The 144179-nt window shown below is 34.3% G+C and overlaps 4 protein-coding genes across 5 annotated transcripts; 3 read left to right on the top strand and 1 right to left on the bottom strand.

Moving 5' to 3' along the window:
- The first annotated feature begins 7217 nt into the window (after window positions 1-7217).
- Window positions 7218-12084, top strand: LOC124367502 (probable cytosolic Fe-S cluster assembly factor GJ13047). The gene is made up of 3 exons (XM_046824362.1): window positions 7218-7463; window positions 9838-9995; window positions 11788-12084. Exons 1-3 carry the CDS (start codon window positions 7252-7254, stop codon window positions 12027-12029), a joined length of 612 nt encoding a protein of 203 aa, XP_046680318.1. The 5' UTR covers window positions 7218-7251; the 3' UTR covers window positions 12030-12084.
- Window positions 12085-28269: 16185 nt separating this feature from the next.
- Window positions 28270-57850, bottom strand: LOC124367501 (CKLF-like MARVEL transmembrane domain-containing protein 8). 2 transcript variants are annotated; one of them, XM_046824359.1, is made up of 5 exons: window positions 57712-57850; window positions 43256-43369; window positions 36937-37128; window positions 35490-35594; window positions 28270-30254 (listed from the first exon to the last, which is right to left on the bottom strand). In XM_046824359.1, the coding sequence occupies exons 2-5, from the start codon at window positions 43367-43369 to the stop codon at window positions 30180-30182; spliced, it is 486 nt and encodes a 161-aa protein (XP_046680315.1). In that variant the 5' UTR covers window positions 57712-57850; the 3' UTR covers window positions 28270-30179. The 2 variants fall into 2 exon arrangements, with proteins under 2 accessions (XP_046680315.1, XP_046680316.1); XM_046824360.1 differs by lacking the exon at window positions 57712-57850 and adding an exon at window positions 47291-47449.
- A 16067-nt stretch (window positions 57851-73917) lies between these two features.
- Window positions 73918-87972, top strand: LOC124367126 (kynurenine aminotransferase-like). Its single transcript, XM_046823780.1, has 9 exons — window positions 73918-74032; window positions 74700-74850; window positions 75859-76095; window positions 79733-79982; window positions 80922-81088; window positions 83201-83387; window positions 84936-85099; window positions 87168-87288; window positions 87400-87972. Exons 1-8 carry the CDS (start codon window positions 73974-73976, stop codon window positions 87231-87233), a joined length of 1281 nt encoding a protein of 426 aa, XP_046679736.1. The 5' UTR covers window positions 73918-73973; the 3' UTR covers window positions 87234-87288; window positions 87400-87972.
- A 6614-nt stretch (window positions 87973-94586) lies between these two features.
- Window positions 94587-132987, top strand: LOC124367500 (peroxisomal acyl-coenzyme A oxidase 3-like). The gene is made up of 12 exons (XM_046824358.1): window positions 94587-94854; window positions 107119-107268; window positions 118460-118615; window positions 119601-119756; window positions 119868-120015; window positions 123397-123568; window positions 124945-125060; window positions 125927-126090; window positions 127154-127279; window positions 129281-129401; window positions 130030-130258; window positions 132912-132987. Exons 2-12 carry the CDS (start codon window positions 107122-107124, stop codon window positions 132916-132918), a joined length of 1542 nt encoding a protein of 513 aa, XP_046680314.1. The 5' UTR covers window positions 94587-94854; window positions 107119-107121; the 3' UTR covers window positions 132919-132987.
- Window positions 132988-144179: the final 11192 nt, after the last annotated feature.

Below are 144179 nucleotides of genomic sequence, written 5' to 3'. Positions count from 1 at the left end.
CATTTGAAAATGGTCCGTCTATCCACCTTCTGATTCAAAATCCTTAACCCCTGAAGTGCTGTAGTGGTATATCCTATAACTGCATCTTAGAGTCGGCTAAGTGCTGCTGATGACATAGATATTTTCCTCAGTCCTCGTGTTTTAAACGGTGAAACTGCACATCGTATCGTCGTGCTTGATGTATTAGATGACTCAGACTTGTTTGTTTTGCAACTCAGACCAAGCACCCACCGTCTTCTACTGCTCTGCTTGCTCTGATACTGTGTTGTAAACAAACATGTAATTTACCCTTGAATTATTATCTGCTGTTAACATTCTAAAAATGTTTCTGCTTATCGTCTTTGTTTTTTCCAACCACTTCTGAACTTTGACAAAGTCTGAAAACGTTATCTTTATATTATTTATTACTGTAAATGCATACTTTATTTGTGTTACTATGTGATAAAATTATTATCTAGTAATCAGTAATCCTAATGAAGTAATATTTTACTCTGGCCATGCCTCACCTATCACTTTCATCATTGTCCACCCGAGTTCAAGTTATAATTTTTTTTAGTTAAACAACCAAAATTATCTCCCCTCCTCCAAACCCTTTCCCCCTTCAAAACCTGAAAGTATTTAATATTATAAATTAAGAATAAGTATATGGTTATTTATAATTAAATACCTCTTTTGTAAGTTAAAAATGTTATATGGTTTTTAAAACTAGCTAGTTATAGGGATAGTTAGGACCAAAGAAAACCAGGCAGGGTTCAGAGTGCATGAATGAAATAAGTCTGTAGGTTAAAGGCCATTTAATAATTATTTCTGTAAACCCTCCTCTTCCTTCTATTGTGTAAAACTATTTCTTTGAGATAAGACACAACAAAGTTTTAATAAAAATGTTAAAAACCGTATTTGCTCGTAAACTTACGATTTAGAAACATTTTCCATCATTGGTATGTAGGTTAAGTTTTGTCAGCTAATTTTTAATCAATTGGGGAAAATACCTGTGCTGATTACGTACCGACTGGTCGCGGACTGAATGCAGAGCTATGCATTGGTTACGTGGTCTTATGTTATCCACTCTATATTGTTATGAAATCTAATTCTGAAAATATCCAACAGATTTCGTTGTCATGGTCTTTACTGGTTCCCTTACTAAGAAGAGAATACATTTCATTTCATTTTATTACTGATGGCAATAAATTGACTACCTGTTTTGTTAGAACCTTTTGTCATTTTTTCATTTGTCAGCTGCTAAATGCAAGGTTATGTGTGTTGTTTGTTTCTCTTAGTTACTCTCTCACCCACCTACTCACTCACACTCACTCTCCATTATTCCAAACTCAAAGATTTGCTATTTTCCTTAAAAAAATATAAAAAACTAAATAAAATTGTATACTTTACTTTTTTTAGTGTTATATTATTAAAACACGTGTTAGTTTCAGTGCATCTTCTACAATAGAAACACTGGTTTATATTTTTCCATTGAATTGCAGTGATTTGTTTTCTGATTTTTTTCAGAATGAAGAAAAACAACTTACAAAGATATTTAGACTTTCAGATCTGTTTAGCTAAATAAGTTACATTTTTACATTTGAATTTCATTGTTTCAAAGACATTTCTTTTGTGCCTCTCGCTCTTAAAAATTTTATAAAGCTAAATGACAATCATTTGCCTTATGAATTCTTTATTAATCCCCTTTATATAAAAGTCATTTGTAACTATTCTTTTTTTCTGATTCAGGTTAACCCTGCAACTGGCTTTAAGCGATTATCGACGCATTAACTACAGTTTCAAAATGGCACTAAGCTATTTTCGACGCATTAACTATGTTGTAATATGATCTCTCACAGCAAGCCTATTTTTACTTTGTTTGAAGTAAAACATTTGTAAATCTAAAGATAAATATCCAAGGTTTCATATTATATCATAAAACGTTATAAAGTTACGTTAAATCTTTCATTATAAAATTCTAAACTTGGATGTTGACATTTCCGATTGCCATTTGTTTGCGTAATTTCAGAACACGCTAAAAATTTACCGCATGTTTGTCAAAATTCCCTATCGTGAGTTTACGTTCTACACGATCGTAAGTGTCGTCATTGAAAATAGTGCGTTCTTGGCTTTCAGAAACATCTTTTCAATAGCCAGTAGGAAAATAAATGTTTATAAAATAAGCGTTTGAAAAGCTCGTGTTTTGTAAAATTCCAAAATGCCTAATGAGTCGAAAATAGCTTCATTAAATTTTATTATTTTTGTTACTTTATCGTTGTCTGGAAATAGTGAAAATCATATCAAAATAAAGAAGACGAATTGCTCTAAGCAACAGTATCGTCAACGAAGACTATGAACTAATATTTTATTTTTGTTCTGTTGCACAATCACCGACTCAGCCAGTAGATAAGAACAACGCATCGCTTGGTTGCCATGTTGATTTCTCTGTTGTTATTACGCCATTGCCGGTATTAGTGTATTGCTTGCTATTTATTTGGATATTTTAGACTTTTCGTTATTTAGTGTGTATAAATAAAAGTTTGTTTAGTGTTTTTTTTTAATTAGTGAAGTGAAAAATGTAGAGGTTAGGTTAAGTTTTAGTGAATAGGTTAGATTTTTGTGAAACTGAAAGTAAGCATGTTATACGCTTCAGGTTCAGTGTTTTATTATTTTGTAGACAATTTATAGTTATTTCATAATGAGTGTTAATTTAAACATAAAGTATTTATTATAAAACCACATTCATGTATTTTAGACAGTAATTTTCTTTACTTTTTATGAAGGTATTAACGTTTTATTTCTATGACCACCGCTTGTTTTATTTTTTTAACAAAAAAATAATAGAGATAAAAATACATTGTTTTACATTTTTGTAAACTTCAATATATGTACTATCTATATAAATAACTTTTGGATGAAAAGAAAATTGTTAGCTAAAAATGTTAGGCATTTATTTCACAATTTTTACTTTTGTAAAAATTAAAAAACATTTGTTGCCATATGAAAGTATCTCATACAATGTAAACTTCTATAAATATCATATTTTTCTCTTCTACATAATTATATTTATTATAAAAGCATATTCATGTATTTTAGACAGTAATTCTTTTTTACTTTTTCTGAAGGTATTAACGTTTTATTTCTATGACCACCAACAAAAAAATAATAGAGATAAAAATACATTGTTGTACATTTTTGTAAACTTCAATAAATGTACTATCTATATAAATAATGTTTGGATGAAAAGAAAATTGTTAGCTGAAAATGTTAGGCATTTATTTCACAATTTTTACTTATGTAAAAATTAAAAAACATTTTGTTGCCATATGAAAGTATCTCATACAATGTAAACTTCTATAAATATCATATTTTTTCTCTTCTACATATATTTATTATAAAAGCATATTCATGTATTTTAGACAGTAATTCTTTTTTACTTTTTCTGAAGGTATTAGCGTTTTATTTCTATGACCATCGCTTGTTTTATTTTTGTTAACAAAAAAATAATAGAGATAAAAATACATTGTTGTACATTTGTGTAAACTTCAATAAATGTAATATCTATATAAATAATTTTTGGACGAAAAGAAAATTGTTAGCTAAAAATGTAAGGCATTTTATTTCACAATTTTGAATTTTGTAAAAATTTAATGAAACGTTTGTTGCCATATAAAAATATCTTATACAATGTAAACTTCTATAAATATCATATTTTTCTCTTCTACATATATATATCTCTTAGAAAAAAATATTTGTTCATCCAATAGATTCCAAAATGTCACAATGGTATACATAATAGTGCTATAAAAACTTTTTTCAGATTTTTTAGTTTTTATAGATATATTATTCAAAAGTACCAATAAACTTCTTTTACCTAAATATTTTTTTTGTAATTTTGTAATTCAGATATATAAGCAAACTTTTGTATATTTTAGAATTATTCTAAAAATTTCATATTACCTGAGAGGGTGCTATACATTTGAGAAACATTTATTCTTTACTAATATTTTTTATGTTAATCAGTAACAAAAATCAAAATACATTGAAATGATTCAATATTTAATATTTTTTTGGGAAACTACATTTATTTCTAAAGACATTGATGCTTTTAAAATGTTTCTATCTTAAAAAATAGGATGAGCAGTGATTAAAACACAAAACCCTTACAAAATCACCAAAATGTGCCTGACATTTTGGAAAAAATGATGGCCAGTTCCAGGGTTAAAAAAGTTAAATAGCCAAAAATGTGAGTTTTATTTTATTAATTGTTTCTCCTTGACTAAATAAAAATAAATTAACTGTGTAAAATTAAAAAAAAAGGTTTTATTTGAATGTTTTTAAGTAAAATGTTTTAGCTAAGCCAAATTTTTTGGGGGGGGGGGGGGGTGGGGGGGGGGGGGGGTGGGGGGGGGGGGGGGTGGGGGGGGGGGGGGGTGGGGGGGGGGGGGGGTGGGGGGGGGGGGGGGTGGGGAGACCATCTGTAGTTATATTGTTTTATTTCATTTATCGTATGTTGAACATTTGTAGAACTTCTGCTCTTTTTGGTTGTTTTAAAAATTAAATGCCTATCTCATGTTGTTTATTTTGGTTTTTCATATACCACCTATCATAAATCCTGTATGAAGTACTTCTTTTAGATTACACGTAAGGTAATAAATTAAAGATTGCTTGGTACCAAATACAATCCACCATTTAGAAGAATTTCACCGCCAGTTTCAGTGATAAATACAGGGTGTATATTATGTCTGGAAACACCCAAATATATCCTTTAATAATTTAAATATAAATTTGAAACCTCTTACAATCGTGATAGAGATTGGGCATCTACTTTTTGGAACAATGTTTTGTTATGTCACACCAACGGGGGACGTCCTGCCGAGGGTATCGTGAATATTCTTAATGGAAGCCTATACCTTGTGATACATAATTTTAAAGGTAATAGCTTACTGAATTGAATGCCACAAACCGCATCTCAAAGGAATTATTCTATCAGAAAATAGAGCATTTTTAATATTGAAAATTTACTGATGTTTCAACAATGTAATTTTAACATGGTTCTTGCCACAAAATGTGTTACACTAATTTTTTAGCATTTTTTAAATGTTCAATTAAAATAAAATAAACAATTTATTTTTAAGCTGGTTTCATTAGTACAAATTTACCAGTTTTTATTACAATGAATAAAAACTTATGAGTCACTTTCTCTGATTACTTATGAATCTGTACTTGGTGTTTTTCCAGTCAGCAGGAAGGTTTAAAGAGACAAAGGTCACTAGCCTATGAGAAACATTATTGTGTTATTAATCATCTGGTCTACAGGTTTCAGTTTGTTGAGCATGGAGCTTTCACTAGACAGGTCTAATATCATTCCTGTCGAGTTAATCAGTGTCTCTGAAGCATTGCTGTCAACAAGTTATCTAATTACAGTAGTTCAGTTTTTATTTGGCATTTTAATGGAATTGTCTGAAAGAGAACGAATTACTCTGTTGATGATGCGAGGATATGGCGATCGTCAAAGATCTTATCGGGAAGTTTGTAATTTGTTTAATGACACTTTCCCAGAAAGGAATCCCATAAGTGTTTCAACAATATCAAAAAACTATTGAGCGTTTTGAAATGACAGGGAGTGTACGTAATCGGCCAAAGTCGGGTAGGATACAATCTGCAAACAGATGAAGAACATGCACTAGATGTTTTGCAAACATTTATTGAAGACCCACATACATCGCTCAGAAAAGCTGCACAGCAACATGATATGCACCCTATGTCTGTGAGTAAGATTTTGAAAATTAATAAATACAAACCATTTAAAGTTCATTTAGTCCAACAGTTAAGTGAGGATGATTACGACAGAAGAGTTGAGTTTTGTGAACTTGTGATGCGCAAATGTGATGACAATAGAGATTTTCTGACCAACATACTATTTTCTGATGAGGCAACTTTTTTCCTAAATGGCAATGTTAACAGGCACAATTGCCGTTACTGGGCTAGTGAAAACCCACATTGGATTACTGAGTCCCATTCACAGCAACCACAAAAACTGAACGTATGGTGTGGAATTTTAGGTAACAAAATTGTTGGACCCTTTTTCATCAATGGAAATTTAAATGCCGAACTTTACTACAATATGCTCCAAAATGAAATAATCCCAGCTATTCAAATTGCATCAGGAGAATACTTTGATAATGTATGGTTTCAGCAGGATGGTGCTCCACCCCATTATGGGAGACAGGTAAGAGAGTATTTGGATTTAAGGTTTCCTCATAAATGGATTGGCCGAAGAGGAGAAATCGAATGGCCTCCAAGATCTCCGGATTTGTCACCAATCGATTATTTCCTATGGGGTCATTTAAAATCCAATGTTTATAGAAGAAAGCCTCATAATTTGGAAGACCTAAGAAACAGGATTATAGAGGAGATTGCTTTGATAACTGAAGAAATGTTAGGCAACTCTGTCGAATCATTTTACACAAGATTGGCTCATTGTCAAACCGTAGAAGGAACACAGTTCGAACAATTGCTTTGACACCAAATGCAGGTAAAAACGTTTGTTGTAAGACTTTTCTAACAGCATACATTATTTTTTATTTGTAATAAGAAATCAATAACATAAGTATTTCCATAATTGTACTGTAATAAAAACTGGCAAATTTGTGCTAATAGAACCAGCTTAAAATGAAATTTTTGTTTTATTTAATTGAACATTTAAAAAAATGCTAAAAAATTAGTGTAACACATTTTGTGGCAAGAACCATGTTAAAAATTACATTGTTGAACATCAGTAAATTTTCAATACTAAAAATGCTCTATTTTCTGATAGAATAATTCCCTTGAGATGCGGTTTGTGGCATTCAATTCAGTAAGCTATTACCTTTAAAATTATGTATCACAAGGTATAGGCTTCCATTAAGAATATTCACGATACCCTCGGCAGGACGTCCCCCGTTGGTGTGACATAACAAAACATTGTTCCAAAAAGTAGATGCCCAATCTCTATCACGATTGTAAGAGGTTTCAAATTTATATTTAAATTATTAAAGGATATATTTGGGTGTTTCCAGACATAATATACACCCTGTATATTTTAAATTATAATGCACAGCTGTAGTGACAAGTTAAAGCCAATTATCAAATTTGGACCTTCCTATAGAATCTTTCATTTCAAGTCCCCTGTGAATTATTTCGACAGTTAAGGCTCTCGATAAAAATGTGGAAATAGGAGGAGGATAATTAGTTAGTAGATTCTGTTGCTTTCCAGTTGAATTAGAGCAGATGCTACTGGCGGGTGGATGTAGTCTGGTGTCGGAGGAGAGTGGAACAGTGGACTGGCCCTGGACCGGGATTGGAGGGACCCAAGAGCACTTTCCCCCCTTGGCAGGGCGAGACGGCAGTGGATCTGGAGGATGGGCTCACCATGTGTTCCTGCATGCCGCAGCAGAGCTCTTCCCTGACTGCCAGCCTGATCTTACATTCAAGGCTCTCAGGTAATACTATAGCAGTCTGCCGACTTTTAATATCATTCAGATGTTTGACATTAACAAACATTAATTTCCATACTCACTTTGTTTTCCCCTAAACTGAGAGCATATTTATTTTAATTCAGAATCTGTAATAGTTTGTCATGGTGTAGTTTTACTTGAAAATGATGTTTGTATTATTACTTAACCCTTTGCATTCGAATGGCCACCACCATTCTTTTGTCAGTTCGGTCATATTTTGTAATGAGCTATGTCCCCTGAAGCCAGATGTCCAGCACAGCTGTTCACTTTCGCTTTCCTCTTCCACTTGTATTTTCCCCTTTAGCAATATTATAAACTATTATATAATACCTTATCTTCAGTGAGTATCCTCTGATAATTCAATATTTGCCACATTGAATATTTGCATTGAATTCTAAGTCCAAAAATAGCTGAAGCTGTAACCAGAAACTAAAGAACCAGAGACCAAAGCCCGAGCTTAGCTTGAGGCAGTTAATTTAATTAAATCCGTTTAGTAGTTATTGAAATTTTACTCTTAGGTTGTTTTGCATTTGTAAATCTGTACTAGATCATACTTGATTATTCTGACAAAGTGTTTTACAGCTTGACTCTTATCCACATTTATAAGATTTTAACTCTATTATACACCATTATGAAATTAAAGTTATTTGCAAATAAACCAGTACAAGGGAGTATCAAATAGACAGACAATTAATAGTTTTGACCCAAAAATTAATATATTCATCCGACATTTCTATCAAAAGTTATTGCACAGATGGGTGGTGCAAGTCATTGGCTAAAGTCAATTGGGTTTTTTCCTTAGACCAAGAGGAACATATGTACCAAGTTTTAACTCCGTAGGAATTTTCTAAAAAATTGATCACACAGACGAACAAATGGGCAGACGACAAAATGATTTTAAGAAGGTCATATCAAGTCCTTAATGATCTTTTAATTAGGCTAATGCAATGTGTGAATAATGTATAAAGAATTCATTATTGAATATTTGGATTCAAAAGTTTCATAAATGTTATTAGCCTATATGTACACAGTAGTAGGTTAACCAATCTGGCTATGAAGGACAATCAATTTCAGTCAATTTCCAATAATTTGTTTTTTAGTTACAAATTTAAATTTTGGTATTTTATTTGCATTAATTCTGGAAGTACTATATTTTGATTCTTAAAGCAAGAAAATTATTTCTTTACTAGCTATCTGGGTTGTGTCCTTGAGTCCATGGCAACCTTTTAATGTGTTATAAAATGTTATTTGCCAATAAATGTATTTATATTATATTTATTAAAGAACCGGCAGGCCCTTCATAAAATTGTACATCCATCAATCTGATAATTCTCAATAGAAAGGTGTTAGAAATGAACCATGTAGGTTCCTCTTGGACCAAAGAAGAAACCTTTTGATTTTAGAGTTAAAGGGCAGTAGTACATCTATCTATCCACCTGTGTAAGGCTGCATTTACATCAGGCAAGAAGTTGTGCAAGTTTTGTGTCTGACAGTACAAATTTTTAGTTTAAACTTGTCCAAGAACGAATGTCAGACAGTTGTACACAAGGATTTTAGAGAAAACTGTCTAGTGTAAATAGATCCTTACCGCGAGTGGTGTTGCGACTAGTACAGGCAATTGTTTGCAAGAGAGCTGAAGAGAAATGTACAACATGAAAATTTCAACTATAAACGTTACTGAGATATAAATGTTGATTGTGAATAAATTTTGCATTGAATCCTCTATAAAAACATTGATGCCGCAGACAGTTTTTCCTTGACGGCCAGGCCGTTTTAGAGTTTTATCCCAGGCTATTTTATTGATAAAAATCTAAAATTTGTGGTAGCCTAGCTTCTGTAAAACAATTTCAATCCAGATTGTCAGTCACAGTGCTCGGACGTACACTCTTCTCTTGATCATGAATGTTTGTTTTGCCATTTTTAAACTTAATGCATCACTTCCTAACAGAAATTTCAGTCGTTACGTATTTCCCTTATATTTACGTATACTACGTAAATCTTATTGAGGTGTAATATATTTAATATAATGTTACTTATGTTTTTCAGATTAAAGCAGAGTACAATTTGAATTTGAAGTAGGACATTTTAAGTAACGGTTATGGATATGCAAATTTTTATGTTTGATGAGATTATGCCTGTAAAATAAAGTTATTGTAAAAAAATATAAATATGTGTCATTTTGTCTCAAATTTAATCTAGATTTAGACAAAACATGTGGACAAATATAACTTGTACCAAATTTATAACAGTTTTCTTTAACTCAGCCTTGTCTGTGTAACAAATGCACGGAAACAAAAATGTTAAAGTTGCCAAGTTGTCAAAATCTAAAATGTTTTGTATGATTGTTGTTTTGTTTCAGGAACCAAGACTTACAGGAGGTTACCCTTGAGAAAGATGGAAAGGTTCTGTTAAGGTTTGCAATTGCCAACGGCTTCAGAAACATTCAGAACTTGGTGCAAAAGTTGAAAAGAGGGAAGTGCCCGTATGATTACGTTGAAGTGATGGCCTGTCCCTCAGGTAAGAGATTACTGTTGATTACAGATCTTTTTTATATGAAGACTAGTATAGTTTAGATCCTTATTGAGTTTTCAATCCTTATTTTTTATCCTATTCAATTATTTTTGTGATAGGAATTTAAATCGAAATAGACTTCTCAGTTGTGCTTCAGATCACTTAATTTAGTTTGGCTGATGTGTAATTCTGAAACAAAGTTAATACCCACTTATATCTTTGAAGTTGAATATTCTAAATAGATTTTAACTTGGATAGATGTCTAAAAATGAGTTTTTACCACACTGCACTGAAAGTTGTTATTATTGATAGTATAAGAGCTATTCAGAAAGTAAGGAATGTTTCCACCTGATGCCGCCAGGCGTACACATATATATTGGTGTGCTCGTGCTAGGCACCTCAGTCAGCATCCAGCCGTGGCAATGGGAACATCTCTACACTGCCTTTTTTTTTTACATTCAAATATGAAATGTGTGCTGCAATCGAAAAACCTGCCAACTGTGAAGTGCGGTCTGTGATTAGTTTTTTGTTGGCAAAAACTTAAAACCAATAGAAATTCATCAGAAACTGTGTGAAGTGTATGGGAATAACGTAATGACTGAAAATTCTGTTAGGAAGTGGTGCATTCAGTTTAAAAATGGCAAAACAAACAATCATGATTAAGAGAAGAGTGGACGTCCGAGCATTGTGACTGATGGATCTGGATTGAAATTGTTTCAGAGAAGTTAGGCTACCACAAATTTTCCTTTTGCATGGCAATGCCCAACCTCACACAGCATACCAGTTCAAACTAGTTCAACTGGGAAGTTTTTCCTCGTCCTCTCTAGAGTCCTGATTTTTGCTCAAAGTGGTTTTCACTTGTTCCGGAAAATGAAGACCTGGCTAGCAAATCAACGTTTTGACAATGAGGAGCTCCAGGTTTGCATTACTAAGTGGCTGAGATCACAGGTTGTGTTGTGGTTGGTGTTTTTCTTGTACTTGGTTTTTAAAAATTCCAAAACGTTTCTTACTTTCTGAATAGCCCTCGTAGTTATGAGCACCAAAAGTGTAATTTTTCCATTCTAGATTGAGAAAAACAGCTGGGGGATTTTTCCTGACCTGGTAATAGTTGTGTATTTTAACACCAGTTATGTAGCCTGTTGCTCATATTAGTATTTTTTTTTTTTTTTTTTTTTTTTTTTTTTTTTTTTTTTTTTTTTTTTAAGGAGAGGCCGATCCCCTTTTAAGCCTTATTCTGTCCGTCCTCATTGGCCACTGGCCTGTGCGAGGATCTTATCAAATCAAACAGAATAAAGGGGAGAGTCGATACAGTACGAGGTTGATTGTACTGATAAAAAGTGCAACGGTCCACAGACATGATTTGAACCTGCGCAATCTCTAGCTCAGACCCAAAGTCCAACGACTTAGACCGCTCGGCCATCGGCACTCCAAAAACAACATATTTAGAACATTATCTAAATTATAAATCAATTTTCTTGCGTGGAACAACATTTCATTATTCTACTTGCACATGTAATCTGTACTGTTGCTGCAAATAATTTTTTTTTACTACTAAATGAAGCAATTTTTTATATTGTTTGTAAACCTATCAAACATTTTTGTAATGAAGATCATTTATCAATTAGCCAAAGCAAATTTTCTGATTCTGAACTGATAACTAGACTGGAGCTATAAAAAATGTTTTTGATTTTGATCATAAGTGAATACAAAAACTGATTCACCAAACATATCTGACATTGTTGGATTATTTAAGTAACATTTTTAAAGAATTAGATAAGGCATTAGAATGGTTGTACAGGTTGTCTCAACGGAGGAGCGCAGGTGAGGCCTAAAGACGGCATGTCAACACGTGAATGGACAGGTCGACTGGAGTCCATGTATCGTTCTCTGCCCTCGCACAGACCTGAGGAAAACCCCCTGATTGACCTTATGTACAAGAACTGGCTGCAAGGCTGCCACTCTGACAAAAGCAAGGCAATGCTGCACACATCCTACCATGCACTGGAGAAGTCTTCTAACGCACTTAATATTAAGTGGTGATTGTTAATTATAGTTTGCTGTATATTGTATTGTTTATAAAAATGTTATTTTATTACGTTATGGTATTTTTCGAACTTCCTCATGTCCTGTGTTATAATATTAATTAAGGTATGTAAGTATTTCATTGACTAAAAAGAGTTTTTCAAACACCGTGTCTACAATTACGTTACAGGTGGAGATGCACAAGCCTAAAGCCCTGTTTCAATTTAAACAAATTTGTATCACACCAAGTTGCAGTGCCCTTGAAATTAGTTTAAACAAATAGAGTCTGCAACATGTGCCAGAAAAAAATATTTCAAGTGACTGCGAAACAAAACAATGTGCAACTTGTATAATAAAAGATTGGAAACAGACTGCAGTATTTGTCTGAGGCATGTGCAAACATAAGTACTGTATATTTAAATTATCCAAGGAATTATTTTTTTTTAATTCTAGACAAATTGTTGTGTGTGTAAATTCTTTTTATTTTAACTATTTTATATTTCAAGTTAAATGTTTTCTTTCAAAATCCAAAATTTTGCTTTGGAAACATTACATTGTTATAGTATTTAAGAACATACATCGAAACTTAGGTGAAAAATATGTGATTTTTAGGATATGCTTTTATATGACGCTTAATGTGTATATATATATATATATATATATATACACATACATTACTTATTCAAGTTAAAATAAAACAAAAAAACCAGTGTGTTTATGTTTTCATTTTCTAGTTTCCAGAACCCTTCATCAGAAACACACTGATTTAATGTAAGAAACAACCCAAAACAACAACAAAATAATTCTAACAAATAAAATACCATAAACAAGATTGCTGTCCCCTCCATACACTAATGGTTGTAGTCTCTGCTCTCTGAGAGATCACGGGTTCAAATCTCAGGGAGGGCCAATCATGTATAGACGTGAAACAGTGTGTGAACTTTGAAAAAAATAAACCAGTGTACATCAAAGCTGACATAGCTAAGCTGAGGCTTATAAAAGAGGAAAAAAACTTATTCCAATCAGCTGTATGTAGAATATTTGTAAATGTTTACATAGAACTAAAAATTTGGATAAGAGAATCACCTCAGGTTCAACCCGTCTGGTTGCCTTGATTTTAATATTAATTGATAAGCGATTTCTTAAGTGTATTAGGTTAGTATTTTGGTTGGGATTTGACTCTAAATGGTAAATTCCTTTTAGGCCGAAGCAATTTTCTAATTTATATTGATTGTGTTAAATCGCATGAGCAGATAATGGTCTCATAATTTTGATGAACATCAAAACCGATGATTGGTCATTCTCACTCTTAATGGACAGAATTTACAGGTTATTGATAAATGATGTTTGTTGTGGTGCAATCAATGTTACCTTTAATAGGATATTCTTTTTTAGTTGTACTACTTTTAAAAGATTTAGAATTTATTAACATGTTACAAATGCCGCATCTTGGCTTATTACAAGGATTTCACACGGAACATTTTATGTTATTACTTTTTGGATTGCCTTCATAGTTTAATTTTGGTCTAGAGAGAATGTTTTGTAAATTTAGAGATATTTTTAAAAACTTTTACACTATATAATATATATATATATATACTTACTTACTGCCGGGGCGTAACAAATCTCAGTCGATTCTTTGCCTCGTCTATGAGCCTCTTCCACGCCACCCTGTCTTCCGCCAGATCCACAGACCCTCCACACCGGGTCACATCTTCGACCACTTGATCGCACCATCTTATCTTTGGCCTACCCAAAGGGCGCCTTCCTGCCGGTACCGCCTGGTAGACCTCTTTTAACCTTGTGCCCTCCTGTCTCCGATGTACATGTCCTAGCCAGCTAATTCTCTTTGCCTTCACCAAAGCCACAATATCAGGATCTTGGTATACATTGCGTAATTCTCTATTTTTTCTTATTCGCCACACCCCTTCATCACATATTGGTCCAAATATTTTTCGGAGAAACTTTATTCTCAAAAACAATCAACCGCCCCTCATTTTTCTTCGTTAATGTCCATGTTTCACTTCCATACATTAGGACTGGTTGAATGATTGTTTTATAAATTCTTATTTTGGAGCATTGTGACAACAATCTTGACGTAAAGAGTTTTGTACACGCCCCAAGACACCTATTTGCATTAGCTAATTTGCTTTGTATCTCTATATCCTCCACGTTTTTGCTGTTTATTGTTACACCCAAATATTTAAAACTTTCTACCCAGCCAATCGAGTAGTTGTCAATGCTTAAGTTTGTTCTCACATTTCCAGCATGTCTTCCAAAATGAATAATTTTAGTTTTATCTTCATTTAGCTCTAAGCCTACTGTTTGACATTCTTTAATAAAACTTTTTGTTAGTGTGGAGAGGTCATCCAAACTTTCTGACAAGATCACTACATCATCCGCAAATACCATTACGTTCAGGTCCACTCCTAATTTAACCCCTCTTTGTAGTCTTTTAACTTTTTGTAATGCCTCTTCCACAGCCAGGTTGAAGAGAGTGGGAGAAATCCCATCTCCCTGTCTTACTCCAGTGTTGATAAGGAAGTTTTCCGACATTTCTCCATCTATTCTTATTTTGGCCTTTGAGTCACTTATACACATTTTTGACAGTCTCAGTTTTTGCGGGATTCCATGTTTTTCCATCTTCTTGAATAGAGCATTCCTATCTATGCTGTCATAAGCTTTCTTGAAGTCTATAAAAATTCCATAGAAGCCTTTGTTGAACTCATATTTTGAGATTGCCTGTTTAAGTAGGAAAATTTGATCTATTGTGGACCTGCCTTTCATAAATCCTGATTGCTGTTCATCAATTATTGCTTCAGTATAAGGACTTAATCTTGATAGTAATATTTTTGAAAATATCTTGTAGACGGTGTTCAAAAGAGATATTCCTCTATAATTAGAACATAATTGTTTATCCCCTTTTTGTGCAGAGGAATTACCACTGCTTCTCTCCATACCTCCGGTATAATTTCCTCTTCCCATACTTTTGTAATAAGTTTATGTATTTCTTTTATCAGGAATTTTCCTCCACTTTTAATAATCTCACTTGTAATTCCGTCTTCACCAGGAGCCTTATTGCATTTAAGTTTCGCTACCGCGTCTTCTACTTCTTGCGTAGAGGGTGGCATCACCTCCGGTTGTACATGTTGGTAATTTAATTCATCGTCAACGCTTCTGTTTGTACAGTGGTCACAATTCAGGAGTTCTTCAAAGTAGTCTTTCCACACTTTAACCCCTGATTCTTTGTCCATCACTAACTGTCCATTTTTGTCTTTTATGCCATAGCTTTTTGCTGAGACGCCTTGTTTGAAAAAACGGATTGTTCTGTAAAAATCTCTTGCGTTATTTGCTGTTCTGTCATTCTCAGCCTTGGTAAGTTTTCCGTTTAGGAAGTCTCTTTTCGCTCGTCTAAGTATCACTCTGGTATTTCTGTTAGCTTCACAGTATTCTGTCCTAAGTCGTTCTGTCATTCTTCTGCCTTCTTCATCCACATTGTTCCTGCTTGCTAACCACCTGTGCTTTATTTCTCTTCTCTTGTTTACGGCTGTCCTGCATTCCTCTGTAAGCCAAGGATTCTTCTTCATATTTTCCTTTGTGCCACACACTTCCTTTACTGTTTCAGTGACTATAGTTTGTAAATTTTTCCATTGTTTTCCAATCTTGTCTGACTCGAGTCATTTGTGTCTGTATGCTTTCATCTTCCAATATTTGGAATCTATTACTCAATTTAATTTTAAATTCCCTCTGCACTTCTGGTATTGTTATTTTGTCAGACGCTAATTGTTCTTTCCTAGGTGTTCTCTTTTTATTCACATTTATTCTTTGTCTTAAGCTAATTAAGACTAAATAGTGGTCTGTACCAAATTCTGCGCCTCTGACTGTGCGCACATTTTTAATGCTGCTATAATGTCTATTGTCTACTAATACATGATCAATTTGGTTGCTTGTTTTCCCATCTGGAGAAACCCATGTAGCTTTGTGAATTCTTTTCCTTGGGAACATTGTGCTACATAATTTCATATTTGTTGAACTAGCTAAAGTGAGCAGTCTCAACCCGTTTTCATTTGCTGAATCATGTAAACTCTCCTTTCCAGCTACTTCTGTCCAATAGTTTTCTTTGCCCACTTTTGCATTAGCATCACCCATCACCAACTTCACATCATATTGAGGCAGCTTATTTATCTCTTCCTCTAGCCTGCCATAGAATACATCTTTCTCCTCATCTTCAGCCTCCTCTATAGGAGCATATAAGTTTATTATTATATATAATTATATATTATGGTGCAGATTCCAAACAAAATCTGGACAAAATATTTATCAAACAAAAAATTAATAAGAATTATGTCGAAGTTAATAGATTATATTCAGTAAAGTAGTATTTTTGTGACCTAAAAATTCCTGCTGTCTGTAATTTATATAAAATAGAAGCAGTAAAGTTTTGTAACTAAAATTCTACCAAATTATTAAAGGGTACAACTATATAAACAAATGCAACAAAATCACCAACTGGTAGACACAATCTAAAATTAATTATATATGAAAACCATCTTCATTGGGAAAAAAATTATGTTAGTCACTTATTAATAAAACTAAAAGTTATAAAAGATGATAAAAACTTTGGAATGGCTGTGAAAGACTATCTCACAAATAAAGCATTGTACAGTATGTGGTGTGTAGCAGTGCCCACAGCCGTGGCCAGACAGAGGGATGGCATGGAGAACTGCGTGCGTTTCTGCAATAATAGACTACGAACTACCAACACTTACCTCCCCACTTGCTGGTGAATATACACAGACTGGTGTTTTTATGTGTTATTGTACTCTGTTCAGAAATTTTTTAGAGTAGTCAACTATAATAATAAAGTTTAAACTGTAGCTAATATTTCAATTTTAGATAAAGATGCATGTAGCTTTTTATGACAATTGTATAATTATTGACGTTCATATACTTCTGCAGCATTGTTGATGTACATATACTTGTGGAATAAAGATTGTTCTGACTTTTTGCACTGCTATCATATTTTTTAGTTCTGTAAATGGTTTTTTAATATAAAATGTTGGAATAAAACTGTTTTTTATTGTAAGACATGCTGAAGTATATTGGACCTCTGCATAGCAAAATACTAAAAAGATTAAACTAGAACCTAATTTGTTGCAATGTAGATTCACACCAGTTCGTAGCTTTATTTGTTCTTCAAATACTCAGCAGAAAATGGACAGACAGACAGAAGAAGAATAACTGTTACTGACCCTTAGTGATAGCTGAGCAAAATATAGATAATTTAAAGTTGATAGCTCAATTCATCCTCAAGATAACACTCTGAAAAAAAAGAACCCTTTTCTTTCCCTTCTTTTCTTCTTTCCATTCTTTATTTTTGTATGAACCTCCCCCACCTAACAAAGAGAATAGATTCCAATTCTTGAAATGTGTTAAACCTTTTGTAACCATAACGATGGCAAATGTCCGAAATTCTATTAAACCATCCATTGTTAACAACAAACTTTAAACAAAGAATATGTTTTTTATTGTTATCCGACATGTGTGTTTTAAATCTTAAAACAAATGTTTTTCTTTTAATTAATTGTATGTGTACTATGATTTAAAGACTTTTGACATGGCATAATAACTAATAAAGGAACACATCTGAGCAACAAATGGACCAACAGAATGTAGTGAAAGTCTTACTGATAAATCCAAATAAGTAATATATGTGTTACTATCTCATATGTTGAAAGTTTAAAATAACAGTAGTCAGTTTATAAACTTGTTAATTCTGATTTCTCGTTGACATGATATTTACCCATAAGAAACAATGTAAACATGCTCGCTTTACGCTCAACCCTATCTCATGAAGTGACATGCACCATCATCGAACTTGATGTAGCATATATATAGAAATGAAGCTTTGTGCAAAATGTCAAGTGGATATGTTAATTCGTTCTTATAATGTCATGTGGACAGACAAATGAGATATTTCCAGCCTCTTGAGTAGTAGGCTTTGCTAACGCTGTCAACTTCGTTACTATCAAAACGAAAGTTTTAGTTTTATTACTGGAAAATAACTAATAATTTGTGACAGGAGAGGGTGGATGAAAAGATAGACTGGTTGATCATCTTAGCCAGGAAAGTTTTAGTAGTCGAGTTTAGTCTCATACACTACTCGAAGATAAAGCGAAGCCCTCGCTACTCGAAGATAAAGCGAAGCCCTCACTACTCGAAGATAAAGCGAAGCCCTTGCTACTCGGAGAGAGAGCAAAGCCCTCGCTACTCGGAGAGAGAGCAAAGCCCTCGCTACTCGGAGAGAGAGCAAAGCCCTCGCTACTCGAAGAGAGAGCAAAGCCCTCGCTACTCGGAAGAGAGAGAGAGCAAAGCCCTCGCTACTCAGAGAAAGAGCAAAGCCCTCGCTACTCGGAGAGAGATCAAAGCCCTCACTTGCTCTTCAACTGAGAACTGTTTGCTACTTTTACAGTTTGAATATATGATGATGATAATAATTTAAATACGTATGGAAAATTTTGTACAGTATTTTTTTATTACAGAGTAGATTAAATTTATTAGTTTTCCACTAAATAATCAAAATGTCATATCTATATATCATTTCTAAAGCATTTTTTCTGAACTTTTCAGATAAGAACTATTTAATTTTACTAATAAATGCTTCTCACCCAATTATAATAACTTTATAGTACTGTAACAACTCTGAAAATGAGTTCCACACATTTCTCAACTTATAACTTACTCAGAGATGGGATTTTTAACCATTTAAGGAGCATGGATGTCATATGACGTCTTCTTTTGATAGGCTCAAATAAGTAATGGATGAAGTCGAAAAAATTACCAAAAGGAGTAAAAAATTAAAAAATTTTTAAATCTCTTGAAAAATGTTTATTTACATTTAAAGCTTAATAAAAGAGGACTACGTGTTCTACAAGTCAATATTTCAGTACTTTTTCAAAATCAAATGTCTTCCTCACTACAGCAGACTTAATCAATATTGTTTGCCATTTGGACAACAGTAACAAACTAAATGGTTGGTCAACAAATTATGTCACTATCACAAGATAAATATGGCCACAGTATGCAGTATACAAGGAATGACTAGTATAATGTGGCGGCATATTCTGACAGCAAAGCAATGCGCGACGCGACCTAGAGTCAGTGGCTTCTACCCGGGTGGCTACTGCGATCTGGTGGTAAAATCAGATTACAAGTGAATCCGAGCACAAACATGGAAGTTAAGTATGTTGCCGATAGATGGAACAATTTTACAGACAAATATACTTAAAGGCAATCAGTAATAGCAATGCATTTACAATAATAGAAAAATACAGAGGCTAAACGTCATTGATGTCTGTACTCCTTTGGGCCACTATAAGAATATACGTCATATGACGTCCTTACTCATTACGTAGCGTTTACACACACTCCTTAAAGGGTTAATTAAAATTCAAATACCCGGGTATTTATAAAAATTTAGTATTTACCCTGATTTATAAATACTTATATATCCTTAAGGAATAGGTCTGTTCTTGTTCTGGATACCACTGATTCTTAGCAGTTTAGGAATAGTTAACAACACAAAATTAACAAGTTGACAGCCCTTCTACTGCCCAATGGGTTTTTTGTATTAAATGAGAAAACTTTGGTTAAGTACGAGGTAGGTCTGAAAAAAGGTTACGAGTGGAGACTCAACAAGGTTAAGTACTATGTCAGTAGTAGCAGGTACAGCACCAACGAACTATACTACTGGAACGCGCACTGCCCATAAGCAGCATGTTGTGTTTTCCGGTCGCACACAGCTGTGCGTTACTGGTGTATCCATGGATTTGCAGGCGCTTAAAGTGGGCAAGAACTCACCATGTTCTGTACTCCATGCCAATGATGCTGATCTTTAGAACACATTAACTTTTTATTGATTTTAAATCTAAGGGTAAATTAAGTAGATCAAGTGATGATGTACGGTATTGAAAATTGTAAAATATTATTATTTACTCTAGTTATCTCAAACAAATGCGACCACTTCTAAATTGACAGGAAGCCACGAGTTACTTTGAATTAAAACTGTGACTAAACTATTTTTTTTAAATAATATCTCATCACATCGAAAAACAAAAACTTTTGACATTAAAAAAGAAACCAACTTAGAAATAAGGCAAAAAATATTGGTCAAAATAATTTTATTTTCTAACACGTAGATTAAGTGTGTCATGTTTGTAAATTTTTTGTAGTTTATTTTGAAATAAAATACTGTCAATAAAAAGTTGTTTTTTTTTCATCTTGGTAATATTTTAATGCCTGTAATATTTGTTTCCGACTTTGTAAGAAAAATAAAAGTCAAAATCTCAGTTATTTTGATATTGCACAAAAATCAGTTTTTTTAACAGAAAATAAAAATCCACGGTAAAAAGCAGCTACTAACATTTGTAATAATAAATAAATTGTAGTATCTAACAATTGTAATTAAGTCTACAAGGCGTTTTTAAAGTGATATTAGATCATTACTATAATGCCTGCCATATGGGCGGAGTTAGTTCTTGCCCATTTCCAGCGCCTGCAGACTCGGAACGCAGCCCAGGATTTCGGCTCGGTTTCTCCGGCCCAGAGCGCGTTCCATTATTATAATTCGTTGTACAGCACAACAGGATTTTTTTCTGCTATTGTTGTAATTGTGTTTTATCAGCTGGTTTACTACTGCCAATGTATTTCTGGCACTAATCAGCACTGATAAGTTGGTTAACTTGTTATAGAGGTCACATGACGCAGGCGAGTCACTTGACGTCTGGGTTTTCAATAACAGTTTGTGTACAACCTTGTTTAGTTCCATTACAATTAGTGTAGCTGTGAAAATAAGTCTTAGTAATAATGATGGAAATATACAGGATTTTGTCTTTGTCTCTTCCTACAGTGTAAACAAACAATAAACACAACCAATTGTTCCTCTCTTTAATTAAATTGTTTTAATACAAGTAAAAGTCCATGAACTGTTTGTTTGGAACACAAAACAAAAAAAAACACGTTTAACAATCTTTAATATTTAAGTTACGAGAAAAAATTTCAAAAAGTTAACATGAGAGCAACCCGTGATCATAGGACATGGAGGTTAGATCTAAAGATAAGCCCATGGCATGTACTCCTGGTGGCAATAAATATATTAAGAAATTTAATCAAAATATTTTGTTCAAATCTACAAGCTTTCATCTTTTACTGGTATAATTGTATTTATTTTTTTAGAAATGTGGAGTATGCATTAATTTTTTAAAATGACTTATTTTAATGAAAAATGAACTTTAATAATGTGTTCTTTTGCTACACAACATGTCATAAACAAGATCAAACATGTTTTTATATGTAGCGTGCACAATCAGACTTGGCACCAACTGTTGCATCTTAACTCAACATGAAACAAACGTTGTAAAAAAGGAGAGACTCAATGTCTCACACATTAAAGGAAGGAGAAATTACACCACCAAACAAAGTACAAAGCATTAAATAAAAAATAATGATAGTATTTTTAGAAATGAAATTCTTTTTCCAAGAACTGGTAGATCTGAGACTGAGTTTATGAGCTTAGACAGACAGACAGATGATAATTTTTCAAACATTCCTTTAAAATTAATCATTATATTAAAATTCAGAGCATCCACCATTTTTATTTCTGTGAGGCCTTTCGATAACAAAGCTATCTTCGTCAGACACTTCACAAAAGTAAATATATATAGTAGTATAATATAAAATATGTAATAAGTAAATATAGTAGTAAATAAATAGTTTTTCATATATTTTTAGAGCAAAAACGCTAGGTTATATTTTTCCCAGAATGGGAAAAAATAGATACAAAAACAATACCCTAAGTTATTTATACAATTAAAAACAAGCACATTGTTATTGAGACCAAAACATTTAATAAAAAGCACAATAATATATACAACACAATAGAAACCATCGATATATGTATTGAAGTCACCGAGTAAATAGAACAATTTTAATTAACACTCTGGTAAGTAGATAAAACAAATTGTTTATCAACTACGTTGCATTTAATTTAATGAAAGGAAAAAAGTTTCTATAGGTGGCCCTTTCATTAAACTTAAATCAGTCTGAATACTGGAATATTCCACAGAATACCTTACACTGTAAAAAAACAAAAAATGAGGCTGCCGCTTTTTTACTTCCCTTTCAAGAAGTAAGTTGTTTCTGCCTTTGTGGATTATGGGAGTGTTTTAGTTATAAAACCATTGATTAGAAAGTATCGTGGAAATTGGTTCTATGTGTAGAGTTTTACTACGATGCCTGAGGTTGCGGTGACAATGATAAGTAATAAAATGGTAGATATTTTTATTATTATATATTACAAGATTACTATGAATCAACCCTTCCAACCAAGACTATTGTGGAATAAACTAAAGTCTCTCCAATTACAAGCTCTGAAGTTTGTAGACTATTAGAACTTAATTAAAAAATCTCGTAATTAATCAAGTTACTGCTCTGAAAGTTTTTCATTCTTAAATTGACAAAATAGTTCCTTACATTTCTATATTCATTCCTTAAATATCTTTTTGGGGGGGGGTGGGGGGGGGGGGGGGTGGGGGGGGGGGGGGGTGGGGGGGGGGGGGGGTGGGGGGGGGGGGGGGTGGGGGGGGGGGGGGGTGGGGGGGGGAAGTATCAAACTACCACTGGCAACAACAGAAAACAAATAAGTGACGGTTTAAAGTCTTGACATTACAAGTATGATACTGTTCGTTGCACTGATTAATTGAAACTTCAATGTATAGAGGTTAACAATAGACAAAATTTCAATGTATGTTGAGGTTAGTTAGATTTAAACCTTCAATATATAGAGATTAAATTAGCATTGAAGTAACGGCACATTCAAAGGGAATGACAAAACTTCGTTTTATCAAGGAATTCAATATATCAAGGTTCCACCGTACATAATGGATAACACCTCGACACAACGAATTTCTCAGGGTTTCAAAAAATCGTATGCTGTTGAGGATTTTGTGATTTCGAAACTGGGATATAAAAATTAAACATGCTAACCAGTAAGGAGTATTTTATTACTGAACTGGATTCTTTTCTTAAAATATTGTAGTGTATAAATACAAGTTACATAGTACACATAGCAACTTTAAAAAAAATTCAAAACTATCCTGTAGTGGTTTGGCTGCGGTATAGTAAGTGCCCACCACTACAATCTATTAACACTACAATCAAGCTGTTGATTAGAATACCTAAATTATCTAATACGGAAACATTCCATTTATAGTTATTATAATTAATTATTCCTAGCTCTTTTTAATTACAACATTCGTGTAAAGGCCGCAAATAAAATTGTGATGTAAATGTGTTTCTTGTGTCAAAAACTGTCAGACTCGTTTATCTTTCAAAATACTAAAAAGTAACTATTGTTACACTATTTTGTTTGTTACATGTTATAAGGACACATAGCCTCCATAGATTTTATTCATCATTACATTATTACTTTTCTAGATACAAAAACATTTGAACTTTAATGTAATTTGAAATATTTATGACGTAGTTCAGTTCAACATTTTGGTATCGGTAGTTAGGTAATCATGAGTATCGACAATTCAATTCTGGTGGTCTCTTATTCTACTGCACCCATTGGTTTTAATAACAAAATTAAACTAGAAAACAAATCAAACATGATTCCTTTGAGTACAGAAAAAGGTTTTTAAACTAAAAATTATTAGTATCTAGTTTTCATTTAATTATATGCAGTAATAAAAAAAAATAAAAATATATCCATTGCTCTATTCCTGGGTGTTATCAATGTCTTGATAAATTTAAATAGGCCTAACAACACTGCAACTGGCACTTACCTTTTGTTTTGTTAAATATCACTAATTTTAGTTTGTCTACAGGCTGTGGTGTTAAGCTTATCCAACACACAATCAAGTTCCACAATAGAGTTAATAACACTTTCGCTCATTACCCTTTTTTAAGTGTAACACGTTTCTAAACATTGAGTACATCATACCCATCCTTCACTAAGGGTTGGGTTGATCACTTACCATTTTCCACCTCATCTTCTTCCTCATCTCCATCACCGTCATGGTGTTCCAGTACTGAAAATAGAATGTCAGCTTGGTAGAATACACCACACACAGACAGCTATGTAAGTTAATCGTCAAAATTTACGAATTCATCAAAGTCTAGTGCATTTTTGTTTGTTGTCCAGTTCTGTGGAATATCTTCTGGGGATGGTTGGCCTGAGTCTTCCTCAATTTTGACTTCAACGGTCTTAAAGGCACTTTTTTAACTGTACTGTCATTTGCATTGTACTTGCCATGACTTTCTTATCATCCACAAGGCTGAGTAAATCAATGTTTATTGGGGTCTCGCATTCTAAGTCACTGAGAAACTGATGAACAACCTTCCTTGTGTAGTAAACTTCGAGATATTTTATTATATGCCAGTTGATGGGCTGCATCTTAAAAGTCGTGTTTTGATAAGAATTTGATTTAGATATTTGTCAACTTAGAGCCATGTAATTGTCAATGAAAAATAAAATCTTTTTTCTTCCATTTCATTTATTTGTAGAGGCTTATAAACTAGGAACTAAAAACACCACGTTCAGCCATGCCTTCTTGTTTGAAATGTAGTCTGTTGGAAGGCTTTTAACGTTTTTAAAACATCTTTGGTTTTTGGATTTTCCAATGACAAAAGGCTTCAGTTACTGTTGGTACTGTGCTATTTGTCCAGCATACACTTGAAAAATAGGACAGTTTCATCACCATTAAATATGTCTTCCAGTTCATACCTCTCTGCAAGTTCAGATAGTTTGTCTTTCCATATGACACAAACCCCATCTTTAACCACACAATTTTCAAAAAAACGAATTCTTACCTTTTCTTTTCTTACAAGTTTGTAGCAATCCGTTACTTGCTCGGAAACATTAACGGGTAAGTTTTCCACAAATTGTTTTGCTTTTTCGTGAAGCACTAGTTCTCCAATCAGCACATTCTTGTCACAATAATGTTTTAAACCATTTCAAAAACTCATTCTTCAATATCCACAAATTCACTAGACTTCACCCTTTTACAGATCCCACAAAATATATTTTTCATCTTTAATTTGAATTTTTTTTAATAATAGTGGACACTTTTTGGTAATATCTAATTTCCTTTTTTTCTATAATTTCCTTCAATAGCTTTAATAACTTACCTTTTTTTATACTACTTACTTGGCACGTTACACTTTTTTTCCCATTTGCCGACATCGCATTAATACTGTGACGATAATGACACATAACGTGCTACCGATTGGCAAAACAACACTGAGCCCAGTAAGGTCAATGATGTATGATAATTCAGAGCGTTCAAGTCTAGACCTGTCACTCTCGTTTCTTCACTAAATTTTGACGTATCAAAGTTACTGTGTGGGAATATTTTCTTCAAGAGGTAGAGATCTTATACTATAGATGTTCACAATAATTAAATTTCGTGTTATGTTGTGTCTTGTTTCTATCTGGGATGATCAAAACTTCGTCTTATAGAGGTTACCAACCAAGAAGGAGATATAACAACTTTTATGCTATTGAAAAATGCATGTTATTAAGGTTCCACTGGTGTTAGATTAATCGGGGTGTTTCACAATTGAATTTCGTATACAGTTTTATAAAATATTTTTACAATAATCTTATAGGGGGTGAGATTGCTACTACTACTTACCCGCATCAAGAGAACGCATAATTAAGGGATTATAATTCTATATTTTTGTCACAAGAAATTTCGTGCAGGAAAGACATGAGATATGTCTCTGTGTAGAATATTTCTTCCTGAACAAGAACACTCATAAGAGTACTAGTTGTGATGTGTCACTATTTTTACATTTTTTTACAATAAATTCAAACATTTAAAATTTGAGTTTGGAAATAGATTTAGCCCACTGAAAATTGTGTAATTCATATCAGGTATTACAAAATGTTTCATTTTAATGTTTGGCCAGCACATATTTATTCATAGATTAATTTCCAAATTAAGACAGTTGAGTTTCAAGTGATAAGGCCTATTTTATAAGCCTTTTATATATATATATATATATATATATATGTATATATATATATATATATATATGTATGTATGTATGTATGTATATGTATACACTAAATAAAATTCAAGAACCTTTTTACCCAACTACAATATATATATATATATATATATATATATATATATATATATATATATATATATATATATATATATATAGTCATAAAATATAAAGGTAGGTATACTCTATAATCAAATATTTGTTTTTTTTTTTTTTTTTTTTTTTTTTTTTTTTGAGGTTGATACCAGAATTGTTGACACGGTGTATCAGTAGAAAATTTAACATTGATATTCAAATCGGTCAAATGGGAGTGTTTTATTTCAAAACTGAAGGATGTAGTTTTTTACAAAAATGGTTTCGCTATCATAAGTAGATGTTTCTCTTAGATTTAAGATTTAGCCAGATCTCTTAATTCCTATTATACCCAAAAAAAATTACTTATTTTCATTTATATAAGCTTGTAAACCGGCAGTGGCATATTTGAGTGATTTAGGCCAAATAGAAGTAATGGCAATAGAATAATGTGCCACAAGGCTCATACAAAAGGAGCAGAATATTTAATATTTTCAGATAGTCAGGCATCAGTAACGGCACTCGATGCATGCTCTTTTGAGCAGTATGGGGATGTAAGAAGAATGTACTAGTGGAACTGGGAAGGAGGAACAAGTTATCTTCTGTTGGGTACCAGGCCACGAAGGCATTCAGGGGAATGACAAAGCAGACACTCTTTTTTGAATTCAAGTTTTTTTGTTCTCTTTGGACAAGAATTAGAAAATTGCGTCTAGCCCTATAAGGATCTTTGCGCTGCTTCAGAATGACAGGATGGGTAAGGTTGGGAGTCTCTTGTCGAGATTCAAGATTAAAAGTTTAGGGCACTAATCTCAAGTCATGTCCCCTAGGAAAAAGGGGAAGCCAGCTCTGAACCAACCTCTCTACTCAAAGCAGGCTGGGGGTAGCACACCCTTATGTCTAGGCTAGCAAGAACCTTTGACACTTAGGGAACAAACCTCACCAACTCCAACTGTCATCTCCCGCAGTAGACTAGATCTGTGAGTTAGTGGATTCAGTGTTAATGGTCTTGGTTTGTATAAGTCTTGTGCGACTTCAAAACCCCAATCCTTTTGATCTTCATTCAGAAATTTTGGGACAAATATTATTGCAACCACCTGTTTCAAACCCAAATCCTCAAATTTTAGTAACGATGGTTTTTTGTATATCCAAACATTCCTTCAACTCCCACACACTTTGATTGCTAACTCCACATGTTCAATGTCTTTTGAAATTCTTTATGATTAAGGCCGATGAGAACACGGATCACTTTCAACCTTACCGCAACCATTTTTTAATCGGTTGAATCACAAATTCATAGTACTCTGGGACATGCCTGTACCTAAAAGGCTAAACTTACAAGGATCATTTGAGCCATCTCCTCAAGTATCCATTTGAAACAAAACTTGATTGAAATTTGCCGATCTTAACATTGTCATTTTTGAGGCTAAAAATCCAAAAGAGGCTTGAGAAACACATGCACTGAGCACTGACAACCAAATTATGAAAGGGATGAATGAAAGCTGTTCTTCGTGTGAGCAGGAGGATACAGAGATAGTGCATGTTGGTTCTGATTACAGTATCTGTCGTAGAAAAAGAGTAATCGTCAAATATCGGTTACTTTCCAGATAGCCCTTATTTGACACTTGAAACTGGGTTATAAAAGCTTGGGATCAATATAAACTAGTCGAAAGAAAGGATTTAGTTTTTAGGATAAATACTGTGAAAAATTGGGATTATTTACTATTGCAATAGAATGTAATGTATATTGTCAACAAAATAAATATATTCTCTTCTGTATCCTTGTATTTTACACCTGAAGAAGAGAACAGATTTAGGTCTCAAAACTTATTCTATTTTTGTGGCTCATAATGATGGCAAATGTTCATATTCTGTCATTATTTCAATGCTGTGGGTTGTTTTTCTTGAAATAGTAATGTCATTTTTTTAGATTACAATTCAGATTCAGGTTTTTATTATAAATATAATGAGCTAGTTTTGTTATGTTTGTTATTTCAGCGAAATTAGACAACTTTTATTCTAAATGTACATTACTATTTGTAGTCAAATAATTATAAGACCATAATTCAAGATTTTACAAATAATTAGATTGGAAATTAAAACATAGACATCGTATTTTTAAAGAAATTTTATTTTGATGGTACGTTGGTAAAATTATATACAAACACGGAAGGCACCACGAGGAAAGCAAGGCACAGCTATAACGCACAACAGCTGGACACACAATTGAGCTACTTGAGACAGCAGTATTGGTATGAGACAGTAGTAGCTTACAAAATACATGATTTATTGTATATAAAACCATGCTAAAGTTTCTAGAGCTACAGGCAGGTTGGTTCTATTGAATGGGAAGACATTGTACTGTGTTTTGATTAATGTTTTCAGAGATCATATGACAAAAGTTACGTCAGATCTTTCAGGGCTGTGGTCAATTTAACTGAAATTCTTTTTAACACAATTACAAAACTACTAAGTAGATAATAAAAGAGTAATTAAACATGTGTAAAAATAATCACTTTTAATCAATTCTTACAACCCTGGATAAATATTCTATATTACACTAGGGTGAATTTAATGTCTGTATAATTTAATTATATCTATTTTCTTAACCCTCCGATTGCCATGGGCCAATATATTGGTTCTGGAATTATGGGTCCAAAACAGCCGACAGCGAAGATATCGGCACTGAAAAATCAATTTCAAAACGATATTGTACTGATATATATGTACACACTCTTTATAGAAAAACATTTTTCCCTTACTTCTTTATTTTTAATTTGTAATATATCGAACAACATATAAAGAGATATCCTTCAGATTATTATAATTACGTTAAAACATTTTTTTCAAGATAAAATCCCTTTTATGGCATACAGTACTTTTATTTTGATTCCTATGGTGTACTGCATTCTAGCGTTTTTGAAAAATATTTTCAAAACCTTATTTCTGAAGTTATTTGAATGATTTTCTTGTGTTTGTTGGAAAATATGCACACTTTCTTACAATAATAAAGGTTTTAATTATGAAGTATATTTTTATCCTACTTTTTGCCAATAAAATATAAAAATCTACTAATACATTGAAAATAAAAATATTGATTCAAAAAAGTAAACTGGATGTAACGGTGGGGGTGTTAGATGTATAAATTCTGACAGTACCACATGTGCCTTCTTTAAACTGCTAAAGCAATGCAATCTTGGGATTCCATTCGTCTCTTTTATCAATCCCGTTACTATCTAGAAATCTTGTTTTTATTGCAACGTAAAGCCTTCCCAGATCTCATTTGCGTAAAAATAGTTATAACACTCATCACTGAATAAAGTAATTGTCAAGTTTTGTGAAACCAAAAGTGACCTATGAGTAAATCTAATCTTAATTCTACAATAAAACACTTACACTTGTAACATTCTCTAAATTCTTACATTGTTGATTTTCATTCAATTACAATACATGAAATTAAAATTAGGTATTTTTAGACATGCAATGTAAAACAACACAAATTTATACAAACAATATTTTTAAATAAATTGTTAACAAAATAATAAAAAAAACTAAACAATTATATAACCCACAAAGAAATCAAGAAAGTATCTTGAGTATTATATTTTTTTTTAACTATACCTGACGATGAGTTAGGGTGAACGCAGTAGACTGTTAAATAAATTACTAATCTACACAGTATAAAAATAAAAGATTAAGGCATACACTTAAAAATATTAAAGTACAATGAAATTAAATAATCCTAAATTAAGATTCTGTGAAATAAATGCAACTTGATTTTGTGCAGTCTGGTGCAGAGCACAATGCTTGTAAATAATTTTAAAAATACAAATCTTGTAAAATCTTCTAAAATACAATTTTATAGTGAATAGTCCTTTTAAAATTGTACATAACCTAGTCAGACAATAGTCAAGTTAACAAAGGAATACAAAAATATGACAACAAATCTGCAGTTGTGAATGAATATGACATCATATGATTACTGACATGATCACAATCATACAGAAGAATGAGGAGTGACGTTTAGGCCCCTCTGTATGATCGGTAGGCGAGAATTGTGCTGGCCAGGTACAACACTGTTATCACAACTCCAAGAGCCTGAAAAGAGAAATTGAGAATGAATCAGTTCACAAAATAATATTCTAAAATAAATAATACATTTTTTATCAAGTATGAGATAGTATAGTCCACAGTTCTGTTTTTAATCTTGGAAATTTGTTTTAATCATACTGAATTGGAAAGTATTAAAAATTGCATAAATGACATGTTACTACAGTAGGGGAGCAGGATTTTCAAAAACATTTAACTGGATGGGTTGATTGACATGCAACGAAATTGCATAAATCCAAAATTAAGAAATATATGAAGATCAAAATTGTGGGTTGTAAAATATTTAGATGAATAGTCCAAATGCTTTCTTCTCATTGATATAAGTCCTTAGAGAGAGAAGATTTTACTCCCATATTACCACATTCCAAAGAAAGAAACATTCTGGGCATATGAGAGTGGCAAATAAAGACAGGGCAGAGCGATTTCACCAATAAAGAGTAGAGAGGAATACATGAGTATGTCACTTCAATATTTTACTACTGTAAATTATTACTCTACACTAATACTATATCCACTTTAATAGAGGTAGTCATGTGAAAAACAGTACTAAATTTGATGTATTTTGAATAATTTATGAAACAACGATAATTAATTTTTAACATATATTTATTTTGTTTATTGTTCTATCAGTAAATTTTGTTTGCTCTATTTGTAAACTACACACTTTTGTGTTTCTATTAACTACCTGTGATCAACATTTAAAGAAAACAATCACTATATTATTTCACCTTCAACATTTGTGACAGTATAGACATTTCAGTAAAATTATTCATTACCACTATAGTTACAAATTTTATTATGACAAAATTTATTATGAAAGTAACTGACAAAATAGGAAGATACATTCACTGCAGAATACTTAATGAGCTGGTTTGATGACAGTTTAATTGACATTCAATTCTTGATAGGTCATGTATAGCCCTTGCTACCGACACAATAGCAAAGGCCCACTTCAGACTATATACACCTTCCTGCAGTCAAACTATATACACTTCAGACTGTATACACCTTCCTGCAGTCAAACTATATACACTTCAGACTGTATACACCATCCTGCAGTCAAACTATATACACTTCAGACTGTATACACCTTCCTGCAGTCAAACTATATACACTTCAGACTGTATACACCTTCCTGCAGTCAAACTATATACACTTCAGACTGTATACACCTTCCTGCAGTCAAACTGTACACACTTCAGACTGTACACACCTTCCTGCAGTCAAACTGTACACACTTCAGACTGTACACACCTTCCTGCAGTCAAACTGTACACACTTCAGACTGTACACACCTTCCTGCAGTCAAACTGTACACACTTCAGACTGTACACACCTTCCTGCAGTCAAACTGTACACACTTCAGACTGTACACACCTTCCTGCAGTCAAACTGTACACACTTCAGACTGTATACACCTTCCTGCAGTCAAACTATATACACTTCAGACTGTATACACCTTCCTGCAGTCAAACTATATACACTTCAGACTGTATACACCTTCCTGCAGTCAAACTATATACACTTCAGACTGTATACACCTTCCTGCAGTCAAACTATACACACCTCAGACTGTATACACCTTCCTGCAGTCAAACTATATACACTTCAGACTGTATACACCTTCCTGCAGTCAAACTATATACACTTCAGACTGTATACACCTTCCTGCAGTCAAACTATATACACTTCAGACTGTATACACCTTCCTGCAGTCAAACTATATACACTTCAGACTGTATACACCTTCCTGCAGTCAAACTATATACACTTCAGACTGTATACACCTTCCTGCAGTCAAACTATACACACCTCAGACTGTACACACCTTCCTGCAGTCAAACTATACAGTTTATCAAAGATAAGAACAATAACGGGTTTTAATTCAGGTCTAACGACCCTAACAACTTTCCCGCTGACAAAAATTGTGTTACTAAACTAACAAAAGCTTTTTAACAGAGAGGCTGTTTATGTTTTTCAGTTAAGAAAAGTTTTGTTTATTAATGTTTATAATGTATTATAATACAAAAACACCAAACTAGACTTTATAATTGCTTATCATCCTGCCAATATATTTCTGTACACAAGTACAAAATTTCTCAATTTTATTACCACTATAAAAATAATATTCTTTATTGCGTGAAACAATTACAATATCACATAGCATGCGTCAACGTAACTATAAAGTACATAACTACATCAGATAAATGATGTTCGTCAAGGTAAATACATACAATGCAATACAATTCTTGTATATATCAGAACCGGGGATTTCGTGGTTGTTGTTTATTTAAAAAACTTTCATCCCAGTGGCCCATCATGAACTCATCAGTCGAGTAAAATGCCTTTGACATAAGAAAATGTTTTAGTCGAGTTTTGAATTTTTTTGTTTCATTGAGTTGTTTGATGCCCAGAGGGAGCCTATTGATTAGTCCGACTCCAACTTGTGATGGCAAGTGTTTGAAAGCTGCCGTTCTGTGCTGTTCGACTCGAAAGTTATCCCTGCCTCTAGACCCGTGTTGGTGGAAATTCTTACCCCGTATCAACTCACATTTAAGTCGGCAGTACAGGTCCACCTCGAGAATGTAGAGACAGGGCAGGGTCAGCAATCCAAGCTCCCTAAAGACATCTTAGCACAACTCTCTGGGGTTTAATTTTGAAAGAATTCTTACAGCACTTTTTTTATATCTGAAAACTTTCAAATCTGTATTTGGAACAGTTTCCCCACAATCTCAAGCCATATATCAAATGTGGATGTATCAGACCGAAATAGGCCATTTTTAATACACCCACCAAACAAAATTTTGCAATTGCGCAGGACATACATTTACGAAGCAACCTTAGAGTAAATGTTTTCAATGTGATCGTCCTATGTCAGCCCCCGATCAAGGTACATTCCAAGGAACTTAATTTCTCTTCTTCCAGAGGAAATCATCCGCCATCACTGTCGGTCAAAGTTCTTGTTCTTGTTGTTACTGATGGCAAAAATCTATAACATTTGATTTTGAACTGGTTTCTTTTTAAAGTGATTTTGTAGAAATATTCTATGCATGAATTCAATTCAATGAATGACTCCACTTCAATTTCGTTTTTAGATTTAGATCTGATGCAGAGAGTTGTATCGTCAGCATATTGAATCATTTTTCCATTCCGGATCACTGAGTTCAATCTGTTGATTTAAATTAGAAAAAGGACTGGGCCTAATATTGATCCCTGTGGGACACGTGGGGCAATTTGACTTTGCACTATGTTTCATGACTTTGACTATGTTTTATGCCTGTGTTAATGAAATTCAGCAAATTAAAACTGAGTGCCAGCTTTGACATTGATTTAAGGGGGTTCGGTATGCCCTATCCTTCCCATGTTAATTTGGCCAATTTTATGTACCTTTTTCTCAGAAACCTTTAATGCTATCATCATCAAACTTTAGGACACTACTATTTAGACCTTTGTTCACATTTAGAGCGGAACAAAGTTTAAAAAAAGAAGTTTTTATTTAATTTGTTGTAAATAAAAAATTTATTAATTTTTTGTAAAATAATTTATAATTATAATTCTTTTTAATAAAAATTTAAAATAGATTTTTATAATGTCTTCCACTCTAAATGTTAACAAAGGTCTAAATAGTAGTGTCCTAAAGTTTGATGATGATAGCTTTAAAGGTTTCTGAGAAAAAGGTACATAAAATTGGCCAAATTAACATGGGAAGGATAGGGCATACCGAACCCCCTTAATGTTATCACCAAATAAGGGGACATAGTTCGACTTGAACTTATATATTGCCCACATGGGTGTCCAGTCTATTCCTTTCTTTGGGATGTGAAAACCCCTTCCTTGACTGTCACTGTATCACAATCAACTTATGTATTGCCCATATGAGTGCCCAGCCTATTCCTTTCTTTGGGCTGTGAAATACCTTCCTTGACTGTCACTGTATCATTATCAACTAATGTATTGTTCACATGAGTGCCCAGTATCCTTTCTTTGGGCTGTGAAAACACCTTCCTTGACTGTCACTGTATCACTATCAACTTATATATTGCCCACATGAGTGTCTAGTCTATTCCTTTCTTTGGCCTGTGCAAGCTCCTTCCTTGACTGTCACTGTATCATTATCAACTAATGTATTGCCCACATGAGTGTCTAGTCTATTCCTTTCTTTGGCATGTGCAAGCCCCTTCCTTGACTGTCACTGTATCATTATCAACTAATGTATTGCCCACATGAGTGTCTAGTCTATTCCTTTCTTTGGCCTGTGCAAGCTCCTTCCTTGACTGTCACTGTATCATTATCAACTAATGTATTGCCCACATGAGTGTCTAGTCTATTCCTTTCTTTGGCATGTGCAAGCCCCTTCCTTGACTGTCACTGTATCATTATCAACTAATGTATTGCCCACATGAGTGTCTAGTCTATTCCTTTCTTTGGCCTGTGCAAGCCCCTTCCTTGACTGTCACTGTATCATTATCAACTAATGTATTGCCCACATGAGTGTCTAGTCTATTCCTTTCTTTGGGCTGTGCAAGCCCCTTCCTTGACTGTCACTGTATCATTATTATTGCTCTATTGTAATTTTACTCACAGTTAATTCATTTTGAGTGAACAAATAATAAGAATAACTTTATTTCAAAGTGATTTTGTCTTATTCCCTAATTTAGTTCAGATCCTACATATAATTCTGATACCTTAAGTTAAAATGTCTTTAAAAAGTATTTTTGTATAATACACTCAGCATTTTGACTATTATTTAGTTTTCCTGTTCATACTAAGTCAATACGTCATTAACAAAATTAAAAAGCTGAAATATTTCCAACTCAATATAGAGAGCCATCTTCAATCAACAGATAATAAACCGAAACATAAGTAACAGATGTTTCAGTTTAATATCTGTTGACCTGTTGGTGGCTCATCAAAGCGAGGTTGATTTTTAATGTGTCAACAATATTTTCATGAGTTGTGAACAGGAAAAAAAGATGAAAGTCGTGATACCGGCTGTCTAAGTCTTAGAACTAAAATTACTCAACATTTAGATACATTTTTATCTTAAATTGGCTTAAACCATTTGTATTTTCACAAAAGTTGGCAATATGCACTGAATAACTCATGCCAAGAATGTTTGGGGCCTGGTTTCTGGAGTTACTTAAATATGTACACGAATTAACGTATTTAAATTTAAAAAATATAAAATTAACAATTTTTACTTAGTAATTTACAAGTACTCACTCCAACTGTGGAGTAAGGATGCTGGTCAGTGTTTTTGTTGTTGACAAAGTAGAAAATCATCGCCACCAAGTACAGGAGGAATGCAACACCATGGAAGATAAACTCCTGCAAAAGTACAGTTAATTTAGCATTTCATTAATTACGAATATTTTCATGATTTATGTATTTTCCTCCTAAGTGTGGATACATTTGTTGAAGGTATCTGTGAAAAAGTTGAATTTTGTCAGAATTTCTGTTGATTTTGCGAAATTCTGAAAAACATTATTGTCAGGGGACTTCCAGACATTGCCTTGTCAAAATCGATTGTGATATCAAAATTAATCTTTAAGAATTCAAATAACGTTTTATTGTTTTGGAGGTACTTCAAAAGAAAATTCACGTTCTAAAACTATGTGCATCGTTATTGTTTTCATTAATGTTTTCACTTTGAAAATGAGTTTCAATATATGGGTTCAAAGAATTATAATAATGTCCCCTTTATCTTGTTAAAAAGTGAAAGATGCTTTGGTTGGGAAAAATGAAAAAGATACAACTTGAACACCCATCACTCATGCATGGATTGTGTATTGGAAAGAGCGTTAGTCCGCCCTATGAGTAAGCCATACAATTGTGTGAAATGCTTGAAAAGCATAATATAACTTTAAAAAATCATTCCCACCCAGTACTGTTATATGCTGTGTATGCATGTTTTTGAGAGCCGTGTGTATGAAATCGCAGGTTAAGCCTTAGGCATGCGTATAGACCTTCCAGAATCTCACAACTAGCATGAGAGTTGACACAAATCAACATTTTAAGTCCTTAACCGCTGGTGTATTAATGCACAATATCTTCAATTTGCATAAAGATAGTCCGCACTGAACAAATTAAACGGGTTACTGTAACCGAGACAGTGTACATTTTCTTAAAAAAAATATGAATGGAGGTGTAAATTTGGTCTTTTAATACATGTACTCGTATATTATCCGTGACAAGTATCCATAGAATTTAATTTCAAGTAATCCCTCATCATGGTAAAGAATTTCCCTTTTTAATGTATGTGGTTCTTATTGAATCTGTTGAGATTTTCGTGCTTTGTCAGGAATACTGATAGTGTTGCCACATCATTTCTGCTCTTTTAAGAAAGTGGCTGTTGTTAACCCATGTAATTCCAAAACAAATCATTCATTGTGAATAAGAAAGTTCACGAAAGAATTGTATATAAACATGCTCGAGGAAAAGTGATATTTAGCTATACTTTATCGAACGTTTGCTTTACCACAGAGTTCAACTTGTCGAGTGCCACAAAAAACATATATAAGATGGAAGTTTAATCTAAAAGTATGGGTTGACGTTTGTGTATCTAAAGTAAAACTTATCCTATGCTTATACTTACATTCCTCTTAGGATCTATTGGACTAACATTGGATAATTGCTAAGGAACCCTTTGGTTCCAGAGCAGCTTACTCACGTATAAAGTCTTGGCGATAATGGAGGCAGTGGAGAGAGAGAACAGGCAGGATAGCAGCAGACAGATGCTACCGACCAGGCAGGCAAACACTACCATGAACAAGTAGAAGTGGCTGGTAGTGGATGTGTAGGCGTACAAACGAAATCTATCGTTGTAGAGGTACATCATAAGGAAGATGATTAAACCGACCACCTAAAATCATAGTCAGAGTGACAAAACAACCAATTTAGTAATTTAAATAAAATAAATAAATTTAAGAGAATTACCAGTGTCTAAATATTATTAAAAAGCAATTTTTATAAGAAGTAATATTTCACTAAATAGGGCATATAAAAAACAATTAAAGTTTAATTCATATATTGCAGGCGTTGGGTAGGGTACGATAAGCGGACCCAGTTTTTTATATCGAAGAATGTAGCCATCGATACCTAAAATTCGCATCTCAAATCCTGGACTATCAATCGATATAATAGTATCTATAGTCCTCAATACCAATCATATGTTTTAAATTAAAATATGAATTTAATATTTACAGTGGTCAAACAAATTATTATAACCAAAATTAGGAAAACTGAGGATGACCATATTTGCTCCTCTCACAGTTTCATTTGTTTCTTGCCCACAAATGTCACATAATGGGTTTTTTTTCGGTTCGAGCCCAACATGATGAAGCACGATAAACACGTCTTATCATCTTTCAAAGCAATGTCGTAGTTTTCTAAAATTTACTGCCATTTTTAATAATCAAATCTACTTATGTAAAATTGAAATATTACCCTACGTGTATTATTTGAAAGTGTTTACAGGTGTTCATATAGATTATTTAAGTTAATCATTCAGAATAATTAATTAGTATCGACTGATTATATCGATGGTTATGATTAAGTAATATCGTTTGCCAATTTCGATATAAAAAACCGACCCAGGCGTTTAACACCATTATCTTCAGTCCTTTTTTTATTGAGTCTTTCTCTGTTTATCCAGTCTTCAGAAAAGTAATCATGTATATAATTCTGAAATTTAAAAAGGAAATCAACTAAAAACCGACTGCAACACTTCTTATTTGGTTTTGCCCCTGAATGCTGCTTACTGCACATGCTGCATTGTGTCCTTCCTTAAGGTAAGTAATACAAAGAAAATGTAGCCAGTTCTTAAAGGAATGTTCACAGTTTACCTGTAATTTTTGTAAAACATATCAAGAATCACAAAATGTATTGCATCTAGAAAGAAAGCTTAAATATCTATAACATAGAAAAATAATTCAATACTTCTTTCAATAATTCAATACTTTGGTTGTACTCTTTCATTACCTACTGGAGGACAACCCTTCTTGACAAATTACTTCAGTAGCACTTTCCAATAAAAAAGGGTTATTGTGAATTCCTTTGATTGGTCAAGACAAAGAATCTCTTTCAGTATTTTGTATCTATTTCATTTTCAAAGTAAATACAATTTGTTATTTCCTCTTGCTTTTCTTAAAAAATTATAATCCAAAAACTAACACCAAGTACAATTCAGTAAATTGTAAAACAAAAATTCCTCACTGGTGACATAATATGCATGCTCCTCATCATATTAATAAACTTTAATTAAAAAGACCTATTCATATGCACGAGTACAAGGACGCGACCAGCGAGGGGGTACAAGGGGTCCGCCCCCCCCCCCCAAATTTCCAATTTCTAAACTAACTTTTAGTAAACGATTATTATTATTTAAATTATCAGTATTACTGACATGTACTGCTAAAAGAACGTTCTCAACAAAGACGTTGGCCAAAAACGTTTTAAGGAACAAAATTGGGCCTTACTCCCAGTCCACTACGGGAAAATGTCAGTAACTGTTGTCAGGACTTCCCCCAACATTTTTCTAGGCTACGCTCTTGCACGAGTATCAAACTCTGTTCATTTATGCTACCATTCAGGCACATGCAATTGATAACAAATAATGTAAGAGATTAATTATATCTCCAAACTTTTATTTGAGGCCAGTTGATATTGTGAAGCGTTGCGGAACGGTCTGTTGTGCCACAGGCATTGTTGACGAGTGCAAGGCAGGCCGGGATATTTCTGTCCTGGGTTGCTCTGCTGAGGTTAACTCTGGCCTATATCGGAAGTGGAAGTAGGTCGCTGCCCTGCCTCTACCACGTGTGGCCAATGACCCAAACATTCAGCTTTTAGTGAGCATAACCACAATCCGTATCGATGCAATTTTCAGAAAGTGTACTAAGATGTTCAAGCATGTTGGATATTTTTTTAACTTCTCGTCATATGTTTTTAAGGGGTCCCTGGTTCATAGACAGCCTCTGTAGATAGTATTAATCGATCTTGTTGCATTAGTTAGTTAACACTGCCATGTTTGCTCTATGGTCAGCAATTCTTCTATTTATTCGTGTTATCTCCTCATTTATTATTTTAGTTATTATTTATATTCTTAGGCTATGTTTATACTATTCCTTTGATGTTTATCTTTGTATTTATTGATTTTTGAGGATTCTTTTGAGGTCTGCATTAGTTTAGACATCAGTTTATGTATAGTTAGTATACACTGACTATAGTAGTTTATACAGTTTTTAGTTTTATTGTTTTTTTTATCTTTAGCATAGTTTGTGCTTGCTGTTAGGTTATTTATTTATTACTAATGTAGGTTCGTTGTGTTACTCGGTTACTTAACTTGGTGCTTGATAAAAAAACCCCATATTTTGTAGTTTAAAAATTACCTAACTAAGTTTTAGTTTACTTTCCCGTAACCAATAATGAACCTAACAAATATTGCTGTTCGTAAGGTTTTTATAGGCTTGCACTTAAGCTATTTTTGTGCTGCAGTACTTGTGGAGAATTATTGATTTTGTTGTTAATAATGTTTGACCATTGCATCAATTTTAACATTGTGATTCAAAATCTCATATTTGAAGATGGTCACTTAATACTGAATGCAAGATTGTTTTTAATATGGGTTCTGACAGTTTCAAAATGTTGGTTTGTGCATAGAGGTATCTAGTTCAAATAGATTTGCGCAAGTAACCTGAACTTCAACATTTCAGGTCGAGTTACCCAGAAAGTGCAGTATTTGAAGACCAGTAAGGTTTGGTCACATTCCGTTAGATTACACTATTTCTTAACATTCCTTCTACACAAATTAGATGAACCTTTCTAATAATTCATGTTTTTAATCAATTAGAGAAATAAATAGAACTATCCATAGAAGAAGATTCTTGGAGCAATTGGGAAAAAATTTACACAGTACTAAATGTTAATAAAACAATATTTTCCAATATAGTTCATTTTTTGGACTTTTTACAAATTGTGTAAAGTCCAATGTAAAATGTCCAAAAATTAAACCAAATTGTAAAGTATTGTTTTATTAACATTTGGTACTATTTAAAGAACTATCCATAACTAAATATAATTGGAGGTCGAATAGTAACAAAAAAGTTCGGCATTCAGGAAAAATAACAAAAATTATAAAAGTTTAAATGGAAACTTTTGCATTTGAAACATCTTTTACAAGCCAGCTGGTCTTCAATACGATCAAACCCAATCAGAAATACACCAAAAGTAACAGGAATGAAACGATAATTTTTGTCCTTAACAAAAACATGGACTATTGATAAGTGAGCGAACACACAACAGAAACAGACTGTCCGCGTCAGCCAAGATGCAGAAATGCCACATATTGCACGTTCTAAAGATAAGCGGTTTCCGGTGAAGATAACCTATCAGTGACCGAGTAAAGTGACTCACCTCACAACTTCTCGAAGACTGCCATGTTGATCGTCACTTACATTAATTTTCAAACGTTCGTTTACATAGGCGAGTTAGTTTTAATTTGCCTTTTATAATTAACCAAAGTTGCACATAATATGAAATCATTATTTTATTAATTTCCAGAGTTTTTGTTTTACGAAGTAGATTCTGCATTTTTATTTCCTTCATTCATAAGTTAGAAATTATATCACTTCCCATATTGGTTGAAGATCAGATTTAAGTTTTCCTACAGTTTAATAGCACCGATCATACATGCGCATTGCCGCAAATTAATTATTCTTCGTTTAGTGTTCCTATTAGATTTTGCATTATGCTATCGTTTTAAGAGTTCTTCATAACAAATTAGGAACTAATATGTTCCGGAAGGTTTGTTGAAATCTGTAAATAATAAATCATGAAACATTAAAGATTATGATAACTATACGAAACATCAAGCCAAAGCTCTCTTAAGGGTAGGCAAATTCTGTAATCTGTCCAGGTTCTTTTATATCTCCAATAAATTATCATTTTGCATGACAGCGTTTAAGTGAAAGTTGCATTGCACAAACTTTATCCGTTCATCATTAAAATTGTTGAATTTCGAAAATTTTGTTGCAGAATCTCCAATTTCAGATATTGGATTAGCATAGTACATCAAGGTGAATATTTTGGCAAATTTTATTCTCATATTCAATTTTAATGAGTGCACTTGGTATTAAATCATAGACACGGTTCTAGTGTTCTATTCAAGTCTTTAGAAAATGTACGGACAACGCATTTAAAAATCAAAATCACTATTTTGTTTTCCAAGCGATTTTAACGGGGTGCATTATGATCGACGTGGGACAAAACAAATAAACAAAGCGTTAGTCTGAGTAGGCGACATCGAGATAAATAACAAGGCGTGATAGGATGATGTCATCGGCAAAGGTCGCCCATGTTGCTGGAGGCCGGCCAGCTCTTCACATCTGGGTCAACTGCCGTGCCGGCAGAGTAGAGACTAGAGATGGGCGAACAGAAATACCCGGGTGGGGTAGGTAAATAGCACGGCCAATATCTGGTGTCGGTCTTTCGACAGGCCGGTAGGGTACATCTTTCTCAACAAATACAAGTTAGTTTATCAGAATTTTAGTTTTTATCAGTTTTCTGTGGCTCAGGCGTTGTTGGTTCGTTCGTTATTGATATACAATGCCGTGATTCCCAACGTTGTAGGTAAAAGAGGCAATAAAGGGAAAATTCACTTACCGGTCACTGAGTATGATTGGTACACAGGGGGTAAGTACTTATCTCAAGTGGTTCACACAGATTGCAAGGTTGCCAATTAACCATGGCATAACCAACAATGAGGCTGTAGGTTTCAAAAGTACAACGCATCTTTGCACAACTCCCACATACGTACCCTTCCATGGAAGGGGAAAATCCGGTGTGCGGACAGTCTAACAACACTGTTGATCTGAGTTGACAGCGCAGATCCAGATCCTATTTGTTACTCTAGCACCTTTTATCAGGATTGATGAACTTTTACTGAAATGATCCTCGCACATACAATCCTCAATGAGGATGTGCAAATACTTGTACCTATAAACCGGAGATAGACTTTCCTTAAAAATACGTTGTGGTCAATAACATTATTATCGCCGTACACGACCTGGTGAAGGATCTGGTAGTTTAAGAGCGTCTCATCGGGTTTCTCTCAGAATACCATTTAGACCTTTCCATTTTTCCGGTTATGAGCAAAATGTTCCAAAAAGTTTTTATTTCAAGGCTTGAAGGTTTTCTTGAACGGTTTGAAATTCTCAATCCTGAGCAATTCGGATTCAGAAAAACAAATCGATTATTGATGATGTCACAGAATTAATTGACTGTGTTGATGGCTTGGAGAGTAGGGCACAAGTGCTCAGCATATTCCAAAGGCCTTTGACTGTGCGGCACTGATGCATCAGCATGGACATGTGGTGCCCGAGCTCAACCGCATAATGGCTTTCGTCATACCTGTGGCAGAGAGCAGTGTGTGCAGATCGCGAACACTGTCAGACAAAATAAAAATGCCCTATGGTATCCCCCAGGGTTCAATTCTGGAACCCATCCTTTTGCTCATTTACGTCAATAGATTGAACTCATCAATCCGAAATGGAGAATGGAGAGGTGATTCAATATGCAGACGATACGACTCTGCATCAGATCAAAAACGAAACAAGATTTTGATATATATATATATAAAGGGATTTTTCTTTTTTTTCTCCAGAAAGTCTAATAAAATATGTTCTTTCTAATAGTAGTTTTTTAGGTTCTCAGTAAGAAAATTCTTAAAAAAATAGAGCATCCGGTTAAAGAGCCCACAGGGTCTTTACGGGACAAAGTCCATGTAGTAAATTATCGTACGGGAGTCTTGTAAACTAAAACGTTTAGTATTATGGTACTAACACCATGATACTGGGTGGCGTTCAATTGATCCCTTTCATTCTTCAAATTTCCACTCCATTCTTCGCCGTTTATGTATGTTATGATGACGCTGTGTAAACAATATCTACATTCAGTAGTTTATCGGTTTTCCGATAGCATGACGATGTACTCACCACTTCGCCGATCTTGAGAAGGCCGGGCGCCGTCTTGCAGTAGCCGGTGTTGAGGATGATGGCAGAGGTGGTGGTGGACGTCGTTGTCCTGGTAACCGTCACTGTGTGAGACATCTGAAAACAAAGAAGTTTTGGTTAGTGCTCTTGAGACAGCATTAGAGAGACCAAGTGAAGGAAGTCTACTTTTTGTAAGTGTTTAAACTAGGAGAAATTGAGAGTTCTTCATCTTTAGAAGATATATTATACGCTGCGTCCACATTTTTAACACTTCTCATTTATGACAATTAAATATTACATTAAAATTAATAATAAATGTCGGTGTTAACCTAAAATCAATTCAGTTAAATTGTATCCTCAAAATAAGTAACGCCGAAATCTAATAGAAATATTTCTTCCGTTCGACTGAGTTTTGAGTTGATCAGTTGTGCCAGATCTATGTAATATTTAAAAATGTTTTAGTAAAATCTTTTAAGATGCCTTTTTTAAATAAAGAAAATTTAGATAATTTTAAACTACATGAGGAACTGGAGACATTCGTCTTGATATGAAGCTCATAAAAACGACTCAATGTGAATGTAAGTTGATTTTGTATGGGGAGATATTTTGGTTAGGAACATAAATTTAGAAAGAGTTCCTAAGGGGTTGTAACCATTGGATTAATAAAAGTTAAGAAACTAAAAGCCGCATTAAAAAATTGGATAAAATGATCTAGACGGCGTTTTTGACTGGTTTCAAGACGAGACGTGCATAACAAATAAAATGTTTTATAATTTATTTAAGTAATTTATACATACTTACATACATACATATATATAACGTGTTCTGTGGCTAATGCTAAAGGAAGTATGTGGACGTGGGATTATCTGCACTCCATCTAGAGAACGGTTTGGCGTACGTCGGTAAGATTTAGCACCAAAGTTGGTCTATTGATTAATAAGGCACAGCCGGAAGTGGGGATTTTTACTCCACCTCGTAGACCGGAAGTAAATGACAAGAGCCGGAAGCAGACGCTTTTTGACCGAAGTAGGCTTCTTTGACCTACGTAAGCGTATATTTTCTTGAACGGGACGATAAGGTAAACTCAAATATGATACCGCAAATATAATTTATTTGAACCAGAAGTGCTCCTACTCATGCAAAACCGGAAATAATTTGTAGAAGATTCAACTTCGTGAAGTCTGCCTGTTACGGGAAGAATGAGCGTTTTCGTACATCGCTAAACTCTACTCTTCTTGTATGTTGATGAAACTTGCAAGATAAAAACTTTCTACCAATCTCTACTTTTTTGTAAACTTTGCGTAACTAAAAAAATCAGGGTTGGCCCTTAAGGATGGCAATCAGCATCGTGCTATCCACTAGCGTCATGTACACATCAATATCAGTTTTAGCATGCGTCGCAATTAACGATAAAAACGAATGCCGTTATGCGGAAAGAGAGAACGCGAGTTACAGTTAGAAAGAATACAAAATATTTCACTTTAACGTATTTTTTTTCTTCAAAATCTTAAAATACAGTGTTACAATTAACATATTAATCTTCTCATTCAAGTAATTGTGAGCTTTACACGGATAAAGTCGTTCAAATGCACTTTTAAAATTCTCAAATAAATAAACTAAAGTTATTTTTCACGTGGTTTTCAATGCATCCAGCTTTTCTAAAAATGAAGGAGGGGATTGGGACTATTTCAAAATATTGTTTCATTGTTATTGTTGAAACAAACATCTAAAAAAGAAAAGTCAATGCATTAATACTAATGGACTTTCTCACTAAGCATAATATATAACTTCCAATATAATATAAAAATCGTTGTCGTTAATTCTTTATATTGAAATACCGTTGTATTAAAATCGTTTAGGATATTATTAAAAGTTAAAATGTTTTTCTTATAATGAAACACATAGCGTTGTGACATGAAATTACAACATTCTGAGCAACCATGTTGTGTGTCAACATGCATAGGCCTACTACACTAAGCATATTGTTAATTAAGATTATAAACAGGTCCATTCTTAGGTTTAATATCCGTTTCATTATTCAGTACCAGTAAAAGGCGTCTTATTTCAGCTTATAGGTGAGTGAGTGGTTGGTTTGATTGTCTTGTCGGTACGGATCTTTTCATTTTAACCTAGATTGTAATCAAGTATTGCAGACCTCGAGATCGTATTTCTGATTTTCTGTATCAATGAACGATGGCAAATGACCGACATACAATGACCTCACCGAATCAATCCTTTAACATGTATTGTATTCCGCTAGTCCAAAACCCCTTGTTTCAAAAGGGAAATTTGCAGAAGAAATCAATAGAAAATACATTTGAAAATTTGTATCCGTTCGTAATTTAAAGGAGTGGGGGCAAATGATGTACAAATTGACATCTTCAAAGAGTGTAGTTACTTAGAGAGAGATATTTTTCCTATGCATCCAAGAATGAGTCAACTGCCAACAGTTAAACAGAAGTAAAGTCTGTCTCCGATAAAAAGATGACTCAGCTGGTAAAACAGACATCGTGTATACAAGAGAAGTGAGCGTGAGTGTACAGGTGACAGAGACTGTACTTTGTGTATGCTTCATGTTCTAAAAATAAACCAGCCACTGTAAACATAAGTCTTGCCCTCTCGTTGTACGAGGAAACAGAACAGTGTGTTGCTTCATACCGGAGTTAAGCGCAATATTTAGCAGTCAATGGTAATTGGCAGAGCTTTATCCAATCACTCGTGGGACTGGAAATTTTCATTTCTGTCTGTCGACATTTCGAAAACGAACTGGCCTATAGACTTGAAATTGTGCAGAGGCATCATTTCTAGGCAATACTGAGTTCGACTAAGGTGCATGTCATTCTATTATGGGATTTGGCTGAGTATTAACGAATATATTTACATTGGCCTTATTGACAACTATAATGGCAATGCAAAAATGGCTGAATAAATACATATGTAAACAAACACAATACAAACATAACAGTTTGAAACGTGTGAAATACTAACACATGTAGCCTAACTTTCACAGCACATAATGTTATAGTAAATTGTTGTGTAGACTTTTACGAAAACCAATTTAATGAACCAAAATGTGAATGCTTCGTGCAGCAAGATAAGTCGAGAAAGATTCCATCTGCAGGCTTTAAATTTTGCACGAAAGTTCATTTCTACAAGAATGAGTTCTATGATCCGTCATTTTTTGGTTAAATTTTCTTGTATGACTGTCCGTCTGTCCGCAGCTCATGTTAAGAATAAAAGAACAAACTATAGATATGAATTTTGCATACAAACTCATATGAAATGTGGTGTGGCTTACACCTACCTTGTAATAATAGACCATATATTTTACCTAAACTATAAATCACTGTCAGGAAATTAGTTAAAGCGCCATTTTCAACTTTAATTGTTGGCCTGTATCTGAAGCTGAATTACAGAAAGTGCTTAGCGGTCGGTTTTGTGTCAAGCTAAATAAAAAAATGTTTACAACCCTTTTGATACTCTCCTATGTTGAGCACCATTATATATAACAATCGATTTAAGTATCTTATGCATATTCTGTTACTATTAATTTTAACGAAAAACTAGTTTATGTGGTTACATAGTTCAGACCCACATATGTTGTAGTTTCGGCAAACAATAATATTTACTGTCGGTTTTGTAAAATAAAATTCTTGATATATTCGGCACTCTACACCAAATGGCGCTGGCCTGTCTAGACACATTATATTTAATTCCAACACGTATTAAAATCTCAAGGACGAATAAGTGGAAAATAATTGTTTAAGACGTGGATGCTATCTCCTCCACTTCGAATACCGGGCATATTCCATGGCGTTCAATTGAGAATTACCGTATATATTATTTAGAAAACACAATATTACGAAAATTTACAAATTTGTCTTATTTAGATATGGATATTTTACCCTCCTATTGAGATAAATAAACTATTTGCTCTACATTTTTGTCTTAAATACTAATCACATCTACTGCATTCCACATGGATGCTCAACCCTAAGTACCCTTGATATTACATTCTGAACTGCACAAAGAACTCACCTGCATTCTGGCGGCCATTTTAATCACTAAGTTCACAGCTGATTCACTGCCACCTAACACTTTAGCAAACTCGGATCGATGTATCACTGCCACGCCCCCACCCAGTTCCCGCCACCGCGCTGCCGGCGGAGCATGCACTCTGTACCACAGCCTGCTTAATTACTGTTCTGTGGCCAGTGGCTGAAATGCCTTCACTGGCCACTTGCATTCTTAATCGCATTACGTCTCTGAGTCGTCACTGTTTCAACGTAATCTATTAAACACTGGCGTGAATTCTCCCTGAATGCATAAATCGTAAACAATCATAAACTATTTAGACTCGTGCCTATATTGTTATGTAATAATATTTATATCATTAATTATATTGCAAGAGTAATGTTTCAAACATTATAGATCAACCACCGATACGATATATCCAAATTAAATAAAATTCTTACTCCAAAAACGTTTCAGGTTAGATTCCGTTATAAGCCCCCAAATATTTTCTATGAACAAATAACGATTTAAAGCTACTGAAATAGTAATGCAGGCAAGGAAAGAGTTTTTATTATTGTTTTAACTGATAGGCTAGAAAGTATTTACTGTTTTCGAAAGGTCTCGCATTAATGCCTCTAACCATAGCAAGAGCCTTGGCAACGAACGAAAACATTCTTCGAGATAGTGTCTACTAGGTAACAGAAAAAATTATAAACAGTCTGATCACATATACCTGAGAGAGCTATCAAATATTATAAACAAATTGCTTAGATGCATGGGCGCATATAAGAGGGCATAGTGTTGTCTAATACGCATAGCGGTGTTGTAGCTATGCATTCCGCTACGCATAGCGGTGTTGTAGCTATGCACTCTGCTACGCATAGCGGTGTTGTAGGTATGCATTCCGCTACGCATAGCGGTGTTTGTAGCTATGCACTCTGCTACGCATAGCGGTGTTGTAGCTATGCACTCTGCTACGCATAGCGGTGTTGTAGCTATGCATTCCGCTACGTATAGCGGCGTTGTAACTATGCACTCCACTACGCCTAGCGGTGTTGTAGCTATGCACTCTGCTACGCATAGCGGTTTTGTAGCTATGAACTCTGCTACGCATAGCGGTGTTGTAGCTATGCATTCCGCTACGTATAGCGACGTTGTAACTATGCACTCCACTACGCCTAGCGGTGTTGTAGCTATGCACTCTGCTACGCATAGCGGTTTTGTAGCTATGCACTCTGCTACGCATAGCGGTGTTGTAGCTATGCATTCCGCTACGTATAGCGGCGTTGTAACTATGCACTCCACTACGCCTAGCGGTGTTGTAGCTATGCACTCTGCTATGCATAGCGGTGTTGTAGCTATGCACTCTGCTACGCATAGTGGTGTTGTAGCTATGCATTCCGCTACGTATAGCGGCGTTGTAACTATGCACTAAACTACGCCTAGCGGTGTTGTAGCTATGCACTCTGCTACGCATAGCGGTTTTGTAGCTATGAACTCTGCTACGCATAGCGGTGTTGTAGCTATGCACTCTGCTACGCATAGCGGCGTTGTAACTATGCACTCCACTACGCCTAGCGTTGTTGTAACTATGCACTCTGCTACGCATAGCGGTGTTGTAGCTATGCATTCCGCTACGCATAGCGGTGTTGTAGCTATGCACTCTGCTACGCATAGCGGTGTTGTAGCTATGCATTCCGCTACGTATAGCGGTGTTGTAGCTATGCATTCTGCTACGCATAGCGGTGTTGTAGCTATGCACTCTGCTACGCATAGCGGTGTTGGAGCTATGCATTCTGCTACGTTTAGCGGTGTTGTAACTATGCACTCCACTACGAATAGTGGAGTTGTAGCTATGCACTCCGCTACGCACAGCGGTGTTGTAACTATGCATTCTGCTACGCATGTAGCTATACTCTCCGCTACGCATAGCGGTGTTGTAGCTATGCACTCCGCTACGCATAGCGGTGTTGTAGCTTAGCACTCCGCTACGCACAGCGGTGTTGTAACTATTCAATCCGCTACGCACATCGGTGTTGTAACTATGTATTCAGTTACGCATAGCGGTGTTGTAGCTTAGCACTCCGCTACGCACAGCGGTGTTGTAACTATTCAATCCGCTACGCACATCGGTGTTGTAACTATGTATTCAGTTACGCATAGCGGTGTTGTAACTATGTATTCAGTTACGCATAGCGGTGTTGTAGCTATACTTTCCGCTACGCATAGCGGTGTTGTAGCTATGCACTCCGCTACGCATAGCGGTGTTGTAGCTTAGCACTCCGCTACGCACAGCGGTGTTGTAACTATTCAATCCGCTACGCACATCGGTTTTGTAACTATGTATTCAGTTACGCATAGCGGTGTTGTAGCTATGCACTCCGCTACGCACAGCGGTGTTGTAACTATGCATTCCGCTACGCATGTAGCTATACTCTCCGCTACGCATAGCGGTGTTGTAGCTATGCACTCCGCTACTCACAGCGGTGTTGTAACTATTCAATCCGCTACGCACATCGGTGTTGTAAATATGTATTCAGTTACGCATAGCGGTGTTGTAGCTATGCACTCCGCTACGCACAGCGAATTTAACAAACATAGTATGGTTACTATGGCATACTTTCCTACGTTCTAATACAACTGAAATAAAATAAAATATCCTTCATTTTTATTAGCTGCCAATGCGTCTGTCTAAGGTAGTAGTAGCACGCAGAAGTACTAAATGTATATTTATTTTGAATTTCTAATCTCAAAATTTTTAAATGCTAAATTTTAGTCTTTCAAAATTTTTCAGCCTCTGTATAGGAGTGTATAGTGTATAGGCGTGCGTTTAGAAAACATTAATGGTAAAGTAAAATAGTTTAGATGTTTTTAAATGATCGGGATTGTTAAGACAAAATAAAAGAAGTAGTGTGCGTACTAATCATATGTGTAAACTGAGAAATTTACCATAGTTTTCTACATCCACACATCAGGAAGTAAAGAAAGGTGTTTAATATTGTTCATACAGGACTAACAACAAAATGGTCACCAGTAAAGTTCTCTCTTCGCTTTTCCGGTTCACTAATAAAGTTGCAGTGCAACGGAATATTTCATTCACTGCAGCGAACTCGTTATTTTGGCGGGCATCACTATGAATAGCCGGCCAGATGTGGAGTCATCGCTGCGAATATCTGCCTGCCCTCAGTCATTGATCAGTCTAACCCCGACGATACCATTCCATCCATACAAACAAATGTAATTGTCCACAGGCAATCCAGACCTTCACGTCTCACTGCGGTTAGTAACTAGGACTAGCCAACGATTTCGCTAGCGTTGGTCTAGGTCCTGCCAATTGTAATACTAGGGCTGTCCGCCGGAACGCGCTGTGAACAGTTGTTACCGGCAGACTTCTGTTTTTTATTTTACCGTGGTCATTCCATTTATCATCTATGATCGTGGAAATTAATTTGGCCGCATTGGTAGGACGATATAGATATAAGTACGCGAGACCTGTACTCTGAAGTTTCAAGCAAAATTTCAATCTATAGTTCAAATTAATTATCGAGATATCCTGTGGACAAACAGGCAGGGGGAATAAACACTTGCCCAGCCCTCAAAGACTATGTTGCTACGCTCACATTCATCTAAATATACCAAACCCCTCAGCTACAGTTTATGTAGTTATAAAGGAACCGGCACCCTTCCATTCATAAATTAAGTTACCGTACATAAATTCAAAAAATTCATAGTGTTTTTAATTACGTAAAATATATTATAAACTATCATCCGAATCAAAATGAGCTTATATAATCAACATTTTTATAAATCTACTTGGTTTTAAAAATATATAAAGTTTATTTTACTTTTTTATAAAATTCTATATGGCCGTGTAATACGTAACATTATATTATTTTTTTTTTTTTGGTGATAAAGTCACAAAGATAAATGTATAACATTTATCAATAATTAAATACGACAATAATTATAAGGATATGTCGAGTTGTGCAATAAGAAACAATTAAATAATAACTATAGTACACAATGTAATAGTTGTCAAGAGCATGCTCAAAAAGGGATCATAATTTGGTGTTTATTTTGTACTTGTATATGGCTTATCGATTTTCCAAGCGCGTGTGTTCCAATTGATCTAGTTTCAAAATTATTAGCATTGGTAGACTACTTGAACTCATTATTTTATGAATTATCAAACCAACGGATATATTTCATGGCAGCCAGTTGTTATTGAAAACACAATTTGCTCAACGTGATTTGTGGAAGAAAAACAAAGTTTTCAACACGAGAAATACTGACGTTGCCAATTTGATTGTCCGACCACAGTTTAGAAAATCGTAGCTGACGGAATATCTTAAAATAACACATGACCGTCTGATTACGTCATCTTTGACAGAGCGGTCGAGAGCGGAAACGGAACGAAGTGCTGTGTATCGACTAGTCTTAGGTCGACATATAACAATACTGTATATTATAGCCTGTTCACTGCTTAGCAATTAAATAGTGTGTTTAGAAATCCATATAAAAAAGTAACAACCAATAATTAAATATTGTAAAACGATAGATTTAAAAAATTCTCCTAGGCAAGTACCTCGTTCGTCGAGATATAAATCCGGAATTTACCACGAAAAATAAAGGACATTATAGACAGTGGGTTTCTTCTGCTAGTTTAGAACAAAATTTTTGGAAAGTGCAAAAAGAGACGAGTAAGTTACGGCCCTGGTTGTTGGTCGCGATTCGGTTAATGGCCAGCTCTGGCACAGCCCGACAGCTGACGTCATCTGAAATGATGTCATGGCCTCCGCCGTAAAGGGCGCATGTCCATGTACGGCGGCGTGACATAGCTCTACTACTGCACATGCATGGCATGCAAACATCAGCATGCGTGTCTCTACGGCCCTTACGAGGTCGAAGTTGTCCTAAATTGAAACGAATGGCTTCGAATCACATGTGCTGTGGTTAGTAATTTATATTCACTGAACACTTTGACGGCTTCCACGAAAACCCGGACTTTCTTCTACTTACTGTACATTTCCCCACGTACTAGACTGCACCACATTTTTGTTTAATCTGGGACAACTCAGATACGAGAATGTTGCTGGCAAGATAAGAGTTGTTTTTAGCACAACGCCTGTTAACGGTGACTAATGAGACAAGCACACGTCACCTTTCTTTCGAACTGAATGAATCGATTGACAACTCTTCTTTGATGGCTACTAATTGTTAATAGATTCGCTTCGTCAAAGAAAATGAATCTTGGCTAATTATTTCATAACGCCGCCTTTCATGTATTGAATTTAATCATCACATCTGAAAGTGTGAAAAATCTCAAAAAATGCAAGCGCCTCTTGGACGTATTTAGGTATTCCGAAGATTTGTCTGATACCTTACATGTTGGAGGATTTTCATAATGATATTTCAATTATCGATTTGTGGCTCAAACTTACAAAATCGGATATACAATCGATTATAGTTTTCGGTCTACGAGAAGTAATCTCCACAATTGCTGAACCACACAATAAGGACGATATGATGAAATCAGCTACTCCTGTGCTCATAGGCCATTCTTGGGCCGTTAGTAGTCAAAGTGCAGTCTAGAGTTAAGAATATCGGCACAATGGAAAAAATTCCTTTTCGTAGCTGATCACGAACAAAGAGCTTTTGTTTTTCATTTAGGAACAGATTTTGAGGGAACCTGTAATTGTAATTAGTCCTAAAGGAACCTTTACGCTTACTTCCGGAGTGACAATCCTCGTATGTTTAGGATAAACAGAGTTTGAAGTAGAGGCCGTCTCCTATCGAGATTCTATGTTACGTCCACCCTTGGGAGGGATAGAAGGCATGTGACCTTGGAAGAAGAGCAGGGTAGCTCTGTTCTAACCTTAACCAATCAAAGCGGACAGGGGTAGTACGCCTTCATGTGTAAACTTCTAATAACCTTTAACGCTAAGGGAATCCAACCCACCCAACAGTAAACTAAACCTATAGATACACCTTTTACACGAATATTCCGGTATTTGCAGTTAAAGATATTCCGCTCCTGGACATCCTAAGGTTGCACTGATGTGAGTGACGCATCGGATTTTGCTGAATACAGTGAAGGTTTAGCTGGAAGGTAGATTAACCGAAGTGAACCCTTATGGGGCGAACAAAACATCGGTACTGCTTTGCTACGATGGGAATACAATGAATGCTCTATGGCAACAGATGCCACGCAGGTGTTGGACCCTGCGTGTACAACTCCCGCCACTCGCCACTATTCATCCGGTCACGGTCTAAGGCCACTTCCTTCCTTTATAGTTGGGCGCTGGTATCGGGGCCAAGGCCACTGAGAGTATCGTGTCCACCCGTCCCGTCCCGCCGCCACCTCGTCGTGGTCGTCAGGAATGGGATACGTAGCGGCTCAGTAGACCAAGGATAAACATACCAGCACACTGAATCAGATATGCGTACATTATCATAATGGGGAAATAGCCCTGGTGACAATAAGGATCGATGCAAATTTATGCGAGAGATTAAAGTCTTCATGCTCAGTGACCTCTCATCCTCAGAAATAATGTCTAAATACTTTAGGAACTACTTTGTGTTTGGATAAATGCTTTTTCAAGAGGCTCCTTCTCCGCAAAAGTCATCTTAATGTATTACACTACAGTGGATCTTTTTAACGGAAATTGTTCAAAACTACTTTCAAATCTTTATTGATCCCTCCAGAAATCGAAGCCATGGCCTTTCTGTTATAGAGCCACAGATTTAACCTTACGCTATAGGGCAAAGGTCTTAATAAAAATCATTTAGGAAGAAAAAGATGCATCTTTCTCTGTGTTTTTACCATTAAACAATTAAAATCTCATACCTCACATATCCAAAAAAAACTTATGGCCCTGTGAAGATAACAAAATTATGCTGTAGATTAAGCTGAAAGAGACTGTAATTTATGATACAGAACTTAACCCGTTAACAGCAGAAGACGCACTATTCCGTCAAGATTCAGTGAAGGTACGTCAGTCGGTGTCACTCATTGTAAAAATGCAGGAAAGATGAAGCATTCAGCAAATCATCCTATTATTCTCGAAGGTCAGTTTTAAATTGCGGATGTCTTAGTAAAGCTTGTACAATTGGATGTTAGAAAGTGGCGAGACGCTAGAAAACTTCGTTAGTATTAATTTAAGAGAATCGTTTAACAAATAATTCTTCTAAAAAGGGTATGTTTAAAACTAGTGGATATTTAGATCTCTTCTTCTTAGGAACAATTCTGAACAGAGTAGACCAAATACCCAAGAAATGGTATGAAATACAAAACTAAAGACTCTCTGGTTTTTAATGTTCCTCTTCTCTCTTTGTCCAGCACATGTATGTAATGTACTAAGATGTCTGTAAATGGAGGCCACTCTGGTAAAGACCCAAGTGTATTTATTTTTGAGAAGTGTAATAAATAGCTCTTACATCTATCTATACGCATCAAAGTTACATTAACAGAACTATAAATAATACTAAACTTAAATAATTTAGCACCAATTCAATACCTAAAGTGTTGTAATAAATAATACCTTTCGTAACCGCTTACGTCCCACCGATCCTCCAAAGGCGGGGGCCCGCCCCTCAAACTCAAATTCTAAGTACACCACTGTGCAATTAGTTGATTAGACGCATTAATTATGACTATTCTGATAAAGTATTATGGCATGGAAGCACAAGTACCAATCAAATCTGGTATCCTAAATCAAGCTTTTTGTTTTTATTTGAGTTTTAAAATGAAAATGGGCACGAATGTTGAGTCTATTAGTGCCAAAGACTAAAACATCCTTTTCAAAGTATTTTATAAGTTTTCTTACAACTCTGGGGAGGAAGCTTTCTCGAAATACGCCGCTACAACCGACATATTTACAACTGAAAAGCAATAAAGATATTATAAAATGATAGGTTTTAAAGTCACGGTCGGGCCTAGTAACTGTGCAATGAGAAATGAGAAGAAAATGTATCATAAATCTATTAATAACGTGAAATAAAACGTGAGCGTGTTCGCTTTATTATGTGGAAAAACCGTTAATTATACATATGTGGTGTGCATTGTTACCATAACGAAGTTACTCTCCGGTTTGGTCGGAGATCCCACCCAAGTTCAGATTCCATGAAAGTTTGTAAGACTTGGATGATTGCGTAGTTTTATTGAGATGACTATGACTGGAGTTTTTGCGATTCTCTAAGTGGATCAGCGTATTTTAGAGAACAACACCACAGAAAATATACTTAAATTCAAACGAAACCTTCGATTTGCAGTATTTAAGTTGTGCACCAGGGGTGTATATCAACCCCCTCCGAAATTTTGAAAGACAAACATTAAAAATGGCACCCAATATTTTGTTTTAAGCTAGAACGCATTTATGATGTCTTAAAGCTCAAAAATTACCCGGAAGAATACTCTTGAGCCCCTGTTTTGAAAATTTATTTTATACTTTTAAACGACCCATTTTGTCAGCCCCCCCTGGAAATAATGTTTTATATACGCCACGATTATGGACTGTTGTGAAGCATTATAACTGGAATCAAATGTGACGCGCAGACTTTGTACCCGTAACTGTTGACCTCAGTACAAACGAGCACCAGCTGAGATTCTATAAAATTGCGTAATATACGGAGTAGTGGCCGATTTCAAACTGACCACAGTCAGGACTGTATTCAAACTGGGGGTTTCGGACAATTTTAACAGGGTCCCGCCACACGTTTATTTGAAGGAACCATGGTGACAGACGAGATTACTCAACTAATAAATATAACGCTAATCTGTAAATGTAACGGCTACATTTTTAATATTGTTCTTTACAATTTCGAAGAAACTGTGGATATTACTTTTAAAATCATTACGATTTACGATTACGTTTAAATCCTGAATAGTGAACTCCTGTGTTAATTATCATTAACAAAGTAATGAGAATGATGTTAAATTTAAAGTAACGGGATTCGGCTCAACCGAAAATCTTTCCCGGGGCCCGCCACAGCTTAGTACGGCCCTGGTCACGGTTATGCCGTTCTGGACATTTCAGACGTAACGGATTTCGGTTCTAACGATCCATTTCTGAATCATAATAATGGTTACGTTTAATGAAACCCATTCGCTTTTGCCTGTTTTACTACAGACGTAACCAAAATCGATTTGTAGTGGGGGGTAGGAGATTGTCTCCTTATTCTTGGTTAGGACGGATTCGGGAAATGGGATTTTTCTCGTTGAAAGATCATCAAAAGTACATTACATCTGTAGGGAATTTGAGATTATTAACCGACTATTTAATTTAATGCTCCAGTAAAAGTTGCTGTAGGCCTACTTAGTGAGTAGTAACGACAATATCAGATAACACACGTATCCAACAAACAGCAAGGAGTGTTTGGCTACTCTTGTATGAGCGGGTGACCGCTGAACCAACAATCTTAAAGCAGTCTTTAAATCTTTGGCTCTCTGGTTAGAGAGAGTATCTTAATATCAACCCATTTCGTGAATAGTAAAATGATAATTATTTTATCCTTTTTGTATGAAAAGTTTAAAAAAGATAATATTTTGGTAGTGACAAATTCAATTAAAACAGCCGGCTCTTATTCATAAAAATATTATCACTGCTATAAAAATATACAGTATTAAGTGCATAAACAATAAAACTATTTAAAGTTTTTTCGTACAGCAGGAATTTAATCAGCCAGTGACGTAACTAAGTGTGGTGAAGGGGATGGAAACCCTTTCTCAAAAGTTCTAAAAATCCAGCTTATTTCAAATAAAGCTGTTATAAATTTTAATTAGACATATATAATTTACTTAAATTTATATTTAATCATAATTACTCCATAATCCCCCCCCCCGTATGGCGTGCTCTTCAATCATATTCACTACCTCCCCAAAGCCAACTTCTAGTTACGCCAATGAAATCAGCCGAGGAGTACCTATTAAAATTAAAAGTTAGTATTAATCACCTAGTCGTGTTTTTTTCCACGCATTGGCGGTTTATACACAACATGAAACGTGCTCATGAATACGTTGGCAGTAAAAAGGTTAATTTATCATTAAACAGAAATAATGAATGCTCTTTTTAGACAAATATTAAATTATACAAATAAATAGCATCATTTTGTATTTTTGTCATGGTTATAACTACATTTCCGACTCACAATTAAGATTATTTATTTTTCATATCGCACAGGAATATTTGTAAAGAGCTACCCTTGGTGTGTATGTCGGTGGGCTATATGCATGATTAGAAAGTATGCTATATTTTCATAATAATGAAAACTTTCTTCTGGCACTATTTGTCAATCAAAATTCGAACCAAACGGTGGCAAAGAAAAGTAAACTTAAAATCATGCATTAATCTCAGTAATTGATAATTGGAAGAACAAACATGCTATTTTAATCGTAAGAAACAAACAGCTAGTTATGAACTATGTAAACAGTGGAGAATGTTCAATACCTTGGCACAGCTTTCACTCTCACTTCACTGTATGGTCACTGACAGACTGCCTGGCTGACTCACTCTCTGTTGTTGGTGAGCAGGAGAGGTGGAATATGAGAGGGGGAGGAGAAATGCCACACCTCTCCACTCTTTTCTCTGTCAATGACACTCCACTAAAATTTAGAGAAATCCATCCGTCGATTACTTTACGACATTGACTCGTTTACGCAATACACACAAAGCGTCTTCATTATCATTCTAACGATGTGCAACTGCATGCCAGGAATGTATACTTCCAGTATGGTATGCGTCCAGCGTCTATTTATAGTCCGACATCGATATGCTGGCCTTTTCTTTAAGGCGGTTTCATTTTTATTACTCGCTGCTAAACACCACGAAGATCTTGACACAAAGAAATGACAGTGTGATACTTTCATCGTGATAGATTAGATAGAGTAATTTATCAGTTAGGACATTGAAAATTGACATGTATGGGTTTGGAAACACACAAAAAAGACTGGGATGTTCGGACTCCAGTTAAAACTGATTTGTTCCCATGGTTGCCATTGCTCAGGGACGTATCTAGGATTCGAGTTGGTGAGGGATGAATTTGTTTTTTTATTGTCTGGTCATAGATTTTGCTCTTCTTTCCGCCTATCGCAAGTACTCGTACAATACTTTATGACCCTTAATAGATGGCAATATTAAGCCGGTGGACAGCTTCAAAATCCAATTTTCGTGATCTTAGTGTAGTAATATAATATGGATAATAATAGTATAATAATAAAATTTGCTTGTAAAAAGACAAACTATTTAATAATTTTAATACTTTATTGGTTGAGCGTTAGCAAAGCCGCCCGCGGGAAGCTGGAAAATTCATTTATGTCCGTACGATATCTCGAAAACGAAAAGACTCACAGACATTTTTCACGAAGCTTCATTTCAGCTGTATAGAACTGTGAGCCGACCATTACGAATCATTATAAAAGCTATATCAGAATTTTTATTTCTTTTTGTACCTTTTTGCACCACTACAATAAACATTTTGTACTAATCACTGAAAAAAATTATTAACCATTTAAAAGTCGGATCACAAGTCTACGTTTTCAAAAAAACAACTTAGTTGTAAATTAAAATAAACTGCACTATATTTTTGTACCAGTTTGTACCACCAATTTTTATTTTTGTACCCGTCAAATAACGGCTTGGGAAAGATTTTCTTACCATGATGGACTAGAAGTAGACGTGGCTTTGCCCATGTACTGCTGGGTTGCAGCTGATTAGTTGCAGGCGCGTGATAGACTTACCGCACTGTCAATTACTATCCGTGGTTAATGTTTATGTTTATTGTGTTACTGGTGCGTGTTTTTTTTTTCTTTTTTTGCAGTTTAAAGTTATTTATTTCAATTTTTGTGCACGTGAATAATAGTCTAACATACCGGGTTGTGTAATATAAGGAGAATAAAATTGGACCATTATAATTGGAAAATGACTACGATTTATTTTGAACATTTGACAAAAGTCTGCTTTGGGTTTTCTTAAACACTCTCTTATGAATTACACCCCAAAATCTTACAGAAACTAAAGCAAGATGCGGTCAAGACAAGAAAAGCGTTTAAGAATCAGCTCGCAGATATTCGTATAAAAAGAGAACTATGTATATCAGTTTCGGTACTTCATGATAGGAGCTTTCATATTATACCATACATGGCTGAATCGAACAAATTGTTTATGCGACTGTAAATTTTAATTTTTGTAAAATTAAAAAATGTCCTTAATCCAAAAAATTCTAATGCTTATCTTCCACATAAAACTAAAAGCCGTACAAAAGTTGTGTTTATATATGCACTTGAACTGGCATTTACAATTTGGTGGTCTGAATTTCCCTGTATAAACACCTTTTAATTTGAATCGATCAGAAGATTAAAAGTAGGATTCCGTTTCAGTTGATAAGAATGGGACTTGTCCATTTATGAGCACTGGCCCACATCTACAATATAAATTAATCTAACTCTGAAACGCTATACGCTTACTGAAACTTGTTTCTGGCAGCTACTTACCTCTAGGACCACTCTGCCTCTGGGAGTTCCGGCTTATTTTTATGAATGTTATTGTTAATTGTTTTATAAACTATCTACGTTAAACTTTAAATACCCTGTCAATACATTAATGTATTCATATATAGTCAATGAAATTATTAAAATACAAAGTTTTTGCAATAATAAACATGATGCAAAAGATTTTTCGATTTATACGTAGTTGTCTTTTTATACGAAAACCTGAGAGCCATCTTTTAAATGCTCTTTTTGTATGGACTGGAAGTTGAAGGATTCTACAATATTTTGATGTGTAATTCAGAATACAGCGTTTTAAGTAAATACAAACTAGTCTTCTGTTAATTGTTCAAAATAAATCGTAGGAACTTTCCAATAAAATTTGCCTAACCTCTTACAGACAACTAGCCACTGTTTTAATTCACAATGAGATTGTAATGTAATATTCCTTTTCCTATCGAAAAACAAATAATTGAGTGGAAATTCAATGTTAAAAGTTTGGTTGGATTTTAGCTCAGTCTTGCTAAGAGCTCACATTGAAATGCCGTACCTAGCTCAACGGAACTTTTATTATTTGAAGATATCTCAAGAAAGATTATATGCACACTAAATTTGGAATGTTTTCAGGACAATTCGACCTCCACCAAAAAAGCGCGGCAGTCGATTAGTTTCTTTCTTGAAATTCTTTTATTGATTAAAAGAACAACGAGTTGTGTGCTTATACAATGCAAAATGGCTCTCGGGTCCTGTACTGCGAACAACAAAAGTGCGAAGAAAATGATAGGAAAGCGTGAATTTAATAAATAAAATGTTATAAATAGTTTATAAATCATGAAATGAATAAATTATGCACTGAATTGACCTCTTTATTTTATTTATACGTGGTTGTTATTAGGAACACATACTTATGTTATGATATAAGATTAAGTTTAGATCCAAGTTATAACAAAGTTAACATTTTAATTATCTTAGGTGAATGCTTAGATTTAAAATACATTGGATGATATTATTACAATAGTATAATGTCTTTTTTGTTGATTTCTGGCGATAAAATTTATATACTGGGTCGTTTTGCCTTTCCATATTTGTGACTTTTAAGAGGTTAACTTTTTTTCTTCATTCTTTTCTGTTTGAAAAGACTTAAGCACTTTCGCAGATGAGTTAACATCACCCAAACGAAGCTCTACGCTTTTACCATTTTAAACAAGAAAAGAAGATAACATTTTTGGATTTTAATATTACAACTGAGTCTTTTGTCTGGGCGAATGTCAGAAATAAGAGGTTTAAAAAGTATTTTTGTCCGTACATACTTTAATTGTAACAATATAAAAATATTATCGTTACTATAGTATTACAGGTTTCACACCTTATGTTGTGAAATGCTTAACCAACAAAAAGCGATGAAAGATATTTTAATATTTAAAACACGACTCTAAGAGGTAATGAGACTGTTTTAAAGCTCTTGAATAGTTTTCAACGGGATGTTTAGGGGACAGCTCTTTTACTCTATGAATCGTTGTGTCAACGACCCCATTTTATATTCCTTATTTTAAGTGATGGATTATTTACACAACCAATCGTTGACTAAACGACCCTGCCTGAAAAAATGACAAATAACATAGGGTCTTTTACTCTACGAAGATTTGTGCCAATGACACGACATAATAAGAAAACTAACATTTGAATCGAAAGGCTCTTTGTTACAAAGATCCATATTAAGAAAATAAGGACATAAGTAATCATAGGTACGTTGACACAATGACCCTTATTCTATTTTTCACCTCACTCATTCAATTGGGCTGTTTACACTACGGATCTTTGTGCCAACAGTCCAAATGAAAAGTTAAAATGTAGACACGGGGTCATAGAATCATAACCAGTTTTCAGAAAGAGTTGAAATAAGTGCATTTATAGGTCGTTGACGCAAAGACCCAATAGGGTGAATTCTCCTAGAATATCAGAACCCATTACTTAGGTGCGTAAATACAAAGCCTAGGACGTAATTAACTGATAATACACTTTTTATAACGTTAAAAAGCAATGGAAAGGGCTAAACGTTGCTATGATGTGATGTTTTGACAAGTTAATTAAAAAAGGAAGGTGTCGTGGTGAATGACAGGTTCATATCAAGTGTGATAAATAAATCAAACGCCATGTGGGAGGTTGTGCGTAAAAACTGGTAGAGGAAATACTAAGCTCCGAATCTATAGTTTTAGTTGTAAGGATTTGAATGTGTTTTTTACACGTTTTTTCAATACAAATAGTACAGATATGCAGTTAATGTTTTTACAAAAACAGGTACTGCCAAATTAAAATTACCAATGTTTTAACTGCCATTAATAGAAGACAATTCCAAGTTAATTCTGACGTGTAAGGTGGTACAATCGGTTTTTGGTGGGACTGAGTTTTGTTTTAATTTCTAAACAAAATGTCGGTTTCTGTCCGTTAAACCGCATTTTATGAACACGTGAACAATAAAAATGGTAAGATGGTAAATACTTCATACTATGCATATAACATATGATTGTAAGTAATTAATTTTTTTTCTTCATTCAAAAAAATATTTTCTTTAAGAAAATGTTTATTAAAAGTATTAATATCCGTACGTCATACCTAATTAAAATCACGCCATCTCCTGAAACTCATACACAAACTGTAAAAATTCATTTATTTACAGTAGTTTCTGTTTTGAGCTGGTTTTAAAACTGCCTGAAGTGCCTATTTTAAAGATTTTGACTCAACATAGAGTAATAAAATACTATTAAATTTAATTTAGGTTTAAAAATTTGTCTCTTCAGGGAAGTTAACTTAAACGGCAATGACTTTAAAATTTTTTTAAACTATTCCAACAAAAACTGGTTGAGTATGTGGTTTGCCTACAGCTGATTAAAAAGCAATTGTAAACTTAGTTTTCAATCCTCTAACCAACATTGTAATTTTTCTTTGAAAATGGTGTTTTCCAGAAATTTTACAATGTAATGTTGTCAAGCTATTGTAGAAATAATTGTAAATAGAACATGTCAAACTGCTACCCAATATCCTAACTGTCCCATGTAGTCCAAAATATTCGAAACCACGCTTTTTGGTTCTTTTAACTTTGTACTTACATTTGTCTGCACTTCTCACTAGATTTAACTCTTATTTTTCAATAATTGATGTAGTTTCTTCATTCATACAAACCATAATCCAATATTTGAGGATAGAGTTTATGTAGTATCTGTGATGTACAATCTCTCCATAGCTTCTGTGAGTACATTGTCTTTTTTTTAAATCGATGCTGTAACAACAATAGGTAACCAAGAATAAGGTGTTATTTTAAGGGATTTACAGAGGTTCTGTTAAATAGCAGTTATCTTAGGATCTGCAGGTCATATCCACTGTATTTTACCTTCATTTTATAGATACAAATGAGGTTCCAGGATATGCCTTTTCCTTGGAAAAAATGAACATGTATTTGTATTATTAAAATGTGTGTTTTAAATAAAACAAAATGGGATGTAAATTTACATATATTATTATAGAGGATGTAGTTATATAAGGCTGAAGACCTATGTAGCCAGTCATATTTTTGATTGAGATAAACTGGAGGTCCCAGTGGACCTCTTTATACTGTCATAAGGTAGTGGAAGCAAAGATCCACACCATATTTCAAACCTCTAGTTCAGCTCGTCCAACTGTTGACCTATCTTGCGTACAGATATTAAGAAATCGGATTTCCTTCATAAGTAACTGTCGATAGAGGCTTCGCTGAACGCTGAGCTAATAATTGTAAAAATAATTTCTGGTGAACTGTTTTCCGCGAATAGACGGACAAACCAACCACGATATTTCGTTACAACTCCTTCCTTTTTGCAAACATTTGATCAAAATGTGTTAATAAATTGTTAACGAATTATTGCATACAATCCGAAAAATTGGAAATTCACTACTAAGGGATTGAAAGCTAATTAGTTTATTTTTACAAGTATGTTAAATAGAATCAATTTTAGCTAAAGGAGCAATGCCCTCTCTGGTTTAGTAGGTAACCAGTACATTGTCCCCGAGCGACTGCGACTAGAGCGGTTCTGTATTTTTCTGTTGAATTGTAAGTGAAGTGGTACACCATGAGTTCGAGACGTAAGATGCTGTTTAAATTGAGGTCATCGATAATTAGGCAGTTTTATAAATGACAACTAAACATTAAATGAAAATAAAACTAAACTGTGTTAAGTAGTTTAACAAACATTTTCTATTTAAAACGAGTTTAAATTCTTGTAGTAATTATTGAGGGTCCGGGGGTTACAACACTCAAAACCCTCTTCCGGATACGTCTGTGTTGTCTACTATACTTACGTTCTCTGGCATCTGAGGTATGGGGTGACGTTTTGAAAAATCACAAACTATTACAAGAGCAGGAAGAATAGAATATTCGCGCAATGTTTTAGTTAAAATACTGGTAAGTTTGAAACCCATTTCTGTTCATATATTTATGAAATTATAATATGATCCTACACTGTATTGTCAAACAATAATTATATATAAAATTTAACGCTTCTTTAAAATGTAAATTTATTTAAATGTTCTGCAAGCCATTTACGTTCATATATTTATGAAATTCTATGATCCTAAACTGTATTTTTAAACAGTAATTATATAAAATTTAACACTTCTTTTGAACCAATCGATTAGTTTAAAATGGCTGAAAACAATTGAATGGGCTAGTATCAACATGGATTTATGAAGTCTTGTCCATAAGAAGGTTCTATAATCTAGGAAAACTACATATTTTCATATTACCGTGGGCGCTTCATATTGCACCGGTCATCATAAAGATAATTTTCTTTCTCCACTGCACAGACAGTTGCAGTTTTATACTCCTTTTTCCTATTGCCATTTTCAAATATTAACTTATATTAATTATTTTAAACGATAAGTAGGAAAATATTTAGTTGTTACAAGAACTTTTCTGAAATTTACATTAAATAAATTTTTAGTTAACATATTATTATTAAAAGCAAATTCACTATACAACGTACTGTGTATGGCTCGAGCTTTCGAGCTTTTCTTTGTTTATGCTAGGAGCGCTACCAGTACAGACTGGCTACTGTTAGTTGTGCCAGTTCTAATAGGTCGCGTTACTGTATAAAATAAGGTGACCAATAATAATTAATGTATAAGTATGAATATCCTGCCAGGCGCAGTAATGTGTAATTCACATAAGGCTGTCTCGAAATGTCGAACAGATGCTTGATTTGCGCAACACTGGTGGGACAATAACACTCAATGTTGACCTGTTAATATAATCGCAACCCTTTCAAACATATAGAAATGCCATCTTCTTAAAATTATTGAATCTAAAAACATGAATTTTGCATGACTTTCATTTCACATTAAGACAGAGTATGATTACGATAAATATCCATCCACTTGTTTTGGCTGAGCGGTAGGGAAGTATCTGCACGATATCTCATCAATGATTCGCTATGGACCTGATTATAAATTGAGATATACTTCCTCCCTGTCAAACATCATCTCTGAATTCAACTTATCACTTTAATCCTCTTTTATTCGGGACCGTAGCCCAGCGAGCCGAAGGCGAGTAAGTGATATACAATAATTCCTTACCAAACTTTGAATGGCCGCCATCTTGAAACAAGAGATACTTAAAAAAATAAAATAATAAGATGTAGGCTATTTATAATTACATAATATATGTAGGAAATGTATCGGTTTGGATCTATGGTGGGAATTAATTGAATTTAAATTTGTGATCGAATGATAATGACCACTGTCTTGAAAAGTTTGATAATAATAATAGCTTTATTGCAGTAAACAATTACAATATTGTTACAATATCGGCATGCGTCATATCGATTAAAAATACCTAAATAAAAATAACAAAACTATACAAATAACAAACAAGTACCCTTAAAAATATAAAATTAAATAGTATAATGCTTATAATTAAAAAAAGGATGTACAAATTTTGCAAGGTAAAAAGCTACCTACTACACATAACGGCACCACCAACCCAACAGAATTGATTAAGCCTCATGATTCGCAAACTCACCAACAGAGTAGTAGGCTCCTTGCACGAATAGGCTCCTTGCACCAGTAGGCTTCTTGCACCAGTAGGCTCCTTAGCTTCCTCTTATACAGTGGTTTCCTATTTTCAACACGCAAGTCTAATGGCAGCTTGTTGAATAGTTTAGCTCCAACCTCAGATGGCAGAGCTTCGTAAGTCTGGAGCCTGTGCTGCGCAGATCTAAACGCAACACGCCCTCTGGTATTGTACTCATAAACGTCCCTGCCCCGCGGCACCTCACATTTGTAACGACAGTACAAGACGGTATCGTATATGTAGAGGACTGGATTAGTATAAACATACTTACGTAAGCTATGTAAAAATACTGTCTATTTACCAGGTTTTGTTTGAATCTATTACGAAATACAGTAGTTATAGTGTTCACAATAAAATTATTCTCGTAATATTTTGGTTTTCATCACATCAGGAAGTCGTCCCTCAGAGGAAATCTAGAAAATCTTCAAAGGATGGGTGTAGTTGTACATCAAATTATATGACTTTGTTAATGGAACCTTGTGAAGGTTCCATAATCCAGGGTAGACCACAACTCCGCAAACCGGACCTGAAAATTTTCACCTAAGCCAAAATAGCAGTTAAAGCTTTTTATTTTATTTATACTCTATGTCCGGAAACCATGGTGAGTAGCGTTGCATCCGGTCAGAGACGCTGTATGGTTTTTATCAGCATACTTCGCTCACTTTCTCTCTCTTTTAAGCTAGAGCGCAGCACTAGTCAAACAGCAACAGCTAGTTTGGTAACTAATACGTTATCCAAAAGGGAGAGAACCGCTTGATTTTAAACCTAATTAATTATGAAACACGGGATTTTAAAGAGAATCCATCAAGCCATCATTTTTGACGTATATTTTTATCAGCAACGTTTATATAATTTAGTAACAGTTCAATTACTTATTTTATGAGGTGGTGTCTGCTCATGATATGTGACAAGGCAAAACAGGTAAAATACTTTTAAGACTGCATTGATAGGTTTAATAATGTATGGGAAATTACTGGAAACCCTTTAATAACTAAAACACTGCAGTGCTTTATTTTCATTTGTAGGGGAATAATACTATTTTTTTTATTGAATCAGAGCCTATTTTCCTTATCTGACTATGGAATTTAATATTATCTTAATTCAAATAGATTCAAATTAGGGAAAAGTGGTGAAATTACACTTAACAATTTTGCGAAGTCTATGAATTCCAGGTAAGTAACGTAAAGATAAAAACAAATCAAGTGTTTACAATAAGAATACGCGTGGCGGTGTAGTGGACCAAAGCACTTCACTTGTTCTCAGAACAAAATTATGGACTCTGAAAAGTAATAAAGTTGTAATGCCTGTCACGGCACTTACTGTAAGAGGCCTGTTGAGTGGTACTATACTGATTATAGAGTTTTAACTCATATAAGCGTTTAAAAATAAACGTGACTTTCGGAATCGTGTCCATCAGCTGCAAGTTTAATGTATTTCGTAGTATTGTGTAAACACAACAACTTAGTGTGAAAAAGCTAATTTAAACAGGCTTTAGCCTTGAACATGGTATCAATACTAATTCTGTTCGTATAGGTCTAGTTTTTCTTTATTGGACTTTGTACTATTTAAAACCTATTACGACTCCCAAATCCCGAAACCTTTTTCTATTCGTATGAATTTAAAATGGTTCCCTCTCTTTGGCGCGCCCTGTATAGGGAAGAGAACCTCGACATAATCCCCCATAAACCTCGCCTAATTTACATCAATTTTTGGCAAGTAGTTTGATTACTGTATCGAATTTCTGGTCACTTCCCTACGCTGGTAGAAATGTATGTTCCCGCTACACACAACAAAAATCTAACCTAGCGGGAACGAAAGTTCTCACTGAATCCAAATTTAATATCGAATAAGGGGTCTCTAATTAAAATGATCCTAATCAGACCTCATGAAGGCGTTCCGGAATTTCATTATTATTGAAGACAGCGTGGGAACTTCGAGTAGACGAGAGCCTCTCTACCAGGCACTCCAAAGAACCATCACCAATCCCATACAAGGTTTGCAGGCCACGCTTTCGTGGGTACATCAGGCATAGACGGAACGCATGCCCTTCAGCTGAATAAAGTCCATCACAGTTTGTCACTATTGTCAGTGCAGAAATAATGTACCCCCGAGTTTCAATGATGTTTATGGCTAAACCAACAGACCTATGAAAACTCCAATCGTAATACTGTTTTCCTAGTTTAGTTTCACGTTACAGTACGAGACATATCATTGTAAGCCTGGCAGTACGGGACTCACTTTGCGGCGTTGCCACATTGTCATATCAGCTGATTCTTGCGTCGATGTCTCGCTTCGTTCCGGTTGTTTACATTCGGTTTGATCTTCGGAGTTCGTTTATTCTCCATGTTTTTTTAAATTTTATTATTATTATTGCTCACGTTCTGTGTAAGTGCGTATTAATTTAAATTGCGAAAGTAAAGGATTCAGGAAAATATATAAGAAGTAAAGAAGACGAGCAACGATCACTCGATTGTTGAATTCAATCGATTATCCAATCATTACTTATTCTTCCGCTTCAGCTGGCAACACCGTGCCACAACCCAGGCTTGTATCGATATATTTCGTTTATATTGTCGCACTCACTATTCCGGCTCAGACCAGCCGCTGAGTCATTTTATGAAGGAAGTACAAATATAAATAATTTTATAATGATGAAATGCGACTGCAAACTACTCAACTATTACAACGACGCTAAGAAACTAATTTTAAGACCCTCACAAAGCCAAGAAAATGTTCAATTAGAAAATTTACAACTTCTTTTCTGGAAGAGATTGGATTCTCAAATTAGTAATCTAATAATGATGGATTTCCTCAATAACTATAAACAATAAAACAAATTATAACTAGGAAATTTACTGACAAAATTACCAATAGTGAGATCAGTGTACTGTATAATAACAACAAGCTAACAATTTATATGAAATCTAGCTTATAATATAATAAATAAATAAAGACGCCATTTATGTAACGTTTGCAAAAATGAAATTTGCAATTAAAAATTAACTGAAAATACATTTTGTGAGAACATTTACAAAATATAAATAACAATCTAGGTACGTGAACTAGAACAAGTCTCTCTTACAATATAAATAAACCAAACACTACTCCATTAAGATATTAAATTTATCTAATTATATAGTTTCTTAATATTCAACAGTTGTTGCCAAGTTTTAAAATTACTACAAATTCCCTGAAACTGTTGATCTGTCGTGAATTACGAGGTATTTGGTTAAAATATTTAGGTCCAGGATAATTAGAAGTGTCCGAAAATGAATTTATTGACCTACGAACGACTACGAAGTAAGCAATCTTATTAACCTTGCATTAGAATTGAAATGCAATCCGAAGACGGGTTATAAATTAATATAAAAATTTAAAGGTGGTGTACGGTAGAAATAAGTAAATAAATCTGTAATTTTTCATTCCAGCTGCGATATAAACTGTTAACACTGTTTTACTAATTTTAAATATTTATAAAACATGAAATTAAACAAAGAAAACAGTGGTATGGTTGGATTTTAGATAGGCCTGTTTTTTGGCCGTAAACATCGCTCAAACTCGGGTATACATAATTTCTGCGCCTGCAGAAATTCTCCACTATGAGAAATATTTTTATCCCTACCTCTCTGCACGTAACCATAAAATATAGCCTAATCGATATAAATGATAATGATAACAGATGTGTTATACAGTTGAGAGGACCACCTTGTTTAATAATTCCTAATGCTCAGACGACCTGGACTCTGGCTGTAGGCCAGCTCTTTTTCGCTGTTTTATGAACTCGAACGTTAAGTGCATCCGTATAGAATATGTTAGAAAAGAAGTAGGAACCGATAGTAATGCATATGAGAAGTCTAAACTGACAAATACCACCTTTATGTTTCTTCCTAGCGTCCTCAATGAAGATAGGATAGGTCGCACTAAGAAAATAACAGCTCTTGTGTCCCTTATATTTTTGTTTGGGTGATGAGATTTGGCATTCTGGAAGTTCTGCCCAATTCTCAATCCTACTAAAAATTACTCCCTTGAATTACTTATGTGTCAGGGGTCGCCAGGTGCCTATAAACTTGAATAATTTCCTTTTTTTGGATAACAGTCAGTGGCGTAGCAAAGGTGGGGTGGCGGGGGCGGGCCGCACCGGATGTCACCTTTTTTGGGGTGACACCCACCCGGTCTCTCAATTTTAAGAACAATTTACAAACAAACAAAAAATAAATCACTAGCACAAACATTATTTCTTTTTCGGGGATTCCTCCACTAGCAATGGCTCAGCTCTATGTATAATTCAGGGATTCCCGCAAAAGAGCCTGACGCTGTCGTGGGGGATTCCCTGTCCCATACTCGCGATCTTTGACGTTTCAGTTGCAACATTTCTCATTTGTTTCGTGAAGTGTGTTGTGTTTGGTTGGCGTGAAATGTTAAACATGTATTATTCTATAGTGATAAATAATAAATTACCTTTATCATATAAAATGTATTGCCACCCAAGGTAGCTAAGCCACTGATAACATTTTCTTTTTTGAATCATTCTAGGAATTAGTAGATTGTGAAAAGGCCGAATAAAATACCTTACGACCCTTAGATTTTTAACGGTTTATTAAAAAGTTCATTAAACAGTTTACGCCGATGTCTGATGTCAAACACAGCCCATAATGGCCATTACTTCGGTCTCTGTGCTTGAAGATTAGAGTCTGATCAGGATGCTTTACTCCACGATAAAGCATAACATCAAGCACTTTCCCCAGAATACGAGCATTTCCACCAACTTTGTTCTTAGCCTAAGGGCATAATTAAACAATCTCCAACTGTCTCATTCGGTTTCTTAAGTAACGTCTCATATCATTATTACTAAAAGTAGTATTAGATCTCAAGGTAGTAACTATTGTCACGTGCAGACTAGTTTGTTATCTCCTCTGACGCACATTACACCATACTACTCCCCAGCACTGATATCGCAGCTGATAGTAAACATGCCTGACTGATGAGCTAGTGTGATCCAGTCCGACAACACTACACAATCGCGTGTGTTTACAGTAATAACCCGATAGTACAATCAGCTGACAGCTGCTCCAATATCACAGTTAATGCCGTAATCTTCTCCAAATTATCGTAGTGATAACTTGTAGCAGATTCTCGTTCGGCTGTGGAATACATTCCCCAACAATGCTTACGGTTCGATTATGGGGGTGTCGATGATCGAGCGGTCTAAGACGTTGGACTTAGAATCTGAGTTAGAAATAGCGCAGGTTCGAATCCTGTCTGTGACCCTTGCACTTTTCATCAGTACCATCGACATTGTACACTGTGGCTCTCCCCCTTATTCTGTTTGATAAGATCCTCGCACAAGCCAGTGGCCCATGAGGACGGGCAGAATAAGGCTTAAAAGGGGATCAGCTTCTCCTTAAAAAAATAATAATAATAGTTTCTAATTACTGTAAATCCAGCGATGGCACTATAAACAGTGGCTGCAACGGCCACTTTCTTGATATTACTTATTTGCATTCAAGTTGAGATACTTTTAACCGGTTTATACCAGCTGAGTGGTTTCTATGGCAACCATAAATATGACGAAAGGATGTCAGCATTATTCGCTACTGGAAACATGTTGTTTGTATCAAGCGTTCATCAAGATACCGTTGTTTATCCTCATCATGGAGAACTCTAAGAAAAAGTAAAGCTTTTGAAATAATCCGATAACAGTAGAATGGCCTCTCCAACAACTTCGTATTACTTTTCGTAACGCACAAGCAAACTTGCAGAATGTAAATAAGAACACGCCCACAACCGTTAAGACTATCTCCAATGAGCTCTTTATTGCATTATAATTCCTTAAGAACTTTGATTCTTTTCCTGCATTCAGGAGATAGGTTTTACGTACTTCATGGCAGTTCAGAAAAGGAATTATTGACGTATTCTCACTTTAAACTTCTTTCACTATTCACTGCAATAGACACGGTCAATGTACTTGTCTCACTTTTCTCTTGAAAAGTGCACCTGCAAACCAACAGTGAACCAATAGTGAAAGATACAAAAAGCAAATAAACCAGCTCCTTTTAATTTTCGCGCAGAAGCAGACGTTTTTACTATTGTGTAGATAGATTCCTACGCTGAATTGCAATCACTAAATAAACAATATTGGCGATGATTGCGGCCCATCGAAATATTTAACCTTATATCTATGTTGCAGACGTTGAAATCTGTACAGCTGTAAAGTCGAGGAATGGTTTTCAGGACTAGAAGCTTTGTACCTGCATTTTTTTTTTTTTTTTTTTTTTTTTTTTTTTTTTTTTTTTTTTTTTTTTCTTATGAATGAAACACCAATGATATTTATAAGTATCTAAGTATCGTACACAGCCATGTTCAAATTCGACACCTTAGTTTTTATCTTCACCCAAGCTTAAGTGTAAGTCTGAGGCGCTCTACCGAGAGGTTACACGGGTCCGATTCTTGGGAAGATCAAATCTTTATTTGCAAATCGGGTTGGATCGTTTTTTATAATAGTAAATTAAAATGCAAAAAGCGTTGAAATACGTAAGCTCAAACAAATTTAAATTGTCAAAAATAGTTTCTCACTCTGATACCTAAAGTCCATTTCCATCTATGTTGTTGGCTATTATTATTAATTGGTGCATTATGTGTGATTTGTATATTTTCTCTCTGCCAAAGTAGATGGTTATTACATTTTTTCTTTCGTTTCTAATTTTCCCTGAGAAACAATACATTGGTACTGAATTTCTTGTACAACCATTTCAAATGAACTAAATATCTGTCATCATCTAATGAAAGTCCAAAGGATTTTCTTGAGACCAAAATGATGGCAATCGGACGAATAGTTATGAAAATATAGGGAATAAGCGTAAAAGACATAATGACAGTGGTTTGGTAGCTGATATCGAAATTTGAAATTTAGAACTTTGTGTTGAACGTTTTCACAGACGAAACAAGAGTAGTTCTGAACTCCCCCCCCCCACCCAATCGCAGAAATTGAATGTACGAGTTCGGATGCAACTATATACGAGATGGAAAGAGTATGTTCATCGTAAGGAAACATACTTTAGCCTACTATCTGTAGTATAGTACCCAGCCTGATCAAATCTGTATTTTGATCCTGATCAAAATAATTAAATTTAAACTTAAATTTAGCGCTGTAAAAATTTCGATACAAAGTGACTTCTGTTGTGTTTATATTGAACCCTGGAGAGACAAGAATTCGCTCGATCTTGTTTCATATGAATATCGATTAGACTTCTACATTGATTAGTCGAACAAATTAGTCGTTTGTGCGCTGTAGTAGGTTACTCTGATCGTATTCTTCAAATCGAAGCAGTGGCCGCAGTAAAAACCGATAAAGTGAACGGTTTACTTTTTGTTAAACTTATTCGAGATTAAAGCTGAGTTAGCCCTAACGATTTCTGTTCAGTGTTGTAATAATGTTTGTGGTACCAACTGCGAGAAAATAAGTTTTTAATACAAACCAATAATTTTCATCGAAGATTTTACTACCAAAAAGCACTACCAGATTGCAAAACCAATAGAAGGTGTCCTGTCATCAAGTAATCTAAAATATTGGATTCACAGAAACATTTCAATCCGTTAATGTTACAGGTAACCCTATTTTTTCACTTTTGCCTTTTATTCAGTTTTAAAATAGTAGTATGTAATCTCGCAGTATCCTATTACACTTACAAGTCTGTAATCTCGTACTATATCATATTTACCTATTTATAATTTTTCTTATAACAACTATTTAATAGGATCTCTGTATAAAGATGCAAAAGCTCCTGATCAACAGATTCAAGATAATTAGACTCGACTCGAATCCGTTTTTTAATTTTTTTAAAGTAGATTTTCAGAATTAGGAGTGAAAGATAAATATTCAGTTCGATGTTCAAATTTTATTTAGATCAACCGTCATTTAATTAATGACTTGCATGATACATTTTTATGATCCAGATTTCATGAAATGATTAAACTGAGTGTTCAAAGAACCGCACTCGAGTGCAGAAAGCTGTTGAATGTTTATCACTAACAGATTACCTACGTTAGTATATCAGGGGATCGTGCCAAACGATACCATAGTCGTTTTGTGTTGGGCTTCCACGCGTGTTTGTCTGAATAGAACAAAGATGTCATCTCAAAAATTTTCTTTGCCTTTGAGATTTTCCGGATCTGAGAACAATTTATGGTGAGTTTTTAAACTATTTTTGCGCTTGAGTCAAGCTATTATTATGAGGTTTTGGACCATTCCTTGGGAATTCACAAGTATAAGGTTTGTTGCAAAAGGTCTGATTTTTTTTCTAAAAGGCAGTTAGTCGATTCAAAGTAGTACCGGTAGCTATTTGTTGCAAAACTCCAAAAAAAACTCCACATTGTCAAGAAATGTAAAGGCATTTTGTATTATCACGTATGTAAAAATATTATTCTTTTTACTTTTATTTGTGGAGGATTTCATGAGGAATGATTGGGAAATACGTTTTTATTAGTATTATACGAATATATTTTAAGGATTTAATATTGTTTTGTGTTAGTTTAATTAACAAAATTGGTGATTCTCAGTTACTTTCAGTTTCTAAAAAGGAAAATAAAATGTTAGTTCTTTTCAGAAATTTGAATCTTTTTTGTTGGTTAAATTGGAATATTTTGTGACTAAAACTTGTCTTAGTGAAGTAATTGGGTTGTGACTTTAAAAATTATGCTTTACTCTAGAGTATTTGAAATATAAAAAACAAGATAGGCTTGATCGAAGATTTATTACAAGTAATCTACATTGTGTCAGTAATGTAAGGTATATAATATTACAGAATAACCTCATATATTACTCCATCAACATCGGTATTTGTAATGTTCCACAGGGTTGAATATATCCAACTTGCTCAGGAATATAAGCCCTTGAATCTAGGTCAAGGGTTCCCGGATTTCGCACCCCCGGAATTCTTGACCAAGGCTCTGGCAGAGGTAGCGAATGGAGACAATGTTCTTCTACATCAGTACACAGGATGCTTTGTGAGTTCTATCGTGATTATACTATTTGGTACTATAGTGTTTCGTAATGTACATAAACATGTTATTGTATTGCCCGTAATGCTGGTAAAGATTAAATAGTTTTCGTAAAAAGATCAGACACCAAATTCATGAGCATAGACAATTTATTTTTTGGGTGTCCTAAACCTCATCACATGAGGTACGTAGGCCTATCCAGGAAAGTTTTACTTGCGCAATTTACATTTATTTATTCTATAATTTTATTATCGCAGAAACTTTATTACCTCAAGGATGTCCATTAATATTTAGTGTGTTAGAACAGTATTAGCGTACGTTATTTAAAAATGTAATAAGCAATATAAACAAAATATTGTGCTTTTGCTGTGTGTATATTGTTATTATAACTTTGGCTAACAGTCGGTGCTGTATCTAATATTGTAAGCCTAAAAGAGGCTTACAATAATTGATCTTTAGCCAATCTACTTTGGCTGCATTTCTCATTTATGTGTTGTGGGAATGAACGCGTTACATAAATGGGAAAGTGATGTAATGTTTCAGTTAATTGTTTATGGAATCCTAACTCTTTTAGTGCCAGGAGACTATTTTTATGTGCAGTATTCATAATCAAGTGCAACATTTACCAAACAGGTCTGCTAACACAGGTGGCCCACCAAAGCTTTTGGGTCTCCCCCCCCCCCCACCACCACTCAAGTTGGGTTAAATTATTTCTTTCCAATAATATTTCATTGTTTTCTGTAATATTTTACATGAACCCTACACAATTGTACGCCTCCTCTCAGCACCATTACTGTTGAAAATCATCAGTACTTTGCTATTCATCAGTACCCCAACAATTTCAAAAATTAGAACCTGGAAATAAGGTTATGATTTTTACACAAAGAACTATCAAATGCAATCGTATTTAATCTATAACCATAAAAACTGCGACCACTGAAACACTGTTGTTTTCAATTTACACAACAAACAGTGTTGTAATTTATTGTGATTGGAATATCGATGTTCTATCAGGGCCACCATCGGTTGGTGGTAGCTTTGAGCAAGTACTATTCTCAGCTGATCGGCCGAGAACTCAACCCGAAGACCGAGATTATTGTCACAAGCGGGGCGTTCCAAGCTGTGTTCAACTGCATCCAAGGTCACACGTCTCCAGGGGATGAGATCATCATCATAGAGCCATTTTTCGACTGCTACGAGCCCATGGTGCGCGCTGTGGGCGGTGTACCAGTCTTCATCCCACTACGTCTGGTGAGTTACATTTCTGTTTCTGTTTCTAAGATGTGTATTACACAAGTTTCTGGAGACTACAGTGATAAACTTTTCTTGGTCAAAGAGTACTATGGTGGTATCCGAAGTGCAGTGGCGTTTTTGGAAAAGTTTTCTTAACGGGTACCTAAAATGACATCATTAGAAAGATCTGATTTTATTTGACTTACTGTAAAAATTACGTGACATTATGCCGATCGGTACTTGTTTTCTGCTTCTATAAAAGAAACGATATCGCTGAGAAGAAAGCCACTATGTCCCTATCTACTATTTTTATAAATATATGAAGCGAGCTCTCACGTGATCTGTGCTTGACTTTAGATATTATATCGAGGGATGCTTTTCTTTTTTGCCAAAAAGATCGTCCAACGTGATCTGACGTCAGAAAACATAAACGATCTGGGGGACGTGATCCAAGGTCGGGAAAGTACCGATCGGAAATGCCCCTGGCCATCAGTGCGAGCTTCGGCGCCCCTGTGGCGCTACCCCCCCACTTCTTGCGAAATAATAATAACACCCCTCGAGATAGTACCCAAATTCAAGCTGAGATCTGTGAAAGTAACGTTTTTATCATAATCTAATCTACAGCTTGCCTTGTAGGATGGTATAGTGCGGCTTCTACAGGTATCATCGAATTGATCGCTCTTAAGAACCGACTGTAGTAAAACGACCATATGTTTCCCCCATAAGAATAAATTTAATACTCATTCACTTTTATGCTCTTATTTTTCATCTCAGCGTTATGGAAGTTTTCTCGTTTTAAACATTTTATCAGTATGCATCCAAACACTTTTGATTTTTTTGTATTTCAACAATAAATTAAAAAGATTTGACTTTTTTACAACAAGTAAAAACAGTGAAACATTTTGGGTACGTTGTAATTATATCTTTAAAATAAGTCATCTCCCACTATTTTAGAACTAAAAATTAAGTCGTCAAACTGTATGAAGTTTAACATTGTTCTTATGGCGCTACAAATATTAATATTAATATTATATATATATATTAATATATTAATAATTGCCAATAGTGCAACCAGCTCTTAAAAGCCCGGGCTGCGCCCCTCGTGCGTCAAGAGCTCCCCAATTGTCTCCGGCATTCATTGGAAGATATGGGCACACATCTTTGTACTCTTGAAAAAATGTTGAACTTTATTTCAATTTAATTTTTCATATAATCTGAACACATTAAAATATGAAGAAGAAAAGTGTAATTGAATCTTAATGTAATTGTCATTGATCTTGATCATTGAAAATCAGAGCCAACCTCACTGAGATTTTTAGTTATTTCCGGTTCCAGCCTTTGGTTTTACCACAAGTCTTTAACAGGCACGATCAACCTCGACCCTGTTTCGAATTTTGGTGTTCTGCCAGTTACGAAACATTCCGTGCGGTTAAACTTTTCTCTTGAGGTTTGCACAGTTTGGCAACACCGGAAGCTCGCTATCTCGCCTTGCCTACCACACGTGTCCGGTCTGACGACCACTAGGCTTTTTTTCTAAAAACCACAATTTTTCTTCAAATGTAACTAATTACACTAAAGTAATACGGATTTTAAGAGGATGTCCTCATGGTCACATATAGCCTACTTGTAATATGTTTGTTCGGTGTAGTGGTCCTAAAAATTAGTAACAGTTACAAGTAATTTAAGTTAGGTAGTATGTTAAATGTTAAAATTGTGCAATTTGAATTATTTTTCATAGCCTATTAATTATAATTAAAACAAGGTCAATAACGCTAAGGCAATAAACATAAAACATACCGTAAGATAAAAAAACATTTTATTGTGACTTTAAAAAAACTTTCTTAGGGGGTGCACCTGTGCTTTACAGTGTTGCCAATACCAATCCCACACCAATCGAAAGCCGGAAGAAAAGTTAAAAGTCCACCTACTGTAGAGTCCAGGATATTATCATTCAGAAAAAATTAAATGTAATTGCTAATTTAAATTTTCAACTAAGATTCTGTTGAACCCTCATCTTGTAAACCCAGATTGCATTTAAAAATGTGTTTTTACATTGAATTGTCAAATCTAACCAACAAAGTGAATAATTGTTTATAAATACTGTATATTTGTAATCACAGTTTATTTACAACAAGTATTTCTGTTTAATAAACACCTATTGTTCAAATATAACCACTTATGATATCAAACAGATCTCAGACATTGAGTGGTCTCGTGACTAGAATTAGGCTATATTCATATTACTTTCTTGGAGTTTCTAATTGTTCTTAGAGTTATAATTGTGATTAATCAAGCTTTCACCAACTTGTGTTAGTGTATTAATACGGTGTGCAATTATACTAATCTTACTTGCCAGAAATTTTAGAATGCTAAAGTTTCTTACTTTTTTTTTTTTTTTTTTTTTTTTTTTTTTTTTTTTTTTTGAAGTGCTCCTTAATTTTGAAAGTTATGTTTAATTCGATAAAAAACTAAGAGTGAATTTCAAAAAGGCCTAGGTTAAAGATTCAAATGTGATGTATCTTCCAAATCCCATAATTAAACTCGTTTATGAAGAAACGCAAACAATGGACTACACGACGAAGAAGCGTCAGGAAATGATGAATAAAATTGTGCCAACTGTGATTTAAAACAAATAGAAAGTTAAAGACAATTTTAAAAAACGAACTTGTTATACTTACTAAATGAATTAAGTGAATAATGAACCTGTGCCTTCTTAAATTGCACCAGTATCTGATTTGCACATTTTTTGTATTACTATGATAATATTTTGTTGTTGTTTATGTGGGTTTGGCCATGTCTTGTTTGAAATTACAAAGAAAATTACGTATTATGAAACTGTTTGATGTTTAACTAATCAAAATATTGAGTGTAATTCAAGTCAAATTTAACCAGAATCGTATTAGATTGTTATACTTTTTTAGCAAATACCCAATAAAAATATTTCGAAGCATTAAATATTTTTGTATTTAGATATTAAGTACACTTATACTCAAATTTGTCACAAGACCAATCACACATCAGGCCGTGGCTATTTCTCAACTACTTGCATTCCATATAAGCACAATTTCTTACTGTCTTGACAGCTCAGAGAACTAGCATACATCGGGCACAAACGAGTTAACTTTGAAACTAGTTCAAAATCAAATATTTCAACAGAGAACCAAACTACAAATTCATACTAAATCACACTATTTTATTTTAAAATAATCTTGTAACTCAATAGGGGATACCTTTGTTAGACATGCCGTACATTTGTTTTAGAAATAATGGCATTACAAATATATTCCTTTATTATAATAGCTTTAAGAACTCCTGGATTGAATGGACATGTTCCTCAACTATCCAATCCTTCCAGGAATTTCTCTAATCCATCAGACTCTGTAGATTAGATCCTTCAGTGGTGATTTGTTAATTTGATATAACTATTAAACTATTAAATTAAACTAAATGTATGAAATTTGTCAACATGAACTCATTGTATGGTGAAATTTGGCATGGTTCAGTAGACACCAACAAAATTTAGTTGACGCAATTTTAAATGTGTATTTAGTAATTCTGTTTAAATAAAGAAACAATATCTTCCGAAATGATAAGATAATTCTCCAACTTAAATAAATCTTTTCCCTGAAGTTATCTGATCAATTATGTGCCACAGAGGAAGCCTGCCCCAGGCAAGCCCATGACGTCCAGTGACTGGGTGCTAGACCCGGAGGAACTGGAGTCTAAATTCAGCTCGAAGACCAAAGCCATCATCGTCAACAACCCCCACAACCCTGTGGGCAAGGTGTTCAGTCTGGAGGAGCTCACCTTCATCGCTGATCTCTGCAAGAAGTGGGATGTCCTCTACATTTCTGACGAGGTCTATGAGCACTTGATTTACAAGCCGTTCAAACACATCCGAGCGGGTGAGCATCAGAAGATCTTCAAATTTTAAATTTAGAAAATTAGTTTTTTTTTGTTCTCTTACGCTGCTTCCGGAGTGACAGGATATTCAGGGTGGGTAATGTTAGGGGTTAGGGCCGCCTCCTATCGAGACCCACGAGGAAGAATTAGGGCACTAATCTCAGTCACGTCCCCCCGGAGGAAGTGGAGGCCAGCTCTGAACCAGGCTCCCCAGCCAAAGCAGGCAGGGAATGGCACTCCCTATGTCTAGACTAGCAAGAACATCTGATACTAGGGACCGAACCCCACCAACTCCGGCGGTCATCTCCCGCAGTAGACTAGACCTATCGAATTACCCTTGCACCCCAGAATTTTTACATTTGCGGTTAGTATTGTGCCGCTCCTGGACATCCATAAGGTTGCCCAGATTTGACACATCGGTATTTGCTGTGCCCAGTGGTTGGTTCAACTGGAAGGTATAAACCAGCCAGAAGTGATCCCTGCTGAGTAAGAAAATGAGTTACAAGATTGCAGGATTGTGAAGAATATAATAAAAGAAGATTAGAGATTTATGCCTTAAGTTCTACAAGATCTGGACTTTTAAACATCTGGACCCTGAAGCACCTGGACCCTGGATTTTCTAACATTCTAAAATTGTCTTCAAGTACTTTAAAGACAGGATTGTTCTTCTAAGGCAAAATTTAAGTATCAAATTGTAAAATCAGTTGCGATAAGTGGTTATCATCAACTTATGTAACTCTTGGTTAAATTAGTATAATATAAAACTGTACAATATAGCATCTTTTGACTGATGGTGGTTGTCCAGAACGATTCCGATATTTGTCAGTATTATAACTGTTTTAAAAACGCTTCGGCATTTTGATGGTAGTATTAATACCAATTGCGTTGGTATAAGAACTAATATTGCTTGATTATTTAAATGTTGACAACTATGACTGCAGCCACTCTCCCCAACATGTGGGAGCGGACCATCACTATCGGCTCTGCAGGGAAGACCTTCAGCGTGACCGGATGGAAGACCGGGTGGGCGTACGGTCCTGCACCGCTCATCCGGAATCTCATGGTCGTCCACCAGAACAGCGTATACGCACAACCCACCCCTATTCAGGTGAGTTCCCTTTGTTGTCTTTATAATGATCCACCCTTGTAAACCGGTCGTTGAGAAACAAACCGATGTGTAGTGACCAAAGTCACACCAATACTCCATTTCAGAGGCAGGATAAAGTGGTAGTATTTTAAGAGGTGTAGACAGTGTAGCCTTTTCGTTACGAGTAAGTGACGTTCGTTTGTGACATTGAAAGGTCGTGAAGGTAACGATCTTTCGGAAATTTGCCATTATATTGGTTATTAAGCGACCAACAACAATATAGTTCGAGATCTACAATCTGATCTCTTCTTTAAGTGGATGACTAACATAACTGCCATCTAGATTAAAATCAACACGTCATACTAAAGCGTGATAAGCAATCACACCAAATATGTTGTGTACCAACAGCATACACGTTTTCTACAAGACATGTACTTCATAAAACACACATTTCCTATTAACTAATTTTGTGAACGTGCTTCAACACGAAGAGTGACATCCAGAGTGGTGTATCTAAGTGGATAGTTGTGGAGTAAAAGCTTAAAAACTTAAGCAAAGAATGCAGGTCTCAGTATGGTTTAGAAAAGTTCATCTAGAATGAATTAATACCGAAAAGGCCCACCCCGTTCCCTAATTCACCACCATCTTAAAGTTCAATTGAGTTCAATCAGTTTATTTCAAACAAGAATAGTACAATTTATTGAATGTTAAATAAACCCATGCTAAAGGAGCGTGAGCTGGTTCGAAACAGATACATTAAAACATACTTTATACATTGCAGCTAATTTGCACAAAAAACCTTGAGTGCACAATATTATTTCTTTGGTGATCAGTATAATCCATTAATCAATTACAATTTATCACAAGAATATCTAAAAGAAAAACGAATAAATCCATATTATTTCATAAAACTCTAATAGTGTCTGTCTGTGTTTTGTATCACGTAAAACTACTTGGTCGATTGCACTTAATTTGTACATAAACGTTCTTAGGATCCTGGTTACTAATATTCATATTCCTATTTCGTAAATCCTTGCAACAGAATAAACTATAATGGACTTATGGATAGACTTTTTGGCCGAAATATGCTACTCATATTTGCGTTCGTGTACATATTCTTAATCGAGTCATCAACGCAAAATTAACTGCCGTTTCAAAATGACATACGCCTCCCCCCCCCATTATTCATTACATAATGACGTCTTAATTGAAAAAATAAAATCGTCGACTTTAGAGTCCTCCACGCTGACCTAAAATAGTTTAATTGTTTGTTACTATTATCGTTTATAATGAAATATTTCGGGGAAATTCGAGTTCCTTCACGGTAGTTGTAAACATTGTTCCACTCTCCGACTTGAGGGCCCCAAAACACTGCTCTTTAAATTTAAATCTAAAAACTATCAGAAGATTGGAAGTTTTCGCAGTGTTTATCACCTAACGCAGAAGTGTTAAGAATGTCATATAAAAGGTTGTATCTATTTTTCAGTAGGAAATTGCGTGCGAAGCCGCGAGTAACTGCTAGCTCATTGTAATTGTGGACTTGGCTTTATCAGCAGATTGTATATGTGTCACCTTTAAAAGTCAAGAACAATAGATACAATAATGAATACACATTTAAACAGGGGATAGTAAACGTTTGTTGTTATTCATCTGTAAAAGACCGATACACTCTACAAGTGGCATGTTACATACAGAAGCTTTTCTTTGTCTGGATTTGTTTTTATTGATATTTTAATCAACTACAGTAAAAGTCTCCTTTTAGACTTAGATTTTCTCCACACTGGGCCTGCAATACGAGTACCGTAGTTCAATTGTTACTGAAATCGTTGGAGTTATTCAATAAAATATTTACATATAAAAATGTATATGTCATGTGACAAAATATGCATTGCACACACAATGAGGATGACTAGTGGAAAATTCGGAGTTGGCAAGTTTAAATAATAATTTTAATTGGATTTAAAATGTACCACCGAGTTCTCTGAGTTATGGCCATTCAGTGAAGAACTGAAAAGAATAGTTAGCATTTCACGGGGTGATTCGGTTAGACAAAAATATTTATTTGAAGGTATCTGTGATAGTCCTCCCACTGCTCCTGTGTAGAAATGTATGAGACAATTTATTGCTGTACAGGAAGCAGTAGCGATGGGGTTAGAGTTAGAGATGACACGGCTGGGGCAACCCGAGAGCTACTTCCAGAGTCTGCCACGAGAGTTGGAAGCGAAGAGAGATTACATGGTCGCGTTGCTGAAGGAAGTAGGAATGGAGCCCACCGTGCCACAAGCAGGATACTTCATACTGGCTGACTGGACGGAGCTAGGTATGTATTGAGTTTAAACATATTTAAAAAAAATTAAAATTTGTTATTGTAAATGGTAAAGTTGAATAAAACATTTACTAAAATTGGAATTTGAAATTCTTGCTAAACACAGTTAAATTCTAACTCCGCGCGTGGTGATTGGTCGGTTTAGTTCGTTTGTTTGGTCGCACTGTTATGACAGGTTAGAGGTTATAATTTGTTATTTTAAATGTTTGACTAGCAATACGCGCTGTTTCTTCTCAATCGACTGAATTACGATTGATTGCAGAGTGATTTAAACTAATAATTTACTTAACACTATCAACATTTGTCAATAGTATGACATAACCTATAAACTCAGTTTTTCAACTTTTGTGTCAATCTAACAATTAATCAATCAATCATAGTTTACGATAATGAAATATCAGTGTACAATTATTTACCTTTATTGTTGTAGTTGTTGTAAATGACGAATCTAAGCACTCCACATTTTCACGAATAAACATAGTTATCTGCTTTATCCCGTGCGGCGGACCCACAATTATCTGCTTTATCCCGTGCGGATCCCGTGCGGCGGACCCACTGGACGGGCATCGTAACGTTACCGGGCGTTACACTTTTTCATGAGTGACTCCGAGCCGCAACCTAATTTAAGACGTTGTCACGTCAATTAGACCGATCTCCCTTTTTTTGCATTACTCCGCATGTCTTCGAAAGTGCGTACAGACAAAGTGTTTCCTGATCACAACACAATGTTTATATTCTAGCAAATAGGCTACTTACATTTTAAATACAACTCATAAACCTCTAAGTAAACCGCTCCCAAAAAGACACTGGGCGATTTTAGTTCACGCAGGGTGGGGTAAATACCCCTCCGCCGCTGAGATGCCTCCCTCTCCCAGTACCCCCACCACTGCTCGGCACTCGCCCGCTTACTCTATCTCCTGACCTGACCACTGCCACTTAGCGGCTAACCTCACACCAAAACGCAAGCTCCCTGGATACGTCTATGGTTAAATTAGTCTGTTAAATAAATATTTTACGCTTGTATGGGCCTACACACAAAAATGTAATATACTAATAGAATAGGTAAGTAGTTGAAGTGTAAACAATATTGCCATAATTCGTGGATCAAATAGAACGCTTCGCACTCCAACAGACGTTGAGACTGGCTTTGGAGTGCGAGACATCATTCAAAGCTCAAGTGATGAAACGGGAAAATTATTAATAGAGTATAATCTGTGCCTGATAAGGTCAATCTGAGAAAAACGATATTAGGCCTACTAATAATTGACCAACGTGAGCTCTAGAGAAGTAATCAATTTGTTACACAGTACCAAACACAGACGCCTCATTGGAACAGCTGATCACAGCTCCATCCGATGGCCAGACCTAGTACTACTGGCACAACACTAGCCTAGCGACGAGTAAGACGTAGAGGTTTGGATTAGTATTTATACCAAATGTTGTTTTATGGTGAATAAAAATGAAAATTCTTCAGTGTAGACTGTTGCATAACTATTTAGGTTAATATCAATAGTTTTGTTCTAATTTGTTCTCAAATCTCAGGCAAGAAGATTGATTTGAGCAGTGAAACTGACAAGTACAAGGACTACAAGTTCACCAAGTGGATGTCAAAAAACGTGAAGCTCCAAGGCATCCCTCCGTCTGCGTTCTACAGTGGAGGAGACAAACACCTAGCAGAAAACTTTGTTCGTTACTGTTTCATCAAGGTACGACGATTTATTATATCCAGTTTTACTTTATTTTAAGTAAAAAAATAAAGTAAACATTTTTTTATAATAATCATTACTCGATTGGCTTATTTTTAAAAGTTCAATTATACTTTGAAAAATAACAATATAACAGACGGTTGTTTTGTTTTAAACATGCGCTTATCATGGAAGGGACTGAACTTGTGCATGCAGTGGTCGTGGCGCTACCCTAGCGTCGGCCCTCAGAACTAACTTAACTAGTCCCCGGACTACATCACACTTCCTTCGTTAGAATAACTAATAATCTTCTGTATAACTAATACAATACAATCAAAGGTTATACACAACATTTCATTTTTATATCTTACATCTAACACATTGAATAAAATATAAAACAAATATACCTTTACTATTGTCCAAGCAACACTTTTGATTTTGTCCCTTTAGTGGAACTGTTTGTTTGTAAAAGCCATTGTACAAAATGTTTTAATGGCAAAATTCTTTGAATAATGAAGACTTTTACATTCAAACACATGAAATGTATATATCCACTCTTATAGAAATATATGCAACACTGTTTTCCATCAATATATATATATATATATATATATATATATATATATATATATATATATATATATATATATATATAACAGACTGTTATGTTTTGGTCGGCCATTTGAAACAGTTAATTATTGATTGGAATACAGTGTTGCACCAAAATGTTTATTTCTATAAGAGTGGATCCACGTATCATGTGGCATATAGTTACACTTGGATTTGTTGCAATTATGATTTACAACAATAATATTAGATACGTTTTTATTTATTTTTTATTTTAACATTAAAAACTGTTTCATGGTCCATACTCAAAAACGGTTAGAGATAAACGCACGGTTAAACATGGAAAAATGTCTTTTTCAAAGACGTTCATAACTAGGTATAACGTGATGTTCTCTTCTATGTAAATTTGTTAATTGGTGCTCATTTTAAATTTTTCAAAACATTTATTTTCTAGGGTGTGCTAATGTTAGTACATATTTTGTATGTGGCATACTACAGTTTTAAAGGAAATGTATTGCAGATTTAAAATTTGCTGTTTTAACTATTAACTAAATACAGTTTTTTATGTAAAACACCAATTTTGTTACGTTTTGGTTCTCCATTTTCACACAATAATATATTTTCGAAAATAAACTTTACAAAAATGTTTCTTGTGAACAATTTGAACAATATACCAATTGTTTTCATTTTAAAATGTTGAGACTAAACTCAGAATTTGCAGTTTTGTTTCTTAAATTTGATGAAAATATGTAAATATATTCTGTAGGTGATTCAAGGGCATGCATATTGCTGTGGGTGCATTTTATTTCTTTGTTAAACCTCTAAGCATTCTCCTATACACATACAACTAAATATACATACATACATATATATATATATATATATATATATATATATGTTTAAATATACTGTACATTTAAAACTTATCTATCTCGCCCTGTTTACATGTATAATTTGTATATACAGTAGTTCAAAATTGAGTTTTGAACACAAAATTTAACCATATAAATAAAAGCTCTATTTTCCCAACTGTTATTATTAACTGATTAGTTTCTTTAGCTGATGACAATTCTACATTTGTTATATTATAATAAAGGATGATTCAATCTTGAATCTTGAAGCCATTAGAAAGTTTGTAGATTCTTGTTTTGAATCTTCTTAGAAACTGATATGGTATTGGCAGTGTCCTGTAAATGTTATGAAAATGTGGTTATAATAAAACTCTTGCCTGAATTCAGAAGCTGAAACAACTGAATTCCTGTTTACAGATATTCATATTAGAGTCTATTCATAAAAAGTGTGGACATTGTTGCAGAAGAAATTTGAAAATCCAGATTATTTCAAACCATAGTCTTTACGAGACATATATTACCAACTGCATTATAAATGAATAGTCAAAAAACTTGCAAAAGCAATCAAAATACTTGTGTTGAGTTGTACAGTATTTATTACATAATTTGTATTACAATATTTAATTAATTGTATCTTGTATTTAATAATTTTAAATCTGTTGGCGTTGCAGAAAGATGAAAATTTGCAGAAAGCAGCTCACATCCTCAGAACATGGAAACAGTCCATACAACAGTAAAGTTATAATAGAGTGATGCAGGCCTACAGTGTGCTAGTGTAGAAGCAACACTAAGGTATGTTACCATTCTCATTTGGAATTCAAATCAAAAGTACAACACAAACTGTTACTTTTGGCTGTGTTTAATATTTTCACACTGCCTAACTGTTAAATGTTTGTTTCCCAGGCTCCAAGGACTCTCCCACTGGGCAAAAACTACCTGAGATGCGACTCATGATAACATACAATCATTACACATCGCTTCTTTATTAGCTTATTCATATAACAATTCCTAAACAAGACCAACTTCCACCAACATTGTGCCACAAGCAGAATCACTAGTCCTTATGTTGTATTGAAATAATAACCGTAACTAAATGTATCGTACAATATTGAACTCTTAAAAAGAGTATAAATGAATCTGATAATTGGAATTGTCATAATGACATACGCTTATGAAACTATTGTAAAACATACTTGATTTTTATTCTATATAATAAAAATTTCTTGTTTTGTACCGGAAAAATCTTGAATTTCAATGAAATTCTTCCAGTATTTTATATGTTTCTTTGTTAATTAAGACAGAATCACATTATTGTGATAATATTTATAATTTATATTATGCTTTTTGATATAAGATTTTATTTAGGGGTAGTTTTTATGTTTCAGCATTATCATAAACTTACCTCATTTGAGTGATTACGAATACTTTTGTCACTTATTTATGTTCGTATTAATAAATATGATTTTTATTAATGTAGTCTCTTTGTATAATTTCATGAACTTCCCTACCAGTATTTACATACTGAGCCATTTTTGTATAAACTTTTCATAATGTTGTAAAATTTATAACGAGCATGATATTTTACAGTAATATAATTATATGTACCAGATGCCTAACACACACAAAAGTTTGCGGTACTTAGCGCAGTAAAGCCCAACAGATTCCAAGGACTTATTAAAAGTATACAAATCATCGAAATTTTTCTCAAATTTATAAATTAGTAATTATAATTTTTTATATTTTAAAGTAGCTTAATTAATAGTGTAATAAAACATATGTTATACGATACTACTTTGGTGAAAATATTAATTTGTAAGGTAGCAAGGAAAGCAACTGTTTTTAAATTTTAAAAAGGTAATTTAAATGGTGTATTTAAATGAATAAAAAATAATAAACATTTAATCCCCCGTTCGCTTTTCGGTAACTAATATTTAGGTACAAATGGCCATACTTTTCTTCCAATTCAGCTCCACACAATTTTTCTTAAGCAACTTGTAGGTAGTCTATAATTTAAATTTGTTATCTGTAGTAACAATCATAATTATTGCCACATTCACCCATTTCAGAATCTTTAAAAAAAACAGACTTATCGAACTAATGTAGTTTTGTAGCGTGCATTCAAAGCACAACTTTAGAACATAAATATCTTTTAGGGAAGGAAGAGCATCAGTAGCTCTCTTGTTACATCGTATTATGTATTATGCCGCACACTGCATAAGTCGTATTAGTTTGTCTGAAAATAAATTAAAATAAAATGTTCAAATATTAAGCTGCGAGTAGGCTCGTAGAATAACTTGCTTTTTAATATTGCGACATTGGTAGGCCAAATACCGCTGCTGTCCTGCCGCCAGTCGCTCCCTCAGAACCACTTCTCCGCTCCCACCACTATAGTCTGTTTTTTTAAAGAAGATCGGAGCCGGGACCCGGAGACCTCTCTCACACGCTAAACACCTTCTTCAAATATCTACCACAATAAAATATACACCTCTTTGTTTAAAGAAACAAAAGCACTTACAATAAGATACCTAAGTAAGTTGTGTTATGTTTACCTAAGAAATTACATGAAAATACAACTTCATGCATTGTCCACTCTGAAAACCTAGACTTCTAAAATTCACTTTAAAATCGGTGTCCTCGATGGAGTGCTAGAGATGGAGTAGGCTACTATTATTACATAAGTTCATAGATAACATAGAAGTAATAAAAGCTGTTTGAATAAGAAATAATCTAACCAAAAAGGTTCTAAATAAATTCAAACACTTTCCTCCTCAAGCGTAGATTTATTTGTACAAAGAAGAATAAATTGCAATGAGGATAAAATTCAAGCTGGAAGTTAAAAGAAGAAAGACTAAGAAAATAAAAAAGAATTGAGAAAGTTACAAACTAGCCAAATAGCTTAAAGATCATCAGTGTAATTTGTAGCCAAAGTGCAAAATATACAGGATCCGACGTTTTAAAGCTTATCTAAGACATTCTTGGGATATTTCCATATGGAAACCCTCACCTCCCCCGTTGTTTTGAGGGGAAACGTGTTGATGTGCGATAAAATAAAAAAGACACAAAGACTTAATAATACTTATTGCGGAATTTATTTGTTATATCATTTGGAACATTATCTGAAGCTTTGAATATATGTAAATGGTTATCATATTTCAAGACATTATTAAAACTAAATAATAATCGATGCAACAGAGGACGATGTGATTGTGAAAAAGTACTGAAATTAACATTTTTATTTCTATTATAAGCCTAAGTTAAGGTTTTCTATAATATTAAATACTAAAGTTAAGGTATACTTTCATTATTAGATTATCAACCTAATAAGGCCTATCATTTAATCAAGGCCTAAGCGATGATGAATGTGCAGATGATCTAATATTGTGGCAAACATTTCATTCGAAGTGTATCGTCTGTAAAAGAAATCTACAAACCCTACAGTAGTATAGAACTTGAAAACAGATCTGATGATGTAAGCCCACCTATGAAATACGGAAAATACATGTCTATTTTCATCCAAAAATGTAATATTACGCTTAAATTGCCCTTAACTGACTGACACTCGCTCAGTTTTTGAAGAGTGGATATTCAAAGAGGAATATGATATTCCTTGTACAATACATCGCGAGGTTCTTAAATTCTAGCAAAATAATACTTAAACTACCAGTGTTGTGGTTGAATATTGGATGAGTCCACTGACTATTTCTTCACTCTTGTTCTCCTATATTTAACATTTAAGAACAACGGTTTAATAAGATTTTCACCTCTTTAAATTCTCGATTCCTGGCAGAAGGCGGTTATAAAGTTAAATATGTAATGTGGGGGTCTAGGCTAATACATTATAGAGAAAGAAGTCTACTTAAGTGTAAAGATAATAATAATCTTAATTATTTGTCAACTGGATGTCCAACTTATTGGCAACAGAATTAAACAAACCTCCAGATCTTCTTGATTTCTTTGTGTGCAAAGGAAGCTCTCACAACTATATGAATACCATCTCATCCCTTGATCTTTTATCGGTTCATTCGCCCATGATTACTGATCATCATCTCTAATATTATGTTAAAGGGAAAGAAGCCTCCTACACTGGCAAATAAAAGTACTAACCGAAAACAATTTCGGGATTTACTGAATGGTATTCTAAGGCTAGACATTCCCTTAAACTCCAGCGAGCACTTAGAAAATGCCGTTGGATTGTTACTTTTTCCGTACAGTCTCCTTCGTAGAAATCAACTCTTCAGCTGAAAAATGAAACTACTAGTAAGTTACAGTTAATTTTCTATTGTACATAAAACGAAATATTTCAGAGAAACATCATTTGCGAAGAATCTGGCAAAATCCAAGGGATGGTATTTATTTATAAAACAAATTTTAATACAGTTTCAAGACAATTGAAAGGATGTTAAGAAACGTAAGCAATGTATGGTTTCTGGAATTCATGGCCATCCTTTCTTCTGCTGAGATAACTGACAACTTGTTGTAGAAAGTGGCCAAAAGCATGAAATAGCCTCGAATCCCAATCCCTCCTATAAGCCTGACATTACTTGGGCGAAAAGTGAGATAAAAAAGCAGAGTTGTTTGCCAACCAATTTTAAAGTGTTCGAACCCAAAGCTGTAGACAACTACAAAAGCACTACAATAAAGGAATTCCTATAATCGCCAAACCAGATTTAAATCCCGATAAGCTCTTTCACAACTACGGATATGAATGAACAATAAGATGGCAGAATACTAAATCATTTCCCAGTTACGACCTCACTACAGGAAATTTGTTACGAGAGCTCTCCAGAAAATGAATTATAGTCCAAGCTATATTATTTAAGGCTATTCTAAGACTTGAGTACATACCTTCATACATCCCATTTCAATGAAAGGTAATCGAAATAGTTGTTACCCCAAAACCTGGCAAACCACCTCATCAAGTTTTTTTCATACGGTAAGCCTCCTATCAATTCCTTCGAAACTGTTTGAAAAATTACTTTTGAAACGGTTGTAGCCATTGATTACTGACCTAACATTGATTCCGAATCATCAATTTGGATTCAGATGTCAACATTCAACAACTGTATAAGTGGTCAATAAAATCAAGCAAACTCTTGAAAAGGGTCAATTCTGTTCTAGACTGTTTCTTGATGTAATCCAAGCATTCAACAAAGTCTGTTATAATGGTCTTTTGGTCAAGATAAAATCACTTCTACCTCATACTTTCTACAATGGTATTTAGATTAAATATATTTCAGAAGTAAATTTCTAAACTATTAATCAGGTCTGAAAAAGATTAAATATATAGTTCCACAGGGAAGTGTGTTGGGCCCTTTTTTGTACACACAGAAGATATATCAAATGACTTAAAGTATGTTAACTGCTACCTTTGCAGATGGCTGCAGTTTTAGCTTCTCATCAAAACGCATTTGATACTTCACATATCTTGCATGATATTTGAATTCAAATGGGTCTAAGACTGGAGAATAAAAGCAAATGAAAATAAATCTTTGCATGTTACATTTACGTTTAACGTGAAAAATTGGTCACATGTTTTCTTTAACAATATTCAACAAACAACAAAATTATGTGAAATACTTCGGAATCCACCTCGATGGCGAACCCTCATCTGGACCAAACGACTGCAGCTAAATACAAAGTTTTCGATAATGTATTGGCTGTTTGGAAGAAAATAATATCTCAATCTTGAAAGTAAATTTTTACTGTACAACGTTTCTTTGAAACCTATATCGATGTATTGTATTGAACTGGGGGACACTGCTGCATCTTTAACGAATCTGAAAATAATTCAATTAGAAACTGTACTACATTGCTGAGAACAAGACCGAAAGTTCCACACTTTGTCATAAATGCGGTAATTCACAGAAACACTGGAATTGCACATCTAGAAAAGGAGATATAAAGTTTAGATTAGGCTAACCAACCCCTCCCTCTTGTTTTAAATTTACTGGAGAATAGTGCGCAGGTCTAAGCATGTGTACAGACTTAAAAGGAATAACTCCCTAGATTTAAATGATCGCTTTTAAGTTATTTATATTGGTTAAGGGTTTAAAGTAATAAATAAAAAATGTAATTATTAACAAATTTTACCAAAATAAATTAGATGTAAGTATTTGGAAAATCCAATACGTATTGTAAGTATTCTTCGTGTAGCAAGAAATCCATTTTTAATCTGCATCTTTGTTATACTCTGTGCCTCCTATTGGAGTTCCAAAGCCCTCGTGAATAAATATGATGGAAAATAGTTAAATATATTGAAACATTATTTAACTTATTAAGATTTCAACTTGCAGTCCAGAGCGCGAACATTACAGCTACACATGATCGCGACTTCCACGTTCCATAATGCAACATATCCAAAGTTTTTAACCACCTGTTTAACAATAAATATGTAAATGGTAATTTGGTAACGTTTCTATTCATACTATTCAAAAGTATTAAAATTACATTCAGTAAAACAATACACTTGTAACCATATTGTATAATAATTTGGTCTTCGTAGGATCAAGTTTCCTAATTATGAATGTTCATAGTTACAGTTTAGTCGAAAAGCGTAAAACAGCTACCGTTTTCGTATTTACTGACATAAAAACTGGAAGTTATTCTTTGTAAATCACTTGCATTATATGTCTAACGCACAAACAAATGAGACCAATTTCAATGTAACTCCTTTAATTAATATAGCCCTAGTTAGTTTGTGGTTAACGTTCAAACTCAGGCATCTATTTTTTTTATCACAGAATAAGTATCCTCCGCTGTCACATCAGAAATCGTTTTAAATGGGAACCAGGTGTCTGAGACCACGTAGTTCCTGGTACGATCGCTGTGATGGCAGGAAAACGAAAGACTGAGCGAAAATAGTTTGATGTTATAAATTAGGACATCAAAAGACGTTTAACAAACTAACTGATCTGCATTTTTAACAAATTTAAAGGCCTTGGAGTACACGGACCGATGATGAAATGGTTGTCAGTTTTTGTGCAATCGGAGGCTTTGGTGAGGTTGCTATGATTAAGGCCTCGCGTTTTCTGCTCGTGTACAGTGCCTAAGGCGCTTCACCTATAACGCTTCTTTCGTGGAACTAGGCAGTATCTTAATGTGGTTTATTCGTAAGGAATTATAATTAACCAACTGAAGTTCTGAAGTACCAACTAAAGCTACCTATCTCACAAAAGCTGTAGAACGTTTTAATCGGGGTTTCTTCAGATATAATAAAATTTAGCTAATATAAACTATGCCCGTGCTTGATCAGTAGAGTAATGCAGACATCAAATTTATCATCTTACGTTGGCTACAAATATAAAGAATGTTATAAAACCCAACTTAGTTGGTTTTTTTTAACCGAAGTATGGTTCTCAGAACTGCGTGATACATATTATCTTGATCGGGACAACAAAGCAAGCTCAATCATGACATCAGAAATATAATTAATTCGATCCAGAAGTGATCATACACTTGCAAAGCCTAAAATAAAAACCATACGCAATTTCGCTTAACATCTGAATCTCTTAATCATGAACACTGTAATAATATGTACCTAAAATATGCCTACTACCGTTGCAAAATAACATTAAATTAAGCGCCATTATTTATTACATCATATGTGCGTTAACTGAAAGCTGACTTCAACTTTATGACCCTTTCCCACGCTGGGCTAATGTAGTTCAAGTGTATACCAAAAAAATCATAGAATATTAGAGAGAAATTTGAGTTATTCCACAGGTGCGTATAAAGAATGTTTTATATTTTGAACTTTAAACTCTGTTAAATTGATCATGAGCTTGGTATATCTTTCGGTAATATCATTTATCTCAGGAGAGTAGTAACGACATTCAAATGAAATATGTCCCAGTTTTCCAGGTGAAAATTGTGTGCAGAACCTTGGGTAACTGCTAGTTAATAATAATAAATTATGCATATTGTGGCTTAACAGTCATCGAAGAACAAAAAATGTTGTACTTTCTTACGTATTGTAGTGATCCAATAAGTAGCATATGATCTCAAGGTCACTTCCTTTTTTTTAGAAAAAGGTGGATTATATTTGTTTGCAGCCAGCCGGCTTGTTGATTATTTTACATTGCACGCCGGCTACGCGAGACGAGAGGTGTGACTAGATTCTCCCTTCTTTGTTGTTTGTTATCAAGTGGTGAGTTTATGTGATTGTGTCAGGGGGCGTGTCCATGTTATATAGCAACAGGTTATTTTTGTATAACATCAAGTTAATAATCCAAGGCTCCTTCACGGTTACCACTAATATTTCAATTATTGCATTTTATCTCTTTAGCATAAACTAGTTGTGGACATAGCCTAGATAACCTAGATTTAATCGATTACGGAAACTGTACATTGTTTTGGCTGGTAAGTATTTAAAATCTTACTAAATTGTAAAAGCCTATTCATTTTTATGTAAGTTTTAAGTTGTGTTTGAAGGAAATTTACCAATAAGTTACATTATAATATCTGGCAACTCTTTCAGCCTTATGTTATATAACTAATTATAAATTAAAAATCATTTGAACCCGACACAGGTTTTGCTAAATTCTTAAAATTAAAAAATAAATTCAGTGATAACATGATCATAATTAATTAAAGAATAGTTTATCATACACATGTTTTCTTGAAAATTGAGTTAAACATGTAATTGTAAATTATAACACCTCATATTCAGATATGGTATAGCCTTTAGTAACTCCACTTGTTCATGTATTGTTCCTTTAAAAAAGTTTTTTGACATTTTTTTTTATTATCTAAACTTTTGAAGAATGAAAAACTAAAGTATCGAACCAAATTTCTATACATTCAGTATTTTATTTATAGTACAATTTAACCACGGTTTTATATCATAGGATACCTTTGTTAAAAAAGTAACAACTTGATGATGAATTAAAACTATCTAAGTTTATATATTAAATGTAACAAATTAAGCAGTGGAAAACTTCAATTACTTCTTACTATTTTAAAGTATAAATGTAACATCTTGTGCCACAAATAATGCATGCTTATCGCCATTGTAGGTTATGTGCAGCTATTAGTCAAATGCCACACAAATGATTTTACTTGATTTGGAATAACTTAAACAATATTGTGATTTAATGCACTAAAAAGAGCTGGTAATAATTAATAGTAAACTAGAATGATTTTTGTGTTTAATATGTTACGTATTTCTAACCGATAATTTGGTTAAATGATTCTGTTATCGTCAATGGTAGCAGCTTATTATACTGCAACAATTCTGTTCATGGTAGTATTAGGCTAACAGACTTCTTCAACTATACAGCAGTCTGCCTATAGCCTATATATTTGTAAATATTCAGATATATTCACTTACTTACAAATAATCCATTAAGCTTAGTTCCATGAAGAATATAGTCCACAGTAATTTGGTTCTCAGCTGAAATATTTAGCTATTTTTTAAAGGTTATTTTACACTATGATAAAAAATATGGTGTGGTGCCAAATTTACAGCTTACAAAAACACTACGGACACTACTGCGTCGTCAATTCGAGAGTAAACTCAGAGAGAACTGGGAGATTAAGGTAAAGCTTTGACACAATGTATATTTCATATAACATTTTTATTTTCAAAGATTGGCCTTGGACTGCAAGTTTTATTTGAGTTTACAAACAGTAAATGGTTATTCCCCATACAGGGACAAATGCATATGATTGGTCACACTTATGGCAATTTACTTCACGGTATTTATTTACAATACCGTGACCATGGAAAATGGACTTTTTTTTCATGGGTTGGGCATTTATAGCCTAGTATTATTATCACAGGTGCATATAAACTTGGGGGAAAGAATATTATTGTATTATATTGATGCCTTTCGGGCATTATTGCGTTAAGGAGCAGGGGCATCACGTGATCTGGGATTCGACTTTTGCAAGCTCGAGTTAATTTTTTTTCTAAAAGAGCAAGCAGTGCGCAGCGGGCAGGCATCGTTGACAGGATTAACGTACTAGTCACTATAATTTCAATAACTTATCACTTACCTTAATGTTCATTGTAGTACTTTCCACACCGAAAACTGAAGTCCCCAAATTCGTTTACAACGAGTTCGTTGCCACACTTCCTATTACCACAACGCCTAGTCCGGTTATAAGCCCCGTGGTTTACATAAAATTGCAAAACTCCATACTCATCTTTACGAATTGCTTCCACGTAAGATAACGAACATCCAACACAAAGGTGTGCCATTACCACTACTGAACTAGGAGGTTAAGAATAGACACGGAGGAACAAAATAGTTCAAAATGGCGTCCCTTCTTTATTTGAGAGAGCCGCGGAGTTATACGAAACCGTCCAATAAGGAGGTTAAAAATAGACACGGAGGAACAAAATAGTTCAAAATGGCGTCCCTTCTTTAATTTAGAGAGCCGCGGATTAATACCAAACTGTCAAATATGGATAGTGTTGCCAGAGGTACTGTCAAAAACAGAGTTTTCAGAGAATTTCAAAAAATCGTAACTCCTTTGATTTTCGTTGCTGACGAATTTTTTCTTCACTATTGTTTTCAGGAAAAAAAAATGAACATACCTTTCCATGGTCACGGTATTGTAAATTGATACCTACTTCACTATGACTAACAATATCATCGTCTTATCTCTTCTGAAATATTTTTTTTATGACCGTGACATCTGTTAATCTTTATACCAACTTTGTTTTAAATATTGAGATTTTTTAGTCCGTTGATGTCAATTCAACTAATGTCATGAATCATAACCTCACCTGAGGAAGCATCTTCACAGAGTCGGTATCCTTTGGGACGATCCTCTCTGTAGAGTGTGTGATGAGTAGAAGATAACTGCTGAGTACCTGCTCTTTGTTTTCCCTGGAATATCAAGGGATCGGTACACCATCTTTGGTAGTTTGGACAAGGGTGGAAGATTTCCCCAGGAGGATCTGATCAGTTGTTTGTAGAACTGCTGAAACTGTAGATAGACCGGTTGGCCTCTTGGTGTGCTTCTAAGGTCCGCAAAAGGCCTTTGAGGCTTAAGTGCATGGCAATAGGACACTCCTTGGAAGAAGATATTTATTAGATAAAATTAGTTTAGAATAAGATAACCTGAGAAGTCATCGATCTACTTAGTGAGAGAAGGTCAGACGTCACCCTGGAGGAAGGCGACTGTAGTACCATTCTGCTCATTCTCAGACCCGGATACAGTCTCCACCTTCTCTCATGTTTAGCATGAACCCATTCCAGACAGCCCCTAAGGATTCACACCTAGAAATATCACAGAACGGTTGACTACCCATCATAATTGACGTTGAGCCCTGGTTGGCCAGGGTATCAGCTCTTTTCTTCCCAGGGATCCCTCATGACCAGAAACCCAACAAACAGACACATTTTTGTTCCTGGTAAGGGAAGAAACGACTTGATAGCAATCCCAGACAAGTTTGGAGTCCAACGCTTTCAATGCTGACTGGCTATCTGCGAAAATGCCAATTGTCTTACTCCTATACCGTAAAAGAAGATTCTCACGAGCAAATGGTTTCACCCCTACAATTCTGGCATAACATCATTAATACCGCTTAATTAAAGTTTATTATTAGGGCTTACGATGCTTGTTTATCTTACATGTACATGTTTTTAAATAAATACTTCTTAAGCATCGATCTCTTTAAGATGTAATATTCCATATAGTATCTAGTTTCTATGTATTTAATCCACCTAGAGAAATATAATTCTGTGAATTGGACATCATAATCAGAAAAATAATATGTTCTTCCAGACCTGCTTGTTTTGGGTGCACTGACAACACATAACAAAAGCACAAAGCAACAGTCTTCTCTCTGTGGCCAAAAAACCACACTGTTGGTCCAGGTGGGGCAAAAGGAAGATAAGTTCGATATCTTTTTCTTCGTCACAGATATTTTTTACTAGTTCAAAATATCACCTGTCATCATAAATCGCGGCTACAAAAAAGGACATATGCTTGTCCATTTTGGGACATCTTCACTAAATGAAAAAACCAACGAAGGCTTTTCAGAGTCACTCACTCTTTTAATTTCTATTAAATCAGATGATAGCTTATATTATAAAAACTCCTCATGCCATGTATTTTGCATGCTGTACTAAATCTTTCCTCTAGTTTATTTCTTAGCAAGTCAACACCAGTTTTATCAAAAAAGTGAAAAGTAATAATGTCAATCTTTGCCTGACAAAAACTGTAAATACCAGAAGTAGTGTTCTTTGTTCATCATCGGGTAGTTGAAGACTAGCTAAAAGACTAGGAAAAAGAAACAACCACTCAACACAAGATTTTCGGACAGACCTTGCCCTATCAGTGAAATAAAAGAACCTTCTAAAGCTCAACCTACAACTACTTGGATGTCACCAACTTTTCTTTGTGACCTTAAGGAATTAAAAGAAAAACAACGAGCTATGGAGCAAAAAATCGTACTATTGGAAGGAAAAAATTGCTTCCCAAAGTCAAACTAAAAATACAGAAAATACTAAAGCAATTAAGCAAAACAGGAAAAAACCATATTTCCGTCGAAAAAGAGATAACTCAAAAAAACATGTTTAACATTATTAACATCGAAAATGAAAACGAGCTAGCAAATACCGCAACGAGTTTGAAGAGTTCATCTCCGAAAAGCGACGGCGACCTTCACATTTTACTACTTGATAGCGAGGCTGCAAGAGATGCCTCTCCTCAAGAACTTAGCGATGATGAGGACAATGAAATCACTCAGACAAGAAGCATGAGCAGGGAGAATTATTAGAGCTGTAGCAGTTAACTCTAATACCGGTCGCATCTCCACCATAGACCCTCAAGATTATATCAGTGATTGGAAAGCTAAAACTGTCCGGCTTCATTCCAGATGAAACACCACTAATATCCACTACTCTTTGCAACGATGATGATAGACCTAAATTGTGTGAGATTGGGTTTTTTGACGTAGAAAAAACAAAAATGCTCCTTGAAATTAACCTCAGAAACAGCGGAGGATATTTTTAAAAGGGTGAATGAACACAAACTCTCATACAATAGCTTTGTGACATTTTTAGACAAAGAGAAGATCTACTTTGTAATATGTTTCTCATCAGAGCAAAACAACTGGAAAGAAAAAACTTTTCAAATTTAACGAAACTATCAACGAATGCATCAAATTCCCCGTACTTTTCTCATTGGATGTAAGTGACATGCTTAGCTCGCTGCAACTAGGTATCACCAGTGTTGCGGATATCCTTCAAGTCTTTCAGCAATTCTCCTGCAATGCATACTTACATAGATTCAGATTCTATACCACTGACAAAAACAATTAAAAAATCTTTGGACAGAATACTTGAGGATCAATACAATTCACAACTTACAATATCCCGTTTGGCACCTAAGACAGGTATCTACAATGTCTGGAGAAGTAATGAGACTGTAACCCCTGCTCTACACTCAACTAAAATAGGAGAAGAATCAATGGTTCAAAGCTTTGCAGTGGCTGCAATGGAAAAGAACAAAAAAACATTATGGAAAACTGCAGAATACACACTCTTCAAAAATTCTCCCAATTCTACAAAAATAACACACTAAACAACAGCACATTGGACCAAATTAAGAAGAAGCTGACTGCTTCGAAATTCAGTTACGATGTAATTGATCTTAAGACGGGAAAACTGCTTTTAGGTAACCATCCAAAAAATAAATTATCAATTTGGCTTTGATGGTATTCATTTCATAGGAACTTCAATGCAACAACACAATTTCAAGTACTCGGTTCCCTCGAGTGCCAAACCAACAAATGAAATTATTTTTAGTCTCTGACGAAACAGTCATTATGAACCAAATCAGACTCTACAAAAGTGTAAAACACCTCCAAATTAAAGATCCCTCTAACATCAAAATCAAATTGGTTCAGGGAGTACCAGGGTGTGGTAAAACCACTTTTATCACCAATAAACTATAAAAGATGGAGACCTAGTGCTTTTCCCTACGAAAGAAGGGGCAAAAGATTTTCGAGAGAGACTAAGCCAGAAGCAACACAAACCGTGATGACACAAAGGATGCATGCAGGACAGTCCACTCATTCCTGATAAACAAGACAAAATATATGGAATCGGGAGGGCACCTACAAAAGAGTGATTTTTGACGAAGCCCTGATGATGCACGCTGGTGAAATACTCTATGCATGCGCATTAGCAAATGCTCAGGAAGCCCTTCTCATTGGTGACATTAACCAGATACCTTATATAAATAGAACAACACATGACTTAACCTACTACGACATCATGAAGCTGACAACTGTTGATAAAATTCTACACCATTCATACAGGTGCACAAACAGTGTGGGCAGCTCTAATGTCCCCATTTCTACCCACAAGGAATGACAACATGCAGCTCCATAAAGAAAGAAACACAAACTTTTTCAACTGGACGACATAAAAAAACTCAACATTGACAAAACATGAACACAAAGTACTAGTGTTTAAACAATCTTGAAAAACTGGGAGCTACAAAAATTAGGGTATGATGTGTCATCTATCCACGAATATCAAGGGAAAACAAACTGACCACATTGCGGTTTGTACGAACATCAAAGATCCCAGAAGAGGAGCTCTACAACTCTAAATCACACTGCATTGTGGCAATTACAAGACACAAAAAAACCTTCAAATATTTCTCACCAGTGGCAAATGACACACTAAGCAAATGGGTGAAGCTAATGAACAGTTATTCGGACAACGATCTAGCAAAAACATCTTAGGGCTCTGAATCACACATAGTACCACACGCGCAAACAGATGAACACATCCCACTAAGTCAATCTCTTACACTTCAGACTCACAGTGCCTCTACTCTGGAAAATACGGAGAAAGGTAATAACACACCCTTGCCGATTACTCAAGAGAACTCAACCATGACACACCACACCTTGCTGCCACCCATTACAGTAGGTGAAGACCACCAAGAAACCCAGGAAAATGGAACATGAGTCAATAACTCACGAACAACACCTCTTCAGATCAGTATTACCATACTGAAAAAGCTCCTTTTTTAGAATTTCGACGTCCAAGAAAGACAAGGCACAAACAGGCTACAAAAAAAACACAAAATCAAAATATTTTGGAATTCTATCCTACGCAAGATGAAATAGCTCCCATAACTATATTTCATCAAAATGTCCCAAGGACTATCAAAAAAAAGTAGAGAGAATAAACCATCTAATGAATGATTTAAAAACCAACAATACTGATACTTTCTGAACATGGATTGAGCACAGAAAAGCTATTACTTACCAAGATTAGTGGATATGAATTAGTAACATCTTACAGTAGTAGGAAAAATCATAAAATGGGAGGAGTTGCAATCTATGTACAGGAAAAACGTTACCTAAAAACAGAAGCAATAGACATATCTAATAGGAACGTGGAACTGGTATGTGAAACTGCATTAACAAAAATTAATATCCAGAATAAAACACTCTATGTACTTGGTGTTTTATCGTCCTCCAGGAGGACAAGTCAAATTAGCTGTTGACATATTAGCTGACGTACTTACTACATATAAAGCTGAAGCTAAACTCCAAATCTTAATGGGAGATGTCAATATAGACAGATTAACCGTAAATACAGACAACACTTTTCTTTGAGGATGAACTATCAACTTTTGGTATCAAGCGGCTATCTCTCCCAGAGACAAGGACTACTTATCACTCCAGAACATCTATTGACTGTATTTGCACAAAACATATCAGAAGATATGGTGAACTTTACAGTAGTACAGACTGGGATATCAGATCACACTGGCCAGATTTGCACCGTCAACATGCAAACAAATTTGTCCTCTAAGAAAGAAGCTACTGTGAGGAGAATATTTTCAAGGAAAAATCTTGACATACTTAAAGACGAATTCTTTCTAGAAAATTGGGAGAGCGTGCATGCTGCATCAGATGTTGAAGAGAGCTATAACTTGTTTTTAACAACAGTAAGACAAACATTAGACCATGTATGTCCTAAGAAGAAAGCACAAGCAAAACCAAGTAGGAAGCTTAATGTACAATACGATGAAGAAGTAAAAATTCTAAAAGAAGACTTTCTAACTGCCTTACATAGATATGAAACTAACTGGAAATAATGATGACAAAATAGCAATGACAGAAAAAAAAGAAAACCTACGACCTTAAACTCCGAAATCTCAAACGAAGCATAACAGCAGAATATATTAATCAGGCTGACAACAAGAGTAAAGCCATCTGGGACACAATCAACTCGGAGAAACAAAATAAACAAAAAGGTGAAGCAAATATGCAGTTGGAGATGGATGGCAAAATAGAGGATAACCCTGTTCTTGTGGCTGAACACTTTAATAAATATTTTTTCGAAAATAGCAGCTTCCACATTGGAAAAACAATCGTGAACAATTTAAAAAACACAATAATAACTCACCAAATTACCCCTCCCACAAAGTGATACCCGATTACTATTTTTAAAACCCTACTAACACAAAGGAAGTCATTGCAACAATATCCTCACTAAAATCTAAGTTATCTTGTGGAGTAGACGAGATTCCATCAAAGGTCGTAAAACACTGTGCCAAACAACTAGCACCTCCATTAGTCAGCATAATAAACAAATCATTTAGTTCAGGACAATTCCCCTCTGCTTTAAAAACTGCTAAAATATATCCAAAAACACAAGAAAGGATCCCTCATCAAACCAGAGAAATTACCGCCCTATCTCGCTAATATCAAACACTCTCAAAAATAATAGAAAAGATTGCTCTGTCAAGAATGCTAGACTACATGGAAAGAAATGAACTTATTACAAAAAATCAACATGGATTTCTCAAAGGTTAGATCCACCACCACAGCTGTTACCAAATTTACTTGAAAAAATCACAGACAACCTGGAAGATGGCAAACATGTCTCAGCTATTCTACTTGACTACAGCAAAGCCTTCGATTGCTTGGGTCATGACCTCATCCTGAGAAAACTCTTGGCTTTAGGTATTGACGGCCTAGCAAAAGATTGGGTGGCTAGCTACCTGAAAGATCGCACACAAATTACTGAAATTCAACAAAATCTGAATGGAAAAAAAATGTGTATACAGATCAAAAGCCACTGCCAGTGAGAAGAGGAGTGCCTCAAGGCTCAGTATTGGGCCCCTTTTTATTTATTCTTTTCACCAACGACTTTTCTGTTTTTATCAATGATGACAATGTAGAGACTATAATGTACGCAGATCGATACAACTCTTCTATTTGCAAATGACACAACACATGAATTAGTAACTAGCATTTTATCATCTACAGACAAAGCACTCCAATACTGTCTTCAAAACGACTTAGCTATCAATCCATCCAAAACCACACATATCAATTTTAGCAGAAGAAGACATGAACAAATACCAGATATTCCAATATTTCGACAGAACAAAAGACAAAACTACTGGGGCTCACAATTGATGCTGACCTTTCTTTGGGGAGATCATATTAATGCACTGACCAAGAAACTCTCATCTGGGATATTTGTAGTCAAAAGAATGATGTGGATGGGAGGCCCGGAATTAGCCAAAAACAGCCTACTACGCGATGGTGGAATCTCACATTCGATATGGATTAAATTTCTTGGGGCTCAACATCCGAGGCCAACCTTAACAAAATACTGATCCTCCAAAAAAAAGCTATAGATAACACTTGCAGGCCTAGGCCCCTACAGATAGCTGCAGAGAAGCGTTCAAGTCACTTAAAGATCTTAACCGTCACATCACTCTACATACTTGCAGTTGTCATCTACACCAATCAGCTGGACCTTCCAAGAAATGAAGACATAACACTCATACAACACCAGGAGAGCAGCCGACTACAGTCTTCCTATTCACCACACAACAACATTTAGCAAAAAACCTTCATACATTGGCCGCAAAATCATCAACTCATTGCCACAAAACCTTAAGGACAAGAGAGGAAACCAGTGTTTAAAAAATGAACTTCAGAATGGCTTAGTGGAGCGACCCTTATACTCGACCAAAGGAGGTTTTTTGACCTTTTATAAGATGACAAAACATTGCACAAAATTAATAAACAAATAGATACATAAAATTGTAAAGCAAGATTATCACATGTTGACGCCATTGTATTTCTTAAAGAAAATTGCAAATAAAGAATATTGTCTATTGTCTATTGTCTATTGTCTATTGTCTATAGCTTTTCTTAATGTACGCTTCACAGTTCCTCCTAATCTATCATAAACCAATGTTCTGTGTCTAGTAGCAAAAAATTAATGTTCAGTATCAAAAGGAAAATTGGTTTTGTGTTCACACAAGTTTTTAAAGGTTTTCCTATTCTTCTATTGTGCAGCATCCATCTGTGAAATATTGCACTTTTGTAGCCATGCCATGATATTTTTCTGAACAGCATACACAAATCCTATCATACTCCATGTCATCACATATAAAGCAGTGGTTACATATTTTAAATTCATTTTCTTCATCAATAATATAACATGTTTGAACATTTAAAAATATTAAACCACCCCCCCCCCCCCCCCGCCAAAGTTGTAACAGTGACTGAAAAGCTCACTTCTATTTTCTCCAATTCCCGAGTTCCATCCCTCCATCTTTATCCATCAAAAACTAAACAGAGTGTATCTAGATTGTTAACCCACACTGTATGATTTGTGTGTGTTACACGTACATGTGTGCGTGCATTGTTTTGTGTTGTGTGTTTGTGGTTGATACAAAAACTCAAAAAGTTCTCCACTGAATGAGCTAAAACTTTGACACAATATACAATTCACCTTAAGGATTGCTTGTGCCTTTTTTCTTTTTGGTCCTTTTTTAAACATGGCAGGAAATCTATTTTTGCTGTATACCAGCAAAACAAGTAAACTTAAACAATATTCAGTTTAAAAGTGTAAATCCTAGAATAATAAAACTTTTACAGGTCTTCTTTGGGCATAAGTATAAGTAAATGTGAGCGCTTTAAGCGCTAATTTAAGATTCCTCATATACTCAAATTTTTTTGTAATAAGAAAAAATAATAAATTACTGTATGTGTATCATACATAAAATAAAAAGATGTTAGACCATCTTTGTGTTGACATGAGGACATTTGCATTTGATGCAGCATTTCACAGTGAAATTTTGATTTGTGACAAGTCTTCAACAAAACATCAATTGGGTCACTCAATGGTTCTATCTAACCTTGATTTAAAGGACTGTAGAAAATTAGACATTTGATTTTAAAGACTGTAGAAAATTAAATATTTTTATTTTCAAAATAAACCCAACAAAAATAACTTACTTTGTTTAACCTTCATAGCTCAACTTTTAAACGTATTCAATAATTTATAAATAAATGTTGAAGATAGTTGATATAAAATTTGAATATAATAGATGAACAATCTTGGAATATCATGAATAAGTTAAAACATTATTCATGAACAGCTTGTTCTTTATTTCAAATATAGTCTCCAAGTCCCCTTTCTATCTCCATCAACATGTTTTTGTCGCGGCATCCTCATAACACAGCACATTCTAATATTCACATCTGCAAAACATTAACATCACTGAGCTATATTTATCAAGACCCATTTATTACAGTCGTATTCAAGAGCGAAATTATCCTATTCAACCGAGTTGCAACATTGTTTCCTTGCATTGTGTGTACGCATTACTGATCATTGTCTTGTATCTTTTGTATGTCTGTTGTGATAATAATGGACTCTCTGGTTTTTATCATTCTAGAAAAACAAGAATTGTACTGATTTTACTATATTTGCTTTGTTGAAGTTGAATAGAAATTTATATTTGATGAACAGAGTACAGAATTCTGGAATGGAAATACAGTAATATAAATAACCTAAAATGACATGACAAATTAAAGAATAGGAACATTCCTTGGATTTGATAAAAACTTTTATAAAGTGACTACTGTATATTAGAGTAGAGTTTATTCTCGTACATTGGCTAGAATGGTACTCGAAGAGAGAGTGAAGTTCTCAAACTTCAGCTGAGTATGCTGTTGTGTAGGAGGCTAAACTCTACTACTAAAATTTTCCTGGTTAAGAAGATCTGATAGACTACAAGTCATCTATCTTCTCATCGATTACTGTATATTAATTTTGGCCTTCAAGTCTAAACCTTCCTTTCCTTTCTCACTCAAAATCCTTCTCAAAGGATTGTTATCATTTTCGTATTACCTTAATATTTAAAAAGTATTAAAATGTTTTTATTCAAAGTGGAAATAACAATGAAAATCAATTTAGTTTATAAACTGGTTCAACCTCATAAGATGTATTGATGACATTAAGTAAATATGTAAGTTATTTTTAGAAAATATTGTTTTGATTTTTTACTTATTATGTATTATTATTTATTCAGATATTAGAAGTAATAAATAAATGATCATATGTGTTGGTTACATGTTAACATTATACATTAGTCAAATACTAATATATGTTTATTAAACATAAAGGTCAATATAAATTTTACAGATAGGTCTGGACCATTTTTGCTTAAAAATGATTTAAATGCCATTGCATTAGGAAAGAACCTCTCATTAGAGTATTATGTTTTAAATGGATAATATTGTAACCAATTTTAGGTTTTTGAATGTCTGATAGTATATGTCCAATTCTCAATGTTTAACAACTATAGTTCCATCTCTGATTCTAGATCATGAGTCCTGCCCCAGGAGTGTCCATGATGGAAGAGTCAGCTGCCACTGTCAATGTCAGTCTTCTCGACAAGTTTAGGAAGGAAGCCAGCTTCGATTGGGAAAAGATGAGATTAAATATAGAAGATCCGGAACTACTTGCTGTAAAAGTGAGTTTTCTGACAATTATTCCTCAATAGTTCTATCATTATCGGTTTTGGGAATCTTATATCTAATTGGAAAGGATGTTTTCAAAAGATCCACACTCCCTTTGAGAACATTTGATCGGCTGCAGATAAAAAATCGAACAGGTTTGTGTTTTTAGGTCTGTGTACCTACTTTTCCATCCTCTCCAATCATTCCTCTCTATTCATTAAAGGAAAGGTGACAAGAAAAAAAGATTAGTCTGTACTTCAATACACAGAACAAAATTATTTGGTTGCGATCATCTCATACAAATTTATGGAAAAAATTATCTCTTGTGGGGGTAGGCAATAATAGCCAGTCTTACATTTGTATATAACTCAACCAGTTTGATGGTTACAGCAACCATTTTTGTCAAATAAAGTATGATCATTTTGTAATTTTTAAACTTTCATAATGCAATTCATTAGCCTTTGTTTGATTTAGAAATTTAAATGAAAAACTAACTTTGTAGCATAGTACTAACCACCATGACAATTAATACCGAAATGGATCTTTTGCCTCATCAACACAGCACCATTACCTTACTTGATCATTCTGCATCAAATCCTCTGTGATCTCCAGATCCCAAATTTCCGATGGAACATGATCGGATCACTGGTCTTTCTCCAGATCTTCTCCTCCCCTAATAACCACAAGTGCTGGATTGCTTCTGGCATGTGGTCTGTCCTGGTTGATTTCATTTTGTTTTTGTTTTTTTTGTTTTTTTACCCAAATATCCTTATATAAGCTAATTTAAAATATACAAGGGCTATCCAGAAAGTTTATTACGTTTCACTCTTTAACCACTAGGGGCGGGACTATCATGGCTATTTTGATGTCAGGGCGCTTCTCCATTCGTTATTTTGTATTTAATATAAATTGGTGCACTTGAAATGGGTTGAAAGTCCAGTAAAATAATTAATTATTATAAGAGAGAGGTCTTAAGTTTTTTTTTATTTTAGTATTGTGGTGTTCACTTTCTAAAAACAATCCAACATGGCTGACTATGAAAATTCATAGTGAAAGTGCTCTCAAGAAACAGTGAAATAGTGATAGTTTTAGGTTTGAAATAACCAATAAATTGTAATCAGCACCTTACCTGGAGAACTGTTAGTCTATATACAGAAACAATCGAAGACTTGCAACTCGAGATATTTCAAATAAGTCCAAGATCCAAGATCTTTATTGGTCTTTAAACACATTCAATAGTGCAATAGACTTCGTCAAGTTACTAAAATATTCTAAACTAAAACTAAAACAAACAACTCAGATTCTACCTACTCAATCCAGCCTACCAGCAAATATATAGATCTATATAATTAATAACAACAATAACCAAACAACCAACAGATCTATATAAATTAACAATAATAAATAACTATTAACACATTTAACATGGATAAAATTTTAAAACTCAAAATAAAAGTCACATCTTGAAAGCATGCAATTAGCTGACCAACCTCATGAGGCTACCACATTTATTGTAACAATCCACACTGTGACAACTGAGCTCCAAAAAGATATAACAGATCTTACTCTGAACTAAGTCCTTCTGAGAAACTATGAAACTGACAACAAGTTTTCTCTGTGTGAATGTGTTAAGGAATTCACACATTTAATTATTACAACAGTGATGTAGTAATGATGTATCTTTGATATCACTAAGTAAGTGTAATCTACCTGGCAATAAGTCACCATATCAGTACACTGCTGCCAGGTGATGTGTGAGCTAGGCCACTGACCTTGATAACTCGTGTCAGCATTGCTGAATACAATAACTCCTACTTGACTACACTGTAATTTAACGTTTTATACAAACTATGAATATATTCGACATGTATCATAATCATCAATTTCAATCACAAGTCCTTAATTTTATTGACTGTTTTTCTTTCTTTTTTGCCTCCAGAAAGCAAAGCACTAGCAAAAGCTTGACTACCACACTTCAAATTGACAAAGTGTGGTCATTATTGACAAAGTGTACCAGAGGCCACTTATCCAATTTCCAATTGTTTGTGTGTTCGTGTATTTTGTCTATTTGTATTTTTTTTCTATATCCAATTTTGGTGTATTCCTTTTATTGAGAAAAAGATGATGATTCTTCCATTCTGTTAAAGGTATTCACAATCATTCTGTTTTTCATATTCTATTCACTCTCATGTTACCATCTTAAATACACTTAGAAAATGTGCCATTCAAAATGACCGCACGGATAGGATGGCAGAAGAAATATGGCTGCCACCATAGGCGTAGTACTTTGAGAAGAAAACAATTTTTAAAGGGTCAGATTGGCATACAAGAGAACAAGGTGGTCAGTGATATTAAAGAAGAGGGAAGTTATCATATGAATAAATTATAAAATAAGCTGATTAGGTTAAAAGAAACTCAAAAACACTTGATTATTCATTTATCTAGCTATTATTAACTTTGACATCAATCCATATAAAATGACCTAGAAAAATATTCTCATGTTGCTTGACCAACTTTATTTCTTTTTAATTTGTATATGTAATTTCCATATAAAAACAAACATAAAATTGGTAACATTAGTTAGTTTGCTTTATTAGTAGTTAACAACAGGTTAAACAATTTTTGTATCCTATTTCAATTCTGAGAGACGGTAATTTTTGTTCACCCACACAGAGAAATTGTAGTCTTTACAGTCAATAGCAATAAACTAAATGTCTCGAAAGAGTGCAATGCTACAATAATGAAACTTAAACCATCTTCTTCAACAAAATTTATTCAAGTATTTAGGTTCTTACAACTAAGTAGAAGTATATTACAGCATGTGTCGCGTAACAGGCTTCACTGATGTTCATGCAAAATTTCAAGTCAATTTCAGCTCATTTCATCAGGCTACATGTGTACATGACCTTGACATAGTGCATGCTGTCACAAGTTAAAATGTCATTTGGTTGTACTCAATTTGTTTACAAATGTATTTATTCTGTGATTTTTTTTGTTGCCATCATGTTTACTTATAAAACAAATGTAATATGTTCGCTAATGCTACGTGAACATATTACATTGTTGTAATATGTTCGCTCAGTATTCTCAATGAACAAATACTTTCTCAAGTTGTACAGTATTTCCTCATTTGATGCATCACTATTTCTTATCAATAAGCTAACATAGGTTCACTTATCAAACACTTACAGCTGTTACAATGAAGTCAGAAAATTCCCATCTTTTAACTGAAATATCAATGACAATTTATTGTAAATTGTGAAATTATTACAGTGTCAACATATAATTTAAACAGTACATGTTCATTACCAGTATGAGAAACACAACATTTTATTACTTGACAAGTAATACAAATTATTATTGGTTCAAGCGGACTGTGTGATACATTGAACTAAAACAGAAATTTGTTAATTTTGTGGGATCAAATAAAATACTAATAAATTAAAATTCATAAAGTGTTCAAATTTTGCTGTGTTAGAAAAATGTCTGCTATGCCACAATAAGCACAGTCAGTTTAATAACTGGTTGAGCCTATTTTTTGTGTGTCACTATTTTTTATCGATATTCTGATTTTAAAAATTCCGATTAACAACAGTCTGTTTGTTGTACGAGTGACGAATTAATTTGGGAGTATAGTTTTCTTCTTTACATAGAGTGAAGGGAAGCACATATTCTGTTGAGTATTAATTTTTAATGCATGATAATGATCCTACATCAGTGCTTCAAGTTTCGAAGTTTTAAGTCTTAAACAATATTAATTCCTTCAATATGGTTAGATATAAGAGAGGACCTATTAGTCTTAGCCTTGCCAATTGAATATGTTTTTCTTTGTATACAATAAAGACATTTTTCATTTCATTTCATTGTACACAGACTTACAAATTCATGGTGCCATCAATATGTAAAACATTCTTCTAAGTCTAATTTAAACCATAACATTGAAACTATAAGTTCTACATATAAAAAGCTACCCTAGTGAAACTATATAATTATAAAAAATCTCTTAGAACTTTCTTAAATTTCTTTCACTTTATAAGATTTGTACAATAGCTTAATTTTTAGTTCTACTGTATATTATTTTGGCCAGACATTACAAAAGTGAAAAATGTCAAGACAAAATTGATTTAAATAAAATGTTACTAAAAAGTTGACAGTAATACCTAACAGTTCATTGATGTATTTTACACAGAATATCCAAATCTATTGTATATGGAAACTAGTCTGGCTTGACAATCTGGTATCCGTGGTCGAATTATGAAAGTACTCTTTTAAATATACTGAATGCCTTTCATCATTGGCATTTGTTGACATCATGGATAAAAAAATACCGAACGATACATCAATGTTATAGAAAAAAAATTTTAATTGTTGTTGCTTAATGTGTTTCAATAATTCGCTAGGGAGATTGTACTCTTTTACATTTAGATTAAGTGGGTCTACAAATGCTTAAAAATGAGCAAGTTCTTCTCCAAAATCTGAGGTAAGATCAAGGGGATAATATTTTATCAAAACAGAAGCCCTGTCCCAAGTTTATTCATTTGTCAAAAGTAAACAGTTTCTATGTGACTTCATTGTGCTAGGAATACATTTTTGATCTGTTCTCTGACTCACCAGACAGCATGTCCTTTGTATCGTCGAGTCTGGCAATGTTTAATTGACACAGCAATTTTATTCCACTCAACATTTTTATAAAATTGAAGTTAACCCTCCAAGTGATGACTAAACCACTTCAAAGTGCTAGGCCATTTTCGAGCATATGACATTTCTTTTTTTAAACAACTTTTTATATACAAATAAATGTTCAAATTGCATGTATTACATATGGTTTTTTTCACAAACATATGTTCTATAAGATCAAGTAAAAATAAAAATGCTTATCTTTTATCATAAAAAAATCTGGTACTGCTAACCGGTTGTGTAGTTTTTTATATTTTTATTTTTCAAAATCCTTGACGTATAGTTTTTTACAAAATGTAGTAGTCCTAATTCTAAAAATATGCAAAATGTTCCAAATGTAATGCTGAATAAGAAAAATATCACTTCTTAACCTTTTGCACAACATATCACAATACTAATTGGTAAAAAACAAAACAATGTTTTTTCGCAAAAATTTTACTAAAATGTTTACCACATCAACAAGTGGCAGTAAGTAGTTGAATAGTGATTATTGCCTCAAAATAAACACATATTTAGTTACTGATATGAGTAAAAGTAAGAAAAATGACAGATAAAGTATTAAAAATACAGAAAAATGGCTTATATACATATTTACATTAGACTAAAAAAAATTAGTCTGAGTCACTCTCTGGTGGGGGTGCTGCTTGCATCGCTATCATTTCCACTCAAAACAGCGCCTAATGGCACTTGAATTACTAAGTTCACTCATAGCACAAATAATTACTCAATAAACAATAATATAAGTCACTTACAAATCAAAATAACAAAGCAAAACAACAACGTCACAGAGCGTCGGCCGCGAGACGACGTAACAGACAAACACGCATCGGAATCAGCTGACTATTCTTCTTACTCTTCCTCGTAAACTTCTGAATTACATAGTTCTAATTACGTTACTAGATAGGGAATTTATTCCTACATGTAGCCTTATAAACCACGTCGTTATTGAGCGAACCGTTCGTCTGTAACATGAAAAAAACGAACATATCGCACAGTGCGATAGTAGCACTTTGAAGTGGTACGAACATATCGCACAGTGCGATAGTAGCACTTTGAGGGTTAAATAAGTTTTTATGGGATAAAGTTTTGTAATTTGATAGCTTAGTTGATTTCCCATAAACCCTAGAAATAGTTATCTTTATATCATTTAGCTTATTACAGTGTAAATACAAACTAATATGTTACTTTTATTGGAAATTGAAATTTTTTATTTGCGAGTTAAAACTCCTTCACACAACCTAAAATATTGACCAAACTTCAGCAGCTAAAGTTGTCAAAAAATACGGTACAGAAAGTTGATCTCTCTGACTACAAGTTGCACTGTTTTTAAACTCACCTGTTCAAAAAACAAATAAAAAAATATCAGCTGACTAACTTTTTCATTTCACATTTAGTAACTGATATAACAGTTTTGACTTTATTGACTATTTGAAATACAAAATCTCTGTTATTTAGCTTTTGAGTGATACCATTAGTGTCCTTGATTTATCACCTTTATTCATGCAAAGTTTCGAAACGTTATCTTTATTCTAAGTAGGCTATTTCATGAGTTATGTGAAACAGGTGCATTGGCATTTTGCACCTTTCTGAGCATATTTTTGTGTTTCCTGTCTATGACAAGATGGTGGGACATGACTTCAGCTACAATAACGCTAGTTATATAGACATAGTCCATCTATTGTAATAATGCATACCTACTAACTAGTTTTTACTTTCTCTTAACTTGAAACAAGAGATACTGGTTTTGCAATGTTGGGTTTTACAAGCCTGTTGTAGATAAAATATTTCACCTTTTGCTATTAGCATTCCTACTGATAAGAATCCAGTATCAGTGTTTGTGTTGTGTATAAGCATTATTAGCATCCAGAGTACATACTTTGTTTAATTCTACAGTTGCATTGACTGAGTGTGAAAAAGTGACTTTATTGATGATGCATGGATATATATATATATATATATATATATATATATATATATATATATATATATATATATATATATATTATAGAACCAAGGTATGTTAAATACATATAAATATTATTTATATGTATTTAACATACCATGGTTCTCTAAATTTAATATTTTGTAGATTAATATGTTCTATGAAGCACACAATTCAAATTAAGTATTTTCTTTCTTTTACCTTCCATGTTTGTTTAATTATATACAACAAAGGCTATGCAATAGCCACAAAGCAAAGTATGAAATCGAGAACTGATTGCAATTCTCTTGATTGCAAATTTCAAGTCTGTATGAACAAGTCATACAGAAAAGAAATTTTACAGGCAACAGACAAATTGTACCAGCCTACTAAGTGATTGGCTTCAATGATGCACAGCCAAATCCTATGGTTGGACATGTACCATCATAGAACTCATTCTTGTCTATGTAAAAATGAAGTGTCATGCAAATATTATAGTGTACAAACGTAATCTTTCTTCAAATACAAGTATCTTGCTACATGTAGTAATACATTCACTTTTTGTTCATTTAGTTGCGTTTCATATGTGTTCAAATAATAAGAATTTACACACCAAGTGATGATGTGTTGGGGCTTGGAGTAGTTAGGCTACATGTGCTACTCTGTCACATATTAAAATGTCTTATGATTGTACTCAGTTTGTTAAAAATTTATTATTGTATCATTTTTTGGTTGCCATCATGGTTATCTATAAAACCAATGTAAAAATATTCACTAACCCTCACTCAAGTCCCATGTGACATACACCCTCATCGAACTTAGTGTTGCAAAATTTCAAGTCTATATGTCAGTTTGTTCTCAAGAACAAGATGGGAGAACAGACAGAAATTAAACTTTTACAGTCCCTCGAGTGATGGACTTCGCTAACGCTCAACAAAATATTTGTAATATCTCTTGTGGTACCAACCTCCACCTCCATCTCCACCAATCTCTCTTTTGATACAATTATTCCATTTTCTCATTCAAATATTATTTAACAGCTTAAATAAAAACACACTTATTAATTAGCTGGGCGTTTTAATGATAAATGAACATTAAAAAATTATAGAGGTTCTGTTATCTTAAGATGACAATAAAGATCATTGACAAGTGTACTTTAAATTATCTGTGGAGGGTTTATCCACTGTGTAGATCGTTCATAGTGGATGCGTTAAACAAATCTACATTGTTCTCTGGCTATTGTAGATTTATATAAGGGATCAGAAATAATAGCCCAAGAAAACTGTTGAGTAATATAAATAGCCATTATTGGCTATTTTGCTTGTATTATCGCAAATCTTCTAAATTGTCAGCAATATTGCTTATCTGATACTACTACTGAACCATCAATTTTGCAGTTGATTTAAAGTTTACTGTATTTATTGATACTTAAAACTATAACACTTAATAAAACGTACAGTTTCAATGCTCAGTTTCCTTGGACAACTAAAGAAAGACTATTCTGGAAACCAAGTTTATTGACTGTACTATTATGGATTTTAGAAACTCAAGTAAATCATCATGGCAAGAGTGATTATGTCTAATATAATATGAAATCAGGCATGGTTTGTGTATTTTATTCCATCGGTCCCTTGCCCCTCTCCCAAAGTACGAGTTGAGAGGGAACGTGACATACTGTTGTGTGTCGAAGTGAGAAAGAGAATAATAATACTGAGAATTGTCGCCTGTCGCACCACATTCGTGTTACTTGTTCATCTGACTTCTACTTGTAATGGAACATAATCGATCTTCTGATAAAGCCCGAGTTTCTTATGGGAAAATCTATTGAATATAAATTATAAACCATTATTGTTAACAGATAACCATGTTCTTTATAATTCATTAGCATTGAGACACTAAAATCTAAGTTTCTATAGAGTTTATATAGTGAAACATTCTTAGATTTAAGGCACAATTGTAACACAGTTCTAAACTTTTTTACCCATGTTTGAAATAAAAGAATTTCTTATTTCTCTTACCAATCCATTCAAGACTAGTGTTCTAATGTTAAGGTGAGCACCTCAGTGGCGTAACTAAAGGAGGAGGGAATAAGGAGCTGCATAAAACATCCCCACCCTCCTAAGAGCTCTAAAAATATATAAAAAAACTTTATAACAGTAATCCAGCCTTGTTTTAAAACCAGCAGTTTAATGTTTTACTTTGAATTAGGCATATATAATTTATTCATGGATGTATGCTATCTCTCCCCTTCTTCTTGGATGTGTGCTATTCAACCAGATATATATCTCCCCTAAAGCCAAATACTGGTTACCTCACTCAGGGCCTGACTTAAAAAATACAGGCCCCTAGGTTCCACCTGTGGTGTGGGCCCTAGGCTCATGTTATGGGGGTATGGAGTATTCCACAATGAAAGGGGAGTCCAAGGACCCCCTTCCGGAAAAATATAAAAAATTAGGTGCAAAATGGTGATTTTAAGAGAATTTGCTAGATAATCTATTCTCTGGCCTGAAAATATTAATGCTTCATCAGTTATAACATAATGTTTGTATTCATATGGATGAAAAATTTTAAGACATTAGACAACTTTACTATTATTAATTTATAACGGACTAATTTAGGTAAAGATAAGCCACAAAAGTAAACTTTAACACTTTAATATACTTTGGTAAGTCAACAAGAAAAGTATAAGTCAATATTAAGTACTTATGAATAAATCTTTAGCCTTAAATTAAATGTACTGCAGATCATGTTCATTTAAGTTACTTTTGCTGATTGGGTTCCGTCAAAGCTTCTCCGCAATGAAGCCGTTAATGATGTCCTCATTCATGGTTAACTTTTCTCAGAATGTCGGTTCTATACTAAGCAAAACTAAAACGTTTTGCTTGTCTCCTGACGTACAGGTCCAGAGTCTGTTCTTGATTAGCTTCAGCATTAGAGAATAATCTTTCTGCAGAGCAATTAGTCACCATCAAGAAAAAGTGCATTCTTAACGCCACTTCTACCTAAGGAAAGCAATCTTTTACGTTGTTTTACAACATAAGTTGGTACATGCAACTTTCTTTACTAATGTGCTTTTCACTTTTCTCGTATTCATTTTGAAAATGGTTGGAACAATTCTTGATTTGTGAAACATCGTTGTCCAATTCTTCGTCTAGATCTTCGTTGTAACTGTATACTAAATTTTTGCTTACTGCTAATACCTTATCATTAGAGAGCATGTCCAATTTGTTAAGGTACCCAAACCTCAATTGATAAGTTCGTATGCTTGAAGCCTCTTTGTCAATTCACCTTCAAGTTCATCTATGAGTGTAATGAAGCTTTTGGTCTGGAATTTATCAGATGATTTTTAGTGAACTTCCTGAGCTTGTACTCAGTCAATAAGAGCTAAACGTACATTTGTGTTTCAACTACATTTTGATACAACTTCAATTTCGTATTCTAGATAGTCAGTTCATTTGATATCTTTATGCTCATACTCTGTGAAACTTTGCCATTTACCTTGAATCGGGCTATTTAAAGATTTCAACAAAATGTTCACGTTGATTCTTATGTAAAGATTCACTAGTTTTGTTTATGTGACCCAAAAAAGGCATATATCCCTGTCTCTAACTTGTTTTTTTATTTTTTGAACCAAACCCAGAGCAGTTACTCTTAATAATCCCTGAATCCTTCATGCCTTCTGAAATGTTCACTAATACCTGCTTCTTAATATCCTCACAAAAGAGTTTTGGTAGCATCAGCTTGATATGACCATTGTGTTGTTATTGTCCTGTTTGGTACAAAAACGTTTTTCTCAGTTCCTGCCCTTTTCAAGCACTCGGTTAGTCTGGTATCTGTTGGTTGAGGCAGCAAAATATAGAAAAACCTCTTCCAAAAAATCAAAATAGCTTACAGCATTAAGACTATAACCGGCAGCAGCTTGTGGTACCAAATTTCATGAATGTCCAGCACAAGATATCCATGCTGCTAAACTATTTTCTTCTAAAACGAGCCCAAGTACCAACATGAACTCTTGCTTGCACTCACACAGGTGCGGCACCCGCTACCCGCTGCTCACATTGGTGAGAGATACTTCAAACACATACCAACCCGCTGCTCTGCTCCAAATGTGACAATACACTAGCCCTATACATTCACAATCATAGTCTTATATCAAGTATGTACATACAACGTACTATCTACGTTTATAAAATATAATCAGTGACATTATTGTATAATTGTAATTGTGGTGCGAGCCCCTAGGCGCACGCTTATGTCGCCTCTGCTAAAATCTGGCCATTACTTCACTGGTGTAACTTGAGTTATAGATACAGATCTTAAATACTTACATTTTGTCAGTATGTTTAAATTTATAGTAGTTTCAAAATTCTCCCGTTGGACTTAAGACAATATCCAATAGCTTAATGTTTATTCTAAACGGGAAATATTAATTTCCCCCTCCCATACATTAATTACTTACTGTATACCATATATTAATTCCATCTCATTAAATTTGCTTGGGTCAAAAATGTGCACTACAATAGGTTTTGGCAAGATTCAATGAATGTGCTTGGAACAACATTGTGTGTACTTTATATACATTTTATATAAGTTGTTGTGTGTTTTAGTGTCGAGTGTGGAGGATGTTAGAGCAAAACCAGCTGTTTGAGCGTCGGCCGGCAATGTTGTCAGACGACGAGAAGCGACTGACGGCCAAACAACTGATAGAGTTGCACCACTCTGGTGTGTTCGATAACATCCACACACAGTGCTACAAGAAACGGGTTGGTGCTAAAACTGAACTTGACTTTGTTCTTTTAACTGTGTTTTATGTTGTTTTTTATCATTAAGAGTATCTCAGTAAAGGCCAGTTTTCATGGAAAAAATTATGTGGTGGCAGTAGATTGTGATGATCAATTGTCACCTATCATCCTTTCGATCCCAATGTCCGAATGTGTGTGTGTGTACGTGTGTGTGTGTGTGTGTGTGTGTGTGTGTGTGTTGGGATTTTACCCATATCTAAAATCCCAATATCCTTATACAGGGACATTTACTAAATGTTTTTTATAAAAAAATTCAGTTGAAACGTACACCTGCACTATACCAAAATGATCTCAAATAATCAATATTTCCAGTATAGTTGTGAACTAAACTTTATACAGTATTTTACATATGCTATGAACGTTCAATCGGTTGTGTTGCAACTTGCTATGATTCAATATGTAAATCACAACTAACTACACAGTTTATTGTGGGATGAGACTCTATTGTAGTTTTAGTTTTTTTTTTCCTTTCCTGAGGGAAAAGGACATATTGTCCCCGTGCTTAGTCCTAAAAGGACCTTTGCGCCTCCCTTACTTTAATTTTGTGTCCTCAAATTCTGAGGCTTTTGCAAAAACCAATCAGATTTGAGGGCTCCTGTTCTCTGATATCCTTGGGGCTGAGGAGATATACTCCCAGGTATCTTTTCCGAGTTTCTACGATGGCAGGACAATCTAGCCAAATGTGCTCTGCTGACTCCTCCTCTCCACAGAGTCTACACTCGTTAGTCTGGCTAAGGCGTACCTTCATAAGATGCTTCCGTAGAGGGCCATGTTCTGTCAACATTCCTAATATTAGCCTTAAATGTATGAAATCCTACTGTCCCAGAAACCATTCATCGTCAATACCAAAATTTAAAAAAGAAAGGTAATAATTTTACACGTACAAACTCGTATTTTAATTATTTTTTTTAATCAATCAATTCATGATGATATTGGATTGTTACAGACCAGGTACATAATGACAGTCAACGAAGCAACCAACATGTACAGTCCGAGTCTTTCCGTGAAGCACGCCCTGGGAGTGACGTTGTTCGCCAATGCTATCTTGAGTTTGGGAACTGATAGACACAAGAAATTCTTCAATGATGTTTGGGAAGGAAAGGTAAAGATAGAATCACATAAAGCAAATATTCCTTAAGCATCTGATTAGGGAACTATTATGGTCTTGAAGTAGTTAGTGGATAGGTTATGTAACCAAACTTTATATGCGCAGATATTGAGCTGCCTAGCACTAACGGAGCTGGCCCATGGGAGTGACACCAAGCGTCTGCGCACCACTGCCAATTACGATAGTGCAACGCAAGAGTTCATCATCCATACGCCAGACTATCAGGCTGCCAAGTATTGGGTTGGCAATTTGGGTAAGCTTTGTCATGTGTTTTCAGCTTGAAGTTTTGATCGTATTTATCCAAGTATGAAAGTAAAGCCATTTGCTGAGCTACTAGTGATAAGTCATTAAATTAAGCACCAGATAAAAAAATTAAGAGAAAATAGTCTAATATTGAAAAATGTGTTGGTTATGAATAAAATGTAGTAAATGATTTAAACGGGTTGAACAATTTAAAAATACAATAAATTATTCTCAATTCAGTAAATTTTGAACTAGTGTAATTACTGAACTTTATTAATATCAAACCAAACTTAGGAATAAATGTTTTTAACAATTAGATACAAAACTGCTTTACCACTAGAGTGCATTACCATCGGTATAGGGCTCTAATCCTGTTTTAACTTCCGATGACTGTGAATCATGATGGTAAAATCTTTTCTATTCAGCCCATACAGAAGATAAAATTAATTATTTACTTATGGAAATTAATTATTTTGCTATGAGGTTTTATTTTTAAATTTGGAATATTAATATTTTTGGATTCTGTAAATAGTGACTTGCTGTCACATATTTTATTTAATATATTATCTTTGTCAGTACCAAAAAATGTTTTTGATTGTATAAGTTTTGCACTTCTCACAGCCAAACCTGCAGTTGTATGATGATAATTTGTTTATACGGCTCGCTGTTTGTTTGCTGCTTCCTCTAAATTGGATGCTAATTGAAGTCAATAAGTGTTAATTTTACTTTTGTGGTCGTGAATAAAATGGTAAAGTAGTTATGGCATTCACTTTATAACTAGTGTGCTTTTTGTGAATTTGTTGCAAAATTTTCAAGGAAATTCTTAAAACTGATTTTTTTTTTAAATGTATTTGTACTTCAATGTAAGATTATTTTGTACATCTTACACCATTTAATACGTAAACTTACTTAATTCGCTTTAACCAGCTTAGGAAAAATCTGGCAGAAAAACGATAAATATTTTCAAAAACATTTTTTTTTAATATATATTATAACAAACCATATAGATCAATTTTAAATACAATTTATCCTACAAATTCCTACTAACTATATATATATATATATATATATATATATATATATATATATATATACAGGGTGTACATAAAGTCCTGCACGGGTATAATATTTTCTGAACGATAACAGATAAATAAACAAGATTTGGTACATCAATACTACACCTAAAAATCTACTTTTTGAAGGAACTATCAGTTTTCTGTAATATTATGGGGACGTCCCGCAAGGAGTCAGAAGGAAATCTTAAATAGGAGCATAGGTCAATATGGACATCATTTTAAAGGGCTTATCTAGCAGAGTTTAATGCCGCAAACCGCACTCAAAAAGATTGATCCAGTACAAAATGGCTGCTGCTGTTCAAAGAGCTGATCAGGCTGATCAGGTTTTCCCTGTTATCAATATATTAGGACCAAATTTGTAACCCTTGAGGATAACTAATGTCATAATTCACTTCTGTACAACTGACAAGCATAATGTAGTAGTTAGCTGCAGTATTCGTTTGGTTGCATTTTTGCTTTACTGGGGTTATGGCTACTAATAAAATGTAACCAAGTAAAATCTTTGAACAGCCGCCATTTTGTACTGGATCAATCTTTTTGAGTGCGGTTTGCGGCATTAAACTCTGCTAGATAAGCCCTTTAAAATGATGTCCATATTGACCTATGCTCCTATTTAAGATTTCCTTCTGACTCCTTGCGGGACGTCCCCATGATATTATAGAAAACTGATAGTTCCTTCAAAAAGTAGATTTTTAGGTGTAGTATTGATATACCAAATCTTGTTTATTTATCTGTTATCGTTCAGAAAATATTATACCCGTGCAGGACTTTATGTACACCCTGTATATATACAACCCATGTTCAAAAAGTATCGCGAATTTTGTGTATTTCCAAAAATTATTTATTTATTCGTGAATATCTATTTTGTCCCCTTCAAAGTAATCCCCCTGGGATATTATACACTTGTGCCAACGTTTTTTCCAATCTTTGAAGCACTTCAAAAAATTATTTTTTTGGATCTTGTTCAGCTCCTCCTTCGATGCCGTCTCTATCTCGTCAATCGTGGCGTAGCGCCGTCCTTTCATGGGCCTCTTCAGTTTCGGGAACAAGAAAAAGTCACAGGGGCCAGATCTGGGGAATACGGTGACTGCGGTATCATTAGTGTGTTGTTTTTGGCCAAGAAGTTGCGTACAAGTAGCGAGATGTGAGCAGGGGCGTTATTGTGGTGCAAAAGCCAATTTTTGTTTTTCCACAAATTCGGGCGTTTCTGGCAGATTGCTTCGCGCAAATTCCGCATAACTTGCAGGTAATATTCCTTATTCACCGTTATACCTTGTGGCAAGAACTCATGATGCACCACGCCCCTGCAATCGAAGAAAACTGTAAGCAAAATTTTCACATTTGACCGAACTTGGCGTGCTTTTTTCGGTCTTGGTTCGTGCGGCAGCTTCCATTGAGATGATTGAGCTTTGGTTTCCACGTCATAACCATAAACCCACGATTCGTCACCATTTATGACCCTCTGGGGCAGATTCGGGTCGTCACGGACAGATTCCAACATCTCATTAGCAATGTTCATGCGATGCTGTTTTTGATTGAAATTGAGCAATTTTGGTGCGAATTTTGCGGTGACCCGTCTCATGCCCAAATTATCGATTAAAATCAAATGGCACGAGCCAATCGATATGCCTAGGTCCTCGGCAATTTCTCTAACGGTGATTCGACGATTGGCCAATACCATTTTCTTCACTTCATCAATTTTTTCGTCTGTTGTTGAAGTGCTCGGGCGTCCGGCACGCTCTTCGTCGTTCACATCTTCTCGGCCTTTTGAAAACATTTTGTACCACCGATAAAAGTTGCTTTTGTCCAAAGTAACTTCTCCGTATGCCACAGTCAACATTTGGAATGCATCCGCGCACTTAATTTAGTTTTTCACTCAAAATTTGATACAGGTTCTTTGTTCCATTTTTTTGAATAGGTAAAAATCAAAGACAAACCAAAACACGTGCAAGCAAAGCAGCTGTCAACAATTAACTGAACATTCAAAATGGCCGAAATTGTCAACATAAGTGAGAGACATATGTACTAACATAACGCCACAAAAAAATCGAAATTCGAATATACGTAACCCGCGAAAATTCAAAATTCGCGATACTTTTTGAACACACCTCGTATATAGATACATTTTAGTGTTTTAGCAGCGAAATAAAGTAAAACTTTTTCAAAATGATCAGTGAATAGAGAAACCATTCAAATGACATATGACTTCACCTATCTTTAACTACATCTGAAAATCTTTAAATAGATTTTTGTATCCGAAAGGAGGGAGGTGTGGTATGAATTATGTCACACGTTAGTGTGTTGTGTTTGAGCAGGTAAACAGTGCACACACGCCATGGTATTTGCGCAGCTATGGGCTGGCAACACGTGTCATGGTTTGCACGCGTTTATTGTGCCAGTGAGAGATCCAACCACTCTGCTACCATATCCTGGCCTTACCATTGGGGACATCGGGGAGAAGGCAGGGCTCCATGGGATTGATAACGGGTGTGTATTATTTTATTTTGTTAATAACATTTAACTCTTTTTGGAACAAATCAAAACATTGCATTCTACACAATTTTAACCCCCATATTTTAACATGCTCAAAAAACTGCAAGCTGTAAACCATTTGTAATAAGGGTTTTGTAAAAAATTATTAAATTTACAATTTTATATACAATTTTATTGTTTATGGTACAAAAACATTCAGTATACAATCTTTCCTCTTATGTAAATTTTAAGGAATATTACTACAATCATTTATTCAAAAAATTAATTTTGTCAATAAAAATAATAAAATTAGAAATATGGTACTGTTATGTGTATGTTAATTTGTAGACAGCGTATTTAAATTGCAATTAATATCCTATATTACTACCAATCCCCATGCAAATTAATTTTCAAATAAGTTAAATACATCCATTTTAATAAAAAACATTCTAAAAAAAACATCCTTGCATCTAGTATAAGGGCTAACAACAGCGATGACAACAGATTTCCATTGCTAACTTGAAGAAGTCAAAGACATTTAAGATTTTATAAAAATATTTTGTTTCATTAGCTTGTATACTTTAAGTAAATCTTATAAAATGTTTAGTTTTTAATTTTGGCTGAATGTAAAGAAATAAAAATTACAGCTGCATTAAACTGCTGTTTAGTCCTAAACGGGTTATATACCTAAACTGTTACACAGTTCTTCACAATTTTTCAAAGATATAATAAAAACATCATTTAACGCCAAAAAAAAAACAAAAATAACATCAGCAAAAGAAAATGAGTTTGCACAAATTAAGTTGTACTTTCCAATAGCTGAATTGTTGATTCTAGGAACAGACTTGTACTATTGGTTCTCGGTTCTGTCGGTTCTTAGCAGAATCGACTTCTCCTATACCTTAGGTAATTTTTTATTTTATTATGTTAAATTGATTACTTCCAAGTTCATTATTACACATATTTTATTCATTATTGTGTTTAATATTATTTCTGTACTAAATGTTAATGTTTATTTTGAATTACTTTCAAACTGTTTGTTAACTTTCAAGTTTAGACAGATTAGTTATCTAGCTATGATGAATCCTAAAGAACAAACATAATACCTTTTATGAACATGACAAACCTAAGCAATTTATCATGCCTTAGAATTGGATTGGTGGAGAATTACTCAGCATCTCAAAAGATTTGTAATGTATTTAGAGACTATTTAGTTGCTATTTCAAATTAAAGATTTACCTATCACTTTTATCTACAAGTCTTGTTCGAATTCCTCAGGACCATTCTTTTTTAATAGATTTCTGTTTCATATTGGTCATGTACTTTTTAAAATTTTTTTAATAGCAAAAGTTCTTGGAATTTTCAGTTGCTAATTTTATTTCTGGTTTCAGGTTTATTATATTCAACATGTATAGGATACCCAGAGAGAACCTGCTGAATCGTATCGGAGACGTAACACCAGACGGAGAGTACGAAACTTCATTTACAGATCCTCAACGGATATTGGGTAAGTACCACTTTGTAATAACCTTCCTTATTCAATGTATAACAATAAAAATAATTTTGTAATCGCTGTTAATCTAATAATTCAAACAATTCTTGTACAAGAATTTAATAATTAGGTAAATAATGGAATAGAGATTGTGGTTACCATTTGGAAATGACATGATTTCAGTTGAACCTAAATAATTCTAATCTCAAGGGACTAATTGGATATTCTCATCATCCAACAGTTTGAACTTAAAAAATGTTTTAGGGATGAAAGAAATTTTGCCATTTACTTTAATTTTGCAATATTAACATCAAAACTTCTTTTATTATTGATACTCAAAATAAATAAATTATAACATAAATCAACAAATTATGTATTCTACAGGTGAGTACACAATTAAAGAGGATCCTGTAACTCACCTACCATGAATTATGTCCCATTAACCCTTTGATAATCATTAAAAAATGCCACTTTCTCCTATTTTTTTTTTAAATTTAAATTCACAGTCCAAGTACACTGTTGTAGTTTTTTACCAGCAAAAATTAAGGGATGCATGATTTTTTTTATGATGGGCTTTAAATATTGAGTGAAATAAGGTACCAAAAATCAATCCTTTTTGTTAAGCTATAATATTTTATGTTATTGGTATATTACTTTCAAAATTTGTATGTGTTCAGTCTAAAAAAGATTTCGACACAGTTTAGCTTTCAGTTCAATTTTTTTCTAAAATGTAGGGATATTTATTAAAATTTAGTTGAAAGTTTTATTTTAATATTGTTTAATGCAGGTTTTATTACATTCTTTCTAATTCTGTATATGACAAAATATAACAGGTATAATAATGTAGTATTTTATATTACACATTTTATTTATTATTATAGGTGCTGCACTGGAGAATCTGTCAGCCGGCCGCGTAGCCATCATGCAGGAGAGCTCCAACTCACTGGCTTGCGCTGTCACAATCGCAGTGAGATACGCGGCGCAACGTACACAGTTCTGTGATTTATCAGGTCAAGAGCAGCCCTTACTATCCTACCAACTGCATGTAAGTAAGCACAGAATGTTTGTTGAATAAGTTTTTGTGTCCTTAAAATATCAAATCAAAGGGAAATAAATTAACACTTTTAACAGCAGGATTTCTTTAATTCTAACCAGACTTACTGCAGTACTTTTTGTTTGACCGAAAAAAAAACTAGGACTGAGGAACTGGTAATTTTTTACTGGTTCTTACTCAAGAAAGAATTTTTTTACACAAGAATGCAGAACAACGGTAACTCAACTTTGGAAACTGATACATAATTATTAATAATAATTAGTAATTAATTCCAATATAATGTGGTAAAGAAATGTGTAATATCAACTCTTGTATAAATTACAAGTAACATTTATCTCCTACAATTTTAATCAATAAAATAATCAGATATTGACAGTCAGTGATAGTGAGCAAATGGCATCATTATTACAAATTTGGTAAATCCCTAAGTAGTGTAATTATTTTGATTTAGTATTATTATTATTTTCGATTATTCCCTATTTAAAATAGCGCAGAAAATTGAATACCTTCATGATTTTTTAACCCTTTGGTTGTTTTTCGTTTTTCCCAATCTCTTTCCATGTGTTCACTATGTTCTTTCTTCCATTCTTCTGTCCATTTGGTTCCTCTTTGGTTTACTATAAGTGCTTTTTTTCCAATTTTTGTTGTTTTAATGTTAATACCAAATTTTCCCTTTAATACAGTGCTAGATTTCTAGGACTAGAGATGGCAGAACTGTAACCTCTTAGGAGTGTGGGAAACCTCCTAAAAGAAAGGGGTTCTGGGGGCCCTGTCCACCAGAAAATTTTGAATGACATGCATTTCTGAGGTGCAGGAAAAAGTTTCTTTTGCAAGCCAAAGGGCTAATTTTTGTCAGATAGTTTTTTTTTATTGTACGCTCTTGAATTGCAAATGTGTTAGTTCTAGGATTTGTGGATGGGCATAATACTTGGAAATAGACCGCCCTTTAGAAGACTTATGGGACACCCTGTTTAATATATATCCACCCAATTGAATGACTTTACGAGCGTAAGTGTTTGCAATATTAATGAACACTGTGACATTTATGTTGCAGCAATGGAGATTGTTCAAACATTTAGCAGCTGCCTACGTACTGAAGGTGTTTGTGAGGGACTTCTGTAACCAGTACCTGGACTGTGTGGTCCTCTCACACAGTGGATCAGAAGACATGAAGATGTTGGTCAGTTTGTGCAAATATATATATACCTATACGAGAGAATGAAATGTATTGATTGTATCTTCTATTATAATAGATAAAAACTTGAGTAATTTTCTATAGAATAGCAGTTTTTAGTTCATCAATAAAAAAAACCAAAAGATCAAATCACCCCTATTTCAGAAATTTATAGATAATTTTTATTAGGGGTGGAAAATTATAAATCTATCTAAGAGTGGTATTTGCAATGGCTTTAAATTATTGTAATTCAAAACAAACTTGCTTTGTAAATAAGCTTGACACATAAATTCTTGGTATTCGTATTTTTCGACACATTTGAACATCAAGACAAGACACATATTAATGCAAGTCTGGGATGTAGTACAGTGTTGCCACCTGTACTGGAAGAATAACTAGTGATGGATAATCAATGGAATTAAACAATCAAGTGATCGTTATTACTGTTCATCTTTACTTCTCATCTATCTTCCTGAATCCTTTACTTTCACGATTTAAATTAATACGTGTTTACACTGAACATGAGTAAAAATAATAATAAAGTAAAAACATGCACAATAATTGAACGCTGAAAAAAAACAGATGTAAACAAACCAGAACGAAGCAAGGCATTGTTGTGTCGCCTTATACTGAGAATCAGCTGATATAACAATGTGGCAACGCCACAAAGGTAAGGGAGGAAATGGGCTGCGGTAAGTGACCAGGCTTGCAGTGATATGTCTCGTACTATAGTATGAACCATAGTTGGTGAAAATTCATCGTAATGGAAGAAGAGATATGTAGTATTTTGTTGTTCTACAGTGTAGCAAGGAGAGTTTAGTCTAAATTCCACTGATTACTGTGATCGTAAACTAAAAAATTTCAGTAACACAATTATTTTAAATAATATGTTAAAATATAATCAAACCATTTACAGGTAAAAAAGAATGTTTTTACTAATAAAACCACTTTAACCCTTCCAGGGTCAACTTATTGTAGCCCTGGAATAAAATAGGGATGTAGGAATAAAATATTCATGACTTATTCTAAGGCAACGTACATTATAAATTTCATCTACATCAATTCAATACGTATGATCGAGTATGAAACAACCTAACAACGTCAGTTCAGTACGCCGAGTGGAGAGCGACTCAGTAAACAAACAGGCAACCGACAATGACCTTCATTCAGTTGCCGTTAAAAACCCTCATCCCCCTCCCCCAAGCTGCTCAAGCCACTCCGGTACCCCCCCCCCCCAACTATACTGCCGCCAAACCACTTATATTATGTTCCCGATTAGCTGGAATAGCTGACAACTGCAAACAATAAGGATATTCATGAACATGATTATGCGTATATACACGCACTTGACGCTTGGCCAAAATAAGTGTATGCGTAAATATACGCATATGACCCCCGGGAAATGTTAAGTTAGGCGTATATAACCGTCATTGACCCGGGAAGGGTTAAAGTTAAAGCTAGTAAAAATTTTAAGTATTTGATAATTGCTTTTAGATTATTTGTTTTGATTTTAGTAATTTAAAGGGTGGAAGCCCAAATGCTGCCATTTAAATCCAAATCAGAGTGACATATTTGGTTGTGTAATCTTTAAGTGAAGACTCCATTACACAGCCAACTCGTAGGCATGACCCACTGAACTGAGAGGACAACTACCTATAATTTCATCTGAGTTGTACAAGAGATGAGGAGTGGCCTGCTGAGGCCTAAGGGTTAAGCCCAGTATGTTTATAATTTTTATTAGGATCATAATAGGCTAAAACCTATTGTGTCATTGAGATGTTCTTTGATTTTTTTTTAAGTGTTTAAAAAATTAGAAAAAATTTTAAGAGTCAATGGATGGAGTGTTTAACAACCCCAGACACTTTGTTAAGAAACATTAACTGCTTATTCTCTTCCGTAGGAATTGTAAAATAGTCTTAGAATTTAAAATTCAATGGACCATCTTTAGCTAATTTTAGTCCAATCTTATCATATTGCAAAATCAGTATTTTCTCTATATTTCTGCAGTCCAACATGGTGTCCGGAGTACACGCTATCGTCTGCTGCAGCAAGCCTCTGCTCACTTGGGCAGCACGGGATGCCATCCAAGAGGCAAGGGAAGCTTGTGGTGGCAATGGTTATCTGAAAGGTTGGTAGCTTCTACCAAGGAGTATTGTTACATTCATTTTTATTAATTATGTGTTTTAATTTCAAAATACATTTTGTTTTTATACTTGCTACCTCATTTGCTACCAATGCTTTCATTCTTCCATGATTTTACTCGTGTAATAATAGTTTTTAATTGTATTCTATCCTTAGAACACTAAGGAATGACCACTGGCCAATAGTGTGCTGTAGTGGAAATGGCGGTTATCACAAGCATTGCTGCTACTTGGATGGGTAACCGCTGAGTGATCCTGTCCTTGCAGCAGTCTGCCTGTCCAATCATTGGTGGTGGTTCGGAAGTCACAACTAAGCCGTTGGTCCCCTGATTAAGTGTTAGGGAGGGCTTCTTAGCCCTAACTTCACCTGGTAAAATAAGATGTCTGACTTTCACTAAGCAAACCCTTCAAAATGTATTAATAAATTGTTATATGATTTGCACAAGCTTATACTGTATATTTTTGTATGACTACTATACCTGAGGCTTGTTTAAAAAATTACCATATTTTTTATTAGGAATACCAGGAATAGTTGTAAATTTTAAAATTAGTGTTCAGTGTTCACTAGAACAATGTGTCTGTGTTTGTCAAAGTGAACAATTTCATTCGTTGCAGCGGCAGCATTGGGGGACTTGCGTAACAACCACGACCCCACGGTGACCTATGAGGGAGACAATAACGTGCTGCTGCAGCAGACAACCAACTGGCTGCTGAGGCAGGCTCAGCAGTTGAACGGGGACAGTGAGCAGTTGTACTTCCCCCTGTCCTGTGTCCACTACCTGACGTCCACGTCACTGAACAACGCACACTACTACGGCAGGCCTGTCCGCTCACATAATTGTAGGTTAGCACTTTTACCTTGCCCGTAACTTCTTGTAGCATCTTGTCTTTGATAGAATAGCGGTTTGTGTGCATGCAAGGAGGGGAATTTTTGCACATGAAAATACTTGTTTCTACAGTCAGATTCACTCTTGAGAATAATGTTGTTTTGAGTGTATAGTAACATACAAATTAAAACGTCCTCTTGTTTGTCTTTCATTAAATACTGCATGATCAGTTAAGTTAAAATCTGGCATAAGTATTTGTAGGTTTATCTGATTTGACAGTGGCTAATCAAATTGGAATAGTTTATTCAACATATAGTCTTATTTTAAAATCAGAGAAGGTGATATATATAGACACTGTTAGAACACTGTTAAAATGTTTATACTCTTCTTTTCCTTTCCTTTTTTTCTTTGGCTTTGTGATTCAGTACGTTAATGCTTCAATTACCAAATGCAGTAGATTTCATATAAAGCTTCTATTCATTTAAATGAATTCATCAATGGTTTAAACCAGTTATCCGGGTGCTTTGCATTTGTAAAATGTGAGCTAATGTTACATACATATTTTCTTGTTTGCCAATGATGCTTAGATGCAAGCACCATTGAGAACTGTGTTAGTCCCTCCATTCATTAAACTTTCCGCTACACTGGCAAGTTGATGGTTACTATAGTAAATGTGTATACTTTTATTCTGTATTTTTCACTGTTAGATGATTACAATATACTAACAAATAGATATTTGGTAATTGTATTATAATATTTGTAAATATATTTTACCAGAAAGAAAAAAATTTACTTTTTAAAATTTTTAATATTTTGTTTGGATTTGGAAATAAAATTAATAAATTTCTTTTCATAAACTTACGAGAGCTGTCCAGAAAGTAAGAGACGTTTTGACATGACGCAGGGGGCTAGCACCACCATCTTGGCTTAAGAATGTTCTTCCACTCAGTATGCAACCAGTCATGGTAGATTGTGCATTATGCCTATTGTACTTTGGAGTGTTGAAATGCTGCAATTGAAAATCCTGCCAATTGTGAGGTGCCATGTGTGATAAGATTTTTGTTGCTGAAAAATGGCAAATCAATTGAAATTTACCACCAGATTTGTGATGTGTACAGTCAAGGAATAATGAGCGAAAGCTGAGTGAGGCAGTGTAGCATTGATTTTATAAATGGACAAACCAGTGTTCACAATGTGTTGTACATGAAATTTATTGATGGATGTATGTTCCACGCTGGGCGCCATTTGTTGTAGATCTATTGTAGTAGGATGAGTATTGGTCAAGCCCCACATTGGTGGTTCCATTTGTAGTTGATCAGATGTATTAGTGGTGGAGGCTAACTTGCCCAGGTCGGTTGAATCATTATGTCATGATTCAAAATGGTGTTAGTGTGATGTTTCAATGTTCAGTTACATTTAGTACCACCACGTTAGAATGCCTCTTGTCTTGGATTAATTCAAACTTCAATTAAGTATAAAGGTTCCATGTTTATTGCTATATGTAACAGATCTTGCAGTGGAGTTATATTGCAGTCATTATTGTGGAGGTGTTGTGGTGCAATGTGATTATTTTTGCTTGTTCACCTGCAATTCCATATATATAAATAGTATCTCAAGTTACTTTCTCAACAGGCCATCTTTGAGGTTATGCTGGATTACACAACTCTCTTTCATCTTCTCTTGAATTCACTTCAAGGTAAAATAAAATTAATCACTTTTAACCCTTCCCACGCTGTAGACGGATATATTAGAATGATAGACTTTGATCAAAACGACAAATACAGATATATCCGATATTATAGATTATGTCTCTTGTAGAGTTTTTTAGTTTACAAAAGGCCTTTGAAATGCTCGGTGCACGCTCTGTGCTTATCATGGTTACTAAGGAAGTATTTATAAACAACCTTCACTCTGTGGCAGGGGGAGAGGAGCGCCCTTTGTCTAACTCCGACCATCTGCTTGTCAGTTCTGCGTCTCCTACAGAGCCATCCTAAAAAATCCTTGGCGTGTATTACTGCTTTCTCGGTTGTCACAAGTGCCCGTTTACTACATATCTCGTTATTATTCTTTATCAGTGTTGTGATTAGTTTGAAACTTTTGTCTTGTTTTATAGTAAAATGTAATTAATATTTTCAGTTTGATTACATTTTACGATGAAATTGAAATTTATTTGAAATAAACAGTTTTGTAAATAGTTATTTTTTTGATTTTTATGAATAAATATGCTGATTTTAAGTCAAATGTACTTTAATACCAAAGACTACAACCTGTTACTGATGAAGGCATGGCTCGCTATGTAACGATTTGACACTAACGCTAAACCGATGTAAACTAGCGGTTGAACTCACAGACAGCAGATTTCTACTGAGAGGGTATTATAAAGCTTGATTATGTAGAAAAATAGCCTAAGAATTTACCTTCAAACTGTAAATAATAACATTTGTTATTTTTAATTTCAAAACGTCTGTTATTTTTCGGACAACCCTTGTATTTTGCTATAATGATTGTTCTCTTGATGATCCAAGATAAATTTGGGATTGATTATAATTAACTCAATTTAATTATCTGTAATAATTTATTGAACAAGTATTGACATTGTAATTGAAACATGTCTCTCTATCATATCCTTGAAATAGGTTACTTCTCAGTTGAGTATGTTTATGTCTGCAGTTGTTGAGGAGACATTTGACTGGCTAGTCTGTTGGTTGCTGGAGACTACACAAGCCAAGGTCGACTCACTCACTGCTCAGACGGACTAAAACATGTCTATCATATCCTTGAAATAGGTTACTTCTCAGTTGAGTATGTTTATGTCTGCAGTTGTTGAGGAGACATTTGACTGGCTAGTCTGTTGGTTGCTGGAGACTACACAAGCCAAGGTCGACTCACTCACTGCTGAGACAGACTAAAACATGTCTCTCTATCATATCCTTGAAATAGGTTACTTCTCAGTTGAGTATGTTTATGTCTGCAGTTGTTGAGGAGACATTTGACTGGCTAGTCTGTTGGTTGCTGGAGACTACACAAGCCAAGGTCGACTCCCTAACTGCTCAGTCGGACAGGTTCACAGCCAGAAACCTCAGTCAGGTGTTCCACGCTCACACACTCTCCCTTGCTTTTGCCCAGGTGCGTGCCATCCTTCTCTTTATTTATTTAAAAAATAAAGTTTGACAAACAGCAGACAGGTCATTTGTTTCTCTGACAAGATAATATTTTAATATTTGCCAAAACTTTTTCGAATTTGTAGTTCTACCTTAAAATATTCACTAAATCACTCATTGGTAGGTATTGTGAGACAATTTTACTTATGTTGTAATTTTTAAAAATATACAGTCATTATATACCACTAAAACATGATCTCAAATTTATTTCTCACAAATATATAGAGAACATCTAATTTATGGGCAGTCGCCTTTTTTTAACAAACATTTAAATATACATATTTCAAAAACTTAGAATTCAATTCAATTCAAAATAATCTTTATTTCTCCAAAAATATACAACATTTTCACAAATTATACCAAAATTATAACATAACATCAAAGCAAAAACTATAAAAACAAAATAAAGTAGGGACCCCATAGGCATTACCTGTGATGGTAATGGTAAGAATTTTTGTATGACTTGCCATTGGCTTTTCAAATTTTGTGTTTTAGTTATTATTGTACCTATTTAAATTTGATAATTAATATGTTAACTTAGTTATCATGATATAAACTTACTAACATATGTTAGTATGTTTTAATAGATTATAATAATGATACAGTAACAAGTTTTACTGTTAGCTCCTTGACGCATTTGTTTTAGAAGGAGCGTCTGAATTGAATATGTTTCCAATCAAATAGTTGACCTGCTATCATTTCTATGTACTATTTTACAGTATAGCATGCATATAAAACTGTATTTTTCAATTGTAGATTAACTAATTGTATCTGTGCAGAATAACGTACTGAAGTACTTCTGGAGCCACTGTGAAAACAGTGAAGCAGATCTGCGGCCAGTGTTGGAGAACCTCTACTACCTCTACGCTCTCACCTGTCTACAGTCCCATCTTAGCAGCCTCTACCAAGGTAGGTGTACTAAGTATAGGACGTGTAGTATGCTGAGTAGCTTTCTGAACAGTGTAAGTGTAGAATTTGTATGATCTCTTGGATCATTTCCTTCTCACTCCTATAATATGACGATTAATATCTTGTGTCTGTTAGGGTTACACCAGGGTCTCCACATGACCCTGAAAATCTTCATCATGAAAATCTTCACTTGCAAATAAACAAATTGATATGTGCCCATCCCTGCTACTATTTTTAGATAGTCATTGTGGATATAGAGAATTGCTTTTGTGTGATAAAAGATACACAATCTAGGGAATAAACAAGGTGCAAAGTTTGACAGGTGCAGTGCTACGCTCAGTGGTATGATTTTTCCTATGATGTGGTTAAAAACAATTGAGAGAAAGGAAGGGATGTGGCCAATATCACATGATGTCTGTCTGTCTCACTGCCTGTCGCTAGGTCTCAAGCCGTGGCTGCATGAATGTAAACCAAGCCTACACTTGTGATTGAACAAAAGATTAATATCAGTACTTGGTAAACAAGTTTGGAAAAGGTCATTTATGAAAACGTTGATAGGCCACCATTTTGTGCTGGATTGAGATAGATTTTGTAGTTTTTAGCATGGTTCTTCTTTTACTAGAGTCTTTAAAATGAGAGGTAACTTGATGGGTGTTTAAATAAATAATGTTAACATCCCCCAAACCTCCCATTTAATGTTTGGGGGATGAAGTTCTCATATAAAAAAAAGATTTATAGTCTTATAACGATCTCTCCATGGATAATGGTTGATATATTTGTTCAAAAGCTAATTGGAGAGGAGACTCTTTGGACACCTGTAGGCTATACATTACTGAGAACACTAGTTACGCTTATTTTGTAACGTTGCTACAAAAGGTTCTGATGTCACTGCAACATATCAGCGGTATGCCATCTTGCTCTGCATTGAAGCTGTTTATTGGCACAAATGAATCAGATTCAGTTCAAATTTTAATAACACTATTGCTTACTAAGCCCTTTTGTAGTCTTTTCATGAATAATTTTTGCTTAAAAACAAAATTACATAATTAAGGCACATTGTTCTTTTTACAGGAGGGTATTGCGAAGGTCCCCAGCTGGCTGATAACATCAACTCTGCCATACTGCAGCTTTGCACCGATCTGAGACCTGAGGCGGTCAGTCTTGTAGAGGCCCTTGCTCCACCAGACTTCATCCTTAACTCTGTATTGGCTCGAAAGGATGGCAAGGTTCTTAAATGTGCACAATAAACTTATTAGTAGTGTTTATAAGAACCATTCAATTACTGTACTTATATTCATATATTTTCGTCAGTGTGATCAAGAACGTAGCTAAACTTTAAACTTTTTCTTGGGGGAGGGTTCAAGACGGCTGATATTTCCTGTAGTGGACATAAAGTAAGGCAAGTGCAATCAACCGCTCTTTCCTCATTTTGTTCCTTAAAAAGTTCTTGACTCTTTTTAATGTTGAGAACAATCTGTCAGCAGTACATGTCAGTAATACTGAATTATTTAAATAATAATAATTGTTTGCTAAAAAAGTGATGGAACAAATTTAACATTTGGGGGAGGGTCTGGACCCCTTGGACCCCCTTGCTGGGTACTTCCTTGAATGTAATTGACCCCTAAAAATATTTACGAATAACTCCATAAAATACCATTCCAACAGAAAAATAAATATAGTAAAATAAAGCAGCTTTAAAAGTATACAAAAATATTTGTTCAGTTTGTAGTTTCATTTAATATGATAAAAATATCAGAATAAAATAACTAAAATAAAAAGAACATCTAATGCTGAAACTGTAACTGATTAAATCTAGCTTTATTAGTTTAAATAAATTTGCTTATTTACAATATTGATGGAAAACCATAATTTTAGCAGAAGGAATTAGATAATTTTACTGTTATTAATCTTTAGGATATTTATTATATCACTATGTGTATGAATACTTTACTTTTAACCCTTTGAACCTTACTGATTACATTTTAATTGCTACTTGATGACAAAAGTGTCAACACCACTCTCGTCCAAGTGACCACTGATAACATGGTTGGTCTTTTTTTGTTTTATATAGAAGGAAGTTTTTATAACAGCGTAATTTTGTATGTCATCTGAAAGTTAAAGTTGCTGTGTATTACCCTCAACTCCACCTTTCTCCATGCAGTGTGGAGGATCCACAAGCCATGTTATTTGTGCCATTAATTGTGCATTTGATGAGACAATGAGAATTCAACTTCACCTAGATTGCAGTATTTTTTTGTAGTCTGGGTGTCTCTGATGTTGAAACGATGCGGGGGAGGGGGATTCGTTTTGAGGTTCATCGACGACTGTTTGTGGATTCCTTCAGACGAACATGATTCCAGATTTCTTGAGTCTGCTACAGCATCAGATTTCAGATGCTGCATGTAAGAGGAAGTTGAACTGGAGCTAAACTCAACATTCACATTGAATCAGTCCTTCCCGCCTTAGCTGCGTCATAAAAATATTTGTCACTCTGTTGCTAAATAACAAGTTATTGAGATGGTAGTTAATATTTGCTATTCTTTTCTTCCTCTGAGGGAAAGAGGTGGTAGTCCCTGCATGTAGTTCTAAAAGGACCTTTGCACCTCCCTCACTTATGTTTGTGCCCTCAAAATCTGAACCTTTTAAAGAAGCCAATAAGATTTTAGGGCTCCTGTTCTCTGATGTTCTTGGACTGAGAAGATATGCCCATGGGAATGTTTTCCTACTTTTAAATATAGCAGAACAGTTCAGCCATTTGTGTACCGCTGATTCTTCTGCTTCTCCGCAGAGTCTGCATACATCTGTATGACTAAGACCTACCTTCATCTGATGAATGAAGAGGGCCAGGTCCTGTCAACATCCGTAATATCAATCTCCTTTTCTTTTCTACGCTACTGGCCCTACTCCAGGTATTGGATCCTCTTTTCCCAATCTTTTACAAAAGCTTTGCTGTAGGAGAAGGTTACTCCACAGCCTGGCTCAAGCCCTACCATAAGGGATCCTGTACCTATTTTGGTAAGGGTATCTGCTTTTTTGTTTTCATGAATGCCCTCATGGCCTGGCATCCAACCAGATGTTACTCTGTTTTTCTTCGCCAGTTCTACCAGAGCATTCTTGCATTCGCAAACTTTTTTGCATCATACGAAAAGGCGTCAGGTGCCTTTAGTGCAGTCTGGCTGTCAGAGAGTATTAAATATTCTGCTTTTTTTGGCCTTATTTGTATGAGTCTTCTAGCGCATGATTCTATTGCCACGACTTCCACTTGGAAGACCGTGGCGTGTTTTCCCAGTTAACCTGTTCCAGCTAGGTTAACTCCTGGTCCATAAATACCAAATTCTCTAGAGTCAAGGTGTGAGCCATTTTTATAGAACCTCTGGACTCCTTTAGTAGGGTAGGCCTCCCATTTTTCCCTATCTTCAATAGAGACTGTATGGTTTTTCAAAGGAGTATTTCTTAAAAATTCTTTCTGATACGTTGGATACCATTTCAATCTATTTGCTACTGTGTTCAATTTAGATTGAATTGTTTATCTGTTGTTACAGCTCTACGAGAATCTGATTGAAAGCTTCACTTCACAATCAGATGGGATGGGGCGGCCGGAGTGGTGGCGTGAGATAGTCCCTCGCTCCAAACTGTGAACCTCCTCACCGAGAGATCTCACACTGCCTTCGTGATTTGTTGTCGCTGAATCCTCTATTCTTGTAACGTTGTTGATGTAGTGTCTATTTATCTACTCTGTCAGTGTCCTTTAAGAACCAATCACTGTCCCAACGTTGGTGTACAGGTTGAGATAAGTACAAATATACTTGACAAATTTTTGTTCATTGAAAATAATGTAGCTGTTTCGGTATGATTTACTTTGAAATTAGTTTTTCAACAGTTATGTACAGAACTCTCTTCTGCCCTTACGCTTTAATTAAGTTGTTTGAATCGTAAACTGGGTGTTTTTAACTAAGGGACCATTGAATATCAGCTGATGTTTGGAAGCAGAGTTAGCCTCTCTGTCCATTTTCTTTGTATGCTACCTAAATTTTTTTAATTAATCCAACGGTAAATCACCCAATAGTAAATCCAACTCGTTTTCTTACTCAGAATTTTAAGTTAACTGTTTTATAAAGTATTGAGCTCGTACTTGCGAGGGTCCCACAATGTTAGTAAAGTTGTCCTTGAATTTAGCATGGTTTTAAACTGTCAGTTTGAATTTAGACCAAATTTAATAGTTTCCCAGAGATTGTCAAACAAATCCTCGTAGTAGAGGAATAGGCCATTATATTTGTACAATACATAACTTGTTTATCTGTTCATGTCAAATTATAAATTTGTTTTCTCCAGAGTTATCCTATTAGTTAATGTCTATCTTGAAATTGTGGCCTAATGGAACTGCAATAGACGCAGTAGCAACTGTAAAACTTGGCTTTGAACAATTTAAAAAATGTTTTAGTATATTTTTTGAGGAATTGTATTTTATGACTGCAGAATTTATTGCAGTTATTTACTAACTATTGTGGACTACAGTTTACCCGTACAATATAAATTTATTTATTTTTGTATGTTTTCTATGTCACGTCCATCTCATGTCATATTATACTGTACTAAGAAATCGCTTTTTGTATATAGTAATTATGTGTTCCACCATATAAGTCTGCACTTTATTAACTAAGCTTATTAAAAAACATTTCATTGTGATTTTAAATATTTGAATAGATTTTAGACTATTTATTTTATTCCAACTCTGTACTATATGTAATGTATTCATACCTATTTACACTAGCCACAATGGCACTTATGCCTTTTAGTCTTACATAAAAATGAATATTTAAGAGGGAACACTAGCCACGCATCTGATAAAGTTTAACCCTTACAACTCGTATGTCGGACCTCATTCGACATTGTAATTTCACCATTCCACTTGTTCCACTCAGACAGCATCTGACATCACCATGACAACAGTTTTCTTGCAGCCTGTCTACGGTATCTTTGACTGGTGTTGCAATCGCATAGCAATCTTAGCAACTAATACTAACAGCTGAAAAAAAATAATCGTCATCTGCTGTTGATTTTGTTTATTAATCGATGTGTAACTTCATTTGGTTTTCTCGTCAACTGAATATGTCATTACCAGGCACTCCGTTTCTTTCTGATTCCGAGGTTATTGCTGAGTTAGAGAACGATGACGAATCGATTAATGAAGAAAGTGAATGCAGACATGGTGAACGTTGGAAAATTTCTCAGGTACTGAAATTGATGAAGGTTTAGGGTTTGAATGCGTGTTAAGGGTTAAACTGTTAAAAATATGAACTTGTAGCTGACTAGTGTACTCTCTTAACATTTGTGATATGCTGGTCTCTAAACTTGGTTCTCCATTACATGTTAATATAAAAGAACTTAAATTGGGAACCGATGTGTAATGTTAACGCCTCGGTCCCAACTGGCAATTGATTGTAATCAGGTGCATCTATGCTTATGTCATAACATTTAATTTCATATAAAAAAATAAACACAACCGTTTAATTTAAAAAAATAATTAATTACTCAATAATTTATTTTGTTTGCGTTTTTGTATTATTTTTTGCACAAACAACTAATTTTTAAATTTACCATTAATTATGTAAATTTATATAAAATAAATATAAACATTTTTATATAGATTTTTATAAAATATGTCCAATTTTATTTCCTTCTCTGAGGAAAGTAGATTGATTGCGGTTGTTAAAATTTAAAAGTCCAAATATTCATTGTTTTAATCTTACAAACAAAAGTATTAACAAATCACTGTATGTAAAATATGAATAATTGTATTAACAGCAGAGTTTACTGATGTTGATTTAAAACTAAATGAACGTTTATCAGGTATTCAAAAATTCAATGACTGTCTCGTTCCAATTGTTTAATCTACTTAACGCAACCATGACTTCCTCCTCTATTCAAAATTAAACACTGTTTCTTCTTTCACAAATGCATTCTAAAGAACACACACTTCTTTTCTAAATTGTTAAAATTTTGAAAAATTTAATTTGCCACTTTATTTGCTACAGTATTTTTATATTGTTCTGTTGTATAATTTAGTCCATCATTTTGCATTCTCTTAAGAAAATAAAATCCATGTGCTTGTGCAGTATTGAAATAGACCTGGAAGGGCAATCGTTCAAATTTGATCCAGTAATTTTTAGCTTTTATTTTTTTAGTATTTAGTTTTATGGTAATTTATACGCTTAAAGAACAAAAAAGTATTAATGATATTGAGTGGTATCTGCAAGTTACATTTCAGTACTCTTCAATTAATTATGTAATTATGTAACTCAAGTGAAAATGTCAGTATTTTGATTCTGTTGTTTTATTTTTAATGTTTTTCTCGTTGTTTTGTACAAGAACATAAATTTGTGTTTTCTTATTATTGTTATAAACTGGATTCAGTTATATGTGGAGTTAATATATTTCACAGAAACCGGAACTGCAACAAAGTAGGATCGTGATAATCAGAATATAGATTTACTTGTGCAGTTTGGAGTGTCAAGAGATCATTAAAAACTGCACTTACCGTTAATTAAATCATTGTTCTGGTTTCATCTGAAGACAGTGTTTAAAACATGAGACATCTATGAAGATCCTGCACGATGTGCTTTCTCCTGATCTTATTGCTCCCAATCTCATAGAAAAGAACAAGGGATTATTTTTTTAAGTAACTGTTACCATTTTGCTAAGGACTGATTTATTCCTTACATTCAGTGGTTGATTGTAAAGTTGAATGTTTACAACTCAAGCGATGTATACAGATATCTCAGTATTGTCAACGCATCACAGTTCAGGAAAACTGTGTTATTGACAATCAAGAAAAATTGGTACCAAATAGGAGCCCTGGGGCACTTCCGAAATATAAGAACAAAATGTTCAGAGTAAACTCAACCAAATTATCTGTAAATGTCCTTAATAATGGTTAAAATTTGATCCAGTAAATTAAATCCAAAAGGTGGCAACTTCCTCAGAAAGAGTTTATGAAGGAGCTTTTGGAAGCCAAAGAGATAGGCTTCTTTGCTCAACACAAGACCAGCCACTGCTAAAAATAATGATGACAATCATGTAGCAATCAATCAACCTCTCATGAAACTAAGTTGGTATGAAGGTATATGATGGCAGACTCATAAAAACATTGAATATCTCATCGATTATCTATGAGTTGCCTATACAATTATATAAAAATCTAATGGTGTCTTTCTGCTTATGTTCGTGAAATACTCAATCACATATAAATACTGGATCAATTTTACATGGACATCCTTAAGATCCCTAGTTAACATATATGCCTATTCATTTTTCGAAAATCCCTCCTGTATATGTCCCATTGGTCTCTAAATTGCGAAAAATCCCATCTTAGTCTCTAAACGTGCACATACTGTAGTATAGGGAATACTTTCCAAAAGGCTGGGATTTCTTGGGCTCTCTCCCAGAAAATTTTCAAAATATGAGGGATTTTTATATACATTTTTGAGGTGCAGGGAAAGTTTCCTGCATAAACCAAAAGTTCTTTTTTTCAGAGGGAATTACCAGAACGCCATTCCGGTACATTCCACTTTAAATCAAGCATTGAGTAAATTTAACAGAAATGTCATAGAGTTAAAAAGTTTGGGAACTCTTTTTGTATTTGGTGTGACCGATGGCATGTCTCACACCACCTGAACATACATGTACAAGAGATATGATTGTTGTGACACTATGATCGTTTGTGCTGCTAGTTTTTACTTCTTTAAGTTCTTTTTTGTATGTAGTGCATCAAATTAATGCATTTTTTGTTGTTTGTGCTTTGTCAAAATGCATTTGTATTGTTTTCATGTTATTGTTTGTACTGCTAACGTTCCATCATGTGGTGATTGGCAGAGAGGTCACTCTAGGAACTTGTGCTGCGGTGTTTGTTAGGGCCATACCGTGTCTATTTCGTGTTGTACTGCTATGACCAGTAATCGGTACTTAGGATATACCACAAAAAATAAAATAATCTCATTTTAAGAAAACCTGTTCTAAACTTATACTTCTAGTTTCTCTTTTTTCCTGACTGTGTCTAGTCTCAAGTAAAGTTAGATTTTTTAACACAAACCAAATTCACCTGCGGTTTTTTTTTCAAATAATAGCCTAATTTTACAAACTTGTACACAACATTTTCCTTCTCCGCCTCAAGATACACCATCAATTTCACTTTCACTAGACTGTTAAGAAATAACTACACTAAATAAACACTGAAAAGTCTCCAACATTAACAATCACAACGATGTATACAAATATTTATACGTAAATACAAATCGACTATATACAGTTACGGATTTGAGTCTGAAAACTTTTTAAATATGATTTCAAATCATATCATACACAAAGACAGTCAAAAACACATGTATGCAACAATTTTATTTTGTTCTCTTAAGACAAGAAGCCGAGAAATTGCATTTTAGTCCTGAAAGGACCTTAGCACTGCTTCTGGAGTGACAGGATAATATTCTTGATGGGTAAGGTTGAGATAGGTGTTGCCTCCTGTCAAAATCCATGAGAAAGGATTTTGGGCATTAATCTCAATAATGTCTCCTTGGAAAAAGGGAAAGCCAGCTTTGTACCAGCATCTCCAGTCAAAGCAGGCAGGAGGTGGCACATCCATATGTCTAGGCTAGCAACAGCCCTTAACACTTAAGGAGCCCCACTAACTCCCAACAGTCATCTCCCACAGTAGACTAGACCTATCAATCTACCCTGCACCCAAATATTTCGTCATTTGCGGTTAGTGATGTTACGCTTCTGGACATCCATAAGGTTGCCCAGATTTATGTGACACATTAGATTTGCTGTACCCAGTGTAGGTTCAACTGGAAGTTGTAAACAAGCCATAGGTGATCTCTTCGGGGGAACAATACAACGATAAAACAAGTAGCAAAATGTATTGCTTAGCAACAGGAGTGACTGGTGAACAAACAGCCAAGGTTAGAAAATGCTTATTTTTGTAAACAATATCTCAGTCTCTGTTGCATATGCATTAAATGGCTGGAAAATATCAGCCCACTGATGGACAACATATTCCATATAGTCCCAGTTCACCAAAATTCCACTTGGTTCCACCACATTACAAAATTTAACGAAACGTCTCGCAAAATTTGATATTTATAGCATATGTCAATGTTATCTCAACTAATGCATAAAAGTTTTCCTGTTTTGTTGTTGAAAACGTTTTCAGTACAATGCAATTATTGTTAACATTACAAAATATTTCAGTGACAGTCTTACAAGACTCATATACTTACCTTTTAATTCAGGCTTTGTACATGAGTTCAATAATAATAATAATGTAGGTGTGATCTATTTTTAGAAGTATAGGGCCAATTAAAACTAAAACAAATTTAAAGGATTATGTCATTGTTCATTGTAAGTAAAGTCGTATTTTGTTTCCTTAACCCTTCGAAATCAGCATCAAATTCATATGCTTCACCTCTCGTAACCAGGCCGCAAATGTGGCCTTGGGATATTCGGTGATTTATGACCATGTCCTGTTCCTCAACTCGGGGTGCCACGCCTGATGGCCCTCGCTCTTTAGGTGTTCAGTTCGCCAGGTCACCAAGTGTGGCACACTATATTGTGCAGTTATTAAATTCAAACCTTTTTGAATTCGTATCGGCCAAAATAAGTAACTACATTAGTATTTCTCTATTTGCAGCACACGCCTAAGTACACATCGTTCAGAAATATTTTTTATCTGACTCAGTTTTACACTAGTGGCCGTAATATATCTTTTCTATTTATTGAAGTACTAGTGCATAGTATGATGGAGACGGTAGCTCAAAATATGGAAACAAGATATTGTTCTGTTGATACAAGCGACATAATTGAGATGGATTGT

Source organism: Homalodisca vitripennis, chromosome 8 (assembly GCF_021130785.1).
Source record: "Homalodisca vitripennis isolate AUS2020 chromosome 8, UT_GWSS_2.1, whole genome shotgun sequence".
NCBI classification, from domain to species: Eukaryota; Metazoa; Arthropoda; class Insecta; order Hemiptera; family Cicadellidae; genus Homalodisca; species Homalodisca vitripennis.
The sequence above is the reverse complement of the archived record's forward strand: the minus strand, read 5'-3'. Positions and strand labels throughout refer to the sequence as shown.

Excerpts from the sequence above, each read along its gene's own strand:
- LOC124367502 (XM_046824362.1), top strand. The coding sequence starts at position 7,252 with ATGCTACTGGCGGGTGGATGTAGTCTGGTGTCGGAGGAGAGTGGAACA. Across the intron at positions 7,464-9,837 it reads CTTACATTCAAGGCTCTCAG|GAACCAAGACTTACAGGAGG; the intron begins GTAATACTATAG and ends GTTTTGTTTCAG. Across the intron at positions 9,996-11,787 it reads AGTGATGGCCTGTCCCTCAG|GTTGTCTCAACGGAGGAGCG; the intron begins GTAAGAGATTAC and ends ATGGTTGTACAG.
- LOC124367501 (XM_046824360.1), bottom strand. Across the intron at positions 35,595-36,936 it reads TTATCGCCAAGACTTTATAC|GAGTTTATCTTCCATGGTGT; the intron begins GTGAGTAAGCTG and ends GTACTTTTGCAG. Across the intron at positions 30,255-35,489 it reads ATCCTTACTCCACAGTTGGA|GCTCTTGGAGTTGTGATAAC; the intron begins GTGAGTACTTGT and ends TTCTCTTTTCAG.
- LOC124367126 (XM_046823780.1), top strand. The coding sequence starts at position 73,974 with ATGTCATCTCAAAAATTTTCTTTGCCTTTGAGATTTTCCGGATCTGAG. Across the intron at positions 79,983-80,921 it reads GTTCAAACACATCCGAGCGG|CCACTCTCCCCAACATGTGG; the intron begins GTGAGCATCAGA and ends CTATGACTGCAG. Across the intron at positions 83,388-84,935 it reads GGCTGACTGGACGGAGCTAG|GCAAGAAGATTGATTTGAGC; the intron begins GTATGTATTGAG and ends CTCAAATCTCAG.
- LOC124367500 (XM_046824358.1), top strand. The coding sequence starts at position 107,122 with ATGAGTCCTGCCCCAGGAGTGTCCATGATGGAAGAGTCAGCTGCCACT. Across the intron at positions 120,016-123,396 it reads GTATTGGGTTGGCAATTTGG|GTAAACAGTGCACACACGCC; the intron begins GTAAGCTTTGTC and ends GTGTTTGAGCAG. Across the intron at positions 127,280-129,280 it reads CAGAAGACATGAAGATGTTG|TCCAACATGGTGTCCGGAGT; the intron begins GTCAGTTTGTGC and ends ATATTTCTGCAG.